Raw genomic sequence first — 121,896 nt, forward strand, 5'->3', positions numbered from 1 at the left:
TCTCACATCATGTAGAAACTTAAAAAAAAAGTCAATCTGAAAGTAGAAGAGGGATTACCAGGGAATAGGGAGTAGGGGGTGGGTGGTGAGGGGTGAGGAAATAGAATGGTGGATACATATGATCCATGCACAATTTATACCTGCATGGAAATATCACAGTGAATTCAATTAATGTGTGTAATAAATGTGTGTTAATAATAATAAATTAATAAAATAATTACATTGAAATTGTTATAATGATTAAATATGATGTTTCTGTAATGTCTTGTATAGCGCTTGGTATACATAGGTGCTGAATAAATCTTTAGTAGACTGTTTATTGAAAAAGGTATCAATTATCTATTAAAATGTAGCATCTTCATTGTACTCTAATAACTATTACTTGCAGGTAGTGATTGCTTTTTTATTAATCTTCATACCCTCAGTTGGCATTCCCAGGTAAATTGGTAAAATATATAATAGAGATTGAAAGTAAGGAAATACTCCTTATTGGCTGTGCTGTTGGGGGAAAATCACATAACTTTTCATTCTCTCTCAATTTCCATAAAATAGAGATAATTATATTTACTTTGCTGAGTGGTTGTGAACACTGAATTGGATAAAGCATGCATACTGAAGTGTTTTTTAAAATGAAAGTCATATACAATTCTAATAGAGTTAAGAGATATAGCTGCATAGAAAATTCAGCCAGCACAAAAGGTTATAAATAAAATCTTATTTCCTTCTTCTCTCAATCCCAAAAGAAGTTTCTCTTAATTCTTTAAATAAATATTAAGTTGATTAATATTGCCTGACACATATATGGAGATAAGAGAAAGATGTTTGAATGGATTTTGGATAAATATGTAGACAGAATAAAAAGTATTATTTTTTAAAAATAGAATCATTCTCAATTTTTTAGTATTTTATATTACTGAATTTAATTTAATAAGGAAAAAGTAAAAAAGAAGAAATTGTGGAATGTCACAAAATTTTTTTTTTAACACAAGAAAGATTTATCTTAAAAAAATCCTTCAATATTTAATGGGAAAAAAACTTGTCAAGAGTCATTAATTTTACACATTTTAATTTTAGATTATTCTGGCTGAGTCCCTTATATACCACTTTTACACTTCTTTTTATCACTCATTTCCTGGTTTCCCATTTTTTTCTAGTTATTTTGTTATGATTTTTATCTTATCAATGCTTATTATATTTATATTCAGTTAAAGGAATTTCCACTACAGTTGTTAGCTGTATGTCATATATTGAGATGGACATTTTTCTATCACTTGTTATTTTATCTCAGTTTTTCCATATCTGAGTTCCTTATCATGATTTACTTCTGGCTAGAAAACTTTTTTGGTACTGGGCATTGAACCCAAGGACATTTTACCAATGAGTCCTTTTATCTTTTATTTAGAGACAGTTTCTCTAAATTGCTGAGTCTAGCCTGGATCTTGGGATCCTCCTGCCTCAGCCTCCTGAGTTGCTGGGATTAAGGTGTTCCCCATTGTGCCTAGATGATTATCTAGTTTAATTCTTGCAGTGAATTAATTTAACTTTAATTCTTGCCAAGGACTTGCAACCAGACATTTTGTGTACTCAGTTGCCCTCTGTTTTTCCATGCCTTATCTACATATATTGCCTTCTTCAGTCAGTTCAAATTACCAAGGATTAAATTAGAAACTCTTAATCATGTCCCTTTTATTCACATATATCTCCCTTCCAAAATACATGTGAAAGGCCATTGACTAATCTGGTTTAAGCATTCTCCTGCCTTAGTACATTGAAAAGTGTTTTCTGAAAATTCACTGAATTTCTTTCTTGAATGAGAATGACCCTTCTTTGGTATTATGTCTCCTTTATCTTGCTTACTCCATTTAAGAGCACATACATATATCTTCCTAAGGTCAGGTATGCAAGGAGTGAATGTTTTGAGATTTTAATTTTGAGTGTAATGTATTCTACTCTGTCACTTGATATCATTTAGGTGGGTAAATAATTCTAGGTTGAAAGTATTTTTTCTTCTGCTGTTTTGTGGTTACATTATTATTTTTTTTATTTTTGGTACCACAGATTAAACCCAAGGGCACTTAACCACTGAGCAACATCCCCAGCCCTTTTCAAATTTTTTATTTAGAGACAAGGTCTTGCTAAGTTGGCTAGGACCTCACTAAGTTGCTGAAGCTGGCTTTGAACTTGGGATCCTCCCACCTTAGTCTCCCAAGTCACTGGTATTACTGGTGAGCACCGGCTCAGATTTTATATTTATTCTTTTGGACCTGAGTTATCTGGATATTTTTGTGAAAGGCACTGTCTTTTTTCTCCTGGTATCTCTTGTTGCTAGAGAGAATCTTGATGCTTGTCTTTCCCTATACCTTTTGTGGTTTGTTTCTCTCTAGTAGAAGTTTTCAGGACTTTTTATTTTTTTCTTGGTGCTGAAATTTCACAAAACCATAAATGTCTTCTTTTTTCTTTTAATGTGTTATCCTAACAATAAATAACCCTTTCATTTGGGAAACTGTTTGCCTTTCCTGCTGCCATATTCTTTTGTATGTTTTAATTATTCCTTTCCTTGTCTTTTATTAATTCCTATGGCCCCTGTTAATCAAAGTTGAACTTTATACATTGATGTTCATGTTTCTTGATTTTTCTCTATTTTCTCGTTTGTTAAGGAATGCTTCTCAAATTTATATTTCTTTTGAGATTTTTGGCATTCCTATTTCAATATTTTTCTAAGAGATTTTTTCCATTTCTCTTGGTTTCTTTCAATTCAATGTTTAGAAAACATAATGGCTGCAAGAGCCAGTCTAGAGATATTTAGAATTAGGCATTTTTAAAAATTAAGTTTAAATATCAGTTTCCACTGGAATTTTTTTTAAACCTGTATATATTGATTTTCTTCTTCATGATTTAAATTTTTCTTGAAATATCTGGGAAGCCTTGATGGAAGAATTTACATTAAGAATGAGACAATATAAAGCTATTCTAGAGCACTAGTTTCAAGAATAAGGCTTGTTAATTTTTGTGCATCACATTAGTGGACTAAAGGACATATTTGTTACATGGGGGACTCTCCAAACATCAGACTGCAGGGCTTTGCACTGGATTCCTTCCAACTTCATCAGTAAGGAATCTGGCCAACCCTGGTCCTCCCAAGAATGGGGGAGTGGGAAGACAGTTCTCCATTCTGGGAGTTCAGTGCATGGGCGGAGAGGAGACTGAAGACATAATATGCAGAGTTTAAGTCAGCACTCTTGATGTCACTCCCATGTCCCAAGTCCTGAGCGCCTCCAGAGCTCTGGAGGGAACACAGACTTGCTTTTTGTCTACGTGCACTGTGGGCCGTGACTTCATATACACTACTACTCTATTTTCTATTTGCCAAAACTTTTGTCAACAACTTTCAGCAATTACTTTTTTTTTCCTATTCTTCTATCCTTATAGGATTATACTGTTATATATGTATTTTTAAATTCTTCTGCTGTTATTTTAATAGGATTTCAAGGATTGAGGACATCAACATGTGGTCTACTCTACTGTATTGATCAAAGAAGTCTCAAATGGGTTTCATATAATAAGCCTATTGTAGTCAATTTGTGGTGGATGCCAAGGACATTGTGTGAAGAAGGATTTTAAGACAATGCTTGAGCTAAAATAGAGAAAGTAGTGATTATTTTGCAAGCTAGCTCCTGCTAGCTTTATTCATAATGATGCATACTGAACTGGAACCCAAACTGTAAATTTAAATACAGGATATATTATAAATTTCAATATAGAATATAAAGGAAAGTGGGAGCTGAAATAGATATAAAAATAACTAAAATGTTTAAGGTAGCTTTGGACTCTCTAGCTTAAAAAATTATACCTTTTCATTGTGAAAAGACAAGAGCTAATTGAAAGCAGTACAAAGATTCCTTAGAAAACTTGAAATGGAACCACCATTTGAACCAGTTATCTTATACCCAAAGGACTTAAAATCAGCACACTGCGGTGACACAGCCACATTAATGTTTAATAGCAGCTCAATTCACAATAGCTGAGCTATGGAACCAACCTAGGCACCTTTCAACATGAATGGATAAAGAAAATGTGATATATATATATATATATATATATATATATATATATATATATATATATACACACACACACACACACACACACACACACACACACACAATGGAATATTATTCAGTCATAGAAAATAATAAAATTATGGCATTTGCAGGGAAATGGATAGAACTGGAGAACATTATGCTAAATGAAATAATCTAATCCCCCCAAAACTAAAGGCTGAATGTTCTCTCTTATAGGGGGATGCTAACTCACAACAAGGAAGGGGAGGGAGCAGAAGAATAGAAGTTTGTTGTATTAGATAAAGGGGAATGAAGGGAAGGGAGAGGGGGTGGGAATAGGAAAGACAGTAGAATGAATCAGACATAACTTTCCTATCCTTATATATGAATACATGACCAGTGTAACTCCATGTCTGTACAACCACAAGAATGTGGTCCCAATTAGAATAAGTTATACTCCATGTATGTATAAGAAGTCAAATTTTATTGTACTGTCATGTATATGTAAAAAGAACAAATTAAAAAAAAAAGAAAACTAGTCATCAGAAATTCAGGCATCTTTGATTTTGATAAATGGAAACAAGATTATTTATTAGCATTCTCAGATTGTATGTAAAAATAGGCTTTTCAGTTTGTAAAGAAAATAAGTCAGTTCTCAGTGTAACAATTACTGCTTATCCATCTAACTATTACATTTCAGATGAAATATAAATTTGAGAAAACATGCAATATCGAATGCTTAATTATTCCCTGAAAAAAAAAAACGAAGAAAAAACCCAACTAATTCAATTGATTAACCCATAAGAAATTTATGAGTAACCTTGCAGTTTTAAATAGTTCACTTTAAGTTAAATAATATGAAGCTCTAAAACTGGTGTTTGTTCCTCAAATTTATACAATCTTAAACATATAAACAGATTTCAGAAGTGTTTAGATAAAGTTATGAATTGTGGATCTGTAGCACTGAATAAAAGAAACTGATGATATTTGCTGATTAATTTACTTGAGAGACAAAAGAACCTGTCATCACTGAAAATGTACATCATCACCACTGTCAATTTCATAGAATGGCCATATCAACATGGCATTAACTATAAAATAACTATTCAGAGGTATCATTCTTTTCAATGCATTTTATACTCAAGTAGAAAATCACACAAATTTTGCAATAATCTTGACAAATTGTGTACAACAATTGAATAAGCACTGAACTGAGGGTCAGAAGACCTGGAATTTGGTCTTGGCTGAGCAGGTAACTCCACAAAGACCCAGTGCTAGATAGTCAGGCAGGACTTCATCTTTCACCAATAATGGAACTGCTGTATTTCTAAGACCTGGGAGTTTTACAGGAGAAATCATATCCCTCTCCTTTCTTGCTTTTCAGGTGGTTTACCTCATGACAAAAAGGCAAAGATCATATGGTGTACATCCAAGTACCAGGATATTTGTAAGTGACCACATAATCCAATATACTTCTTATAGTCCCTTCTTGATTATCCATGTCAACACACAGAAGAATAAGCAGAGAACAGCCTTTGTTAAACAGATTAATTTTTAAAAAAATGTTCTTGGCTTGAGATAGCATCATTTTTAGTAATGTTTTTTGAGAATATTCTTTCTGGTTTGTGTTTTTATTTTGGCTAATACAAAGGTTGGGGGATATTTCCTGAGAATGTGACAATTTTACATTTGGAGAAGGCAGCCTCAGAGTCAACTTGGTATGGAATGTTTTACATTTACTGTTAATGCTCTCCAGAGAGAATGATTTGCAGCTGGATAAAATTAATAATAATAATTAACAATAATAATAATACCTATGCTTTACAGAAACTTGTGGTGGTTTTAAGGAACGCTTTGAAAGGATGTGTGTGATTCTTTGATACTCCTCCTATCAAGAGGTAGAGTCTAGGAGCCCTACTACTCAACCCAAGCAGGACCTGGGAGCCATCTCCACGAAAATACAGTGACTCAGTGATGCTGTGTGACTTTGGAGGCTTGAGGAAGGACTGCTCATCTTCTTCTGGTAGTTCTTGGGAGAGTAACCATTGGTACCTAAGCCACCATGCATGAAGTCTGGCTCCCTAAGGCTGCCTTGCAGAGTGCCTGCATGAGGTGATGGCACAAAGGGAGAGAAACAACCCCAGCTCCTCCCCTCCCTGGATTCATGAACCTTTCCAGTCCAGACACCAGACAGGTAGGTGAGGAAGCTTTAAAGGTGATCACAGCCATATTCACAATCCAAAGTAAACTTCAGAAGTCACCCTGAGCAAAAAGTTCTTAGCAGGGCCTTATCAAAACTCAGGTTCTTTATACAAATAGGTCATTGTTATTGGTTTAAGTCATAATTTTAGGTGGATAGTTATACAACAATAGATAATTAGAACATATTTTAAAAAATTTCTTTATTGCCCAAGAAGGCAAGTTTATATACCTGATTCACAGATAAGGAAGCTGAGATTCAGAATTAGGTAGACAGGCGCACTAGACTGAGTTGCTCTCTAACCAGGGTGGAAAATGAGGACCAGAAAGGCAAGATGACTCAAAAATCACATAGCCTGTCAGTGCAAGTAGAGACTTCCACTGGATGTGCCCTGCTCCATAACAGCCAAACTTGTTATCATTGAAAGAAATAGAAGCAGCTGGGATGCTTTTCACATTCAGGTTGTATTAAGCTTGTATCATTAGAAATAGTGGGAAGAGCATAAGCCTTTTTGAATCAATTTGCAAGTTACATGTTAAGTTATTTAATTTTTCTGAGATACATTTTCACCATCTTTACAGTGAGGATAAAATAGCTTACTTTGGAATATTGTAAAGAAAACAAAATGTATTGAATATAAACACCCTGGTGCACATAATATATGGATTGAGCACTTACATAGTACCATAAGAGTACCATCATTATTATTTTAATTTTTTCAGACAGTCCAAAATAACAAAAGTGATAATATTATAGTACCATAATAATAGCAACTATGGTTTGATTCATTTATTCCTCATAGCACATGAAATAGGTAAAATTTTTCACATATTTAGATGAGGAAACTGGCAGGGGTTAATTAAGTGATGTGTCATTGTTAGTTGGGATTTGAACCTTAGCCAACCAGGAGGGGAGAAAAATTATCTCTTATCACAGTGGTTTTAAAAAAAAAGATATTCTGTTATTATTTGACCTCCCTTGAAGGCCCTATGGGAGAATAAAACCAAGCGCAGTGTGCCTGATAACAGCCAAATCTTCCACCCAGCCAGATTGTTTCCCAATCCTTCTGGAAAGTGACTCAGATTCTATGCAATTACATATAAAACTGATGTTGCTTAAGAGATGTCTGGGATTTGTTGTCCAAGGTTTTCAGTCTAATTTTCATGCTCCAGATAAGAGCTCCTAACTTGAAATGTGCACACTCTAATGATACTATGAAATCTATTTTTGAAAAATGAAAACTAAGACACCACCATTAGGAACTATTTTAGGCTCAGAGTGAACCTGAAATGTCTGTTTGGATTATGCTCTAATTTTTAGATTTGTGATTCAGGATTTTTTACTAACTTGTCTTGATTGTAATATTACAGCTATCTAATAATACATGAGGGTATGTTACTTTTTTATTTTCTGTCTTATGGATTCTATATTATAGAAAACCCTGCAATTGGTCAGTCATTGCCTTGGTCTGTAGTGGATGATGCAATATTACCATTACCCTATTACAAATATCTAGTGTAAAAGTATCATGTAAAATTGCACAAAGTGATCCTGATAGTTTGATCATTTCTCTTAGCAGCTCATTAAGGATTGCTCTCTGGGGAAGTCTGGGAAAATATTTCAGACACTAGAGCTCCAAGCACATTGTTTAAATGCAAGTTCTTGATTTGCTCAGCACTAAGAATGTTACAAAATAGAGCTCATGCTCTATACTTTCTCTCCCGCTCTGCAGAAATCTCTCCAGGCCTTTCCTTATTCACCACTGCCCACATAGTCAAGTGAGAATGCATTGCTGAACTGTATAGGGACATGTATGCTTCTGATTGAAGAGAAGAAGGCTGACGAGTTAGCATGTTTGCAAATTAAGAACAGATTTTCACTTTGCTAAAAGCAGTTGGTGCTTACATATTATCTGAAGTTGCTGGGGAGCAAAGTGTCCACTCTGTTTTTTCTCAGTTTTGATAGCCATGTCTAAAACTTTACTGATGGAGATAAATTCCCACAAATATTGACAATACAAACCCATGAAAACACTCCATAAAAATCCCTAAATATACAACCAAGGAAACCAGAGTAGAAACCTACATGTGCAAGAATTAACAGTGAGCAATAGCCATAATGATAATCAGATGACTTCATAAAACTGAGGATCAGAAGAGAGCACCTAGATAAAGGACCTGATATCTACACATGAAAAATAAGTAAGCCATACAAAGAATTGCCTCCTGATAACTCAGAGAAATAACACAACAAAGGGGAATTTACAACCCAGTAACCTGAAAAGACAGAACTACTCCAAAAAGTCTTATACAACAATATATTTGAAGAGATTAAAGACATAAAATAAGAAAATAAGGATTTTTCTGAAATTTGTTTGGAAGAATAAGAGACCCAGAATAGCCAAAGCAATCCTGAGCAAAAGAAGCAATGCTAAAAGTATCACAATACCTGATTTCAAATTATATGACAGAGATAATAGTAACAAAAACAGCATGATATTGGCATTAAAACAGGCATGAAGACCAGAGACAAACCCACATATTTATAGCCATGTGATACTTGACAAAGATGTCAAAAATATTTATTGGAGAAAAGATAGCCCTTTTAACAAGTGGTGTTGCAAAAACTGGATATTCATATGTTGAAGAATGAGACTAGATTCCTATCTTACACCCTGCACAAAAGTAAAATTGAAGTGGATCAAAGACCAGAAACTTTGCAACTTTTAGAAGAAAACATAGGCTCAAGTCCTGAATAGGCACCAAATTTCTTAACAATATGTCAACTTGTTAAGACACAAACACCAAAGTTCTTAACAAGACTCTTAGCACAAGAAATAAAACCAAGAATCAATAAGTTGGAAAGTATCAAATTAAAGAGCTTCTGCATAGTAGTCAATTAAGAGGGTGAAGAGAGAGCCTACAGAATGGGAGAAGATCTTTGTCACCTGCTTCTCAAACAGGGCATTAATATCCAGAATACATAAAGAACCCAAGAAACTTAACACCAGAAAACAAACAACCCAATTAATAACTGGGCAAAAGAACTAAAGAGACACTTCTCAAAAGAAGAAATACAAATGGCCAACAAATATATTTAAAGATATTCAACATTTCTAGCAATTGGAGAAATGCAAATAAAAATCTATATTGGGATTTCATCTTACTATGGTCAGAATTGCAATTATCAAGTATACACATAGTAACAAACTCTGGAGAGAATGTGGTGGGAAAGGTACACTTATACATTATTGCTGGGACTACAACCACTCTGGAAAGTAGTATTGAGATTCCTCAAAAAACAAAGAATGGGCCTGGTGTAGTGGCACATGCCTGTCATCCCAGTGGCTCAGGAGGCAAAGGCAGGAGGATCTCAAGTTCAAAGCCAATTTGATATCCTCAGCAACTCATCAAGGTCTTCAGCAACTTAGTAAGTACCTGTCTCACAATAAAAAATAAAAAGAGCTGGGGATGTGTCTCAATGGTTAAGCAACCCGGGTTCAATCCCTGGTCCAGAAAATATCCTAGAAATGGAGCCACCATATGACCTCCTTATCCTGCTCCTTGGTATTTATCCAAAAGAGCTAAAATCAGTATGCTATAGTAATATAGGCACATCAATGTTTATAGCAGTATAATTCACAATAGCCAAGTTATAGAACCAGCCCAGATGCCTGTCAAGAGAAAAATGGATAAAGAAAGTGTGGTATATATACATAATGGAGTTTTACTCAGTTATAAAGAAAAATGAAATTATGGCATTTGTTGGTAAATGGACAGAAGTGGAGAACATCATGCTAAGATAAATAAACTAGACAGAAAATCCAGGGTCAAATGTTTTCTATCCTACATGGAAGCTAGACCAAAATAAGGGGGAAAAGGGGGCAATATTCCATGAAAAGAAAAGGGAAATTAGTACAGCAGAGGAAGGGTATTGAGGGGGAGGCAGGAGGGATGATAAAAGAGAATGGTGAAATAAAATTAACCAAATTATGCTACATACATATATGAACATACCACAGTGAATTTCACCTTTACATATATCTATAAAGAATCAAATTTAAAAACTATACAAAATAGAAGAAAGACAAGTAGAGTAGAGGAAGGAAAACAGGGAGAGAGGAATGGGAAAAAAGGGGAATATTAGGGATTGAGGTGGAGCAAATTATACTCCATACTTGTATGATTATGTCACAATGAATCCCAATATTACATATAACTATAATGTACTAATAAAAAAAAGAAAATAGGGACTTTTATGAATGACAAGACACTTTAAGAAAATAGCAATGATTATTTTTAAAGAGTAAATTTTATAAATGAGCAATAGTAATAGAAATTTAAAGTTCAATGACCACCGTATGAGGAAATTACTGTCATTTATCCTGTGTCTTTAACGTATAAAGAAACTGAGATTCATAAAAGTAAACAATTCATCAAAGTTCACATAGCCTACAAATGATGGAGTGGAACTTGAACCCAGGATTCTGACTCCAAAGTTTATGGTTTTAACTGTTAACTATATTGCTGAACAAAAGTATGATTCTCATAACTATAATAAGTATCTATATCTCTATATGATTACCAATATAAACATGTATGGATGCAAACACAGAGATATAGTAATGGTAATAGTGGCAAATTCTGAGGGTTTCTTTATTTTGCAAGTTTTTATCCATTTTGTTTATATCTACAATTTTATCCTATTAAAATATACTATACAGTATTCCATAGCAATATAACAAATTACCTCAAACAGTGTTCTAAAACAAAAATCTATCTGTTATCTTTCAGTTTCTGTCCAGGTACAGGACAAAACTTGGACTTCAAAAAGTTGCATGAGTTTCTGGATGTTCTGGGAAATTAAAAGCTTCCAAGATTATTCACTATATTGACAGAACCATTCCTTGTGGTTAAAGGGCTTAGGTTTCCATTCTATTGGTGACCCTTGGCCAAGATCCTAGAAGCTTCCTGCCATTCCTTGCCATTTAGCCCCCTCACATATTTTGAAGCTCTCTGACATCCTGTCTCTGACCCTTGACCCCAAATTCAAGGACTCATGTGATAATCTCCCTATCTTAAAATTAACGGATTTGGGGGATGTCAATACATGAGCCAAATCACTTCACAAAAGCACCTAGATTAATGTTAATAGAATAAGTCACAGAATGTGTGCTTACAACAGAATCTAAAATCATGGGGGCATTATAGGATTGTGTCTACCACATAACATTTTTTAAGATTTTTTAGAAACAATGAATATAAACTTAGTATTTTCTTGTCTTAAAATATTTACATAGCTATATTCTTGCATGGTTGTTTTACTGAATTTGAAAGGGCTATCTTGATAGTAATTTTGCCACAGTTTGAAAATCTTCTTGTTTTCTGGCTTCTATTGTTGTTGCCTATGAGATTGATGTAAGTTGGCTTTTCAATTTTGTAACAAAGCTGTCTTTTTTCTTTCTAACTAGTTTTTTAAAAATTTTTTTTTCAGTTGTCAATGGACCTTTATTTTATTTAGTTTTATGTGGTGCTAAGAATCAAACCAGTGCCTCACACATCCTAGGGAAGCGTTCTACCACTGAGCTACAACCCCAGGACTTAATCAGTTCCTTTTACTTTAATTTTTATCTTTGTTTTTGATGTCCTGACCTTTTTTTTCTTTTACTAAAAGGTAAAAAAATATTTTTTAAATTTATTTTATTTATTCTGCTTGCTATACTTCTTGAGTCTGAGGGTTCATGTCTTAAACAATTTTGCAAAATTCTCAGCCATTATCTCTTTGAAAATTACTTTTCTTCCCCTTTACTCTTCTGAAACATCTATTCCTATGTTGTATCTTCTCATTCAATCCTCTATGCCTTTTAATTTTGCTCTTAATTTTTCTTTTTTATCTCACTGCTATGTATCATGAATAATTTCATAGATCCACATTCCAGAATGTCAATATTCTTTTCAGCTGTGTTTAATTAGTGTTTAATTCACCCATTAATTTCTTTAATGACATTGTATTTCATATCTCTAAGTTTTCTTTTTTATTTTTCAAATTTGGTAAGTTTTTCTTTTTAAGTTATTACCTCTTTATTTTATGTCTTAATTTATTTAAAAACACAATGGAATGTTATTTAGCCTTAAAAAGGATAAAATCCTGTCATTTGCAACAACCATGGATGAAACTGCAGGTCATTATTATGTTAGTCAGCTTTTCATCACTGTGACCAAAACACCCAATAAAAACAATTTAGAGGGGCTTGGGATATAGCTGAGTTGGTAAGGTGCTTGCCTAGTATTCACAAGGCCCTGGGTTCAATCCCCAACACCACAAAATAATAGTGATGATGATGATAATTATGATGATGATGATTAAAGGAGGAAAGTTTATTTTGTATCATAGTTTCAGAAGTTTACTCTATGGTCAGCTTGACTCCATCATCTGTGCCTAAAGTAAGGCAGAACATCATGACAGAAGGACAGGACAGAGGACAGTTCTTCACCTCATGGTAGCCAGAAAACAGACAGCAAGGTTCAAGGAACAAAATAAAAACCCCATAGGGACCTACTTCTTCTAATTATGCCCCACTTGACTGCAATTACCACCCAGTTAGACCATTCAAACGATTAACCCATCAGATGTATTACTCCACTGGTTAGGTTCCAACTCACAATCCAATCCTTTCACCTCTGAACATTCCTATATTAATACAGGAGATTTGGGGGGAATGTTTCATATCCAAACCATAACAATTATGTTAAGTGAAATAAGCCAGATACAGAAAGACAAGTTATTGCATGATCTCACTCATGTGTAGAATCTAAAAATGTTGGTGTCATAGAAGGGTGGTTACCAGAGGCTGGGGAAGGGCGGGAGAGGGAGGAATGATGAAAGGTTGGTCAGTGGGTACTAAATCATAGTTAAAAAAGGGGAAGAAGTTCTGATGTGCTGTGGCATAGTAGGGTGACTATAGATAACAATAAAGAGCTAAAAGAAAAAAAAAAGATTCTGAATGTTTTTACCACAAAGGAAACATAAATCCTTGAGAAGTTTGATATGTTTATCCTGATTTAAATATTACACAATGTATGCTTGTATCTGAACATCATCACAGGGTACATTCTCATATTAAAGTTTTAAAAATAAATTTAAATCTAAAATTTTGCATATACTAATTTATCATAATTTGGGAACTCATTTTAGGCACAATTCATCATTGGATCCTTAAACCAGTTGGTAAAATTTTGACAAGAAGTAAGATATTCTCATAGTCTCAAAGTATCTCCTCACATTAAATGTATTTATTACCAAGTAGTAGTGGTAACTTTATGTTGAAGAAACCTGACACTCATTACTTAATCAAGTGCTCAAAGTTGACCTTCATTGTAAATAGGACAGACAGACATCCCTTACCATCTGATGCACTGAGAAGGATTCCATCTTAATTCTATGATGTTCCTCCAAAAACTGCTACCTAGACTCTGATCATAAGGAAATATGAGAAACCAAATTGAGAGGTATTATATATAAGACAACTTGCCTCTACTCTTTGAAAATATCAAGGTCATAAAATACAAAGACTTATGAAGATCAAAGGAGACAAAAGGAACAAATAAGAGCAAGATGTGACCCCAACTGGATCTTTAGAGAAACTTTTCTCTTGTACAACTGACAAAAATTTTTACAAGGTCTATAGTTAGATAACAGAATTTTACCAATGTTTATTTCCTGATATTATAAACTATGGTTCTATATAAGACAATATTATTATTTTATGAAATATGTACTGACATCATTAGCAGTTAATGGGCATTGAGTCTGTAACTTACTCTCAAATTATATATTATCCAGGTATAATGTTTATGTTTATGTTAAACATTGGATGAAGTGCACTTTGGAGTTCCTTTTATTACTTTTGCAGCTTTTCTCCAAGTATGAAATAATTTTTATATGAAACATTTTAAAATGCCAATTTTGTAGGTTATATATGATATTGTAGGGAATATACTAACATAATATTATTATATTATTTAAACAGCTGTTTATGGTATTCATACTGAATTGTGTGTCTTCTTGGACTTTAGGTTTGGGGTTGTGGATGGAGATTTACTGAAGCTTTAACCATGAGACTCTGACATACTTGGACTGTGAGCATTTTGTGTTGGTTTCTTTGAGGCCATCAAGGGATAACTTAGGTGGTAAAAATTTGAACCCAAAATGCACATAAATATTAGCTCTGTGGTTATGGAGTCCTAGAAGAGTCTTTCTCTCCCATTGGCAAGCTTCCTTGTTATCTTCTTGCCAACAGGCTGATTTATTTATTTATTTTTTAGTCCTGTCATTCACCAATGCTGTAGACCTTGGACTTGTTTCAATTTTGTGTAGCTATCACAGTTCCCATTGCCTCCCACACATGGGCCTAACGCTTCATCTGAAATTTGTATGTGGATGTCAAAAACACTTTCTGAAATTGTCAATATCCTGCTCCTCCCTCTTAGCCTCATCCCAGAGAAACTCACCACAGATTTGGCTTACATCTTTACCACTCTTGCTTTTAGTTTACAGCTCACATTTGACCCTTCATTAAATTTCTCATACTTTGAGAATTCTGCCATACATTTGTATATTATACTTTATCAACAGTTCTAGGTATTTCCAGAAAGGTTTTTTAGGTAGCAATGTGCCATATTTACAAAACTTGAGCTAGCACAGAGATAAAAGGGATTTAAAAATATGTTTAAGGATTTAAGACATTTGGAAGACAGAACAAGAAGGGCCCATGTATGCATGTGTACGTTCCAGAAGGATGTAATAAAATGAATGGTGAGAGATAGTGTTGTGGAATTGTGTGAAGCTGAAGAAAGATATAAATCTTAGGTCGAGTAAGCACATGCTAGTCTGATCTTGGTAGATTCATTTCTTTTCCTTTAATGTTTTGTTCCCCGTCAGTTGCCAATTTCCTTTTGGGGAACTATGAAGTTCTGTCCATCAATCATCATGTAATATGCATTATCTACAACTCAGAATACAGAACTTAAGAGTCCTGTGGTCCTTATTTTGAGATCTTGAGCTATCATTTACCTTGAGGACATAAAAAGTTGAAGCTGAAATGGCTAGGAGGGAAGATTACTTTGGGGAAAGTACTTCCACTTCTGTGAGCTGGACAGGATACTGCCTCCTCCCCTTGAGTTTAATTAAAAAGAGAAAGAACCTCAGCCCTGCACAGCACTGCACACCTGTAATCCCAGCGACTCAGCATGCTGAGGCAGGAAGATTGCAGGTTTAAGGCCAGTCTCAGCAATTTAGCAAGGCCCTAAGCAACTTAGCAAGGCCCTGTCTCAAAATTCAAAAAATAAATAAATAAATAAATAAATAGAACTGGTGATACATCACAAATAAAAAGAAAAATGGTACATCACCTCTGGGTTTGATCCCTACAGGGTTATGGGGGAGTCTTAAGGAAATTACTTGCAGAGTTTGACCTGTTATTCTGGAGTCTGGAAGCAAAGAATGGCAAGAAAAAAATAGAGATAGACTGGTTCATGACAATAGAGTAGGGAGAAAGAGTTGCCTTAGAAGTGAAAAGCTCTTCCATTCTCACCTGCATAGTGAGACAAAAACATGGTTATTTTTTTTCTTGAACCAGGTAATAACTCCACGGGAGAGAGAGGTGATATGGAGCTTTATTGAATTCCATACTCACCCCAAGAAACTGCCTGGGTAGGACATACAACCCTCAATGCAAAAGTCGATTGATTCTACATACCCAGAGCCTGAGCGAAGAACTGTAAGCAGTGAGTGAGCAAAGATAAGCATCAAGGATGCTGTGATTGGAGGGATCCAGCAGGGATATCAGTGAGAAAGCATCCCATGAAAAGAATCAGCCACACGCAGAGCGTCCATTCCAGTTGGCATGGGATCACATCCAGTCTGTTTAAGAGCACTCCTGTTGTTTATCTCTCCTCTCTCCTCTCCACCTTCAGGCCTAATAGACCCAGAGAAGTTCTAAGACCAGAAAGAGGATGATGAGAAATGCAAGCTTAAAGCAATAAGAAGCTAGTAAGAAAAAGGAGCACTGACTATGACACTTTAGGTCTGTGTGGAGGCTAGATTTTGCATATGAGGAACTGGAGCATTTCTGTTATCTGAGCATAATGGAAAGAGATTGAAGCCTTCTGCGATATGCAGTGAGGAAGAAATAGCTTACAAAATGTGAAGAGCACAGTAAAAAACCAAACCAAAACAAAACTGTCATTTGTTTTTGTTTCTGTTATTCCTGCTTGTGTCCTATTGAATTCAGTCCATTCAGTATCCAGTTTCCATCCACAGTTTGTCTGAGATCATGTGGTGGTTAACTGGCAGAACTGAAATGGAAATTCAGGTACTGTTTTCACTACACAATGATAACTTAAGAAAGGAGAATATGTGATACTTTTTCAAGGATAAGATACTTATTAGAAGATAGTTTCATTTATGGATTTTTTTCCCCAAAGGATAAACACATGCACAGTGCTGGATCCACAAAATGTTCCCTCCAGCAAGGACAACCCCAAATCTTGGCTGGCTCAGGCATGGAGTTCCCCTGGACATGAGGCCAGGACTTTGAGAGGCCAGGATTTCCCAGGGGAGCCCATATACAGAGACCAGCTGGTTTTCCAAAGTAAAACCTAGAGAAAGAGTTCCCAAAGGACACTGGATTTTTGGTTTTGGCAGAGGGAAGGCTGTTTCACTAGGAGAGTGGAAATAACCCACCCCTTCGCCCCCCAAGCCTGCTCTGTCTGTACACAGCTCCTGGACTACTCTCCACTGCAGCCCAGCAGTGTTCACCAAGAAGGATGATCAAATCTTCCGGTTGAACGCTGTGGGCTTTTCAAACAGATTATAAGGAGTCTGCGTTTTGTCGATAAATCTCCCCTAAGACCCAGAGGGAAACCAGAACAGGGGCTGGGGATTTCAGACTGTTGCCTGGCTAGTGACAGGAACCAGGCCTGGGCTGGGATGTGGAGGGCCCAGCAAGGAAGGGGGAGGGCAATCCAGGTGCAGTGCGGAAGGAAGGGGATTTCAGGAGGATCTGCTTTCAGCTCTCCCTCAATTGGAAACGTCATTCTCGCTGGTGTGCTGTTTATAATACGGTATTTGTTTCTCAGAGCCACTAGTTCCAACTATTTGCATGAAATTTGTGTTTTAATGTTCTATGGCCCCCAAGTATTGCGAGGGGTGGGATCCAGGCATAATTGGATGTGCGTTTCCTACAAGAAATTTGCAGGCCAGCACCTTTGCTCCCTCTCAAGTCTCTGAAAATTAGCAATTTTCAGTTCCTTTTAAGAAAACTTTCTGAAGCTGAGTGGGAAACTCAATATTGACAGGAGACCTTAGAAAAATATCTTTATTTTTAGATATTTTTAGAAAAATATCTTCAAGAAATTTTTATGTACTATAGATATTAGGAAGGGTAGAAAGTAAAATTGACCATAGTCTCAGTGGGGTTTTTTGTTTGTTTGTTTATTTAGAATTTTTAAATATCCTTTAAGAATGCATTATGATCAATAGTAGCCTTAATTATTTGGACACCATTTGTTAAAGATTTAATGTTTGACCAAAAAGACAGGAATAGAAGAATTAAATAGAAATTATATAAGGTTTATGACATATAAAGCTATGCAGTAGGGTCTGGGGATAGAGTACTTGCCTAGCATATGTGAGGCACTGGGTTCAATTCTCAGCACTGCAAATAAATAAATAAATAAAAGTCTCATTTACAACCAAAATATTTTTTTTATTGGTTGTTCACAACATTACAAAGCTCTTGACAAATCATATTTCATACATTAGAATCAAGTGGGTTATGAACTCCCATTTTTACCCCAAATACAGATTGCAGAATCACATCGGTTACACATCACATTTTTACATACTGCCATAATGTGACTGTTGTATTCTGCTACCTTTCCTATCCTCTACTATCCCCCCTCCCCTCCCCTCCCATCTTCTCTCTCTACCCCATCTACTGTAATTCATTTCCCTCCATGTTTGTTATCCCATTCCCCTCATAACCTCTTATATGCAATTTTGTATAACAATGAGGGTCTCCCTCCATTTCCATGTGATTTCCCTTTTTTTCTCCCTTTCCCTCCCACCTCATGTCTCTGTTTAATGTTAATCTTTTCTTCCTGCTCTTCCTCCCTGTTCTGTTCTTAGTTGCTCTCATTATATCAAAGAAGACATTTGGTATTTGTTTTTTAGGGATTGGCTAGCTTCACTAAGCATAATCTGCTCTAGTGCCATCCATTTCCCTGCAAATTCCATGATTTTGTCATTTTTTTAGTGCTGCGTAATACTCCATGGTGTATAAATGCCACATTTTTTTTATCCATTCATCTATTGAAGGGCATCTGGGTTGATTCCACAGTCTAGCAATTGTGAATTGTGCTGCTATGAACATCGATGTGGCAGTATCCCTGTAGTGTGCTCTTTTAAGGTCTTCAGGAAATAGTCCGAGAAGGGCAATAGCTGGGTCAAATGGTGGTTCCATTCCCAGCTTTCCCAGGAATCTCCATACTGCTTTCCAAATTGGCCGCACCCGTTTGCAGTCCCACCAGCAGTGTACAAGAGTACCCTTTTCCCCACATCCTCGCCAGCACTCATTGTTGTTTGACTTCATTATGGCTGCCAATCTTACTGGGGTGAGGTGGTATCTTAGGGTGGTTTTGATTTGCATTTCCTTGACTGCTAGAGATGGTGAGCATTTTTTCATGTACTTGTTGATTGATTGTATGTCCTCCTCTGTGAAGTGTTTGTTCATGTCCTTGGCCCATTTGTTGATTGGGTTATTTGTTTTCTTATTGTCTAATTTTTTGAGTTCTTTGTATACTCTGGATATTAGGGCTCTATCTGAAGTATGAGGAGTAAAAATTTGTTCCCAGGATGTAGGCTCCCTATTTAACTCTCTTATTTTTACTCTTGCTGAGAAAAAACTTATCAGTTTAAGAAAGTCCCATTTGTTGATTCTTGTTATTAACTCTTGTGCTATGGGTGTCCTATTAAGGAATTTTGAGCCCGTCCCCACAATCTGTAGATCGGAGCCAACTTTTTCTTCTATCAGATGCAGAGTCTCTGATTTGATATCTAGCTCCTTGATCCACTTTGAGTTGACTTTTGTGCATGGCGAGAGGAGGGGATTCAGTTTCATTTTGTTGCATATGGATTTCCAGTTTTCCCAACACCATTTGTTGAAGATGCTATCCTTCCTCCATTGCATGCTTTTAGCCCCTTTATCAAATATAAGATAGTTGTAACTTTGTGGATTAGTCTCTGTGTCCTCTATTCTATACCATTGGTCCACCCGCCTGTTTTGGTACCAGTACCATGCTGTTTTTGTCACTATTGCTCTGTAATATAGTTTGAAATCTGGTATCGCTATACCACCTGATTCACACTTCCTGCTTAGAATTGTTTTTACTATTCTGGGTCTTTTATTTTTCCATATGAATTTCACAATTGCTTTATCTATTTCTACAAGAAATGCCATTGGGATTTTGATTGGCATTGCATTAAACCTATAGAGAACTTTTGGTAATATCGCCATTTTGATGATGTTAGTTCTGCCTATCCATGAGCAAGGTATATTTTTCCATCTTCTAAGATCCTCTTCTATTTCTTTCTTTAGGGTTCTGTAGTTTTCATTGTATAGGTCTTTCACCTCTTTTGTTAGGTTGATTCCCAAGTATTTTATTTATTTTTTTTTTGAGGATATTGTGAATGGAGTGTTTTTCCTCATTTCTGTTTCAGAAGTTTTGTCGCTGATATACAGAAATGCCTTTGATTTATGTGTGTTGATTTTATATCCTGCCACTTTGCTGAATTCATTTATTAGTTCTAGTAGTTTTTTTGTAGATCCTTTTGGGTCTTCTAGGTATAGAATCATGTCATCCGCAAATAGTGATAATTTAAGTTCTTCTTTTCCTATTTTTATGCCTTTAATTTCTTTCGTCTAATTGCTCTGGCCAGTGTTTCAAGAACTATATTGAATAGAAGTGGTGATAGGGGGCATCCCTGTCTTGTTCCAGATTTTAGAGGGAATGCCTTCAATTTTTCTCCATTCAGAATGATGCTAGCCTGAGGCTTATCATAGATAGCTTTTACAATGTCGAGGTAAGTTCCTGTTATCCCTAGTTTTTCTAATGTTTTGAACATAAAGGGATGCTGTACTTTGTCAAATGCTTTTTCTGCGTCTATTGAGATGATCATATGGTTCTTATCTTTAAGTCTATTGATGTGGTGAATAACATTTATTGATTTCCATATATTGAACCATCCTTGCATCCCAGGGATGAATCCTACTTGATCATGGTGCACAATTTTTTTGATGTGCCTTTGTATCCGATTCACCAGAATTTTATTGAGGATTTTTGCATCTAGGTTCATTAGAGATATTGGTCTGTAGTTTTTTTCTTTCTTTGAGGTGTCTTTGTCTGGTTTCAGAATCAGGGTGATGTTGGCCTCATAGAATGAATTTGGAAGAGCTCCCTCTTTTTCTATTTCCTGAAATAACTTGAAAAGTATTGGTATTAATTCTTCTTTAAAGGTTTTGTAGAACTCCGCTGTGTACCCATCCGGTCCTGGGCTTTTCTTGGTTGGAAGTCTTTTGATTGCTTCTTCTATTTCATCTATTGAGATTGGTCTGTTTAAGTTGTGAGTTTCCTCCTGACTCAGTCTGGACAAATCATATGATTTAAGGAATTTATTGATGTCTTCACTATCTTCTATTTTATTGGAATATAGGTTTTCAAAATAATTTCTAATTGTTTTCTGTATTTCTGAAGCATCTGTTGTAATATTGCCTTTTTCATCCCATATGTTAGTAATTTGAGTTCTCTCTCTTCTTCTCTTCGTTAGTATGGCTAGGGGTCTGTCGATCTTATTTATTTTTTCAAAGAACCAACTTTTTGTTTTGTTAATTTTTTCAATAGTTTCTTTTGTTTCAATTTCATTGATTTCCGCTCTGATTTTAATTAATTCTTGCCTTCTGCTACATTTGCTATTGTTTTTCTCTTCCTTTTCTAGGGCTTTGAGATGAAGTGTGAGCTCATTTATTTGTTGGTTTTTCCTTTTTTTGAGGAATGACCTCCAGGCGATGAATTTCCCTCTTAAAACTGCTTTCATTGTGTCCCATAGATTCCGATATGTTGTGTCTGTATTTTCATTTATCTCTAAGAATTTTTTGATTTCCTCCTTTATGTCTTCTGTAACCCATTGATCATTCAGTAACGTATTGTTCATTGTCCATGTGATGTAGGATTTTTCCTTCCTTCTTTTATCATTGATTTCCAGTTTCATTCCATTATGATCTGATAAAGTGCATGGTATTATCTCAACCCCTTTATATTTACTGAGGGTTGCCCTATGGCATAATATATGATCTATTTTTGAGAAGGTTCCATGTGCTGCTGAGAAAAAAGTATATCCACTTGATGATGGTTGATATATTCTATATATGTCAGTTAAGTCTAGGTTATTAATTGTGATATTGAGGTCAATAGTTTCTTTATTCAACTTTTGTTTGGAGGATCTGTCCAATGGTGAGAGAGGTGTGTTGAAGTCACCCATGATTATTGTGTTGTGGTCTATTTGATTCTTGAACTTGAGGAGAGTTTGTTTTATGAACGTCGCAGCGCCATTATTTGGTGCATAAATATTGATAATTGTTATGTCTTATTGGTGAATGGTTCCTTTTAACAGTATATAATGTCCTTCCTTATCCCTTTTGATTAACTTAGTCTTGAAGTCGATTTTATTCGATATGAGAATGGCCACCCCTGCTTGCTTACGAGGACTGTGTGCATGGTATATTTTTTCCCAACCTTTTACCTTGAGCCTGTGTATGTCTTTTCCAATCAGATGTGTCTCCTGGAGGCAGCATATTGTTGGATTTGTTTTTTTAATCCATGTTACCAGCCTATGTCGCTTTATTGGAGAGTTTAAGCCATTAATGTTTAGAGTTACTATTGATATATGGTTTGTACTTCCTGCCATGTTTGATTATTTATCTCTTTTTTTTTTCTAATTTAGTTTGTTTCTCCATGATTAGCTTCCCCCCATCCTCTGTCTTTACCGAGGCACTTCCCGCTGATGGTTTTGGTTATTGTTTTTCATTTCTTCCTCATGTAGAGTTTTGTTCAAGACGCTTTGCAATGCTGGTTTTCTGGCTACAAATTCTTTTAGCTTTTGTTTATCATAAAAAATTTTTATTTCGTTGTTGTATCTGAAGCTTAATTTTGCTGGATACAGAATTCTTGGTTGGCATCCATTGTCTATCAGTGTTTGAAATACGTTGTTCCAGGATCTTCTCGCTTTCAGCATCTGTGATGAAAAATCCGTTGTTAGCCTTATTGGTTTACCCCTAAATGTAATCTGCCTCTTTTCTCTTGTAGCTTTTAATATTTTCTCTTTGTTCTGTATATTGGATATCTTCATAACAATGTGTCTTGGCATTGGTCTACTATGATTTTGTGTGCTCGGTGTCCTGTATGCATCTACAATTTGTATATCTGTTTCCTTTTTTATTTCTGGAAAGTTTTCTGTAATTATTTCATTCAGCAAGTTACTCATTCCCTTGGCATGAATCTCTGTGCCTTCCTCTATCCCGATGACTCGTAAGTTTGATTTTTTTAAGTTATCCAAAATCTCTTGGATGTTTTTCTCCTGATTTTTTACCAGCCTATCTGAGTTGGCTAGACTCTTTTCAAGATGATATATTTTGTCTTCATTATCTGACGTTCTGGCTTCTACTTGCTCCACTCTGTTAGTGATACTCTTGATTGAGTTTTTAATTTGGTTTATCGTTTCCTTCATTTCTAGAATTATTGTTTGATTTTTTTTTATAATCTCTATCTCCTGATAAAGATGCTTAACTTCTTCTTTTATCTGTTTATGTAATTCATTTTCAATGTGATCTTTAAGGTTCCTTTCCATCTGTCTAAGGTGTTCCTTAAGTTCTTTATATGGCCATTTTTCTGATGACTCCAGGTCCTCCTGAATATTTAGGCTGTCTTTCATTGTTTGTACTCCTTTTCTTCCTTGCTTTTTTATGCTCATGATACTTCTTGTTCTGTTTGACTGCTGAGTTACTGTTTACTCTTATAAATTTATTTGATGCTTGGCAGGAGAGGTATTAGAAGGGAAGGGAAGAAGTCACTAAAGAGAGTGAGTGTAGGCAGGTAGAATTCAAGAAAGGGGGAATAAGAAAATTGAAAAGAAATGAAAAGACAAAAGAAAAAAGTGAAAAGAAAGAAAGAAAAGATGAAAAAATAAAAATTTAAAACAAACAAAAAAAATTATAATGATAATAAAAAAATGGAAATTGAAGTTTAAAAAATAATAGTAATAATAATAGAATAAAAAGAATTAAAAAAATTGAAACCATTAATGAGAAAGTTAAAGAACAACAACAACATCAACTACAAAAAGTGAGAATAAAATTTAAAAAAATACTAATAATAATCATTAAAAAAATAATAATAATAAATGCAGTCATAGAGCTCGATTAACTTCTCTTCCAGTAGGTGGAGCTATGCCCACTGGGCCAGGGTTCTCCTCTTGATAGGTGGGAACCAATCACTGTGCCTCAGCTCTTCTTCCCAGAGTGTGCGGGTCTCCAGTCCTGAGTGCCTAGGTCCTTCTCTTGTTGTTCCTCAATCCAGGCCCCACTCACCTGTGACGCTTACCACAATACTGGCTACACGCCGGGTCTGCTGCTCCTGGGAGCCCTGTTTTCATGGATGCCTGGGCACACCCTTTCTGTTTGCCTCCCTCGGACCCTAAGTTTGTAGGGCTTGGGGCTGAGGACCCCCAGCGAATTTGTTTGCCCTCAGGTAGCAACTCCCCTGGTAGCTGGTGCAAGGGACCTCTGTTGTCAGCCCTGGTGGGAGCGATAGCCTGGGGTTCTGCGCCGCTAGTCCCACGTCACTCCTGATTCCCTGGGTCTGGCTATGGTGCTCAGTTGGCTTTTACCTCTGTGAGATCAGGTGGGCCGACTAGTTATTTCAGCGGGATCGTTAGTGTTGAGTCACGAGAAGCAGGCAAACCGGGGCTTGAATGCAGCAGATTTGTGTTCAGTGTGTGTTTTCTGAGGGGCCCAAAGTGTACGCCCTAGCTCCACGTCAGCTCAGCATTGCCTAGTGATCCTGAGCAAACAGGCTTTAGATAATTTACAGCTCCCTATGCCCGCGCAGTTGAAGAGGTCAGAGACTTGATCTCTCCGCGCCTGCCGCCATGTTAGACCTCCTCAATGATATTCATGTTACCCTTATAGTTTCCTGGCATAAGCAAGATCTTGGGGTTATACAAACTGCTGCTTCTGTTTCCAGTCCAGTTTTCTAGAACTGAAACCCTGCTGCCGTCGCCTCCACCTCTGGGCCGCGCTCTTGGGCGCCGCGCTTGTCCGCGACCTTAGCAGCGCCGCCGCGGCCTCTGTTGCTCCTCGGCCCGGTGCCTAGCTCCCGGGGCCCAAGCGGCTGCTGCCACGGCTCTCCAGCCCCCTCCTCCGGAGCATGGGTCCCCTCACAGGGGGATGCCAAACGACCCCAGAGCAGGCTCTGTCCCAAGGTGCAGCAGGGAACAGGCGACCGAGGCACTTGAGGCCGTGGTCCAGCCTTCGGAGGACAGGGCTCGGCACGCAGCCCAGTTCCAGTCTCTAGATGCGGCAGCTGGACTGTGTAGACAGGGCCATCAAGACAGCATGCAGAAAGCAAATGGCGGCTCCCGCGGAGTGGATTTTCAGCCCCGAAACCACAGCCCAGCCAACAATTCCAATCCACTAACTCTCCCTGTATAGACAATATTCAAAAAAAAAAAAAAAAAAGGCGGGGTGTACTGAGCTTTCTTTGCCTCAGGTACTTACAATCCACTGCTGATTACCCATTCAGCTTCTCTGCCAGGAGCGAAGTCCCAAAATATTTTTTTAAAAAAGCTATACGATAAACTGATTATAAATATTTATTGTTGAATATTGACTCAACATATATAACCTACTTAATTTCTTTATGCACTCCTTTTTTTTTTACGTAAAACATAAAAGAATCACGTATAATAAATATTGATCATAAATTTATCCTATTTGGCATCCCTGATTCTGATTGTTATTTACATTGACAGTCAAATAATTGCCATTCAGTTTATATAGGTTTGATGTATTTCAAATGGAAGGCATGATAAAGAGCTGGATTAAGGACAATTTTACTAAAGTATCCTTTCCTGAGACCTGAATTTAACCATTTATGTTTAGAGGATCACAAAATACTAATTGTGAAATCCATTGGTTTTCCTTTTTCCTTCTCTCAGTTAGTCTCTGAGGGTGTCTATCATTAATGAACCGACTTCCCCTCAGATCTAGAGAAATAGGATTAAGTTGCGTGCTAACCTCTGAAAATACCTAATGGGAATAAAAATTTATACTATATGCTATATTAGTACATTATATGATTAAAACATCATTTTTCATTTATACATTTGCATAGTACATATTTCATCAGATTGGTGTCTGACATCTATTAAAATATCTCAATATCAAATAATTTTAATACATTTTTTAGTTGTTAATGGACCTTTATTTTATCAATTTGTATGTGGTGCTGAGAATTGAACCCAGTGCCTCATACATGCTAGGTAATTGCTGTACCACTGAACCACAACCCCAGCCCTCAATATCAAATATTTAAGGAAGAAATAATCACTGCAACACAAACTCTCAGATAATCAAAGAGGAAAGAATTTTTCCGAATAATGAGGCCCATGCTATCCTGATTCTGAAAGCAAGTAAAGACATTAAAATAAAAATATAAAAGCAGTAACTCTTATGAACAGTGTCTTAATCTATTTTGTGTTATTATAACACAATACCTAAGGCTTGGTACTTTAAAAGGTAGAGAGGTTTATGTGGCTCTTAATTCTGGTGGCTGAAAGTTCCAAACAGCATGGCAAAAGCTCATCTGGCTATATCATAAGATGTTAGAGAAATGGAAAGAGTATGTTGTATAAAACATGGAGCATAGTTACATGAAGAGACAGGAAGCAAAAGATATTCAGATGAGCTGACAAGCTCAATTATCACAACTTCTTACAGGACTTTCCATGAGAGTAAGAATACACTTCTGCAAGAAAAGCACTAATCCTTCTTCCAGACCTAATAACCTCTCATTAGGTACTACATCTTAAAGGTTCTACCACCTCAACACCGCCACACTGGGAACCAGCCTTCCAAAATGTGAGCCTTTGGTGAGTAAACCATATTGAAACCACAGTATATAGAGATTCAGAAAAATCCATTAACAAAGTCTTAGCAAATTAATATTTAATATAGTAATACGTGAAAACACCATATCATGTTTGAATGAGATTTATCTCAATTATGCAAAAATGATTTAACATTTGAAAATCTATCCACATAATTCATTATATTAACTGAATTTTTAAAAGACATATTGTTTTTAATGTACAAAAAGCATGTGGAGAAAATCTCTCATCAAACCAGGAACCAAAGGAACTTGATTAACTTGACAAATTATATTTATAGAAAACATACAGGTAATGATGATGAACATTTTTTCATGTATTTATTGATTGAATGTACATCATCTTCTGAAAAGTGTCTCTTCAGGTCCTTGGCCCATTTATTGATTGGGTTATTTGTTTTTTTGGTGTTAGAATTTTGAGTTCTTCATATATTCTAGAGATTAGTGCTCTATCTGATGTGTGAAGGGTAAAGATTTGCTCCCAAGATGTAGGCTCTCTATTCACCTGACAGATTATTTCTTTTGCTGAGAAAAACTTTTTAGTTTGAGTCCATCCCATTTATTGGTTCTTGATTTTAATTCTTGTGCCACAGAAGTCTTACTAAGGAAGCAGGGGCCTAATCCCACATGATGGAGATTAGGGCCTACTACTGTTAGACACAGGGTCTCTGGTTTTATTCCTAAATCCTTGATCCATTTTGAGTTGAATTTTGTGTATGGTGAGAGATAAGGGTTTAATTTCATTTTGTTGCATATGGATTTCCAGTTTTCTCAGCACCATTTGTTGAAGAGGCTGTCTTTTCTCCAATGCATGTTCTTGGCAACTTTATCTAATATAAGATAATTGTAATTTTGTGTGTTAGTCTCTGTGTCCTCTATTCTGTACCATTGGTCTACCAGTCTGTTTTGGTTCCGACATCAGGCTGTTTTTGTTACTATTGCTCTGTAGTATAGTTTAAGGAAATGCAAATCAAAACCACTTCAAGATTTCATCACACTCCAGTCAGAATTGCAGCTATTATGAACACAAACAACAATAAATGTTGCCGAGGATGTGGGGGAAATGGTACACTCATATATTGCTAACAGGACTGCAAATTGGTGCAGCCAATATGGAAAGCAGTATGGAGATTTTTTGGAAAATTGGGAATGGAACCACCATTTGACCCAGCTCTCCTCGGTTTATACCCAAAGGACTTAAAAACAGCATACTACAGGGACACAGCCACATCAATGTTTATAGAAGCACAATTCCTAATAGCTGAACTGTGGAACCAACCTAAATGCACTTTAATAGATGAATGGATTAAAAAATGTGGCATATATACACAATGGAATATTATTTAGCAATAAAAGATTTTAAAATCATGGCATTTGCAGGTAAATGGATGGAGTTAGAGAAGATAATACTTAGTGAAGTTAGCCAATCCAAAAAAAAAAAAAAACAAATGTTGAATGTTTTCTCTGATAGAAGGAGGCTTTTTCATAATGGGATACGGAGAGGAAGAATGGGAGGAACAGATGAACTCTAGATAGGGCAGAGTTGTTGGAGGGGAAAGGATAGGACATGGGGTTATAAATGATGGTGGAATGTCATGATCATTATTATCCAAAGTACATGTATAAAGACATGAATTCGTGCGAATATACTTTGTATACAACCAGAGATATGAAAAATTGTGCTCTAAATGTGTAATGCATTCTGCTGTCATATATAAATAAAATTTTAAAAAAATAAAACATACAAGTAATATATTGGAGGGCAAAAGACAGCATCCCTCAAGATTTTATTAAACAGTATTTATGTTCCTAGTCAGCATAAAAAGGCAATTAAAAGAAAAGAGACACTTATGTATTGGGAAGAAACATATAAACTGTCTTTATTAGGAGGCACCATGACTGGAAATACCTAGAAAACCCCAAGAAACCTACAGAAAAGCTACTAGAATATATGAGTTTAGCAAGCACATAGGATACAGAGCCAATACACAGAAACCAGTTGTATTTTCATATACATACATCAAACAACTGAAAATTAAAATTTGAAAATGCAAAAAGTACGCTTTACAATAACATAACATAACGGTGCTATAAACTGAAAACCGGCAAACATAATAAGATTGAAAAAGACCTAGATGGATGGAAAGATTGCATTGTCAATTAGAGAACTCAATATTGTTGTCACAAACCCATCCAGGGGTCATTTCCCCAGGCCTCAAGTGTGTAGTTGAAATTTACAGACTTAGAAGTTGGCGGAACCCTCCACAGTTTCCTTGATCTGTGGGATAAAGGATAGTGGCAATGACCACATGAAAGCCTGGGGAAATGACCCTATTTCCTTTGCCAAGATAGAAAATCTAAACTAACATTCTGGAGTGAGTTTTTTAGTGGCTCAAAAAAGTATACTTTAGCTGGGCGCAGTGGTGCACACCTGTAATCCCAGTGGCTCAGGAAGCTGAGGCAGGAGGATTGGGAGTTCAAAGGCAGTCTTGGCAAAGCCAGGTGCTAAGCAACTTAGTGAGGCCTGGTCTCTGAATAAAACATGAAATAGGGCTGGGATGGGGCTTGGTGGTCGAGTGCCCCAGAGTTCAATCCCCAGTACAAAAAAAAAAAAGTATAATTTTGAAAGAATTGGCATTTTTACGATATTTGGTCTTCACCTTCTAGAAGGACAAGTATGACTGTCCATTTATTTATTTAAGGTTTCTTTTATGTCTCAATAAATGTGGTTTTATATTATATTATATATATATATATAATGTATATATATATATATAGTCTCAATAAATGTATATATATGTATACACACACACACACACACACACACACACACATATATATTTGTGAAGAAAGTCATTCCTATATATTTTAGTTTTAATTACCATTGTGACTGGGAAAGCTTGTTGCTTTTTTCTGATTGTTGCTGACTTAGGGAAGAGTGAGAGACAGGCTGGGGGGAAGGCAATGAATAGTACTAGAAGTTGGAGGAGGGAGAGTTTCTTCTGGATGGTGGGATTGCAGATCACAGCAGGGTACAGATCACACTGTGAACCTTAGATAGGAGATTCTGTTTTCCTGGATATAATCAGAAGGTTTGGAAGGATGGATTCAAAAACAGAGAAGGAGATGTTCTTAGTGGTTGTCAAAGGATGGAAACTGAAGAAACACACTAGTTGCCTGGTTCTCCATAAAGAAATATACAAGGTCATCTGCAGATAGCAAGCATTGGAAGAAAAGAAGCACTTTTGCAATTGCTGATTTTAGAGTATAAAAGAACAATTCAATATGGGTTAAGGCAGGGTTTCATTGTGATCCCACAGAATCTCTACATTAATACCCCTGCAGGTACCTGGTAAAAACGGAGAGTGCCCAGACCCACGGTAACATGGCATAATCAGGAAGGAGAGCAGCAGTGTCCTCTTCAGCAGATTTTTACGCTGGTACTTCTCTTTCTTTTTAATTGAGGGTATTCTAAGAGACACTAAATGTACACACAAGGTTAGGTAACTTGAATTTGTATATGCAGCAGCATTCAATTAATCTTTCATATTAAGCCAAAAGATCAAAAAATTGTCATTAATACTAATGATCAATAATAAAAAGATTTTGATATTGTGATAAAGGCGAGTTATTGACTTGTGGACAAAGGACAAAGGGGAGATGAACATAAAGAAGGATTTTTTTAATATAGGAGGATAAAAAAAGATAACCAAAGCAATGGGAGACAGAAGGAGCAAGAGAGAAGAGGGAAAGAATTAAAACCAGTAATGGACAACAGCTGTCCAGTTACACAGGAGGAGATGTTAGCAGAATAAACAAGTGTGAGAAAGGGCTAAGAGGACTGGGGATTAGTATTAGTATACCTAACTTGTTAATTTAGCCTTCAGAATAAATTATCGTATTGTTTCCATCATCTTTGAAATTTTTTTAATTTGTAGATGGACATAATTCCTTTATTGATTGATTGATTGATTGATTTTTATGTGGTGCAAGAATCAAACCCAGTGCCTCACATGTGCTAGGCAATCGCTCCATCACTAAGCTATAACTCCTGACCCTGAGTTTTTTTAGTAGCAAATTTGCTACTGATTTTTCACAGGAATATCAATGTGTTGGCTAGCTATAGCAAACCCTGGAGGGAAGATCTTTTTCTGCAGTGCTTTTAGCCACAGGATGACAAAATGACACACAGATCTGGTTTTCCTATAGATCCCTCAGTCTGACTAGCCCCTACAGCTCCATGAGTTGGGGAGACTGGAGAAGTGAGACAGGGGCTATAGACCTTTGTCAAGGTGGGTAACCAAACCTTTGGTCACATAAAAATCAGGTTAGCATTCTTCCTGTTGAAGATCACTAATTAGCTAACCTGTCTTACTGGCAGGCTAGAACCTAAGCACCTCGTCCGCTTCATTTACGTTCCTCTCTTCATTATTACAAACAGCACTCCTGTATGAGGTGGACAGTCTAACATGGGTTAATGGTCATCACAGAGAACTTCGTTCCTAGTTGACCACTGCTGTGCGGACTTTCTTGGGAACTCATAAGCAAAGATTTGAGGTGCATCAGTAAAAATGAAATGGAGAATTTATTCTTACAGGCATTAAAATTTAGTGTAAATACCGTTGGGTATGTACATGAGGACTGTTGATGGAGTGAGGTGATATTCAAAGAGGCTTCTGTGGGCAGAGCAAGAGGAATTTCTTTCAGTGAGAACTCACAGTTCCGGCCTGGTTGCACCCTACTTTTACTCTCTCCAGGACCAAGTCATCCCCCATCCTCTTCCTGCCCCAAAGCTTTGGGATGTTCTTTCAGGACTTTGCTTCCTGCAATTCTGGTTGTTATCTGATTTAGTGAGGATGATGCTTCAATGATGGGAGTGGAGCAGCCAGTGCAATTCTTTTTCCCCGGAAATGGCCTACTTCACAGCCCCCGAGTAAGGCACTCTGTCAGAAGTCTGTGTTTAGATGGAAGGAATGCTAGACTGTCACTCTAACTTCATAGAAGATAGCACTTTTGAACAAATCTAGGCTAATTTTTAAAATAAATCCTAACTGTACATTTCTACAAATTTGAAATTGTATCAATAGCCCTGATTTACACTGTATGCAAAAATAAAGTTTAAAAATAACACAGACCTTAAAAAGAAAACGTGATATATATACACAATGGAATGTTACTCAACCTTAAAGAAGAATGAAATTATGGCATTCGCAGGAGAATTATGGTATTCGCTGGAGAGTATCATACTAAGTGAAGTAAGTCAATCCCCAAAAAAACCACAGGCCAAATATTATCTCTGATAAGCAGATGCTGATCCATAATAAATAGGGGGCGGGGGTAGAAAAGAATGGAAGAACTTTGGATTGGGAAGAGAAGATTGAGAGGAGGAGAAGGGGGTGGAGGGGTAGGAAGGATGGTGGAAGGAGACAGACATTATTACCCTATATGCATGTATGATTCTACCACCAGAGTGACTGCATTGAATACAGCCAGAGGAATGAGGAGTTGTGCGCCATTTGTGTACAGTGTGTCAAAATGCATTCTACTTCCATGTGTAAATAATTAAAACAAATTTTAAAAGGAACATATGCTTGGTGCCCAGTAATTCTTTTTTCTATTTAAAGAAAACGATCCACTGATGACCACTATGTGTTTATCAATCCTATTTCTCTTTCTTTCTAGGCACGTGGCTCACCTCTCCCAGTCCCTTTTGCAATCAGGTAGAACCTGATGACTGAGTTCTAGTTCACACAGTGAGGGAAGGTGATGTGCACCACTTCAAGGTCTGGGCCAGGGAGAAGTTTCTGTGTAAACTTCCAGGCTCTCTCTGTGTGACTAAATGCGGAGAGACTGTCTGGAGGATGTCTGAGCCCCATAGAAGAAGGTTCTTGGGTCTGGAGCTGACTGCACTAAGCAGAGTTCCCCAGCCAACCTGTCTTGAATGATAGGATTGGAAATTCAATTTGTTTAAGCTACTGAAGTATTTCATTATTGCATCATTTATCTACCTTAAAAAATAATTATGCTATCAATACTTCAGAAGATGGATAAGGGAGTACATGAAAATTAGAAAGTAGAAGTAAAGTAATTAACATTTTTATTAGTCTGTGTATACAGTATCCAAAAGAAATAAGTAGCAGAAACAATCGCAAGGTTAAGCTTTCTTCTGGAAACAAAATCAATATTTGGAATTCATTTGTCTCTACTGAAGCAGCATCAAATTGTAAAATAAAGTTGTAAAAAGGCACCATTTCTAAACTGCATAAAACCTATACAAATAATCAGGAATAAATCTAATGAAAGATATAAAATATGTATAGCAAAAAATTAGCTGAAAATTAATACATACATTTATTATAAGAAATTTGTTCATATGATTATGGAGGTAGGGAAATCCCAAGATTTCCAGGGTAATTTGTCAGACTGGACTTCCAGGCCAAATCCAAAGGCCTAATAACCAGAGTGTAGGTCCCGTCCAAAGGCTGGCAGATTTGAGACCCAAGAAGAGCAGATGTTGCAGTTTTAGTCTGCAGGCAGGAAAAAAGCCAGTGTCCCAGTTCAAAAGCAGTAATGAGAAAAGAATTCTGTCTTACTTGGAGGAGGGTCAGCCTTTTTGTTCTACTCAAACCTTCAACTGATTGGGTAAGATCCACCCATATTAAGGATACAACCTACTTTACTCAGTCTTCCACTCTAAATGTTAATCTCCATTAAAACACACTCTCATCCAGAATAATATTTGACCAAGTACTGAGTATATTACCAAGTACCAAGTACAGGTATCAAAGTATCCTGTGGCTAAATCAAGTTGACTCATAGAATTAATCATTGCACCAGGCTTATAGATAGAAAGAGTTAATATTAGACAATAGTAATTTTTATCAAATTGACTGGAATTAAATACAATTTGAAGCAATTTTTTATTTTCTAGAGTTTTATAAATTTAATCTATAATTCAAATAAGAGTGAAGGACCAAAAATAATCAAGATACATGTAAAAAAGAAAAAAGAAAACTTTTGTATTAGTTTTCTGTGGATACTATAACACAAAATTAGTGATCTGAAACAACACAAATACATTATCTGAAGAACTTTTCCTCTTTTTTTAAAGGAGAGAGAGGGAGAGAGAGAGAGAGAGAGAGAGAGAGAGAGAGAGAGAGAGAGAGAGAGAAAATCTTTTTTGTAGATCGACACAACACAATGCCTTTTAATTTTATGTGGTGTTGAGAATCAAACCCGGGTACCACCCAAGCTAAGCGAGCACTCTACCACTGAGCCATAATCCCAGGCCTATCTGAAGAACTTTTTATGTTGGAAAACCAACACAGTTCTCCCTGGGCTCCAATCAAATCTACATCCTTCTTAGAGACTTGAGAAGACCTTCTTTCTTGCCTTTTCTAGTTTCTACAAAATGGTGGCGTCCCTGCCTTGAGGCTCCTTTCTCCATCTTCCAAGCCAGCCATGTGAGGCCTCTCACCACTCTTCTATGGCTACATCTCCCTCCAATTCTGACCTTAGCCAGGAAAACAACAAAAAAAAGTTCTTCCTCTCTCTCTCTCATTAGGCTGAGTCCATCTGGATGATCCAAGATCATCTCTCTCAGCTCAGGGTCCTTAATTTAATCACATAGTGATTTCCTTTTGCCACTCTAAGCAAAAGATTCACAGGTTCCAGGGATGGTGATGTGGGATCACTAGGGAGTGGCTTTTCTGTCTTCAACACCACTTATCCACCTTCAAATCATATTATAAAAAGCAGTGTGAAATTGACACAGGGTTATAAGGACAGAACTAGAAAGAAAATCTGCATGTAAGAGCTTAGTTTGACCGAAGATACTTCTTGCACATAAATGAGTGAAAGGTAAGTTATTCAATGCTAAGCATAGAGACAAGACTATATTATATTTATGCAGAAAAACAATTAAAATAATATAAAAAATAAGCTGTAATTTTTAAAAAATAAAACTTCAGAAAATACCTTCTTGACATTGAAGGAAGGATTTTTTGAACAAGATACAAAAAAGCAAAAGTTTTAAGGATCAGTAAACTTCAGCATTTTAAAAGGAAAGTAGTGTTATAAAAAAGATATGATCAAATCAAGAGACTTGAGAATTGGAGACATATTTTGTAACTGATAACTTAAAAACCAAGAAGAAGAAGAAAACGTATAAGCCAAATGAGAAATGAGCCAAAGATATGAACATGCAATTCACGGGAGCGTAAAAATATTTTTAAAAAATGTGCTCAATATCATTAGTAGTCAGATAAACTCAACTTAAAACTTCAATGACATATGGTCTCACAACCATTAAATTGACAAAAATTAATTGGTGGACTTACCTCTAGTGTTGGCAATGATGTTAAGAAATAGCAACACTTATTCGTTGCCAATAATAATTTGTTATAACATTTTTAGACAGCAATTTGGCAACACAGCATAAAGATCAAAATTATTCTGTAAGAGCTAGCAATTTGAGTACTAGACTTCTCTTCTAGAAAAGTGGCAATAAGTATGCTCAGCCTATATGTACAAAAATGTTCACTTCAGCTTTATTTGCAACAGTAACACACAGAAAAATCTGCTATCCTGCTAAATGGATGAGAACTTGGACTTGTCCCTTAGGAGGGGAATGAGTTACTTACCAAAGGGACAAAGGAATGCTGTACTGCTGTTGAGTCCACATACATCAACAGGAATAAATGTTAAAAACGCATTAAATAATATTGAGTCCACATACATCAACAGGAATAAATGTTAAAAACACAATTAGAAAATTGTGAAAGGATATATGTGTGTATGTATGTGTGTGTGTGTATATATATGTATGTATACATATATATGAAAACTGATAAGTGAATTGATCATTGATAGTGCATAGTGGCCAAGAATATATACTTATGAAGAAGAAATATAAACTCACACACAATAATGCTACAAACTTAGGCACAAGAATGCTATGAAAGTTTTCACCTCTGAGGTGGTCTGAGGGGACAGGGGTGACAGGGTGAGAGTACAGCTACATAACATTTCATGTCCATGAAAAACATTTTAACATCTGCTTTACTTTGTGAAAAACAGAGGTCTGTCATATTCCACTCTGTGCTTCTCTGCATGTTTTATATTTCAAATAAAATGTTTCATATTTTAAAAGAAAGAGAAAAAGCAGAGGTGGGCAAGAGATGAGAGAAAGGCCAAGCAGTAAGAGAACACATTTCCCTTATATTGAAAACCATACAACAATTTCTTCAACAGGCATGTATTGGAGATTTCTCTATGTGACTTATCTTTGTATCAAGAATTTGAGCAAAATCCTATTTTTAAGCCATGCCAATAGTAATTATATCAGTGTTATTTAATAGTGGGAACACTATGCATTATGACTTCCACTGGCTGAACTCAGACCCAGTAGGGATGCTTTATTTTGTATAATACAGAGCAGTGCAAGTCTTCAGTAACTGCTAGATGCTCCCTGTTTAACTGGATGGCTGCTGGATCTTTTAAGCACATAACTCTGCTCATTCACTCAGCTCCTTCCTCATCATTTGGTGAAAACTAAACCATCTGTTGTAATGAATATAAGCCTTCCTGCTCTCAATTCTGTCTTCTGACTCCTCAACTAAATGCTGGTTGTCACTTTCAATTTAGAAAAACATCATTATGCTCTCCAATTCCTCCTTTCGAATTTTCCTCTGAGGATCCCAAAGCACTTCACCCACTCAAGGGAGGTACCGAAGTTTCTCCTGAGACTCAGCTATCGTACTGGCTCCATTTTACAGACTAGACAAATGGAGACTTCAGAGAGCTCTGGTGCTTTCTATCACTTTGAAAGTCCATGTCAGTTAAGAGGCAAAGGATGTTGCTTTGTTATCAGGTCGTTACTTCCAGACCTGAAATGTCAGCACTGGGCAGTGCTGCGTGGAGAAATTTCAGGGAAAAAAAATGTTCACAGCACTAAAATCTAATCTGACTGTCAGCTGTAGCTGATGGGTTTTCAGCACTTTGCCACTTATAGGCTGTGGGTGGTCTCCAAGCTGCTGATCCTTGAGAAGGAAAGAGGTTCTTGGGGCAGAGAGGGCTGTGGATGGTGAGCTGGAGGTAGGAAAGTCTCTTCCAATGAAATGAGTCACAGTGGAAAGCCAGGACCTCGGAAGGGAAAGCATAAAGCAGACCATCAATGAATCAAGGAGGCTGGTCTGTGGAGTACAACAGAAAAGGCAGAAAAGTCCTCACTTGTGTATAGATGATGGGAAATTTCACCTTAGTAACCGAAAGACAAGGAGAGCATGAGTTAATCTCTTCTTTTGATGTACATCTTACCCTTCCTTTCCTGCTTTCTTCTCCTCTTCTTTTGGAAGCCTCTGTGGTGGCCATCAAAGATGCGCCATGGGACGTTGTGTGGAAATAGTTCAGCAGTTTGTACCTTAAATCTAGAGCCCTGGAATTCTCTTACTGATTGTCCTGAGACCCCAATGTAATGTAACTCACTCAGTCAATTAAAGAATTGAGCTTTTTACTTTCCAGTCTCTGTTACACAGAAAGTAAAATTTAGTGATCCTGAACATGCCTGGGTCTTGAGCACTGAATCCAATCTATTGTTTCAGAGAACATATAATCTTTATATCGTATTTAGTCATTAACCTAACAAAGTTAACTTGGGTCTGTTAAAAAATAAGACAATTAGTAGCATAACTGTGGAAATAGGAACTTGTGATTCATTAATGAAATGAACTTTTCATTCTGAGTGGCCAAATGCCACTTTTCTTGTTTGAAGAATATATTAATCTGGTTTATATTCTAATTATGGACATTCGAGAGAAAGCTTGTGAGGTTTTGGCTTGCACTTCTTACTGACAGATTGGGATCTCTATCAGGCCTCTATCTTAGGTCTCTTTGTTAAGGACCAGCAATAAATTACCTGAGGTCAAGTTCTGTTTATACAGTGGACTGTTCTGAGAGAATTACCTTCTTGACTTAATAGCTTCCTTTCGGGTGACATTTCTCCCTGAAAGAAGACAAATTGTCTAAGGTCAGCCTGCAGATCAGCTCCGAGTGTAGGAGGAAATTGTAGTGGATCAGCCAAATTGCACCAGCTCTACCAACCAGCATCAGGCAGCACGTGGCCAGTCAGGGGTCCACCCCGGGGCTCTGCAGCCAGAGCAGCCTGCCAGTCACTCCCTGGAAGAGCAGACTTTTCTAATCTTTCTCTTTAAGCTACTCTTGAATTTTGTTTCCACATATCCTCTCAGCCCCACCATCAACGATGCACTGAGAGCTATTAAACTCTCGGTGCATTGCTAAGTTGCTTTTAGAAGTTTCTTTATTCCACTAGGTCTACTTTGGGAGTCTGAATGGAAAGAGAGTGAGTTCAGACCCAACTTGAGCTTGGATCCTTTCAGTTTCATCTACTAGAAGGACAGGGTAAACTTCAAATTACCATTTTTATCAAGAAGGAAACTTTAGAAATTAGAAGTAGACTCAAAACAATTGATAGGTTTCAGAGCATTAAAACAGAGTAATCGTTCTTAAAGGTGAATATCTTGCACAAGAAGAAATTAAAACAGACAGCTTCTTCATTACACATTCACCTACAACAGAACTGGTGGATTTGCCATTTTGCTCCTCCGTTAAAGGCAAAGCACAGAGAATGGGAGAAAAATAGAAATACAAGTCTCTTTTTAATTAAGCATTTTGTCCTTTGAAGTTATTCTGATTTTTTTTCAGATTGATGATGTAATTTATGTAAATAATCATCTATCTATGAAAGGAGTGTGTCTGTCAAAAGCTGAAATAAAAAACATCCGTCATTTTGAAGTGATTAACATTCTCCAGATGTTTAAATCATCAGATTTCAGGAGTTTCTCTTTGTTGTGATAATGATATAGTATCCAGAACAAGAATGTTTACTTTTTTGTATGGGTCAAACGCAGATTTTTCACAATCCTATTAAGGCATGCAGTTCATTGTAATTGTATGTGCAGATGAAAGCATATTCAGTTATTATTATTCCCCTTAATTGTAAACTGCTGCTGGTAATTTTACTGTAAAGCTCAAACAAAAGGAGGGTACTTGAAAGGACCACCACTGCCCACTTATGTAATCAATTTATACATGTCAAGTTTGTACCGGGACGGTTATCCCCCTGTTACCAGACATGTGACATGCTACCACCCTGCAGCGCGGGGCCAGCATGCATGCCTCTGCTTCCCTTTGCAGGCTGCTTGGAAATACAGTACATGTCGATGATAATGTTCAATGACAGTTCCAAACTAGTTCCCTTAGGCCTGTTTGACCCTGGGGTTCAAGGTAAAACAGGAATGGTTCCGCTTACCTTGGAGGCCTGAGCACCCTCACCACTGGCAGGTTAAACTCAGAGGCTTGCTGGAGATCCCTGGAGGCCCAATTACCCTTGTTAGGGGACCCATTGAAACATTAATGACATGTAGGCACTTCATTCATAAAGTTGGGCTCAACTCATGTCTAGCATTACCCCCCACACACCCCTGCCAGCTTCAGATCTGAAATGCTTGTAGGGATTTATTAAAACCGTTTGACGAGGGCACAAACTGACTACACGCTTATTATGTGCTACCTAAATGCAGATGAGGCCGGGAGGGGGGGTCTCAAGTCCCCATGTGTGTCCAGCTCAGCCTTGTAGAACTGCATTAATTAAGAATAATGTCTCAAGAACTGTTCATTAGTAATAATGTTTCTGGCCTTTTTTTCTTCTATTAATTCCTTGACATATGTTCAGGAATTTAATGCTGTATTATTCCATCCACGGCCACATGATTCTTCTTTCTTGAACAGAGGGATGAAATGTCTTCCTTTAGCCTTCTTTCGATAAATCAAAGCACTACAAGGGTTAGATGATGTGGAATTAGACATAGAATACCTTTTTTCCTACTGGACCGAGCCTTGGTAATAGGCTAATAATTAATAGTTACCATCTGCTATTCCTGGTGCCCAACTTTCAAATCATTCTTCATTTGTATTTGAACACACACAGTCCTTTTAATCATTCCATGGCCATTTAAGTACTTTGATAAGCCTTGGGTTTCTAAAATGTTTCCAAATCATCCCCATCTGACATGGGCTCTTGAATTAGAACTTTATTAGAGAGGAAGCATGTATAATAAGTGACAAAGGGCTGGAGCACTGGGCTGTGGGTCTGGTAACTTGGCTGTAACTCTTACTTGTTTTATCCAAGCATCAAAGTGAGAGCCTGAGTAAGCCCATTAGCATTCTCATTCCTACCTTTCCTGAACAAGTTTAATGCCCTTCTCCCTATGTAACCCTCATCTTTCCTCCATTTAGAATATAGAGTTTGGGATTACTTTAGTGCCTGTGTATCATTTTTTCTCTAAATTAGAAAGAAGTTGTGCTTCCAGATTTCTATACATGTCAATCCTAGAAATATATGCCAATTTCTCTCTCTCTCTCTCTCTCTCTCTCTCTCTCTCTCTCTCTCTCTCTCTATATATATATATATATATATATATATATATAGACATAGCAATACCATTTTCTATATATCATGATCATCATCAGGATAACTATTCTTAGTATCAACAGCACATTTTGCCTCTTTGCATTAAATTAAAATGAAAATATTATGTAGAAATTTAAAAAAATGATTTAGTTAGGGTAAATGACTTACCAAAGGTCTTTTATTTGTTTATTCATCTATTGAGAACCTACTTTACTGTATATGCTTGATGCTTATAATACAGCAGGAATAAGATTAAGTGTCCAGTCTTTAAAAAGAAGTGGAGCCAAGACTAGAAATTTAGGATCAAGAAAAATTGCTTCTCTTTCTATTTCCTAATTTTTCTTCTCATTCCTGGACCCATTGCTTTTGAGCATACAATGAACTCTCTGTTGTAACTTGGTTTTATCTTGGCAGTTAAACCCCACAGATCAACTTGTGGTCACACTTCTCCAGGTGGGCTAGGACAGAGCCTTGGAGGAGGAGAAAGAACCTACAGGTTATTTTCTCAAATTAATACTTCTTCACATTATGATAATTGCTTTTGCCCAAGATCCATAATTAGTATCTTTGCTGACAAACCAAATCATGTCACTGCCCAAACAAGGTTATTTTAGGTAAATCCAAAATTCCTGGACCAATTTTAGGTTTATCTGGATTTTTGTGGTACCCTTTGAAAGAACTCTATAAAGGCTAATCGTAAATCATCCATCTTCAGAAGCTTCTCATTAACAGACCAGTTCTAATGACAATGATGCTAAAGAGTTTTGAAAGTTCATGAAGTTCACGTAGGAAGTTGGTGAAACAGTGGAGATAGTATCACCAAGATGTCCTCAAGACAGGTTAGTAATTTGCAAGAGATGGGACAAATTTCCCTATTTTTATACTAATACTGTATAAAATATATTTTTTTTAAAAAAGCCTATAGATTTCCCCTTCTTTGGCTTTTGAATTAATGGACTCAAAGTCTTCAGTAACTCTTTCCTGGTATTTTTCCTTGATACAAAAAGTATCATGTGAAGTTTAAATCTAAGTATTTTTTAAAAAATTTCCGTATAGCTATAGCCTGTTGGCAGAATTTAAAAGTTTTTAGTGATTTGTTATGCAAGTGAATCTAACAATATCCTTTTCTCCTTGTCTCTCACAATTTATTTTCCTTGTTATATTGGACTTCAAGACCTACTGCCTCTCCCTCCTCTGGTCCATATTGGATTGCCTTATTTCTGGTGTCATATAAACCTAGGACCTACCAACTCTTAGAGGTAGAGTTGGCAAACTATAATTTGAGGAACAAAAATGTCCTGATGCCTACATTGTAAATAAAATTTTGTTACAATGTAGCTATGACCATTTCCTTGTTCTGTGTAATGGCTGAGTTGAGCCCACAGGGTGAAAACAGAAGAGTATGTTTTCCGGCCCTTTACAGAAAAGTGTGCTGACCCTTGGCCTAATATATTTGAATCTGATCTTTTTAAAAGAGAAAACAAACAAAAACAAAACAAAACCCATTAAAAATTATAAAAGTAATAATACATTGTGAGAATTTTGCAAATTATTCATAAGTTCCAATACTCATCCTATTCTTCTTCTGTTCCTGAACAATCAGATCTTAGAGCATTTAGGTGGAGCTGAGCCTGAGATGAGGGGAGTTGTGGTGTTCCATGGGTCACTCTGTTCTTTTGGAACCCAGAGGAATTAGGAGGGCATCTCCACAGGGGGACTGTCAGAGCCTCAGCAAAGTGGGAGGGCATCCCTATAGATGGGGATTCTACAAAGCTCCACTGGAGTGAGGAGGCGTGAACATCTGAACTGGGGGAGGGAGACTCCTGCGTGAGGTCAGAGCCAGCGTAGGATAGGAGATTTGCTACATAAATTAGCAGTAGTAGAGTAATTAAATATGTTAAGAATATGGGATCTAGGTTTTTCACTGTCAGAGAAAGGGTCTGAAAATATGAAAAGGGAAAGTGCTAGAAAGAGCAGAAAGAGCTTGGGTTATTTAATTGAAATTATGATAGATACACAAATAAATATAGATGTAAATATGAATTAAATACACACATTCCCCAGGTCTTTTCAATGAGAGAGCATCAGACCAATGAAACAAGTAGCACATACGTAGCTTCAAAATCTTGCCTTCTAATCACTCTTCACTAAAGGAAATCAGGGCTTCCTAGAGAAATGTCTCATTCCAGTATAGGGACAGAGAAAGTATAGGATGAGTCCAGAATGTTGTGTGACAGAAAGCACAGAAGTACTCAATGAATGATGGGGCATGTCAAAAATGTACACAAGCAAACTTGAATAAGCTCTCACTGTTCAAATAGGGGCCAAACTAAGCATGAAATGTTATTAATGGGTTATGACCAATTAAAGTCAGAAACTTAGTGTCCAAGGAGATACAAATAAACAAGTTGAAGTTATTTAATGAGGAATGGGATATTTGGATAATGCCAAAGTATCACTATAGTGCAGGACTTTTGACTGTTAAAAATACTTCTTCATCACAAATAAGAAGAGTAATTTTATAGTAAGGAAAACTAGTTACTAAAATGAACCTTGTAGTGCTAACAAATGCAATTCACAAGCTATGTGATGGAGAGCAGAGAGGAACACATCAGCACTTCTTGTGATGTTCCTGCACAGACATAACCCAAATCTAATCATGAGGGAATCCCAAGCAAGCACTACTCAAGGGACTTTCTACAAAATTACTTGCTTGTGAACTTCAAAAATGTCAAGGTCATGGAAGTCAAAGAAAGCCTGACAACAAACTCTGGGAACTATTCTAAAACAAAGACGAAAAGGACATGAGAACTAAATCTAATACATCAGTGGGATTAATTTTGCTCTAATATGCATCTGGGGGACATTTCAGGGAAACGGAGGAGGATAGAGATAAAGTGATGATAATGTATCAGTGTTATTTTCATGATTTTGGTAGTTTTATTATTAAATACACAACAATGTTCTCATTTGTAGAAAATAAACACTAAGTAGGCAGAGGTATTTGTGCAGCATGTAGGTAACTGACTCTCAAACATTTAGGAAATGAAAATTCTTTGTATTATACTTACAATTTTTTTCTGTAAATTTGAGGGTGTTTCAAATTTTTAAAAAGTCATTTTTATTTTTAAATTAAAATAAGAGAATACAGTCTAAGAGTTTCCTATAAAGATAGGAAACCATTGGTTACTTTGGCTTATAGCTTTCTGGATTTTTTTTCTGAGTATATATTTTAAATTACTGTTTTACTTATTAAATTTTAATGAATTTGATTATGTCATTCTTAATGTACATTTTTGTTTTCAAAACTTTTTATGGTGCTGGGGATCTAACCTAAGGTTTCATGCACACTAGGCAAACACTCTTCCCCAAGCTACAGCATCAGCCTTCTTGATATTTTATAGTTTGTTTTTTCATTTATTATGGCATTATATTTTCTCCTTTTATTAAATATCGAATTATCAAATATTGTTGCCCATTTCCCTATAAGTTAACCAATGATGGCTATTACAAATAATTTTATCTTTAGCAAAAAGAGCCAAAACAAAATATTTTAAGCTTTTACTTTTGACTGCTAGTAAATCATACCTTTTTAGATATCTTAAGCCTTTTTTAATAATAATTTCCGGTTTGGGAAGAACTTTGATATTTAATTTTAAGTATGATTTAATGAAAATATATCACAGTTTGTCAAATTAGTTCAATGTCATTTTCTTTTTTTCTGAAGCAAGTATTTTTTAAATTATTTTTTTATTTATATATGACAGTGGAATGCATTACAATTCTTATTACACATATAGAGCACAATTTTTCATATCTCTGATTGTGTACAAAGTATATTCACACCAATTTGTGTCTTCATACATGTATTTTGGATAATGATGTCCATCACATTCCACCATCATTTCTAACCCTCTGCCCCCTCCCTTCCAAATGAGATTTAGATGAGTCAAAGATTAGCCTGAAATCAGAATAATTAAGATTACCCTTTCTGAGTCTAGATAATACCTATTTTCTTTCTCAAATTTAGTTTTAATTCTTATCATAATAAATTCATAGATTAAAGAATTAAGCACTGACATTAATGGTAAAAGGTGTAGTCCTCTTTAATTTTTTTTAACATATCTTGTTCATTCATCAGAGTTTATGGAAGTATTGTATATATTTGGTTCCCTTATATTTGGGTCGGGCCAATGAGTTATGAGTAGAAATTGAGTAGAGGATGGGCCATTTCCAGGCAGGAGCATTTGATTGGTAATATGAGACTCTCCAGAAATGTTTTTTTTTTTTTCCTCTTTCACTCTGGCAGAATGATTGACAACATTCAAGATGGTCACTGCTTCCTCTGCCTGACTCTGTGGGAATACAATGAACAGAGAGCATTGCTGTCAACAGTAGATATTTAAAGTGAGCAAGAAATAAATATTTGAGCTTAAATCACTGAGGTACTGGGATTTTTGTTGCTGCACCATAACCTAGTTTATTCTGACTGATATAATGGTAGTAATATAATAATTATCATTTTTATTATTTACCATGAATATTTTATTGTGTCTGTTTTCCACTATTTTATGTTAGTTATTATTGTTTGTTTATCATCATCATAATTAGGTATTATTATAATTGTTTATATATATTTACTCCCTTAATATTAATAATTATTCACCAAAATAAGTACCATTATTATTGAAATTTTTATACACAATAAATCTGAGGAAGAAGAAGTATAAAATGGCTTGTTCAAATAGTAATGAAACTGAATACTGAACTCAAGCGGATGTCCTCAAATTCCAACATCTTCACCACAGAGGCAGTTTTAGAAGGTTTTATTAGTTTTCTACTGTTGCATCACTAATTACCAAAACTTAGTGTCTGGACCACCTTAGCTGCCACAGAGTCTCAGCAGGTAGCAGTGAAGATCCAGGGACTTGAATGGGAAAGAATTCATGTTCAAGCTCTTTCAGGGTGTGAGCAGAATGTATTTTCTTGCATCTGTGCAATTGGAGATTCTGGGATATTGCTGGTGGTTGGCTAGTGGCCACCTCAGCGTATCACTCTTTCCACAGGCAGTTTACAACATGGAAGATGGAAGTCTGTTTCTTCAAGGTCAGTAGGAGAGTCTGTCTGGTGAATGCTAGCAAGGTAAAGATGTGTGTGTGTGTGTGTGTGTGTGTGTGTGTGTGTGAAAGAGAGAGAATGAGAGAGAAAATAGGGGGAGAGAAAGATTGATTTTAACTTATTAGAATGCCTATGTAATATATTTACTTGTATGTATTTGTATATCATAATGTACACACAGGAGTAGCATCTCATTACCTTTACCAATTACTTAGCCTATTTGTGATAGTGATATTCCATTACTTGTGTCATATTCTGCTGGTCAAAAGCAAGTCAACGTCTCACCCATACTCCAGGAGGGGGGATTGGACTAGGTGTAAACCTCTGGGGGTGACTACCCTAGAATCTGTCCACTGTAGATGCAACAGGAGAATAGATGTAGACAGACAAATAGAAAATACTCACCATATTACCTTCAAATAATAAAAAGATGTTTGTATATCCAGAATTTATATTATTTGTATTCTGCCATTTGGACTGGTGTGAGATGAAATCTCAGTGTAGTTTTATTTGCATTTCCCTATCTGCCAATGATGTTGAACATTTTTCATGTATTTATTGGCCATTTGTATTTCTTCTTTTGAATGTTTTCTCTGATATGTAGCTGCTAACTCACAATAAGGGGAGGGGTAGGGAAGAATAGAAGTACTTTGGATTAGACAAAGGAGAATGAAGGGAAGGAGGGAGATTGGGAGTAGGAAAGTGAGTAGAGTGAATTGGACATTACTTTCCTATTTTCATATATGTACATGTGTGAATGCACAACCAGTGTAATTCTACATCATATACAACCAGAAGAACTGAAATTTGTATTCCATATATGTATAAAATATGTCAAAATACATTCTACTGTCATGTATAAAAAATAATTAAAAGAATCTAGATTATATAAAGAGATCAAAAAACTTCACAACAAAAAATCTAAAAACCCAATTAATAAATGGGCAAATGAATTCTGAACTTTACAAGGTGTTTTTTTTTTTTTTTTTTTTTTTTTGGCTTGTCACTAGGGAATAAACCTGGGGGTAATCTGCCACTAATCTACATCCCCAGCCAGCCAGTTTTCCTGTTTTATTTTTTAGATAGGGTCTCCCTAAATTTCACAGGTTGGCTCAGTCCACCTGCCTCAGCCTCCCAAATCCCTGGGATTACAGGTATACACCACTGAATCTGGTTTACACATGAGCTTATTGGATCATTTCATGAATCTTCTATTGTTGGCATTTTTTGGTTGTTCTCTTGTCCTGGTCAGTCTTAAGGAAAGACTCCTATAGTCATGTGTGGAGGGATATATCTGGCCACCATAATTTGGGAAGCTGAGAGCAGTGGGAGAAGCCTAGAGATCTCAAGATTGAGTGAAGTACACTGGGTAGAGTGGAGGAGGCTGTCTGATGAATTAAACACCTTCAGCGGTGTCCTCAGAATTCAGTCTATTTTCATTTCCACTTCCAAAAAAACCTAGCACGACCAGTTGAGAATCTTTGGCTTCCTGGATGTCCATAATGCTGCTTTTCAGCTCTTCCTTCTGACTATTCAAAACGCTGTTTTCTCAAGTCTGTACAGTCTGATGTCACTCATCCACATGACTTTCAGCTTCCAAAGTTGCTGCTACTGCTTCTTCTTCCTTTCTCTCTGTCTTTGGGATTTATGTCTTACTAGAAAGAAATCAATAATGGGGCTTCAGGGAAGAATTGAATACAAATGTGCAGTTCAATCAACCATTTTTAACTTGAAATAATGGCTCAAAATTTACATCATCAATTTCATGCAATATCACATTTCACATTCTATCATATTTCTAACATTTCATTTTTTTCTTTCCTACAAAGGAGAAGATGTTACTCTGGACTTCACTGCCCTCCCTACTTCACCCTCCATCTGAACCCAGTTCTAAAATGATCAAAAGAGCATCTTTCTTGGTTTTGTAGGCTTTTATTCCCCCTCTAAGAGACACATTGTCCCTTACATGTCCAACAAGGGATTACAGGATCTGTACTTGGGTATCTGGTATTTTATTACACTAAAGACAGCTGGCTTTTAAAGGATGATTTAACATGACTGCAGTATAGGAAATGGCAAAAGCAAATAATCCTCTTGTGTAGGGTCGGCAGATCTGAATTTGCATCTGGGTATATACAGCTTATTTGCTGTGAGACTTCTCTGAGCCTGATTTTATTTTTTAAAAGGAGAATAACATTACATATTTTACAAGGTTGTTGTGAAAGTTCAAAAGATAATATATGCAAAGTGCCTCACACAGGCAGATTCCTAGTTTAAGACAGTGGATTAAAATTGTGCCAGGAAAAAAAGGTGTACCTTAAGCTACTGCAACAACCAAATATTAAAACAGCCAATAGATTTCAAAATCTAGTAACCACGAATAAGAAATGCACTGTCTGAAAAGTCATGGCTCCCACACAACTGCCCTCTACCTTCTGCTCTGCACAAAGACAATTCTACTAAATCAGCTGAAGTGAGCCAAAGCCTGAGAATGTTTCCCACACAGAGATGGCTACACCCGCCACCCCTGCCAACACCCAGACATAGGTGGTGGGAACCCTAACAGAAGGCATTGAACAAGATCTCAGAAAGAAGCTAATGTCCAAACCCAGCAGGAGAAAGGGCCCAGGAGAGCAGAGATGGAGGAGGTTGCTTTAGCTGAATGTTTGAATCACCCCCAATTCTCCAGGTTGAAACCTGATCACCAATATGATGGTATTAGGAAGTGGGTCCTTTGGGAAGTGACTAATTTACCAAAGGCAGCTCAAATGATAATTAAAGCATCACTATGAAATCGAGGGATAACTTAGGAAGGACCATGAACAGAACAGTCCTTGCTTAAAATTAAATTACCAACATAATGAAATTGTTTAAGATTACAAAAAATATGGATGATACAGGGATTTCAGGAATTAAGAGTTTTCATCAGCTTTGAGAGACAGAGAGAGCCAATCCAGCATGCAGATACTAGCATTTTTACAATAGAGGGCTCAAGAGAAATAACTTAGCAATATCAGAAGTTATTATCAAATGTTAGTTTACTCAAGCTGGTTGAATAAACTAACATTTGAGAAAGACAAATACTGAACTTTGTTTACTAGTTTGAGTAGTATGCATATTTATCACACCACCTGGAGAGTTTTCACTTATTTAAAAGAATATTTTTAAATCAATAAGGCCCAAGTTTGTTGTAGGTGATAGAGTAGTATTTGATTTTTGCTTGTTTGTGGTTATTGCTGTTTTCCTGGCTATTTCAGAATTCTTTATAATTCAGTTCAAAATCTATGTACTGATGTCCATGCCTTGAAGATTTGAGGCTAATAGAGCCTTTGAATTTCTTTTTTCACCAGGGAAGCACTATTTACCCAGATTCAGTTTTGCTGTTCTCCAAATTGATCATAACAGCCATACAGCTGTAATAATCATTCAACTCATTGAATATTATATAAGCCTATGAAATAGAAAAGCAAAAATGAGCTAATTTTTTTTCCTATAAACCAGGTTGGGGGTAATTTGCGGGGGGGAGGGTATAGAAAGTTGGAAGAAACTTTTGCTCTCGACCTAATTACCAAAACAAGCTGTATAACATTGAAACTCACTGTGGAGCTGAGAACACAAGAAACCTAAGTTAACTATGTTTCAGAAATTGGCATGCCCTTCATAGTTGAAAAGAGACCTATGAATGTTTCTTTCTATATTGGAACAACAGGAGGAAAAATTCACCAGAAATAGGGATACAGAGAAATCCACCAAAATGTTAAAGAGCGTTTAATGGTCTCAGATGAGCAGGTGTGACAGGTTAGAATTCCAAGAAGCCTCTGCCACAGATCTGCCTAGCAGTCTTTCTGTGGTGCTTACTGAGTACTTATGAGTAGTAGTGCCTAAAGGTAGAGCAGGAGGGCTCAGGAGGTACACTGCAGCTCCCGGGACAGGGGAGGAGTATGGAAGACACCCATTCCAGGCACTTAATTGACATAAGGCAGGAAAACTGAGAGAAAGCTCTTCAAGTCATTCTGAGCAGAAGCAACTCCTCTCCAGAGTTGGCAGGAGGGCAGCAGGGAGGAGAGAGATCTCAAGTGCCTATATCCTAAACCAGAGAGCAAGGAGAACTCTCAAGTAATTCCACACATCTGGCATCCTCCTAGTTGGAGGGAGAGAGAGAAGAGAGGAGAGATCTATCAAGCTCAGAAAGCTGGTATGGCAGTAAAGCATGCAGAGAGCGGAGGAATCTCAGTGTTCAGAGACTCATTCCTACTGTTGGAAAATTCCTGGCTCCACCCTTCAAACATTTAAAGCCAGAAGTGAAGGGAACTGAACCAAACTAATGCTTAAAAAAAGGCCAAATCCCCTTCCCCCCCCTAGTCAGATTCACTGTGTCTCATTCTCATTCAAAGCAGCAAACAGGAAAGGAAAAGGAGTTTATGCTTACTTCTCAGGGTCTATATTGTTAATTTCTTTTTCTTTTATTCAAAATGTCTGGAATACAATAAAACAAACAGAAGCACTACACACACACACACTCACACACACACATATATACATATTTACACACACACACATATATATATATATATATATATAAACGCACACCCCTATGTAATATCTGAAATACAATAAAACATTAAAAGAGGTACAAACAGAAGACACACACACACACACACACACACACACACACACGAGATGGACTCAGTAGAAACAGACTTAAATATGTTGAACTTACCATATCAGGACTTAAAATAGCAATGATACAAACGGGGTACATTGGAAAAGGTGGAATACATTCATGAAAAGATGAGAAATTTCATCAAGGTGCAGAAGCTATTGGATAGACCCCAACTAGGGTAGAGAAGCAAATCTGCCTACTTTGTGTTGCTTTGCCCTGAGATATATATCCAGACAATCCCCATGGAGAGAGGGGATTGTCTGAAGAATGAGAAGAAGGGAAACTGGCAGCAGACTGAGAAGGGGTGTGCGGAGGGGCAGAGGTCAAGGACTGTTTTGTTATAGCTCTGCAATGCTCTGGGGCAAGTGCAGATCTGAAGATGGATCAAATCGAATATCATGCAAGTGGTTGAAGATGTGTATCCCTTTACATTCTTTTTTGGCCCACTGAGGGATTTCAGGGCACTAAAAATAGCTATCACCCAGCAGGATGGTGGTTGGATGTGGAGGGCACAGCAGGTTCCTGAAAGGAGGCAGTGGTAGCTCCTGGCAGGAACTGTGATATTTGCTACCTGCTCTAGTTCCTGGCAGAAGCAGAAGTAAAAATCAATGAACAAGAACCCTGTGGGAATAGAAGTATAGTCAATACCTCCAGATAACACCCTCCATTTATCCACAATGTCCCCTGCATTCTCCTAGGAACATGTCCTGATATCTTGTGCAGTATGTTGGGGCAAAAATCTGGGATGCCCGAGATACTACTGTTACTATTATTCCATCCATAAAACAGAAGGATGAGACCTGCTTAAATTCAGGTGTCATAAATTAAATCTGCTTCCCTTGTGGAGCTTCTATGACAGGGAAAGTTACCTATTTCCTTCCTTTGTATAAAGTTGCTGAGTTGATACAACATAGTCACTTAAGAAATCAAAGAATATTCAACCAGTGTTAGAATGAGTGTTATTGATCTGAACCCCAGATGTTGTTCTGCTAATGGTTCCATTGGTTCCTTTCTTTTCAGAACTTGGCTTATTGTGTGGGGCTGTGCCTTTTCTGTTTTCTATTTTCATTTTATAAAAACCACTAGGAACTGCTTAAGTTATCTGACATTTATCCAGACAAATTCTTGTTCTCAACTCACCTGGTCTTGTTTCTGGTGAAATTTGCCTGGACTTCATAGAACCTTCTGTTCTAATTAACTACCTAGCACCATTTTTCCACTTCCCTAGGTTAATTGCAATCAACAGCTTTAACTTCGCCATCCTCAGCTTAGGTTTCCGTGTTGTTATGGTTTGGATGTGAGGTATCTCCCAAAAGCTCACGTGTGAGACCATGCAAGAAGAATCAAAGAAGAAATGATTGGGTTGTGAGAGCCTTAACCCAATCAATAAATTAATCACCCTGATGGGATTAATTGAGGGGTTACTGTAGGTTGGTAGGTTGTGGCTGGTGGAGGTGGGTCATTGGGGGTGTGGCTTTGAGACATATATTGTATCTGTCATGTGGAGTCTCTGTCTCTGCTATTGATCATTGTGTGAGCTGCTTCCTTCTGTCACACTCTTCTGTCATGATGACCTGCCTCACCTCAAACCTCAAGGAATGGAGCTGTCTATGAACCGAGACCTCTGAAACTGTGAGCCTCTAAATAAACTTTTCCTCCTCTACAGCTGTTCTGGTTAGGTCCTTTAGTCACCACATGTATTGATTTGAACAAACTTTTCAACTCTGACAAAAAGGGTTAACTGTATCCTTGTACCATTCTTTTCTGAGCCTCAATTGAAAGTCACTTTAAGAAAGATATCCAGGAGGTGAGAAGTCAAGTGTAAAAATAATAAAGATAACAACTTCCTCCTACTTGAGTTCAACAGACTTTGATGGAAATATTCAGGCCACACAATATTTGCCATTTTTTATACTGTATTTGCAACAACAGTTGCTTATATAAGATAAAATATAACAATGGTGATTACTGAATTTGTAGTTATATCCAGAGTTTGTAAAAACAAACAAACAAACATAAAAGGAAACCACTCTGAAGTTTACTAAGTCAAATAAGAGGATTCCTTAATGTTTGATGAAATTGTATGTGCTTTTTGGGTATCGGTGGCTAAATTCATAATGATTACAAAGAAGTAAGACATATATTGAACAATCAGACTGCACTATGGGTATATCTTCTATGATATACAACAACTGTCAGATGGAAATCTGAGCTTGCAAAGCAAACCCATTAGAGGTTGATGATTAATGTCAAAAAGTTTCACTGTTGGATGCTGCTCATTTGTAGGTTCTAGGAAGCACTGAGAGCCTGCCACTCATGTTACTAAAGGAAAGTCCATGCACTTCTGCTACAGTTGAGCTGAGCCAGGGGTATTGTAAACAAGTTCTGGGTCTTCTTTAAAGGTGCCCCCATACTCACAAGGTATGTTAAGGTCTGTTTTTATTACCAACAATAAACCTGGCATTTAACAATGGCTTTGCCTTGAAAGAGTGCATTCCATGCATTTCACTGCAGTGGGCCTGGGAGGGTAAATCTCAGGGTCTCCTGTCTGAGAATGAGCTTCTTTGGATCCTGATTTTCTTCAGCCATTTCCTGCTACTCACAGGTAGCCCTGAGAACAGAGTTTTGTGGCCTTAGGTTCTTTACAGATGCATTGTTCAAACCTACTTGTGACCTGAGCATGGCTGGATTTTGAGCTTCTGCTACCCTACTTAAGAAAATATTTGAATGATGAATGTGAAGTTAGAAATGAAGAGTTGCAACACAACAATATCAATAACAAACTAGTTCTCATGTCATAAACTTTGAGATTATGTGGAAGTGGAATCGAAAAATCAGCTCTCGCCTTTCTCAAACTAACCCAAGCACAATTGTTGATTTTTCTTTGAATCTTTCACTTTTCAATCTCTTTTTTACAAACAATTATATTCAAAACTGATGGAATATTGTGCTCCATTAAGAATTTAAAAGTGGTTTCCTCAAAACTCAAAGCTTTTATGCTTCAGAGATGCCATCAAGAAGGTGAAAAGTTGGGCTGGGCTAGGGTTCAGCAGTAGCGCACTTACCTGGTATGTGTGAAGCACTGGGTTCGATTTTCAGCACCACATATAAATAAATAAAATAAAGGTATATCAACAACTAAAAACACTTTTTTTTAAAAAAAGGAGGTAAAAAGTCAACCCACAGATTGGGAGAAAATATTTGCAAATCTTCTATCTGATAAGGAGGACTTATATTCAGAATATATAAACAACCCAGCTAAACATGGGCAAAGGTTTTAAGTAGATATTTCTTCAGAGAAATACACAAATGGTCAATAAGAACATGAAACAATTATCATCATCATTAGTCATTAGGTAAATATAAATCAAAACCACAAGATCAATTTTTCATCCACTAAAAATGGCTATAACAAAAAAAGACAATAAACAGTGTTGACAAGCATGTGGTGAAATTGGGACTCCTATATGTTGCTGGTGGGATGGCATAGAGAGGCAGCCATTTTTCAGAATAGTTTGTCAGTTTCTTTATAAAGTAAAAAAGATTTATCATGTGACTCAGCAACTCTACTCCTCGATCCTGCCCACAAAAAATAAAAACATGTGTTCACACATAAGCTTGGACAGGAATGTTTGTAACAGCATATATAACAATATCCCCCGAATGGAAACAATGTCACATTCAAATGTTTGTCATCAGATGAATGGATAATGGGTCCATACAACAGATACAGTTCATCAAGAAGAAGGAACAAAAGCTGTACATGCTACAGCCAGGATGCAGCACCAAACTCAAAAATATCTCTGAGAAAGAGTCTGAGGTACAAGAACATATATTGTCTTATTACATTTATATGAAATGTCCAAAAAAAGCAAACACACATATATAGAGAAAGTAGATCAGTGGTGGCATAGACCTGGGGGTGGAGAGAGAGAGAGAGAGAGAGAGAGAGAGAGAGAGAGAGAGAGAGAGAGAGAGAGAGTAAATGGACAGATGTACAACTAGGTGAGTATACTAAAGTTCATTGAATTGTACATTAAATGAGTGAATTGTAGGTTGTTAAGTTGTATCTTAATAAATCTGGTAAAAAAAAAAAAGTTTATTGGGAGTTCAGACTCAGATCTTGAGGGAACAATTACCTATCAGATAGTATTATTGACTTTGTTTCAACTTGATTTATCTTACACATTGATTGACCCTGACTTGGAGGATATATTAAGAAAAATCTGTCATGGAACTCATTTGAGTATTTCAATTTTGGGGGGAAAGTAGCAGGAAAGGGGTGCAGACGAGGGGCTCTCACACGAGCATCATTATTTGATGATGGCTGAAAAGATTCAGGAAGGTGCCTAGGATGCCATTTTCAGGATTATAAGCTCATTCCAACCTTAAAACTCCAGTTTCTTCAGGGATCTCTAATGGGTTCCAAGGAGCAAGACAAGATGAACTTAACTGCTAACAAAAATATTTCTTACTGTTGACAAAAAAAAAATAGTTCTTCTGAAATTAGAAGAGAAAGTAATCTTTAATTCTGACAAAACAAGACTCTATAATTTAAAGAGATTTCAATTTCTTCTTCCTATACACCTTGAATTTCTTGAAAAACTTATGAAACACCCTCCAAACAAAGCAAGCACATAAGCAAACAAACAACTCAAGCCTTGTTTGTGTTTTATTTCCCAAGAGAACAAAGACTATGCTAGGGTTGCAATGAACTGTGCTTTCAGATGTCACAGTCACAGTTTTGTACCCCACACCTGTTTTGTTTTGTTTTGTTTCCCCCAAAGAAATAGAAAATATATTCTAACAAGCTTCAGGTCTCTTTCCCAACTTATTTATTGAATGAAGTCCAAGTTCCAACATGATTTTTATTCTGAGTGAAAAACTTCTCCGAAAAATATAAAACAGGCCGATTAAGAAGCCAAATGTACGTTGGTTACCTGATCCCATCCCCCACCCGTTATTTAAAAAAAAAATATTCTGCATGATGGAGGCTAAAAGGTGGCAGCTGTGCCAAAGTAGTGGACCCTAAATCGCTGAGGAAAAATGAGAGGGGGGAGACTTTGATTGCTCACAGTACAGGAGTGAATATGCGCTCTCAACCGCAAATCAAGCGAGCTGGGGGAAAAAAAAAAGGCCCAATCAAGGCAGTAATGGCCTCCACTTCACAATCAGACAAGTGCTTCTTACTTGAAAAATCCTACCATTTATAGCTGATTGCTAACCCTGGCCTCATTTCTAATCTAAAGGGCGAGTAATAATTTGGAAAAGGAATTATAACAACTTCCCAACAATTTAGCAAATTGTTATTATCAGGGGGAGGGAGGGTAGAAAGGAGTAGCTTTTGTAACACGTTTCTCTTGTGGGCTACCATTTTTATGACATCAAATCCCATCACTGCCATGCTAGAACAGCAACGAATAGGTATTGGAAATAGGTGAAAGAAAGAAGAGAGAGAGAGAGAGAGAGAGAGAGGAAGAGAGAGAGAGAGAAAGGTGATATTTTATGGCACACCGTGTTTCAACATGGTCAAAGTAATGGGTCTCCAAAGAACAAAGGAGGAAATGAAACTGTGAATTCTTTTATACATGTCGAACTATAATATTCTTAAATAAGTTCAACCAACTGTCTTTGGGTATCGCTGTTCTGCAAAGGATTTTGACCTTTCAGAGAATTTGACTTCATAAAAAAAAACAGTATCTTTAAATGCTCCTCTGGGTTTTTCATTCAGTGTTGATGGATTTGCCTCAGGTAAGGTTTCTATTACTAAAAACTTGTGAACATATAGTCAATTTCTACATTTCTATTTTTGAACTTACACATTAGAATGTGTGTATGTGTGTTTAGAAAGTTAGATAATCATTTCAGGAACATGTTAATCCATAAAAAGGAGGAGATTCGTATGATTTTTTTTTCCATTGAGCAAGATACAGACACGTGTGTACATAATATTCTCTTCAGAAAGTAGTTAAGCATAAAAAATGCAATGTATAAAAGAGGTTAAGATCAGGCTGTTTCCTTGGGAGGGGGGGTAAAAACTGGCTGTTAAGAGTAGAGGGACAGAGAGATAATACTGAGTCTCAGACTCAGAAAGATCATGGAGGCTACCTCTTCAGACCACCCTCTTCATTCTTACACAGATGAGAAAACAGAGGCCAGGAAAGGGTAGTAATTTCCAAAAGGTCATGCACTGGCAAATGACAGAGATGAAATTAAAACTTTGGTGACCTTATCCCCACTACCATACTTTGTATTATATTTTACTCTTTCAACATATTTCCTCCAAGTGGCTCTAAATTAGGCATTTTAAGAAGTATGACACATTAGCTTCAAATAGTATAGACTTCAGGGATTTGGGGGAATAGGATATGTCAATGTCAACATGCAACTTTGAGCCTATAGTGTGAGTAACAATACTGTTTCAGCGTGCTTCCCCACTTTACATTATCTTTATAATAAACCTTTCTTGTAGTTGAGAATTCTTGTCCACAGGTCTGAGGCCATTAAAATGTCAACTATTGAAAAAAAAACCTCAATCTTTTTTATTTCCCAAATTAAGAATATTAGTAGCAGAACAAAAACACAGTATTGTTGTTTAATTTCTATTTTTTAGAATATTGGCAACCCAATGTAACAGAATTCTGTAGGCAGAACATAGTAGGCCTTTGTAACCGTAGCTCTACACAGAGTAACTGATGTGTCTGGAAAATCAGACACATTTATTTATAATTATTTAAAATCATAATTTTAAGTTGGAAAAAGGAAGTCCATATCATTTTCATCAGTGTAAGCTTAATGAATATTTTTATCATTTGTTAGGTTTTAGTAGACAAAATAACTTTCATTTGGCATTAGTATACCAAACTTTCTTTTGGTATTGGTATGTTTAGCAAATACTAGGCATAGGAAATATATCTAGTTTTTTAACCAAAGGAAATATTTTTATTTCAGATTGGAAACATTAAACATAATATGTTACACTTTCTGAAGCACAACAGACTTTGAGCTGATATAAAAATTGGATCAGAAAAACAAATATAGCTATCTTTATTTATGTGTGTAACTGGAGTAAGAAGGCTAAATTTTTCAGATACCCAGAAATGATTTATAGCTTGCAATTACACACTCCGTTCAATATAAACAGTATCATAATTCATATTACATAATCTAGAATACATTTGAAAATACATAATGCTATTCTGAAAATAAATATTTTCCTTGCGTCATTTCTCATGTTCAGAACCATGGCCTTAAAGTGAATTTTAAAAAGAAATAAGTAATATATATTATTAAGGCCCAGGGAAGAAAGCAAGAGTAATGATAGGGAGGAGCCTGGAATTTTTAAAAACTTGTAGGAGTAAAAAATCTGAGATATTGTAATGAAAAGTTATTTGTTTTGATATGGGAAGGACAAAGCTCTGTTCTTTCGAGTGCATTTACTTTACTTCACAGAAGTTTGAAAATTAGAGGAAAACAGGTCAGACTTCCATTGTGGCTCTGGAGGATCCCATTGTGAAGACATGCAGAAAGGGTAGAGCAAGTCCAAAGGCTGAGGAACATAAATGGCCAGCATTCACAAAGCTTAAAATGAAGCCTCAGGTCCTCAGAAGCAGAGTCTGGACATTTTAGTGGAATAAACAAAAATGAACTTTAGACAGGAAACTTAGAGTACCTTTTTGGTTTCACAATTTTAACATTAGAAAAAGTACCAGAATCTATTCATAGTTTGATGAGCGGGAGAAAATAGGATCCGAGCCCAGGAAAATATTTTTCTAGGATAGTACTTTTCTAGAAAATGTCATACTCCTGACCTTCTCTTTTATTAAAACTAAATATCATGCACTAATTCCACAAGCTGAAATGACCCCTAGTGTTAGGAAATGGATTTTTTTTTACAGTGGATCACAGGCACCAAATATCATTTATCACAATAGTAATGTTAGTACACACATTTTGTCAGTATGTAATTCAATTAGCTGCTTTAGTCAACACAAAAAGACACAGTTGAAGAGTATGATAAAGGAAATCTCTTCTCTCTTGCCCATTACATAAAAGAATATAAAATTCTCAGATCCTCTCAAGCACGTTTAGATTTTTGTATTCCAAGAACGGACTTTTCTCTCATTACTGAAGTTATGTTTATAGCCATGAATTACACAGACGTAGCTACAGGGAGAAAAAAAAAGGCAGGAATTTTTCATAAAAGTTCTGGTAGCAGCATCAACAACAATGTGTAGAAGAATTTTAAGACAAGTTTAGTGAATAGTAAAGTTACCTATGTGTGGGAAATCCTAGCTTTTATGGACTAAATGGAAAAGCACTCTAACATTTTTTTTTTGCCGTGCAGATTATTAGATACATTATAAGCGCATGCTAAAATTTATAAGTATTTCAAAACACTTCCATCATTAAACTTACACAAATGAATTCTGTGGCAGATAATTAATATCTTTATCTTAAAGAACAAGTTTTGAGGGAGAAATAGAACATTAAGGACAAAGTTCTCATGGGGTATCTCAGAAGTAGCAAAATAAACTGTAAATGATCTCTACCAAGAAATGCCACTGAAAGAGGGTAATATTCAGCAATTGATAACCAAACGCTATTACTTTTTTTGTACTTTTGTAAATATCAGTCGGTGTAGTTTAGAAAAGAAGGGATTCAAACAAAAATTCACAAAAAAACTCCACTGACTATAATTAATCCAAAATGAAACGTTAAAATATAAAATATAGGCGTATGTTTAACCTTTATAGAAACTATCAATCATTAATTAGAGCTACTTAGTTTTATAAATAAGTTTTTATTTGTGCTTCATTATTTATAAATGAAAAATAGAACTAATAAAATAAAGACTTATAATACAGGTTAAAAATTAAAATTACTTACCTAATATCCAAACACAATGTAATTAATTTCAGGGAAAAAAATAATAGTATATAAATACACATGTTAAAAATATACACAACCATTTTCAAATAAATGTTTTGAATCCTACTCTGAGCTTTAATTTGAAAGCTTTTCTGGAAGAAAAACATATCAAGCTTCCCCTGTGCTCAATGCCACCGAGTAATTATCTAAGAAGAATACGGCATGATGACAAACTTCATTACTCAATAACATCAGTAAACACTAAAATATTTAAAGAATACTGTACTGCATTATGGTTTGTTCTATTTAAATCTTAAAATTACAGCAGATTTTCTACTTGTATTTCTCTATGGGGTGAATTGCTAGGATTTGATAATCTGCTGCTAATGCAAACTGATATTACAGTCATATGACCTAATTAAACATCAGGATTCATATTTTAAATATATAATTACCAGAGTGTCATTTTTATAGATGTAATTACTAGTTTCTACTTTAATAGCAAAAAGAGGTGTTCATGTCAACAGACTCTGGAAAGTTTTCTGGGGCATGTTTTTCTTATCCGATTGTAAAGAAACAATGAAAAATCTCAGCGTTGAAGTCCATTATTAATATGATTTTTATAGAGTAGGTTCCCTTGTCCTTTATTATTGTGGTAATTTCTGCTTCTAGAATTAGATATGAATTATATGTTTGTCATTTCTTCTTGTCACTTGGAATCCATTCATCCTTTTTTTTTTTTTAAATAGAAGCCTATTTTCATTTTTGGCATTTGAGAAATCTGTACATAACATTAGTGTGTGATAATATAAGTGAAGCAACAAACTTCCATTATTTTAAAACAAAGTTGATTCAAAGATTTGAGGCTTTGGGGGAAAATCCTTCATTTCTGACTTGCACAAAATCATTCATAATTACCTCTTAGTGATTTCAATATCACAAATCCCTTCTGATTAGCCCTCTTAAAAAAAGAGACGAACTCGTTTCAGAATTGTTTGGCCCTGTTGGAAGCCCCGTCTTAGAGAACGACAGCTTATGTAATTAAATTGAATCGTGTATTTTCCATAGAAAGGAGGCATGATACTGGAACTGATGCAAGTTATATGCTCATTTCTATATTTAGACAGCTCAGCCTCACCAGGGCAGCAGCCCACTGACCAACCAACTGAGTAAAGGGATCATATGCAGCTTTTTAATTTTAAAAATATGGAAAGACAGAAAAAAAAGAAGTAACTAAAGAAATGGCTGCTGAAATATTACCCTTTTAAAGAGCTATGCTGTGTCGCTTGAGTGAAAGAATGTCCCCACAAATAGTATTTTCCCATTTAGAGGATTGATTTACTTAAAGTGCAGTATAGAAAATCTGGAGAAACAGTTAAGTTTAGGCTTCAAAAAGGCGATCCAGGCAAGAAAGCAAAAAAACTTTAAGTTCACCGAGGAAGGCGTGCCAAATACCTTCATAAGTTTATAAGTGAAAATACAAATGTGACATTTAAGAAAAATGCTCCTTTGTTTTCTAAATGAGAAGTGTAAAATGGAGATTATGGGGATAAAACAAATATTGTGACTACGTGGAACATATAATTATAATAGCAAGGAAACAACTCGCTGAAGATTTCTCAACATTTGATTATCATTATTGTGTGTTAAAGACGATGTTTCTTACCAGCCTTTTCTTCCAATTTCTCTTAATTTATTTCTACTTTTCTACCACAAAATTACAATGGTCATCCTAGTTCTCAGCTGTGCTGCATTTTGAAATCCTCAGCATTTCGCTCTGAGTTGAAAATGTACTATTTACATTTTATTTGTTCAATCACAGAGTAAATCAGTATCACAAAGTCCCTCAAAACTAAGGGGCCAAAAATTATCTATCAATGGTTGTATAAAATCTAGAGTAAGTTATCTTTGAGAATATGGCACCGTGAGATTAGAATGATTGTCCAAAACTATCAGCAATGGGTTTTTTACACACTTGGGAGTTGAATGTAACTATTTAAATTTTAAGAATTTGTTAAAGAGTAAACAGGACAGGAATAGGGACATTAAGAGTACAAAAGAATTAGACTTGAAAATCTACAATCTTGAAAAATTTAACTATAATTACACACTCTTTTCTGTATGTGTAGATTTAATACAGATATATTGGGAGAGTAATTTTCTTAGAGGCCTATACATCAATTCATGCAAATAATGTTTATTCTGAATCCCTTACACATGATGTGTGCAATATATTTAAAAATTAGAGAATGATCTTACAATTCTAACTATATGCAGATTTTAGGCTCAAACCTAAAAAAAATGGAGTAATTCTTGTTCTGTCTCCTTCATTCTATTCTTTCTATATGACTTCAGTGGCATATTGAAATATTAAGTGAAAAGTTCTAGATAAATAGCTTTTGTTTTTGAAATACTGATTGGCTACATATCATTTGATGTTAGCTGATTGCCTTTTTTAGAATAGGAAATGCAAGTTGTTTTTCTAATGTTATTTTTTTTAAAAAAATCTTTTAAAATATCCTAGGATTGATTTTATGGGAAAATAAAACGAAAACCCACACTGAGCCACCTCAGTCTCAAAAGCAGCTGACTGCTATGTGTCTACCATGTGTGGTGCTCTGCCATCTGGTGGCCAGTTGTGGAAAATCTGACAATGTGGCCTTTGTTTTTCTCCTTGATACTTTCTTTTACAAAACGGATGAATTAAACTTCAATTTGACAATATGCTTGTTGCCGTAGGAATCATTGACTAGTTTGTGTGACTTACTCATTTCATTTGCCTCATTTCAAAGCATCAGTACAAATTAGCCACAAGATTAAAAAGGTTTCAAAAAGTTATTAATTATTAAGTAGAATGAAATTAGCCAAAATTTGTTGATCTTTTCTGAGGAGTTAAAACCAGTTTTTAAAAAAAAAAAAAAAAAAAGAGAGAGAGAGAATTTTTTAATATTTACTTCTCAGTTTCTCGGTGGACACCACATCTTTATTTTTTGTTTTATGTGGTGCTGAGGATCGAACCCAGCGCCCTGCACCTGCTAGGTGAGCATGTTACAGCTTGAGCCACATCCCCAGCCCTAAGACCAGTTTACCAGTTTTTTAAAGCCTTACTACGTCTTGGAAGATAGGTGGGAGAAGGTATCAAGTCATGAAAAGCTGAGGAACAAAAGAATTCATTAAATGAATATGAGACAGCATTTCATCGTGTTAACATAAACATTCCTGTAGCTACATCACAGAGAAATGAACTTAGTAGATGTCATTTCTGTCAACACATCTCATGGATGATATAAACTACAAGATCCAACATTTGAATAATGATCATTTACTAACTAATTATTATACTCTGATGAATCGTTCTGTAATTATATTGTCATGAACATACTTAGTGTTCACAACTTAGTTTTTAAATGCCACATTCCACCAAAAGGAAATGGTGTTTTGGCTGATTCTAGTGGCAGGGGGCAGTCAATATACAAGATGAGCCTAAAATATCTTCTAATGCAATATAACTTTTAAAAAATGTCCTCAAATTGATGGAGATATGTGAAAAATACAGAGGAGCCAACCTGTAGGGACAATATGAGACAATATGAGCATTAAAATAATGATTGCAATGGATTATAGTTGATTGAATAAAAAAAGAATCCATATAATATGCAAGAGAATATGTGTGTGTTTATGGGTTGAATGGAAAGGTTTCATTTAAAATAGAATACCAGCAAATAAATGTAGAAGGAATAAGGGAGAGAAAAAAATTACTATTTTCTAATCACAGTAATAATTTAAATAATAATTACAAATAAATGTTAAAATTAGTGGATAAAAGTTTGATGAAGAGCAGTTTATTTAAATATTCTCAAGATATAACATCCCTAATAAAAAAAATAATACATTAGGATGAAGAAATCAGGCCACTACCATATTAATCATGCAATCAAAGTTAACATTATCAAGTAATAGAGCAGACTTAAATCATGTGCCTCCTAAGGTAATAATACAGTGACAAAAATAAAGGGCGTGTGTGGTATTCTTGCCCACAATACATAACAGAATTTAATTATGAATGGATATGAGAAAATATGCATTGATCCCTATTTTTAAAAAGTCTTTCTGTATTCTTCAAAATTTTCATTGTTATCAAAGACAAAGGCTTTTAATTGATTATTAATGGTAAAATATGAAACCAACATGAAACTAAATGAAATTCAGTTTATACAGCCAAGACTATTGTTGGGACAATTGACATTTGCATAAGGTTTGTAAAATAAATAGTTATGTTGTATAACTATTGAATTTTCTCATTCTTATAATTACATAAGAATTTCAATTCTTAGACTGTCCTTGTTCTAAAAAAAATAAAATAAAATTGGCCATCCATATCAGTGGATTCCATTTCACATACTCAACCAAATGTGAAAGAAAAACATTTGGAAAAAAATGGATTTGTACAGAACATGGAAAAAATTTATTCATGTCATTATTCTCTAAGAAATATAGGATAACAACTATTTACATGGCATTTACATTGTTTAGTTATTACAAGTAATCTAGAGATGTTTTAAAGTCTGCAGGAGGATATGCATAAGTTATATGTAAATATCATACCACTTTGTGTAAGAGACTTGAGCATCTACAGATTTGATATCTGTAGGGTTCCTGGATCAAATCCCGCACTGAACCTTAGGGTTGAATGACTATGTTCATTGAGATATTTAAGAGTGAAGGGGCATGGTATCTTCAACCTACTCTTAAATGTGTATATATTTACCTGTAATTATATAAATATTTGTGTGTTTTTATATGCATGAGAGAGATACAATCAATCTGGGTAAAATATATGCAAGAGTTCTTTGTATAATTATAACTTTTCTGTACATTGGAAAATATTTCAAAATAGAAAGTACTTAAAAGGCTTGTGAGGACCTTTTACTCTTAGTTACAAAGTATAACTTGGAATGCTGGGGTCGAGGACTTAGTATATTTTTTTCAGGAATATTACATGATATTATGCAACTCTAAGCTTTTACAACAGCCCTTTAACTTTATTAAAACTATTATCAAGATTTTCTCAACAAATAAATAGTAATAGAATTTGGTTAGGAATTTTGTCTTTAGACCATTAAATGATAAATTAAACAGTTTTTTTCGAATCTCACAGTGCATTTATAAGTCAAAATAGTTTAGAAAGTACTTGTTGAAAACCAGCAATGTGCAAGACACTGGAGTTACAAAAATGAGGAAAATACAGCTTTTTTCCTCCATTAATCAAATATTTATGGTGTTGTTGTGGTGCATATCTATGTATGTGATTCATAAATATGGAGCTACTCCTTGGTTTATGTGGCCATGGAGGTATCAACAAAATGCTATGTATATATAGTGATGGGAAAGAGCTATGGAAAAATATAAATGGAAGAAGTTAATTCAATGGTTATTAGGAAAGTTTCTCAGGAGATGTATTTGAGTTAGACCTTGGGTGATGAGAGAATTTAAAGGGGAACCAAAGATCCTAGGCAAGTGTCCACAATGCAAAGTCTTTAATACTAGAATTCTATAGGGCAGGACTTTATCCTCTTCTGTGTAGCAGAAGCATAGTAGGTGCTCAATAAGTATTCTTGAAGTAAATTGTTTACTTGCCATTTATCCATGTGAAAAACAATTGCACAAGTTTTACTATTTCTTCATAGTAAATAGTAAATAGTTGTGCAATTGTAAATTGAAGAAATAGTAAAACTTGTGCAATTGTTTTTTACATGGATAAATGGCAAGTAAACAATTTTAATAAGGAAAGATTTTCCTTTTCACTTGTGTGACATATGTGGTAGTGATAGGGACTTTCTTTTCAATTATTCTTGGAATAGAGAAATTAGGTCACTTCTGTGAAAAACAAATGTGTGAAAAGTTCAGGTTAATAAAATCTACAGAAATATCTGGAAAAGTATATATACACAGAGATAACGTCTCGGAACATTTAAGTAATCAGTCCTTAATTTGAAAAATGAACCCAGCAGAGCTTCTAGAAATAATAAAATATAGTCTTTAAAATGTAAAACTCAGTAGGCCTGTAAGACCAACTAGACTCAGCTAAAGAAGTAGCAAATTAGCTGAAAGAAAACCTGATAAATGACACAAAATGAAGCACATGGAGGTAAAGAGAAGATGGAAAAGGAGAGATGAAATTGTTGAAAGATACAGAGTAGATCTATAGTGGGTCCAATATCACATGAATAGATCACTTGTGGTTTCATCAGAAATGAGCAAAGATGAAGAGAAGCACGAAGTATGGAGTGCAGTTTATATTGTTATGTCAATATGGACTCATCAATTGCAATAATAGTACGACACTAATATAAGAAGCAAGGTATATGAAGTAACGTAATAGGAAAAGCTGTGTGGGTATAGGAAGGAATACATGGAACTCTCTATTTTTTTTTCCTCTCAATTTCAGTAAACCTAAAACTACTTTTAAACAATAGTGTGTTAAAACAAATGAATGAATAAAATATACAATAAGTTGCAATTACAGTTTAACTTGAACTGTATTAAATGCAAAAATAAAAAGAGCTGAGAAACGTATACTTAGCAAGGATCAAATGCATACCAATCCAAGATGTTAAATGGCCATTGGGTTTTAAAACATTAGCACTTATGGTTGTTAAAAATCAAATTGCATTAAAAGAAGCCTGTGTGCTAAAGGCATCATGGTAGAGCAGGAGGAGAGACTTATAAGTCAAAGTCCATTTTTAAAGGCCACCCCTCCCCCAAAAAACCCTAATAAAAATATCCATTATTACACATCTTATATGAGAGTGTAGATGTATTTCCCTGTCTCCCATCAGATTAAAGCCAGTTTGAGGTCCCACGATAAGAAGGATCACAGTTGTCATTTTTTAAGTTTCTTTAACACTTAGCTCAGGAAGCTGCTTTCTGCCTCCTTCCTAATGGGGGTGAGTTAAACACCTTTGCAAGGGAAAAGCACCCATTCTCCTCTGCAGCTCTTGTAGCACCAAGTCCTCCAAGCCAGGACCAGCTTCATGGATGTGGGACATGAGTGATTGCATAGGTTGGTACTTAGAATTGTCCCACTCTAGATTTCATGCTCTGTTGTTGCTGTCTTGTAATTCTTGAGCATTGTTTAACAAATGGCCTCACTTTACTTTGCATGGTGTCCTGCAGATTATGTAAATTACATAACAAGTCCTGCTCTAGTCTCTTATTATGCAATACTCTACATACTAGTATAGTTTAATTCTCCCCAAGATCTAACCAAGGGTTCCTACATGGAGGCTCACAGGGACCCAGATATGAAGAGTCATGACTGGAGTAGGCCAGGGAGCTAAGAGTGAGTGTAGGTCTGTGGTAAACAGGAAAACACGACTTTTCCAAAGGGGCAATTGGGAGTTGGCTGGCTAACTGTCATGTGGGAATGTGGGCCCAGTGTCGCCAGAACTTCTCCCAAAAGAGCAAACTAGAGACTCGCTTTTTATTTTCAAATGTGAAGTCATCATATTTTAAAATCTTGACTCAATTAGAAAAAAATATCCTCTGTGTGGGCCAAACAAAACATATCTGCTCCACCCTACCATAGCCAGTGGTTTGTGATTTCTACCCTAGAGCTTCAAAAACAAAAGCATGCTTCTTAGTTTCCCCGCTTGCTTCTCATTCAACCTGACCGTTTTTATCCAGCACCTGCTCTGTCCTCTGTACTGAAGTGGGAGGTGCAGAACAGTCCTACTATGAAACAATGGAAGTGTGTGGTGGGGGGGAACAGGGCACAGACTTGCAAGATTTTCCTTCTCTCCTTTGGGTTGGAGGAGCTCCAGTAAGCTAAAGGAAGAGCAGCAAAGAACATAGCAGAGAGGTAGAACACACGGCACTAAAATAAGGCACCTATGACCTGCTGGATGAGGTTCCAAAAGTGTTCTCAACAATATCCCATCACTGTGATATTATATATAATTTTAAAAATACCTTAGTCTTCTGATTCTGGGAAGATGGCTTAGTTAATTTTGCCTCTTCCTTTCACTAACTACAATTAAGAACTCTGGATATTATACAGGAAACTAATGTAAGAAATCTCAAAAAGGTGGAAGGGAAAGTAGACCAGCTACAATTGCAATATCTGAAGAGTAGGATAGTAGTGAGTTCCCTGTTCAGTTGGTTGCTTAATTATTATCATTTTTTTTTTTTTTTACTTCACATATTGTAGACTGGGCACTGGGAAAGTTGGCAACTCCAAACCATTAATGGGCTCAGATAAAAAACAGTGCCCCAAAAGATGTGCTTTCTCTCCCCAGAAAATAAGGAGAGATGTCTAATGAAAGAAAACCTTAAATAAAAGCTCTACTGGAGAGGTTCTGCAAGGAGCCAAAGATTAAGAGACAGGAAGGGCAAGAGGGCTGGGTATCACTGCCTGACGGGTTAAATCTCCTGGAACGGATGAGATGGCTGGGGAGAAGAGAAGAATGCTAAATGAAGGCCAAAGACAGAAATTTGGGGAGGCCTAGGCATTATCCTTGGTTTAATAGAATAAGTTGTGAACAATGAAAAAGTACAATGCATTGTAACCTTCCCTAGAGATTCTTGGGTACTTTTTGTATTTTTTTCAAAATTCTAAAGACAATTCAATTCTAAAGTGTATTAAGTGTCGAAAACTTTAAAGGATGAGAGGAAAAGAACTGACAAGGATTCACCATAAGTAGGAAAATGTTTTGGAAGAGTGCATTCAGGAAACCTATAAAAGAGCAATTCATGGATGGGAGAGTGAACAACAGAACCAATGACTGGATAGCAAGAGGTTCTTTCTTGAGCAATGAAATAATTTGGGACTAGGGCTGGATTATAAGATTTCCTAAATGTTGTGTAAAACTAACAGAAATCAGATCAATAAATAAAGTTATCTTATTTTGTAGACTGAAAAAGAGCAGTTCAAAGGAATAAGAGAGTAAAGAAAAACCTTACACTAATTTTAGAACTGCCTCAACATCACCCCGGGATTTTATTGAGAGGACAATAAATGTCTATAAAATTAACCTGTTTTAAAAATGTAAAACGCTGTCAGAAGACAAACATCAGGGGTGCAATTCAAATATAATTGACATAAGTTAAGACAGATACATTATAAAATTTTAGGAAATGCCAGAATCATAACTCGATGTTTACTGTGGTATATAATTTTTCTTATAATTTTATTTTATGCCTTATTTGTTCTATGACTACCTACTAATTTCTTTTTAAATATATAATTTTTTTTGAGTTGGCATCTTCTGAAAATACAATATAAAATCATCTTTATTTTATAATGAAAATAGTAATATGTGCATTTAATGGTCTATTAGTAAATACTTTCACGTTTTTAACTTGATCCTGTCAATAGTCCTCTAGTATACACAGAATTACTACTATGCAGAAGAGGAAATGGAAGTCCTTAGAAATTAGGTGGTTTGCTCAAGGACCTCCAACTTCTATGTTAGCAGTCAGAATTCATACTTGAGATGTCTGATCCTTGCAATTTTCCATAGTACATTTGTTCTGTCAGTCTATCTTAGCATTTCTGATCAATCTTCATGAAAAACTATACTTATGTGATTCAGGGGCAAGCTCTGGTTTGTGAGAAATAATGGGGAAAGAGGGTTCAGGTATTTTGTCCCGAACAAAGGGGCATCAGTTGTTCTATTGACACAGTTAAGAGAGAGGAAAAAAACTTACCAATGGATTCCATGGCAATAGAAACGAACTCTAACCTTCCTCCCAAAGCTAGAGGTTTTAAAGTTAAAATTTTTAAAAAGGTTACCATGATTTTTACTCAAATGTCCATGACAGTGAGGTTGTCTCAAAAGGAGACTATACTTAGTTTTCCTACTTTGTAGAAGTAGTCATTGAAACAAAGAAAGCAGCATTAAAAATCATAATTTTATTTTTGCAATGATTATGACTGAAAAATGCAGTAATTCATGAGCAAACATACAAGAAAAAGTCACAGAAGCTTGTAAAATGGTTTTCTCTAAAACATAGAGAAATTAAATCTTGCTTTTCTGAATGGCTGATATTAACCAGCTAAAATACTCTTATAAAGAGCAACTTTATAGAACCTATTAGGAATATCATTTTACCAACACACTTCAGAAACAAATCAGTGATCTTTGGGGAAGATAGCAACACTGATTCCTGGGTCACTGTCATCATCATTTTCAGGTTCTTTATCATTTTCTTCAGGGATACATTTGCCACGTGGTTTTTCTGGGTTGCTCTTTTTCTTATGAGTACAGAATGGGTTGTTTTTCTCTTTGATCTTAGTATGTGAGTAAGTAATTGTTTCTCTCTCCAAAGCAAGTTGTAGACAGTTGTAAAACCTGTAAAGAATTAAGTACTATTATTATATCTGTATATTCTGAAAGTGAATGATGAAAACATACATAGATTTTATAAATTACACAAATTTGATAATGTCCTGGATTAGCTTTATAAATATAAAATAAATCAAAGAAAAAATGTGCTTCCTGCTTTTATCACTGTTTAATTAGGGGAAAAATGCTTTTAGTTCTTTAAAAACAATTCTAAAAATTGGGATGGGATGGAATCATCCATCTCTCAACACCCTCTATCCAACCTCAATTTCCATTTTATTCTGAATGTAGGAATCAAACAAAGGGAGGTGGGAACCCTGAATATTATTATTTTATTTAAAAAAAAATCATACATGTAAGAAGTTCACTTTAGAGTTTGAACACCTTTACATTGATATACCACTATTAATATTTTTTCTTTCCAATTTATTAATGTAGTCTGTATTCATGTATTTAAAGACATAAAACTGTTGTATTTTTACACAATTATATTATATATAAAGTTTTACATTGCTTTTTCAAATTTAACATTTATTGAGAACATTTTCCATTTCATCAAATGAACTACAAAATAATTTTTAATAATAGTATAACATCATATTATCTAGATAGGCCTTTATTTTCAATTTTTTCCTAACACAAACAACAATATAAAAACCTTTTGGAAAATGATTTGATCCCAGTTTCTATCCATTACTTAGAATAGATACCTAAGTAATCACATGGTTAAAGGGTATGAACATTTTAAAGCACTTGATAAAATACTGTCTGTTTTCCAGATGGATGGTCAAAAACATATGCTTCTAATAGAAGTACTTCAGACAGACCATTTCACTCACAGATTAAATATTACCATCAAAGAACATGCCTTACTTTAATGATAGATTAATATGGTATCTCATTATTTTAATTTTCATCTGTTTATTAGTGACATTATTACATTTGTTTATTAGTTATTTGAACATTTTTATAAAAAATGTTCTTTTATTTTTCCACTGGAGTTTTAGTGTTACATTTTTGAGATAATAATCTGTGAGCTCCCTGAAAATTTGGCTCCTTTTGTTCTCTACACCCATGTTAACATGCAACATTTATGATCTGCCTGACATAGTAGCATACTGTGAATGTATGTGACCAACCTTCCACGCAAGGCAGCAGGTGGCATGAAATGCTGCATGTGTTTGACACCAGCATTCCACTGGGAAGGCCGAAGTAGGTTAATTCTAATTAACTTCACTGAGTCTTGATTTCCTCATTTATAAAACCGGATAATATCATGTGCCTAGAAGCATTGTCAGAAGATCACAGATGACACAGATAAGTATCTAGCACAGTGCCTGGCACAGAGTTTTTAATAATGACTATTTTTAAATAATATAGATGTCATGAAATGTCTATCTTGTTTTCTGTTATATTCTTAGCATGCAGTACAAGGTTGGCACACTCAAATAACAAAGTGCTGGAAAACAATGAATAAATAACTACTGAATAAAAAAGGTAGATGTGTATTATCCTAGGTTCCCAATTAGAATGATCTGGAAGTTGGAAATTTCCATGCCATCGTGTATTCTATTATAATGGGATTACAACAGGAAAATTTTGACTATAGAAGATATTATTGTATTGATCAAGTTTCTTTTCTTTAATTGAAGGAACAGGCAAGATTCTACTTGGACAGACTCTAAAACTCTCAGCCCAAATCTATCCAAAAATTCCCAAATGCTCCACACAACTTAATAAATGACAAGATTACTATATATCCTGTCCCTGTTTTAGGAACACATGCACTCACCACTGTATACTCTGATATCCAGTACTATGTATGGTATATGGTATATGATAGGCACTCAATAAATATTTCTTCAATGACCAAATCAATCTCAAAGAAGGAGGTGTAGTTAAAGGAGAAAGACCTCAGGCTTTGGAAACCAAAGCTTTTTTTCTAGATTATACTTCATTCCTAGAAAATACAAAATAAAGTTAAATGGCTTATCTATTTTTTGGTACGAGGGATTGAACTCAGGGGACACCTGCCCACTGAGCCCACATCCCAGCCCTATTTTGTATTTTATTTAGAGACAAGGTCTCATTGAGTTGTTTAGCACCTTGCCATTGCTGAGGCTGGCTTTGAACTTGAGATCCTCCTGTCTTAGCCTCTCAAGCCACTGGGATTACAGGCATGCACTACCATGCCCGGTTTAAATGGCTCTTTTATGATCAGGAATTGGAAGCTTGTATAAAATGTCTCTTTAGTCATATAACACAAGGTAATAAAAGAGGTACAGATGCCTTAATCTTTCATTACAAAATTCTAACAATTCAAAGCTACTTTTCTTAGATTACCAAAAAAACAACTGATAAAAATGGGACAAAGTCTTCTCTTGCTAAAAGTTTAAAATAAAAACTTCAAATGTTAGTTTTCCTTTTTAGACACAACTTTAAAAGCTCCTTTGAAAAACTATCTTACATAATAAATTAGAAACCTGTTTTCCAATTCTATGTTCTTTTCACATACTATGACCCTTTCATGGCCTAATTCTCAAAGTGTAATCTCAGCTCTCACAGGCAACAAAAACAGTATGCTCAGGCAACTGTTTTATTTCCTCCCTAAAAGAAAATCAAATTACTTATTCCTCTCTAGTCAAGATTCTCATTCCATAGATAACTTTGTACTTTGTACTTAAGTCTTTACATGAGAAGAACTCTTTAGTTCAGCCCTAAAAAAAAAAAAAAAAAAAAAATCAATTCTTGTTTTTTTAAGGTCATTAGAGAACCAACTGCAATAAACAGCTAGAAATTTGGCTTCTGAATTAGAAACACATTCTTGAGGAAATCATTCAAAAACATAAAAACAAAAAACAGTTCTGATGTAGTATGTATTTGTATTTTAACCATTATTTAAGCAAAAGCATTTTACTTAAAAACAACATAGGTCTGTGGTAGCCTGTGGCAGGTACTGAAAACACAGGTGAGAGATACATGGGGTCTGTGGTTACATCTCAAGGAGCCCTTGGATCATCAGGAGCTGCAGAGTTGTAAGGCCACATTCAATATGCCATGAGAAAGATGAGATGAAGTGGGAGCACACTGGAAGCACACTGCTCCAACTGTATATGGGATATTACACATTAGAAGCCACAGTCCAGGGGCAGAATCCTGGAGAACAATGTTTAACTAAATGGTATTTAAAAAAAAAAAAGAGAGAGAGAGAGAGAGAAATCCACAGGGAAGTTAAGAAGCACCAAAAGCAGAAAGGAAAGCAGCAAAGTGATGTAACAGAAATTCTTCCTTCTCTTATCCTTTAGGTAAATCGAGTCATTCATGGATACCCATTCATGGCTTAGGTATTGCCACCCCTTTTTCTTTACCTGTACTCTGGTTTTCTACCTATCATGCAATTCCCCCTTCTCTACGCCTCCTCATATAAAAATCCTAAACTTTAAGGCCTACCTCACTGATTTCTCCCATAAGGTTTTGATTACGCTTTTCTGCACAAATGAATTTAACTGTTTCTCTTTTGAAATCCTAGAGTATTCTATGCCTTTATTGGGGTACTTGCCACTTTCCAGGTTGAATTATAGTTTTTTGCGTGCATTCATGAACTCATAATTATGCTACTTATATAGGCTGTCCAAGCAGGATCCATTTTGGATTCTTCTCTGAATTTCAGTGCCTAGCAGTTCTTCAAATTTTACAATTCTGTGTGTAATACTTGTTGGAAAAAAATAATACTTATTCATCCTCACCCAATCTATCACCTTTATGATGGGATAAAGTCTACTCTGAAAATACTTTGTATACTTGCTGTCAAGAACCAAATACAATCTACCTGGAAGAGACTGAGAACAGAGCTAGGCTGGGATACCCAAAAAGTTCACATGGAAGAACTGGAGAGCAATTGTGGTTTAAAAAAAAAGGATGGCCCAATTTCATCAGCCCATTACTCAGTCATTTACTTATCAATATTAAAAATCAACCATTGGTTAACCCAAAATAACCCAAATGCAAGAATTAAAAATATAAAACTCTGGGAAAAATAGGGGGAAAGCTTTATGACACTGAATCTGGAAATGATTTCTTGAGTATGAGACTAAAATCACAGGCAACAAAAGAAAAAATACATACACTGGATTTCATAAAAATGTATAACTTTTATACACTAAAGAATACTATCAAGAAAGTGAAAAACCGAAACAGTAGTTGGAAAAAAAAAGTGAAAAGGCAACTCAAAAAAGTGAGTAAAATATGTACAAATCATATATCTGATAACAGACTAATAATATCCAGAACAGATAAAGAACTCCAATGACACAACAACAAAAAACCAAACAACTAGATTAAAAAAGGCAAAGGACTTGAATAGATATTTCTCCAAAGATAGACAGATGGTCAATAAACACATGAAATGATGCTAAGCATCAATAATTACTAGGGAAATGCAAAGCAAGACTATGTGAGATACCACTTCACATACACCCTACTATGATTACTATTATTTAAATATCAGAAAATAAAAAATATCAGCCAAGATATGGTTTCAATTTCTCATTAATGGTGATAATGTAAAATGGCACAGCTGCTATCATAAACAGTATTGGGGATCTTAAAAACATGTCAAATTACCATGACTGGGAATTGCATTCTGGGTATATACCCAAAAGAATTGAAAGCAGGGACTTATACAGATATCTGGACACTGATGTTCAGAGTACCATAGCATTATTCACAATAGCTAAAGGTGGAAACAGTCCAAATGTTCAAGACTGATAAATGGATTAATAATATGCAGTCTATTAATACAATGAAGTATTATCACCTTAAACAGAAGTAAAATTCTGATATGTGCTACAGCATTAAGACATGAAGACATTACACCATGAAGACATTAGCTAAGTGAAACAAGCCAGACATTAAAAAAAAAAAAAAGGACAAATATTCTATGATCTCAATTATATGAAGTACCTATGATAGTCAAATTCAGGGCCAGAAAACAGATTAGTATTTACCAGGGGCTGGGAGTTTGCAGAATTGGGAGTTATTGTTTAAGTGGTACAAAGTTTCTATTTAGGATGATGAAAAAGTTCTAGAAATGGATAGTGACAACGGTTGCATACAATGTGAATGTACTTAATGCCACTGGATAAAATGGTAAATTTCATGTTATACATATCTTACCACAGTTAAAAGAGTTAAAAAAAAAAAAAAAAACCACTGGAAGTAGATTCAATTACTCTTTTAGATTTCTTTATTCTTAACAATATTATATGCCAATATATTTAGCTCTTTTGTTCTATGTTTTAGTTAACATTTTCTTATTATATAGTTGATGAAAAGGAGAGCATGGTTAATTTCATTCTACTTATAGCCAAATGGTGGTTTCATCTGATCCATGCCCTGACCTCTTATTAACAGAAACAAAGAAAGCCTTCCTCTTGTAGTTAGTAAAAAGATCTTCAGGCTTCCTATGTCTCACCTGGAAATCATTATGTATGAAATTATCATACTGTGTCTGGTGTTAGTCCCTGTCTCTCCCAGTCTCCAAATCAGCAGTCTGCTGCAACTTGCAGGCCTGTCTTGCCCAGCTCCAGAAACCACAGGAAGTCAGCTGTTCCTGCTGGATAAATCTCTTCCCACTGACAAGGGGCTTGGGACTTTGGCTTGAGACTTTTTTTTTTAAAAAACAAATAAGATCTTTTTCTATTAAATATTATAGTAGAAAAAAATATTTTCTATTAACTTTGATCTCTATGTTTCCAGAATATCTCTTGCTGCTGAAGTGTTACACATTTTATACATTAGTATATTTTTGAGTTTTTACAATTCTCTTAGAGATATCTGAGTTGCAAAACTGGTCCTATGACAAAACATTTTTAGTATTCCCCATTGATTGCCTAACTCATCACCTCCAGAGTTTATTATTTCTTCTATTTTCAACATCAGAAGAGTAACTCTTCCTCTGCATTTGGTTGAACGTACAGCTGTTCCCAAGGGAGCTCCCTAATTTGTTCACACTTTTTGAATTCACATGTAATCTTCTAATCAGTATCTTAAGACACTTTAACCCTTCTTTAATTTTTCCCTGATTTTATATGATGAGCATGGCTCTCTTGATAGCAGCATGCATACTATAATCTCAAAACATTTTTGAGTCAATGGATTTAAAGCATAATTTGATTTTATAGTTGGTGAACGTGGCTCAATTAACTTCACCAGGTGTATAGTTAGTTGATCTTGAGCTATATTTATCATCTTGTTGAAATTCAAGTAAGGAAATAGAGAAAACTGATTTGCTACCTCCTACATTTTAACAAACAGTCTCACCAGATTACTATCTAACAAATGTAGTAAACTTTTGGAATGGTACCAATAAGTACCTACATATATCTCAAACCTGTATTCTAGTGGAGTGGGGAACTATTCTTCTGTAGATTAGCTGAAATCATCACTTGAGTTAGAATACTTGCTCTTTGTGGCCAGGTTTTTATGGTCAGATTTTCTCTGCCAGGGTTCAGTTAGAAAATTAAGTCCTAATGCTCTAAGACATCACTGTATGTAATGAATCAACTTCTCTCAGTGTGTCTAAAATAGTACTTGATACATATCATACCTGGGAGAATTGAGAAAACAATCTCTTGATTAATTTATGAATTCCATGGTTCAAATGAGGATCCCCAATTGAGAAAGTCTGGATGGTGGTACTGATGTGGTTACTCTCCATGAGCTAATGAAGAATAAGGGCTATCCTATTCTGAGAGAGTCCATCACATGACAGGGAGGCCAGCCATATGCACATGTGATCAAATGAATTCTAACAATTGTTCTTTAAGGTACGTACTTCTCTCAAATTACAGATTAAAAAAAAAAACAACCCTCTTTCACTGGGTTACAATGCTACCATTGTCACTTCTAGCCTCAGCTATTTCAGAAAAGTTCTAGATATTAAAGAATTTTAATCAGACAAATTAAGCAATAGGATTCCTCTGGACTTCACAGAAATGATTCTAATTATGATGTGGAGAATCACTGGCAAAGAGACATACTAGAAAATGTTGAGAAAGAAAGTTAACATAAGAATTTCACTTGTCAGAAAGTGAAGTTAAAGAACAAAAGTATATAAGATGTGAATAGACAGCTGTACTCCTTCCTGGCTGTATAATTATGGCAATTCTAGATTGAATCTATGACAAGAGTAGGGAATTAAACTGGCTAGAGGTGTAAAAAAACTTGCCAAACAAAAAACCCAGGCTATACTCCTCAGAGGGAGATTCCAGGTAATCTCTGGTGGGTCACAAGCAGGGCAAGTGAGCACATCTTTCCCGGCTGCCTTAACTATCAGTTATGGTTCCTGTTGCTAGTGGGCTCTTTCCTAAATGATTACAGTTCTCTCCTTAATGCCTGTTTCTGGTGGTCACATGTCCAGCTGCCTTTATGTTCCATTTGGTTCCTAATCTATTCTGACCATTCTCATCTATTACTTTGATCGTCTTTTAATTATTTATGATAAGGCTAGACATAGACAAGCAGTTGAGATTATAAAAACTTGAGATATAATGATGGTGTGAATTAATATTTTCAAGGATGACCTAGGCATATTAATAATACCATAAAAATATCTAATTAGTATACCTTTCAATTCTTTTCTTGTTTTCCTCCATTTTCTGGTTTGCTATATTTAACAGGAATTCAATATATTCTTCTGTCACCATCAATTTTCCCTTTTGGCTTAATGGAACTTCTAAACCATGTGTACTCCGGACAGCCTAGGGGGAAAAACAATTGAGATATGAAGACTTAATAATCTCTATACAATGAAGATAACTAAAGAAAAGTCCCAGTCAGGCCTTAACTAAAGAAAAGTCCCAGTCAGGCCTGAGTTTGAACATAGCTTAGTTCCATTTCAGCATGTAAGTCTTTGCTAAAATTAGCTGAACACAGTTGAACCAAAGAAGATTAAATAGATTTTCTAATCATATACAGTCATTTCTAAAGAAAGCTTTCTACATATTATCTTTCAGAGAAGCAGATACTATCAAAGAATCCAATAACTTTGAACAGTTTCAGTCTAACTATGGCTTAGAAAGCTTTAGTACACAATTTAAAGAAAATAAATAAATGAAACCTCAACAGAAGCCTCAAGGGAAAATCTAAAGGGACTGGATGCAAAGAATCTCTTAAGAGATTCTTGAGCCAAGAATGATTAAGAGTAACCCATGGCTCCCCTACCACACAAAGTTGCTTTCCTAATGCCTTAGCGTTGCCAATCTTAGTAACCCTGCTGATGAAACAGTTCACATATTCTAAGTAGATCCTAACACTGGAGAGATGTTAAGAAAAACAGCAACAAAAACTATTACGAGGAGTAAAAATTCATTTAATGAATCTTTACTGAACATCTGTACTATTCCAGGCCTCCCATAAGGTGAGAAGAGGCCAGAGGATTTGAGTCTTTTAAAGACTCACACCTTAGAATAGAAAATAGTAAGTGAACAAAGAATTGCCAGGCAACTTAAGCGGTAAGATAAAGAAACATGCATGCACACATACAAGCTCACACACACAATACTAACAAAAAGGTAGAAGAGGAACCACTAATTAAGGCTGAGGACTCAGCTTTATGGAAAAGGGTAAGTGCAATTACACCAGACATAGAAAAGGGGAAGGGGGTGTTCCAGTCAGAGGAAGAACTTTTCTGTAGGCACTGAGCCATGGGAGAGCCTAAAGCCTTTGGGTAACATCTAATAGCTCCATATGGCTGGAGTATAAGTGTGCTGGAGGAAGATGAGCAAAAATACACAGACATAAGATGACCTGAATATCAGAGAAAATATTTGGAGACCCTGATTTTTTTAGAAGGGGGATTTTGACAGTGTTGGTTGCAGGGACTCTAGGACAAAACCTGGAATAGGAAAGCCAGTCAAAAGACAAGTGTAAAAAGACTGAGGTGAGGAATAATGAGGGCTGAAGCCAGGGCAGAGGGCCTGGGGTGGAGAAATGAGAGGGAGAAGTGACAGGACTCCTAACTAATTAGATACAGAGGACAAAGGAGAGAAAGTGGGAAAATGGCTGTGTGGAGTCAGGTGAGGACACAAACCAGTACCGAGGGCTTTGATTTTCTATCTATTCAGGCTTTGCAGGTGTTTTCTTTCATGGGCCTACCCTATTTGGGAAATAGGCTATTTGTTAAAAATAGATTTTAAAAACTCTAGGGAGCTAGAATAGAGGATAATCTGAAACAATTCAAAAACAAACAAGATATCCCATGCCAAACAGTGAATACCACAGTAGATCAAAATTGGGCAAAATAACTAGGGGTTGGCTTGGCCATGAAAAGATAGAAAATGTGGGACTAAGGGCTTTAAATCATTTAGCCAGGGGCCAGCAAATATGGTCTGTGAAATGGCAGGGAGTAAATATTTTTGACTTTGTGGGCCATTCAGTATCTGTCACAATTACTCAATTCTGTTGCTGTGGCACAAAAGCAACTTTGGCCAATAATTAATCCATAAACATAGTGGAATCTGGCTCCCTGTGGACTGGATTTGGCCCTAGTTCAGTAGTTCAATGAAGCTCTGATAAAACTGAGAAAATTCAAATGCTGAGGGATTAAGTGAGTTTGCATGAGTTCATGTGGCATAACTGGGGCCCAGTGGTATCAATAGAGAGGACTTTAGACTCCTCTGTGGTTCTTGTCATTATACCATGGTACTTATTAAAGCAGATCTTGACTGCTCAGGATGAGAACAGAAATCAAGTTTAAAGTAGGCAAAGAGAATTATAACATAAGACCTCAAATGTAAATCTAAACTCTGAAATTTGCCATTTAGAACAGAATATGTTGCTGAATAAAATGGCAATAAAATTTGTACTAAAAAACTGCTTTGTGCCAAAATGCATCTTACCAACATAATTTTTCCTCTCTTTCCCACGGTAATGCCAGAGTTTCTGAAACCAGAATCAATTGCCACTGAATGCTGTAAGAAAATAAAACTTGTTAAATTCTGACACTCTAACTAATTGGATCATCTATTCAGTTGCATAAGTGACAGAAACATAAATGACCCCAAAACTTGTTAAGGTTATTTGGCTACATGGACTACGCTTACAAGTCCTAAGAGCATTCCTATTAGATATACCAGAATATCAATTTTGGAAGTGTCATTGAAAGAATAAAACTAGAATTCAGTAAAATAGAGACATTTGGCTAGTAATTGTTTACATAAAGCAGAAAATTACATACATACATACACACACACACACACACACACACACACCAATCCTTCCTATAACCATGTCGTTTAAAAGTAAATAAAAAATTCTTTTAAATGAGTTAAATGTTTTCTCTAAGTAAAAACAGATTATCTCAGTTTCATTTCTAAAAAAACTTTGTTGAAATAATATGAGTAAAGCATATAAAGCACAAAAATTTTGATCTTGTGGGTTGACTAAGTTACTTTATCAGTCTCTAAATGTTTCTGTATGGGGCCCTTGGGACTAAATGTGGGCCTCTTCTTTACTCCAGCTCAGGAGCTTAATCAGGAATGATTTTGTCCCCTAGGGTAAGTTTGACAGTGTCTGAAGACACTGTTGCTCCTTTGAGTTCCAGAATTCTACCCAAAAGCCAATTTGAAATTTTCATGTAAGTGTTGTTATAGACTGAATTGTGTTCATAGAGTTTAAAATTCATATGCTGAAGCCCAAGTTCCCATTGTGATGAAATTTGGAGATAGGGCCTTTAAGTTGTTAATTCAGGTACAAATTTAATAGGACTGGTGTTCTAATTTAATAGGACTGGTGTCCATACCAGGAGAGACATGCCAGTGGTATACACTCACAAAGGAAAGGCTATGAGAGGTAATAGGGGGAAGGTGGCCATCTAGTAGCCAAGGAGAAGGGCCTCAAGGGAAACCAATCCTGCAGGCACCTTGATTTTTTTACTTTCAGCATTCTGAAATAAATTTTCTTTGTTCTAAGTCACCCAGTCTAATATTTTATTGTAGCAGCCTAACAGAGAAGTATCTGCATCTAAAACCAGTATCTCAAAGACATTTCAAGTTGAATATGTGACTTAAATTTTTTATTCCCACCCTAACCCACCCTCCGAGGCAACCTCAATAGTTGATTCACTAAAGTATATTTGGAATGTATCTTTTTCCCTTTTTTCAGTTCTGTCATTTTAGGCCAAGCTACCACCATTTCCCACTTTGATCAATGTGACCAACTGCTAATTTGTTGGAGCAGATCTGAGGTTTCAGAACAAATTTCATCAAGCCAGAAAACAATCCAAACCCTTTCTACAAGGCCCTAAGTGACTGGTCCTAGTCTACCTCTCACCTTCTCTTGGTATGCTCTCCCCTTTAGACTTCCTGTTCTTCCTGTTCTGTGAATACATCATGCTCTTTTTTGCTCCTGAAATTTGTACTATATACTTTAATCTGCTTGGAATATTCATTTACCAGTTAGAGGCCTAGTTCTTTCTGTTCCTTCTAAATTTTAGCTTAAAGAAATCTCTTCAGAAAAGCCTGTACTAAAGGCCATTCTTTTTATAAACTATTCTCTATCACCAGCTTGTTTTTTCTTTCTTAGGATATTTTGCACCTTGCTGTTACTTTCTTTATTTGCCTGTTCAGGATTTTTTGTTTGTTTGTTTTGTTTTTTGCTATCCCCTCCTCCTTGAAGAGCCAATGGTCTCTAATCATGTGCCCTACACACTGGGACTCAATGCATTATTGCTAAATGAATGCTTACAACACCATTTAATTTTATATGTAAACATATAAAAGGTATAAAAATGAATAGGGAGATGAAACACTTCTGTGTAGCACAACTGAAAAGATGTTTACCTAATACTCAGTTAAATGATGAGAAAAATGAAATATTCTTTAGGATAATTTTTAATGTAGTTCCATGGTGTTTTGTCTAAGAACTCAGGAAGCAAAACCAAAAGATACAATGTCGAAGTAAAAATTATAAATAGAAAGGTTAAGGAAGAAAACAGGAAGAACAATTTAGATATTATATTTTGCAAGTGATTATTATGTACTCTTTTTAATAAGAAATAAATAGACTGAGCAGATAAATAAATTAATAAACAGTTAAATAAACTACCATCATTATATTTTTATAGGAAGCTGAATGTTTAAAATTCAATCTACCCAGACTTCTAAATTAATTTAAAAGTTTTACCAGCATCTGTGCATCCTGCAACTGCTGACACTGCACATGAAGAACAAATGGTTCAAATTTGAAAACAGCATCACCGTTTGCTTTCTTCAGAGCTACCATCTACATCAATAAAAAGTGATAACATCAGACTCAACTATAGGATCAATAGGTAACACTTTATCTCACATGTAACTTTAATTTTCAGACAAACTCGGCATACTTTGTTTGCAATAACTTTTCATCTGCTTTCTAAATTCTTTCAGCAAAAATTGGTTAAATTGCTTATTTTCTGTAAAGTCTCAATTTCCAATTCTCCCATAAATGTTAAAGTAGTAGCTTACTTTATTGAATTCCACAACAGACTTTTTTTTTTCTTTTTTAAAAAAATGTGATATATGAAAGCTGTGCTAGGATAACTATTTAAATTTGTTTAGATTGAGACAGGACCGTATGTGTTGTAAGAGAAGAGTCCAAGCAAATTTGATATCTCCCAATAACTCTGCTTCATATGGAATGTGCTAGTGAACTCACAATTGTATTGCACACATACACAAAATTCAGAGCAAATCCAATATATTCCAGTTCTCTCTGCATTGGGCACAAGTAAACTTTTCTTGGAATTGCTTAGTTACATAGTGCATCAGTGGCCCTCAGGCATGTTAAAAATTTTCTGGATTTCAGACCCCATGGGGCAAGGGTAAGGGTCCTTTTACTTTAGCACAAAGTGGGATATATGGCCAAAATGCCCTGGACAGCTGTGTTATAGATCTGTTAGCCATGGGGCATAATACATGGCAAGGAGTTGGATCTTATACTGTCTTTCTTCTCTTGCTGTAAGTAAATATTATACTACTTAAGTCTATTGTGTGTGTTGTCTGTTCTTAGCAACCTTAAATTATGCACTAGTCTCTTTCCTGTGTGGTACCTACCTGCCTTTTGACCTTGGCTGCCCTTGTGTTATAGTCTATCCTGCAGCACAGCCTGACCACCTAGTGAAACATGTAATACTATGTCTGAGCTAGAATTTATACAAGACAGTTATTATGTCTGTCTGTCAAGCATTCCTGGGCAGCACCCTCCCTCGTTTTCACCATTTGATTCTGGTATGACTGTCAATCATGACCCTATCATTCATTACTCTCCCTACCATATCAAAGATGTCAAATGTTTATGTTTGATCAAGGACATATCATTCCACTAGCAAAAATAATTAGGCTAAAAGGGAGAACACAGGACAACTCAAGAGTACTTTTCTAGGATTAACACACAAATTTTAGGAAAACAAAGTTTTTTTCTGCTGGGGTTGCTGGCAGCTCTCATTTCTGCCATAAAGACTATCTGCAGCAGAAAAGATATGGGCAAACATGCAGAGAACCAGTACCAAAAAATGAAGACAGAGGGAGTGTCCTGAAGGTAATATTTGAGTACCTGGTCCAACAGTACCTGATTCCATCTTCACCTCTGTCCTTTCTGGATAAATAGATTGTGATTTCTGCATAAGATGGAATTGGATTTCTAAATTCACTGGATTTGAAAAGTTCCTGAATAATACTAACTTATATGAACTCATCTAAACACTTCAATTTAGGGAACTAACTGAGCACAGATATAAAGATTTTCCAAAAGCAATCCTAGTAAGAAATGTATAATTTATTTATATCAGTGAAGCTGGTAATGCAAGGTCAGGGATAATCCCTTCTCCTTCTATAATTTGTTCCAAGTTACACAGTTATTAAACAGCAGAATTAAAATTCAAAATTTGGATCTAACCTGTCCAGCATCCATAAACTTTCTACTATGTCCAAAAGATTATGTTTTATTGAGCCATAGATAGTAATGCTAACATACATATTTATACTTCCACAATTTTATCTCTTAGGACTCAAAAAAGCCATTGTAATGAAAGCTTTCTAATCTTCAGCCATTATAATTATGCACATAAATCACCTTGAAAGTTATGTTCTTTTCATATGTATTTAAAGTAACTGTGAATTAAAGTTTATTTCTAAATTTATATATAAGAACTTACCATATCATCTTTTACACAAGGTATGTGTGTAACTAGTAGCCAGCAACAGTTTTGTTTCTGAACCCCCAAACCATTTATACCCTAAAATAACAAAAAACAGAAATTTAATCATAAAATATTTATAAAAATAAAAAGTATACTGTGTAGCATATTAAGGGCTTTCTTAAATTAATAATTTTTAATAATTACTGAAGACAATTCAATATGTTTTTGGGTAAAGTTAGCTATAAACAAAAATGAACTTAAATAATTTGACATGATTTGAAAGGTAAAGGTACTTAATGTTCTCTGAAACATTTTTGTGAGAAAAAGATTATAATCAGTTTCCATTAACAGCATCTGAGTTGTGTGGTTTTATTTGGCTAGCACTCTATTACCATTTTTTAAAAAATACCTTTTGCAGGATAGTAGTGCCTCAATAATACAAAAGACCTACCACTCTTTACTGATGTCTATGCTGTTCACATCTTTAAAATATTTTTCTGGTCTCTATGAGCATATATTTATTAATTCTGTAATAGACTTCATGTGCAGCCTAAAAGAGAGGTAGGACTGAAAAGTCATAAAGTTTCAAGAAGGAACACATTTTAAAAATGACATAAGCGGAGAAACATTTATTACAAAATCCTATAAGGTATATACATATTCTATCCTTAAAAGACTGCAAAGAGATAGGAAACCACATAAACAGAAATCATGGTACTTCTACAAAGTAACTATTTATACAATACACAATGGGTCCACAGGAGATTGCTCTCTGGACAAGAGGCAGTATATTCTGAATAACTGTTTTGTTTTCCTTGTAAAACTTTAGTAACTATGTGTACAACCTTGTACTGGCTGCTATAAATCTCCAAGACAATGTGTGATCCATCTTCACCAAGTTTACAGGAATTAATTGCATGATTGAGCACTAATGCAATCTCTGATTTATGTTATCTGTATTTCCTTTATTCAGATTTCCCCACTTTTTGTTTTTTCTTTTCCCTTTAGGTAAGTTGCTCCAAACTCTTTCTAAAATAAGGCAGAGTAAAAATAAATATAATACATAAAATGAAAAGAGATTCACACAAAGCCTGAGCCAGTCCAGAGCAGTCATTACCTTAAGTGAGTAGTGTGTATGTGTATGTGTGTGTGTTTTGGGGTAAAAAAACGAAAGTTTTGGGAATCATCTCTCAGATATGTAGATATGGGGAAAACATTTCAGAAAGAAAAGTAAAGGCAAAATTGGTAAATACAAGATAACAGTTCAGTTTCTTAATATGAAGAGGCGTTGTGAAAAACAGGGTTGAAAGGTAGAGATTTGTATTTTCTGATGTAAAAAAGTTGTGCAATAAAGTTTCAGCATAAATGAATGACAAAAATCATTCTGCTTTAAAAAAGTTTATCTAGCCAGGTATGGTGGCCCGAGACCTGTAATCCCAGCAGCTCGGGAGAGTGAGGCAGGAGGATCGCAAGTTCAAAGCCAGCCTCAGCAAATTAGCAAAGGCCCTAAGCAACTTAGGGGGACCCTGTCTTAAAAAAAAAAAAAAAAAAAAAAAAAAAAAGAAAAACAACAACCACTACCACTACACACACACACACACAAATACATCATACATACATGGTTTGGGGGAGAAAGAAAAACATTGGTTCAGTGACTTGTTTGGAAACTACTACAAAATCTAGGTGAGATAGAAAGAGGGGATGAGAGAGGGTGTATGGGCAAGAGTGTCAGTGCTCCGCATGCAATGGAAGCAATATAAAAACCAACAGGCCTTGAAAACTTGGGAAAACAGCAAATGATCAGTCTATGCTGGACCTAAATAATGAGCCAATGAATATGCTATCTTCGATGCTCTGAAATCAATATTACTTAAAAAAATGAATACACAGCCAAATTTTAAAGCACACAATATGGGTGCTTGATGCTAAATATTTCAAAAGAGTCCCAGTTCCTTCACACAATTCCTTTAGAGCAGACACTCTATTTTCCTCAGTTCACGGAACAGAAAGGAGCTGAGTTTAAATAGCTATCCTAAGGTCACACAGCCAATAATTCCAGAAACTGATTTGGATTCTAAGTAGCATCACTCCAAAGCCTGAGAGCTTGACCCTCCTACAATATACTCCCCCCACCCAATCCCTATTACAAAATTACCAGGGCTGTAATAACGCAGTGGGCCGCTAGGAGGCAGTGAGCTTCTTAAATCTGATGACGTTAAACTGAGTAGTAGCAAGGATTTGGTAGACCGGTTGAAGTGTGGGCTCAGGCTTCAAACTCTCCAGGCCTGGAGAAAATCAAATTCTCTAACCCTTTCCATTCAACATAGTTTTCAGGCCATCATTTGTGGACTTGTTAAAAATGCACAAAATCAAGCCCTACCCTAGACATACAGAACCAGAATCTGCTTTATTAAAAGACACCCCTCCACCCCGCGCTCCAGGAGATTCATACGCAAAACTGTCTTAGAAGCTCTGGTCTGATACACACATAAAGAAACCGAGACCACCCACCAGAGGAACACCGACTGGGTGTTCCATTGAGTGGGCACAGGGCTTCTAAAGTTGGGTACCAGAGGACAGGCGCTGGAAGGGCACAAAGAAGCCTCACCCCGTCTAGGAGGAGGATGCGGCCAGCGCAGGAACTGGTGGTGAAAAACTGTTCTCGCGCGTTCAGGAGCTGGACAAGCTCGACCACATCTTCGTCCACACTGCCCTTCCGGCTGAGATCTGCTTTACTCAAACACTGTGCCTTCCACTTCTTGAATTCTGCGCTGCGATCCATGCGTGAGGAATTTAGAGTCCTCGCTCTCCACTTCGGCATTCATCTCTCCTCTCCCTGGGGGCAGCCATATTGAAGCGAACGGTGGCCGGAGAGGGCCAAACTTCCTCGTCGTGCCGCTCTGGGTAGATTCTCCGGCCCTCCCCTGCAAGTCAAGAGAAGCGCGCCGGCGAGGCGGAGCCTGTAAAAGTTGGAAACTGTCGGCCCGCCCCCGTTCTTCTGTGGATTCTGAGGGCGCCTGGGCAAGTTTTAATCCCCACTCTAAAGGCGGTAAGTGGTTTTTAAAAGTCCTCTTAATTGTTCCGCCTGAGAATCCCCGCGACTCTCGTCCAAACTGAACGGTGCTGATTTTGTCTGCACTTTTCTCCTGCCTTGTTCCCAATCAGTGCACCGGGAGCTCGACAGCGAAGCCGTTCCTCTCTAGAAGCCGCAAGTTTTCAGCTGAAAAAATCAACTGGGGAGTTTTACCTTTTTGTCCTGGCCGTCTGGCCTGGTTTCCAGTAGGATCTTCGTTTGGGATTGCTGCACCGCGGGTCGCTGCTGCCCATCCCCAGCCTCCAGCTGGCCTATCCCTCGGCGGGTGCTACCCTAGGGGACATCTGCAGCTGCGCGCGCCAGTCGGCACAGGCCCTCTGCCACTGCGCGGCTACAGGAGATTGCTCCCCCTAAATTCCCGCAGCTGTAGGTTTCTTAGCGCTCTTAGGGAAGTAAACCTGCGGTCAGGATTGCAGGCTGCCGTTTGGGAAGAAATATATAGTTTTATGTATAAATACATAGTTTTATGTAACCCCCACCTAGAATAATCTTCAAAAGGAAAAAAAAATCCTATTAACACTTGGCTGTATATTTACAGTTTCAAGAGGAGATTCATCTTAGAGACCCGGGAAGGTGCATTAATGATTGAACCATTCAAAAGCTGAAGTCTGGAGTCCTTGTCCACAGCTAATGAAAGTGGCAGTGTGAGTGCCATTGAAGCCACTGTGACTGATTATTGCATTAAAGACTTCAGTAGCAGATCTCATCTCACACAGCTCTATCCCAACACTGGAGAGCAGCCTGCCCTATTCCATCCAAGACCTTGGAGGGGTTCTGAATTATTAACCGCCTCCCCACTTTACCTTTCCTTATCTAAACGGACCCAGAGATCTAGTGACAAGATCACACATATAAGAAAAGAATTGCTGACAAACCCCCGCCACCCCCCCCCCCCCATTTCTGGAATAAGAAAAGTAAGCAGTATATTTACATGAGACATTCTTGATCAACAGCAACATAGTTTTGTAATAATTGGATCTTTTTCCAAGTTTTCACTTTTAATTTTTTTTGCCAGAATTCTTACTTAATCTTTACCTCTGCTTTTGTCTCTTAATGTGCCTTTATTCTGGCTTTATGAATTGCTGTACTTTAACTTTCATTTGAACCATATGGAATCCAGCATAGCCTGAACACGACCAATGCTAGAAAGAGAATTTTAAGTTTTTAAAAGTTTTTAAAAGTGGTTTTTAATCCTAGATTTTTGATGTATGATTGGCAACTAGTCAGAGGCAAAAATCAGAACCAAAAATTACACTGAAGTAGTCCAAATAATTTTTAAAAGTAGGCATTTGATAAATAAAAAGGCCTGTTTGAGACACACTTTAATTAAAAAACAGAAGCAGTGGAAAGCCATGCCTGTCCACCGTGAGTCCACAAATGATTTGCTCTGAATATTATAAAACTTAGCGTATGCAAGGCTTGTGTAATGGTTAATTTGAATTTTCAACTTGATTGGATTAAGAGATGCTGAGGATAAGAGGATTATGGGTATGCCAGTGAGGGTGTGTTTAGGAATGCTTGGCATGTGGGATAGGCAACTAAAATGGAGACCATCTCTAAGGGTGGGCAGCACTGACCAATAGGATGATGGCTTGAATGAAATGAAAGTTGGAAGAGCAAGGAAACAGCAGCAGATGCAAGCTCCATTCTTCTGGATCAGGTTCTTGATTGCTGCTGCAATTAACTGAGGCTATCAATCTCTAGCTTCTTCACTCTTCCAAAGCTGATTCTCCAGAAGCCTTTGGTCTCTAACTAGGGTAGCACCATTGATCCCTCTTGTTCTGGGGCTTTAGCCTCTTGGACTGCGCAGCTACTGGTTCTGCCAGCTCTCTAGCCTGCAGATGGCCATCAGGGACTATACAGCTTCTGGTCCTGTAAGCCAGCCTAATAAGTCCGCCTTTTATAATTATACTTCCTGTTGATTCTGTCCCTCTAGAGAACCCTTGACTAACCCAGCATGCCAGAAGAACTCTGCCTGGTTAGTTGCAGTTAATCTTCACAGGAACCCCATGCTCCAGAATATTATCTCTATTTTCCAGATAAGGGAATTATTAATTTTCCTAATAGAATCATGTCTATTGTATTTCTACTGAATTTCCTGACTTACAGGCATTTGAGAAATTTCAAACTAAGTAGATACTTAATCATAAAATATGTAATCCTACCTAAAGTTTAATTAAATTTTATATTTCTAACTCAGACTCTCACACTGTCAACATTATGAGATTTATTTCTAGAAATTGAGGGTAATCTATGCCAAAATTTCTAAGGTTGAAGGTTAAAGGATTATATAATAAGGAAAAAAATCTGTAAAGTGTAGGACTTGGGTTCTAGCTTTGTTTCTGTGTGATCCTGGCCAAGTCTCTTAAGCTCCAGCAATGTTTTCTCATTCATAAAAATTATTTTTATCATTATTGATTTTATTTTTACTTCCACATAAAATGACACTTTTAACCACTGTTGTTTCTCTGTTGTGAAAATATTTTTATAGAGTTGAAAGACTCATGCTCTTTTTAAAAAAGTCAGATATTGTGGGAGTTTCAGAATTATCATAATTGCTATCAATATGTCATATTATTTTATTTTTATTATAATTTCTATTGACATAGTACCTGTATTATGAAGCAGATGAGGAGCCCATAGTTGATTTAAAAGGCAGAGACCAGATTGGAGCCTGACCAATCAGAATGGCCAAGGCTTTGGGGAAATAAGATCAAGAGAAGCAGATCAGAAGAGAGTGCTGTCAAGGTCATGCCCCATCTCTGTATAAGCTCCTATGGAGGATGTGGTGGTACTGGGCAAAGCAGGTGGGTCTTCTAAATCCAATATTAAGGATGAGTCTTCTGTCCTTTGTTCCTCCCTATTTATCGGTTTCCAGAACATAGGGGAAACAATGTATGTTAGATATAAGGTACATATCCTATTTTAGAGCAATTTTAATTTTTATTATTACTACAGTTTTTTTTTAGGCTAATGATCTCTGCTGATGAAAAGATGTGAGCACTTGAAAGAAACAAATAGTAAATAGGTCCATACTGAAAATGGAAAGTTATGCATCTTACATGGGGTATATGAGAGAGAGTGAGTACAGAGTGCACAGGATCTGCAGGAGTAGGGCATTTTCTGTGTGTCCTTTGTATTTTCTGGGTTTAGTATAATATTTAGTATAATATTATATTATTATATTATTATAATATAATATTTAGTATAATATTTAGTATAATAATATTTAGTATAATATTCAAAAACTACTTGTCAAATAAATAAGAACCACTTATTGGTATTAAAATTTTGTTTAAATGATTATCTAGACTGGATTCTTTGGGGATAAGACTTTGTTTTCCTAACCAGGTTCTGTAAATGTTGTTATATTGAAGATGATTATAGAAAATAGAATGAAGTATATTTTTATGAATCAGAAGTCAGAAAGAACTAATGCTATGTGCCATATCTACTGAGTAGTAAATCTGAGTGGAAACCCAGTTTTCAAATGAGGACACAAGCTCACAATGTTAACTGCCTTGCCCAAGCTATGGGGCTAGTAAATGATAGAGCTGGGATTCCAACCTAGGGCTATTGGACTCCAAACACACACACCTTCCATGGTACCATGTTGAAAACAACATTAGCAAACAAACAAACAAAAAAAGGATGGGCAAAAGCTGTGTTCTTTTTTCTACCATTCTACCATGGGAAACTCTGATCTGGGTGATCTTTTTCTGTTTTATTTTGTACTCTTTTGTGTCTGTGAGGTACTGGGGATTGAACCCAGGAACATTCTATTGCTAAGCAACATTCTCAGCCCTCTTTATTTATTTTGACTTTTTTATTCAGAGTCTTGCTAAGTTGCTTAGGGCTACACTAAATTGCTAAGGCCACTCTCAAGCCTGCAATCCTCCTGCCTCAGCCTCCTTCCTGAGTTGCTGGAATTACAGGTGTGTGCTACTATGCCAAGCTCTGCTTTCACTGTCTTGTCTATGAAAAGTCCCAGTTTGAGTGAAAACCTGGAAAGAAGTGTAGTGAGATTGCTGGGTACGACTCTTTGCCTTTTCTGGGTCCTTTGGAGTGATCCATCTACCTGCAAAACTGTGTAGCTGCTGTGCTGTCTGTGCAGCTCTGTTTATACCCTCGGTCTGCATCTCCCCCTTTGGAAAATTTCATATTTTCCTTTGGAAATTTCACGTTTGCCTTTGTGCTAGGTGCTGTTTTATAACAGATCATTTGAACTAAGGATTTTAAGATGGCAAATTTCTTATTAATTATATCAGTAACTTTCCATTAATAATACTACCAAAATGCTTTTGGCCCTCCTTCCCCCACTCCAAGCACACATGGAATGACACTTTGTAACCAGTATAGGCCCTGGGCTGAGTAGTCCTGTGCTGAGCTCTGATAAAAGTCTGAATTCTTTGATCACAGGTCCTACTTTTTGCAGCTCTTTCAGATTGTACTGTTTGTGTTTAAGGAATATGATTATTGCAGAAGTTAGCAAAGATGTTCTAAGCAGTAGCATAATCTAACAATATTTGATTTGCTTTACTTCAAGAAATTATAATAACTCACAACTAAATTTATGGAACTATAGTCAACACCTTTTCATTACATCTCTACAGGTACAGAGAATTTTCCAAAGTCACCTGATTTTATATCCTCATGCTCTTTGCCTAAGAGTTTTTTTTTAACTCTCAATTTTCATTTTATTCTAATATTAACAGTGGTAAGACATAAAGGTTAGCTAAGCCCTTGTAATTTACAAAAGATTGTAAAAATTGCCTAGTGTTTTTTTAGTTTTTAATGTTTTTTCCCCTTTTGTTAAAATGATCTACATAAAGCCAAGTGCTTCACTTTGATACATCTCAAAACTTAATGCTGAATGAAAAAGCAAATTGCATAATTAAGTACAAAACAACCTAAAGTTTGCAAAACAACCTAAAGCTTACAAAACAGTAGCACAGATTGCTTACTACTGCACATGGGTGTGTTAGTGGTAGAATGTACTTGGGAATGATTAGTACTGGATTCACTAATGAAAGGTTCAGAAATGGTTTTAGGGATGGGCATGACAAGCTTTATGTTTTTTAAAGATTTAGATTTTTAAAATGTTGAGGTTTGTTAAAATTAGGTATGAAAGTGTTTTAATTGTATTCTCCATATTTCTCTATGCTTGACATATTTCATAATCTTATCAAAATGAAGTCTATCTAATAAATCTTATATTATCTCTTAAAATTTTCAAGATGTTGCAACCCAAGCTTACACAAAAGAAAGCATAAGATATGGTATCATGTTGTCTATCCAGATGTTTCTGTTTGCATGTTTGATTACCTTGTTGAAAGCACTGAATCCCCACAGGAAGGCTTTGTAGCTGAAGGATTTGTAAGATGAAAGATTCTTAAACATGAAACGAGATCAGTGGTAAGCTTGTGACTTAAATTGTTGTTTGAAAAATTGTTTGATCTGCCCCCTCCAGGGTGGAGGTGGGGGAAGCCTAGTGATAGCCTAAATACAATATGACAATATTTTAATTTTTTTTTTTTTTAGTATCTAGGTCACCATGGCAACTGGACAGAAGTTGATGAGAGCTATTAGAGTTTTTGAATTTGGTGGACCAGAAGTACTGAAGCTGCAGTCCGATGTTGTAGTACCGGTTCCAAAAGAGCATCAGGTGGAAATAATACCCTCATTCAGGCAATGATTACACAGAATGTGAAACCCTAGCACATCAAGTTAGTGTTCAAAAGCAGCAGACTAACAATGATTTATAAAAACATTGAATTTGGACAAAGTTTACACTGGTTATATGCATGAACTCTGACAAAATTAACAGAGCTAAAAATTAGTGAAGTAAACATGAAAAGAAATAGCCTCTGGTTTTAAGAAAATTTTTGAAGTTGAGAATCAACTCACATAGTGTAATAATTAGATTTTTCTGAATGGAGTCAAAAGTAGTCCTGATACTGTTTTTTTAATCAAAAACTTCCTTGGTTTTTATTTTGCACATGATGGGGAAAAAAATTCCTTCTGCATTCATACTTTTTCACTTACGAATTAAGAGAGTTTAATTGTAAAGCTTAATCATCTCAAGTGACTTTAACAATATCCTTTTGATTCAAAATCATGTGTTTTTATTATTGTACCTTCCATAGCTCCCTAGTCTAATTTCCTTAGCAAGCCTTAGAGGGTTTTCACAATTTGGCTTTAGCCTACCTTTATAAATTTATTTCTTATCACTCCCTCAATAGACAGTGCTATAACAACATCAAACTTTATTCATTTCCCCAAGAAACCCTTTCATTCCTTCTGTCTTTGCATGTACTATTCCTTTTGCCTAAAATGATCATTTTCCTCCCATTCCTATAGAATCTCTACTCATCTTTTAAGACCCAATTCAAACACTGCTTCCTTCTTTAGGTTTTCCTTATTCCTATTGCAGAGTTCATCACTTTGTATGAAAGAAAACTTGGTTTCTGTACTAGAAGTAACCTCAAAATCTTAATGTTTCAAAAATAGACAATTATTTCCCACATTTTAAAATGTTGGTGGGTAGTCCTCCAGCAGTGACTTAGGAGGACACAGGCGTCTGTGCTCATCGGGCTCCACCACCTTCAGCACCTGAGTTCTGAGGTTCCCAGGAAAGGATATAGAAGCACAGTGTGGATTGCCTAGTAAAGTTTTGATGGGCCAGGCCTGTAAGGGGTTTTCATCACTTCTGCTCACTGGCTGGCACTCAGGCCCTTTACTCCTCTTAACTGATAAGGAGGCCAGGAAATAATGTTTCCCATGTGCTCAGGAAGAGGAGGAAGTAGATTTGGTAAACTATAGGATCTCTGCCACACATATCCTTAAATATTTCTTCTAGTGTTTTCCCCAAATCTTTTTAATATAGCCCATAAACCACTCTGTTTTATTTTGTATTTACATATTGGTTCACAGAATTAGAATGTGAGCTGCTTGAGGGAAGGGATAAGTTTGTTTTGTTTTCTCCATTTTTATGGCTCCCATAATCCATTTGGTTATAGCGTAACCCTAGATTAATGCCTAAATGCTCTGTGTAACTAAAATGCATTATCATTTCAGGTTCTAATCAAAGTCCACGCTTGTGGTGTAAACCCAGTGGAGACATATATCCGCTCTGGTACTCATTTAATTAAGCCAACCTTACCCTACACACCTGGCACTGATGTGGCTGGGGTAATAGAGGCCACAGGAGATGAAGTATCTGCTTTCAAGGTATCACATTTTAAATTATTTCCATTTTGACTTACTTTAAAAAAAAACATTTTAGCATATCTTTAAAACATATCTGCATTTAAGACTTTCAAAGGCCCCATTACCCAATTTCTGCCACTTGGGGGACTCCTCTAGTCAAAAAAGAAATGATGTCTTATCCAGAGGGTTTGTTTGTTTGCATCAGTTGGAGCAAATGCTGGATGATTTCTATATCTAACAACTCCACAGAAGGAACTGTGATCTTTTTAGTCTAATAAAAATATGTAAGTAAAGAACACAAATAAGGAAATTATACTGTTTCCAAACTCTTGGTATTACATAAGCCAGTTTTATAAATTTAGTTTTACAAAATAAAGGGAAATTGAATTCTTTTGAAGGATTAGAAAACTTGAAAACATGCAAGGTCATTGTACAGTTTCAGAGCTGAGTCAGAGCAAGGTCAATGGAAATGTTTTGGTCAGGGCTTTTGTTATTTATATGCTAAAAGACATATAAAGCAGATAGTATATTCATAGCATACTCATGTTCTAGCATCTTTTCTGATAATTTTTTGACCTACTCAACTTTGGCAGCACATTTACCAAAATTAGGCTGGGATGGAGAAGATTAACGTGCCCCTATTCAGGAAGAAGGGTAAATTCATGCAGCTTTCCACTTCTCAGCCTGTGGCAATCTGGCTTCTGCCCCCAACGCTCCACTGAAACGATTCTTGCTAATGTCACTAATGGCCTCTGTACTGCAGAAGTTAATGGGCCCTTTTATGTCATTATCTTTCTTGACTTCTCAGTGACATTTGACACTCCTAGCCACTTAACTTTTTCTTAAAAAAAAAAAAAAACAAAAAAACAACTTTTTTCTAAAGCTTCTGTGACATCATTTTATCCTGTCCTCTCTTCGCCTTCCCCTCTGAGCATTCTTTTTCAGGACTCTTTTTCTCTGGTCCTCCTTAAATCTTCATGCTGCCCAGGGCTCTTTGTCCCTGTTTAGATCTCTGCTTTTTATATTTGGTGTCTTTCCTGATGATCTCATGCACTCCCTTTATTTCCTTTATCATATGTGTTATCTTGACCTAGAATATTCTACCGAGCTGTTCAAAACAGTAGCCACTGACCGTATTGACAATTAAAAATTCCAAATCAAATAATTTAAATTCAGATTGAAAGTGCAGTTCCTAAGTCATACTAGCAGCAATTCAAATGTTTAGTATTCACATTCATCTAGCTGCTACTCTACCAGTCTTATGGTAGAGTATAACCTAGACACAGTAGGACAATATATTAATTTTTTTCTTAGTATCTACCAGACAGTGCAGATATCTGAATAGATTTCTGTCAGTACAGAAGTTCTGTTGAATAGCCCTGGACCTCCATAGCCAGGCTCTGGGAACCTCTTACTCAGTGAATCTACAAGACAGCTCATCTTTTCTCACTGCAGATCTGCTCCTCTCTTATGTAACTGCTTTGGCAGCTTCTAGGGTTTGAGGCTCATCTTAGAACTGCATTCTCTCTCCTCTTTCCATACCCAGCACCTATAGTTTAGTTCAAGCTATCTTACCTACTTAACTACACCTCTGACCTGGGATTACTACCCTCTCTCCTTTCCTTGAGAATCTACTCCTACTCTAGAATCTTTTCCTACCATGTAATTCTGAGCATTTTATACCTCTATTTTTAATTCTTGCATTAATTCCTTATAGATTTCAGGGTATGGATGAAACTCATTGTTATGGAATAAGAGAGTTTCATGCTCTCTCCCCCTATCTTATCATTTTTATCTCCTACTCCTTCTCACTCTACAACTTACTCTTTACTAATGAACTATTGTCCTTCCCTGCACATCCCATGCTCTCTTACGTCTGTGTTTTTGTTCATATTGGTTCTTCTGCCTGGCAGAAGAACTAAACTGAAAGTTATATACATAGAGTCAAGTAACTTCATGTTAGTTTTGTACTCCAACTTTAATTTCTTTCCATTTTATTCCTGAAATCATTACATACCACACATGAAGTATGTAATGCCAGTATGCCAGTACTTACCTTTTTTTTGGGGGGGGGGGTACAGGGGATTGAACTTAGGGGTGCTTAGCCACTGAGCCACATCCCCAGCCCTTTTTTATATTTTATTTAGAGATAGGGTTTCGTTGGGTTGCTAAGTACCTCACTAATCTGCTGAGGCTAGTTTTGAACTCGACATCCTCCTGCCTCAGCCTTCCGAGTTGCTGGGATTACAGGCAGGCACAACCATGCCCAGGTTTAATACTTACCTTCCTATTGAGAATTGATGCTTATAATGTCTCAGCATTTATTCCTGCCTCTATTTCTTTGCTATCTTTGTTTTCATGACTCTTGTTGATCATTCCCAATTCTTGTTTTCAAAATCTTGTCCTATCCTTCAAGTTCTACCTCAAATATTAGCCGCTCGATGGAGCAGTTCCTCAATTTTCTCAACTTAGAAGCAATTCCTTTCTTTTTCTTTTACCTCTCTTTGATGGCTCCTTGTGTTTGTTTTGCTTTACAATTATTTCTGTTCTTCTCTCTCCTCCTAGTGTTTAGGGTGCTTAAGATTAGAGATTGTGTCTTGCTATTAATTTTCTTTGCAGAACTCAAAATAATGCTTTCCAAATTGTGAATTCTTAGTAAATGATTGAAACTGAAATCAGTTCAACAAGAGTTTAAGCTGTAAAAGCAGGATTAATCTTAATCTAGGCATGCTTGACCCTTGCAGGTGACATTATTAAGTGGTAATGCTTGTCTTTGACTCTCAGGTACCTTTTGGATCTTTTCTCATCTCCATCTCACAGCATAATGTTGTTACTTTTTCAGGTTTCTTTATTATAGGACCAATTATAGTATACTAAGTAGTCATTACCTCCATGTTTTGCCTATTCCAAGGAATATTTACCTTTATTTCCCAAAAAAGAGGATTTAAGGGGGCTGCTTAAAGTGAGCAGAATGATTTTCTAACATGCAAAGCATACTGGACCTCTAATGCCATGCATGTGCTTTTCAATAGCGAGGGCCCAGCAGGAGTTTATTGAGAATTTACGTGTTTGGTGCTAAAGTGAAGAAACCTATCCTGGCTTGTCTTGCTGTTGGGATCCTGGCATGGTTTCCTGTTTCTGGATTTATGCATAAAAAATGATAAGAGTGCATCCATGGAGAGGATCTTGAACAGTTGTTTGTGTATTAAAGAAACTTTACATTTTTGTTTATTCTCTCTGGTATTTTCTGTGTGCATGTGCATGGACACACACACATACACACACACACAATAGCAGTTTGTATTAATTACCTTTGACAAATTGATTGATCCGAGGACATTACAGAACTTCTTTGTACCTCAATTTCCTCATCTGTGTAGTGGGATAAATCTAAAGTGAAGATAATAAAAGTGCACATCTTCCATAGGTAATTGTGAAAGTCAAATAGGACCAATAAGTCACTGACACAGTGCCTAACATAGTAAATTCTCAGTAAAGATGAGTTGTCATCTTTGTCATCATCAGGCTATTCCCAGAGTCCTTCTTTTATTTTTTTTTTTATTTTCTTTCATTGGTTTCCATTAAGAAAACATTTAAAAATGTTCAGTATTTTAAAATTATTTTTTATGCATTCCTAAGATGTAGAAAACAATATATAAATACACATTTCTTCTTATAAAGGTTACAACTCATCTTGGCATAATTTTGAAGCCCTGGTGCACATGTCTATCTCTTCCCCTAGAAAGGTGACAGAGTCTTCAGTACCAGAACAATCTCGGGGGCCTATGCAGAGTATGCTCTCGCAGCAGATCATACCGTTTACCCACTGCCTGGGAATCTGGACTTCAAACAAGGCGCTGCCATCGGGATCCCGTACTTTACTGCCTTTCGAGCTCTGCTCCACAGGTAATGACACACTCAGTAAATTTTATAGCTAGTGCCAGAGGAGGGCACTGTGAACCACCATTCTTCCTGCCATCTGTCATGCATCTGTCTGTCACTTTGGGTTACTAGTTTTATACCATCAAACATTTATGGAATGGAAACTGTGCTGATTTGGGTGATTGTGCAGATCACTGGGAACACAAAGCAGAGCAAATACCATCTTCATGATGATCGCAGTAGTGAGGGAAATAGACATAAGAGTAATAGTATTTCTATGTAATGGGGAAAGGACAATGGTGACATGTATGTGGGGATTTGTGGGATCACAAGGGATGTATGTAGTGATGAGGTTTGGCCCCTGGAAGATGTGTGAGTCTTGGATTACATTAAAGACATGGTTCGGAAATTCTGTTAGCTATTGGATTTACATGTGCAGCACCTTAAAAGTGCAGCAGAGGCCCCCACCTCAGCTCTCCCCCATCTGAGAATCTATATTTTGGTCAAATCCCCTTGGCATTTGAAGAACATCAGGGAATTTACCTGGGGAAGGGTAGCTGGTAGGAGCAAGGACATTCTCAACAATGGGAATAGAATGATGTGTGGGGAAAACAGCATGGTGTCTAGGGAGAGCTGTAGCAATTTGGTTTTGTTGGGTAAAAGATTTCAAGGCAAAGAGTGACAGAGAATAAGGTTGGAACATAACCTCTCAATAAATGATAGCTATTATCTTCAAATAGGCAGATTTCAAACTGTAGAAAACTAGGCTGCAGAGCTCACACATTCTTAAGGAAGTTTTGGAGGTCATAAAGTGTTTTATTCAGGAGAGTGCTGTTGTTATATTTGTGATTCATTGAGATCACTTATCTGCTGTGTGAAGGATACATTTGAGGACAGGAGGAGCAACAGATAGGAGAATACTGTAGGAGTTTCCTCTGGACAAAATTCTTGTGATACAAAATAAAGGTCATGGTAGAAGAGATCATGGTAGAGGATGGAGAGGAAAGGACAACTATATAAAGTTGTCTATCTAAAGGACAACTATATAAAATCAGGAGGATGTGGTAGTTTTTTGCAGGTATATAATGAAGGAGAGGGAGAGCTTAAGGATACTTATAGCTTTTTAGCTTAGATAGTATATAACTACGACAGAAAAGGAGTAGAAAGTCTTGGTAAACTGTTTGGTTTTGGACTTGAAATTGTGAGTCAGTCATCCCATATCCCAATAGAGAACCTCAGCAGCCTGTAGGATAAAAGAATCTGAACCTTAAAAGCTAGAGATATAAATTTGGGCAAGTCATCATGTAGGTGAGTAGATGAAAAGTGGTGGCAGTCCCTTGGGGAGTGAGAATAGGACCCTTGTGAACATTTAAGAGCATAGGCAGATGAAAGTTACAGAGTCCTCAGGGAGCTGAAGGGAATGGATCCCTAAACCGAGAGTGTGGAGATCACAATATTCATGAAACACCCAGTAAGCACACGGGCTTTGAAGATAAGAGACCTGGCTGGGCCAGAGTCCCGTCTTTGCCTAAATGACCATGGTCAAGTTACTTCCCCCTCTCAACTATAGTTTACTTATTTGAAAAACGTGGATAATTACAGAGTCTACCCTCTAGGGGTGTGTTGAACTATGTGTGTGAAGCTTTTAGGGTGGCATCTGACACAGAGAAAGTGCTCAGTTTGTGTTGGTTGTGGTAGGAGTTGTGGCTTCCTAGCTAGGAAGGAGGGACACCAGCTGTCAGCAGTGATCAGGGAGGAGAGGAGAAGGTTACTGTTGAAGAGAGTGGGGGAAGGGGGAAGAGGTTCTTTTTTTGGATTTTTTTGGGAGCGGGGGTGTACAAAACTTGAACATGTTTATAGCTAAGAAAGGAAGGGAGGAAGGAAGACTGATGGAACAAGATCTTATATAAGGCCACATGGAAAGGACTTAGGACATTGTAGAGAGATTGGCTTCAAATATCAAAAGGACATATTTACCCTAGAAGGGTAAGGATCATAATTATGGAAAATTCTGTGGGGGTATAGAAGGAGCTTATGTGTGATTGCTTCACTTTTCATAATGAAGTTGGAGGCAAAGTGATCTCTTGAGAGTTAGAACTGAAGGGCACCAAAATGCAGTGTTACAGGATTTTCTTCCATAGTACTAACCATTTGGATAAACATTTGAGGAAGTTAGGTTTTAATGTTAATCCAAGACTGGAATATTAATAGCAAATGGAATAGTTCAAAGGAACTGAGAGCACTGAAGAGAGAGAACTAGGGCACCCTTCCCTGGGGTCCAGGCTGGGAAGGAAAGGAAATGATGTCAGGAGCAGCAAGTGAGCAGATATAGAGCTGGTGAGTGATAGCCATGTCTGTGAGTTGAGGAAGAGGTTTTGACAGAATATGGGCTCTCAAAATCAGGGCATCAGGACTGGGGTTGTAGCTCAGTGGTAGAGCACTTGCCTAGCATGGGTGAGGCACTAGATTCCATCCCCGGCACCACATAAAAATAAACAAATAAAATAAAGGTATTGTGTCCGTCTACAACTAAAAATATTTTTTAAAAAAATCAGGGCATGAAATTCCTGCTGCAGCATTGGCTGTTGGTATCTGACATTTCTTAGGTACAGTGATTGTTGGCGTTCATCAGATTTAGCCTGAAAGAGAATGGGTAAAGCAGAAAACCATTTAGGAATTGTGGCACTAGATTTTCTTCTTGGTGGTTGTTGAAATCTAGAATAGGGCTGGATTCAGGTGGAAGAGAAAGCCTGTATGTCAGGTGCAAAGAGTTTTCAGTGACCAGAGATAGTAGAGGACAGCAGTGTGAAGGCCAGTCCTCTACTGGAACCCAGGCCTTGACCCCAAGGGAAGAGGACTGTGCTAGTCAGGGCTGTCCCAAGAGTCTGAACCAACAGACCCTGTGTGTGTGTGTATTGTGTGTGTGTGTGTGTGTGTGTGTGTATTCCTTAAAAGCAAATGTTTGTATGTATTGATTGATTGATATTAAGGAATTGGCTCATGAAACTGTAGAGGTGAGCAAGTCTAAAATTTGATGGGATAGGTCAGCAGGTGGAGGCTCAGGAAGAGTTGCAGTTTAAGTCACGAGGCAGTTCACTGGCAGGATTCCCTCTGCTCAGAATGTCAGTTTTGTTCTATATAGGCCTTCAGCTGATTGTATGAAGCCCACCCACATTATAAAGGGTAATCTGCTTTACTCAAACTCTACCATTTAAAGTGTTAGTCTCATCTAAAAAAACACCTTCACTATCCAGAATAGTGTTTGAACAAATATGAGGCCCAGGTGAGCTGATAAATAAAATTAATCACCACAATGATTTCCTGCAGGGGCAGTGATCACAGTAGCAGGGATTTAGAAGAAGATTTGCCTGCACACACCCCAGCCCTGGAGATTGAGAAGATCAGTTTTTTTTTTTTTTAGTGTTTTTATAAAAATTATAAAATTTATAAGATTTTTATAAAAATTCATTGGGAAGTATTTTATATTCTAGAGTATAACACATTAGTAATCCTATGTCCTTATTTTTTTTTACTTTACATTTTATAATGTCAAATATTTTTTGTACTGATTATCTCAGTTTATCATTCAAACCTTCAGTTTAACTCACTGCCCTCAATCCCCTTATCTCCAAGTGAGAGTGCTGGACAGGCATCCTTTGTTGCCATTTATCAGCTGTTGTCACACAGATACAGCAGGGCTCCAGGTTCCTGTGTTCTCACTCCCACAGTAAGCATGGTGTCCCTGGAGAGTGACCACCTCACATTGTTCTAGGAAGTGAGAGCTCCTCCAGGAGTGTCAGATTTGGATCGCATGACAGCTGCTGGCTGTGACATTAGCACTTGCCCCTATGGAAGAGTGGCACATCCCCATTGGTGTGTATTCTTTGTTTTCGGTGTGTTCCAGAAGTGTAATAATGTGAACCAGCAGTAAAAAGAATATGTCTTTTCACTAGACATATTGGGGGGTGGCATGGGACCTCTGTGACAGGATTTATTGTAAGTCTTTTGCTGACTCAGCAGTGTTTTCTGAAATCAGAGCCTAGAGGCTGGTGCCTCTTGATGTTCAGAGGCAAAGAGAAGCAAAAATATTTTCTTATCCCTGGCCAAAAATAGGTTGGCTTCTGTGTTTACTTGAGTATTACTCTGGACCACAGAATGAAGACTTAGCTGTAACAAACCTGCCTGGAGACACTTTCTGTGGGAAGCTGGGAAGAGAGACTCCAGTTCCTCGAGGCTCAGCAGTTCCACTTAATGTATCTACGAGGACAGCAGCCTCTCAGAAATAGCGCAGTGCCTGGCATATAATGACCCCCAGTAACCATTTGCTAAACAGATATATGAACTGAAGATTTCCCTTTATCTGTTCCTATTATTTGATCCTGTGGAGTGTGAAGAATATTTTGGGCTGTATTTCAGGATGTATCTGTGCTTTGGGTAAATGTTGGATGAACTAAGGGTAGAAATGCCTTAAAGATAATGACAAAACACCAGCATTTAATTATCTTCAAAGAATAAAGAGATGGAACCTCTCCTTCCTTTTACAGTGCCCGTGTGAAAGCTGGACAGAGCGTTCTGGTTCATGGGGCTAGTGGAGGAGTAAGTATTTTATTTTTTAAGTTTATGTTTAAGTGAGCTTGGGTATATGGGTTTCACAGAGTTCAAATTGTTTTTTAAGAATCAAATTTATAAATACAGTCAGGGCCACTTTTGTTCCCATTATATGGTGAAACTTTTTAAAATCCAGTCTCCTAAAGGTGATTGTCATTACCTTATGAGCTTTTTTTAGCTAATAAATTCCACAGGGCACCTCATTATAATGTCTGTATTAGATTTTTTTTTTTACCTATGTTGGGGGTGGGCCAAGATAAACTGGCTTTGTTTTTGCCTTCAAGTAGCATGTTACAAGAATATTTATTGAGAATTTCAGACAGTTCTAAAGGTCAATATTAATTCCGTATTCCCTTAGATAAGGAAATAAAACTCATTAGAGCTTCCTCTGTGTGGCCCCAGACTGCAGCGAGAAGCTACACTACTCAGTCCTTTTAGCCTCCCCTCCTTTCTTGCCTGCTGTGCTTTGATGACATTCATGGAGTGCAGGGTATACAGCTGTGTCCTTAACACCACAACCCAGGGCTTAAGATGCTAATGTTGGGGAGGGGGGCGAGGGCTCAGAACTTGTAAAATAAGCCCTTCACAGAAATCACCCAGCACCAAGCTGTCAGAAACCTCTTCAAGAACCTGGCTGCCAATGGGCCTCTGAGGAGCTTCGAAGAAAAGTTGGAGCTCTGAGGTTGGAATTTAACAAGAAATCCACATGACCTCTATCCTGCACAGAAAGGCTTTGGCAATTTTGGAGACAAGATTTTGTATTTTCAAAATAAAAGGCCCAGGCTGAAGTGGCTCACCTTGAGGAAGCTGGTTAACCCTTTGTGAGCACTGTGTGTTCTGGAGAGTACACTGTAAAAAGTAATCTATTATGTGGTGTATTATGCCCTGAATAATGAGAATGGTATCCTGACCTCCAAAAATGGACATGTGATTCAGAGAAGGCAGTGCATTTTTGTCTTTTTCTTTAGATGACTCTAGCTTCCTGTATACCTCGGATAGATCAGTTCTGAAGGACTTCACTGCTCGGACTATTTACTAAAAACACCAAGATTGTCTTTATGGGGCATAAGAAAATATGACAGATAAGCTCTGTCGAAAATGCCCATTGTTTAGCTCCAGAGAAGAGGCTATTTTTGGGTTAGGTTAAATTTAACCCTAAATAACTGAAGGTCTGTCAAACACATGCATTTATTTAAATTGCTCTGGCTTTCTGAGAGTGACCTTATGCTCTGTGTAGAAGAGAAAGATTTCAGTAGGAAGGAGAAGAGTTTAAAGAAAATCTCTCTTTATTCCCTTACTCTCTTGTAAAAAGCCCAGTTGCTTCACCATGGTTTTCTTTTTTTTTTTTTTTTTTTTAAGGTAAAATCCACACTGTTTTTGGAGCTGGCTGTTTGTTAAATCCTTGCCTGGCAGGGATAGGCTGGCAACCTGGTGTGTGAAGCGCTTCTGATCCTCCCTGCCCTATCAGAGGGAAACAGAGTTCTGGGTTTTGCCTTGCTTCTGTTTGTACTTTCTGTCCTCATTTAATTCAAATTCCTTTGGGATTATGTTGTGTGTTTAAAATGGTGTAGGATTTATAAACACAGCTATTGTCCTGATATGTTGGTGGGGAGTGTTATTTTAGTGTTAGCAAAATAAGTACGAGAAAAATAGTTGCCACATAATGGTGCATAATCTTTTGAAAGAGTATTGCTGGTAAAATTGTTGATGAGAAGAGAATAAACAGTGTTTTTACAAAGCTATCAAGTACCCTTCAAAGCAGAGCACAAGGAAATATACTTACATTAAATCTTTATTTTAAAATGTGGTTTTATTTGAGGTCTGTGATTTTTAATTGAAAATCAAAGTAGCAAAAGTCCGTTGTGATGACCCAATAGCATACTGTGTTTGTGAGTTCTGTGCATTTGTTGGTGTGTTGGTTAGATCCCATAAGTGCCTGCCATAACCTGACTGAGTTAGATCATCATTCCCATGTGCTTTATAATCTTTAAGGTCTATTTCAGTCCTGGGAGTCTGTGATTGCTACAATTTTAATCAGTTTCCCTCTCATCATTGTTCATTTAAATTATTTTCTGTCTTGCCCAACCAAATCCTTCCTCTAGATCAGTAGTTATCATTGGCTTGTGGGGGAGTGAGTCCACATCATCTACTCTTCCTCTTCCTGTCAATGTCTAGAGACATTTTTGGTTGTTACACTGGGGAAGAGGATTCTGGCATCTAGTGGGCAGAAGCCAGGGATGCTGTCAAACATCCTTCAATGCTCAGAATAGTTCCCCACCACAAAAAAATGATATGGCCCAAATGTCATTAGCACTAAGTCAAGATTTCATAAAAGTATGTGATATTTATCTATACCATTGATTTGGCATATAGTAAAAAATTTATTTCCTGGTATTGATATTTAAATAATTGCTCCTTTTTCTATAATCCTAAATTACTTTTCTCTTTTGTACTAAGCACCTTTATCTGGCATTCTAATGACTTCATCCACCTGTAAGATGATGATGTACATTTGTTGGTGTGTTGGTTCAAGTCCATACCCACTCTGCCCTCCTCTGGGAGTGCTGTGCAGCTCCAGTGTGTTCCAAGTGGACTTTGCTTTCACAAAACATGATGCTCTTGGTTAATAAAGCCAGTTGATCTGGCCAAAGACCCAAGAGATGTCCTTGACCTTCCTCCTTGCCTTCCACATTTGATCTGTGAGGAAGTCAAATCAGTTTGCCTCTAGCTATCTGAATTGTTTTTGTTCTTTTTCTTGCCACTACCTTAGTCCAAGCCAGCTTCGCCTCTTCTCTAAACTGTTAACACCAGCTATGAACTGATCTTTCTTCCCCTTTTCCTCTCTTCTTTCTTTGTGCTCTGCATATAATTGGAGTGACCATTTTTAAAGTCTAGGTTGATCATATACTACTGCTAGACCCTCCAGTGAGTCTGCATAGTTTTTAATAAAATCCAAAGCCTTTATCTTACCTCTAAGATCCTGTCACTTTGGCCTCTCTTTGTCTCTCTGGACTCATCTTCCACTCTCTCTCCCTTGCTTGAGTCACATTGACTCTCTTCCTGTTCTTTGAACACCTCAGGCACATTCCCACTCCACCCAGTTCACTACCAACCTCATCCCCCCCAGTGGCTGCCCGGATGTTCATGTGGCTTCTTGCTCACTTCCTTCAAGCCTCATTTCTCAAGAGTGGTCTTTCCTGATGACCTAAATTGCCCCTTTCCTTATTTCTTTCTAACCCAGTAGCCAGTTTTATTTTTTTTCCTTAGCATTTACCATTTTCTGAATTTATTTTATTCGTTTATTTATTGATGTGTTTATTATTTTCCCCTCTCCCTATAATGTTAAGTTTCTTACATTAATCATCTTTAACATAAGAGTAAACACTCAATAATTGAGTAGCACAGTTAATTTGCCCATGTCCCTGTCTCTTTTATTTAAATGGTATAGGCCTTATTTGTTATTTAGTATTTTTTTAACTAGTTGAAGTATAAAGTCAGTGAGCATTTTCAGATCATCTTTAAAGCCCATACCTTCTGCACAAAGCAGATGCTAAGCAAACATTTCAATTTCGATACAATGGTTAAAAATTCATGTTCTATAGTCTGATATGATTTGGTCCAGCTCCTGTTCTCTTTCTGTATGTGACTTGGGCAAGTTACTTCTTCTTTTTTTTTTTTTTTGTACAGGGGATTGAACCCAGGGGTACTTTACAGAGCTACATTCCTAACCCTTTTTGTGTTTTTATTTTGTGACAGGGTCTTGCTAAGTTGCTGAGGCTGGCCTTGAACTTTAGATCCTCCTGCCTCAGCCTCCTGAGTTGCTGAAATAACAGGTGTATGCCACAGTACCTGGCAAGAAACTTAAGCTTCCTTGTATGAGGAATACAGACAGATATAATATCTACTTTAGGATCATTGTGAGGATGGAATAAAGCAGTATATAGAAAGTATTTAACATGGTACCTAGAACATTATAAGCACTCAATACAAGTGAGCTATTTTTCTTATTTCTTTACATGCTAAGTTCCTTAAAGATAGGTTAAATCCCAGAAGGACCTGAAGCTCATTTAATGTTTATTGAGTGTTTTCAGGAATGCAGAAAATATATAACTATTGTGTTATATTTTGTTTTTCAGGTTGGATTAGCAACATGCCAAATTGCTAGAGCTTATGGCTTAAAGGTTTTGGGCACAGCTGGTACTGAGGAGGGACAAAAGATTGTTTTGCAAAATGGAGCCCATGAAGTATTTAATCACAGAGAAGTTAATTATATTGACAAAATTAAGGTAAAATTTTCTTCAGTATACAAAAGTCTAACATTGCTGATTGGAGACTTAAATTTTTTTAATTCATTCTTTTACCAACTACTCTCTTAAGGTTGTTTGCTTCCTTTTTTATGACTGTATTTTTATGCTTATTTGTGTTTTAAAGTTTTAATTAATTTAAAAATCAGATGTCTCATTTTTCTAATTTTACTATCATTTCTGTATTGTGTATATGTACTAAATAAAATATAATATTCCTAAAGCCTTATGGCTATAAAAATTGATGCTCTTTAATGCAAATCACATTTTAAGTACAGCTATAGCTTTGTATTTATAGCTATGAGGTATCCTTAATATAATTTCTACTGATATAAAATTTCCATGCAAGGTGAGATACCTGGTATCTGTCTAGTTTTCTTATCTATAAAGTATTGGTTAACTGGGTGCTGGAGGAGTCATCCATAGTGGTGAGGTAGTATTTAGTTGGCTGTTGAATATTAACAGAGTTCTGGTCAATTCTCAAGTTCTCCATTTGCACTCTAGTAGCAATTTGCTAAACACTGATTACTTTGCTAATCCTCAAACCACAACTTCCTTATGTTAGAAAGAATTAGGATTTCTCAGGTACTGAATACTTCTTAAAATAGATCAACTAGGGAGAAACACAAGTGAGAGTTCATTATCACTAAATCATCTCACCAAAAACTGATCAAAGAGATTTATTGGTCATATGTCCAGGGACCTAGTATCCCTTACTCAATCCTAATACCATTCTCCAAAAATATTTACAAAGATGGAAATGGCCTGTTATTTTGCAGATGTGTTTCTTTGTTTGGCGATAATCTGATTTCAAGTCCATAAGGTCTTGTAGCTTCCATCCCTTCCACTGATTGCTTCTACTTAAGTCTTTCCCACTCTCAAAACACATCACTCTCCTAACCTATCATCTCATTTCTTTTCTTTGCTCTCCTTTTCCATCAAACTTCTTAAAGAAGTTAGTAAGTACTACTGCTTTTCCTTCCTCACCTCCGATTGCAGTTTTGCTTCCATTCCCACTTCTTAAACTGCTCCTCTGAGGTCACAGTCTGCTCGTCTTATCTCAGTTCTCATCCTGTTTGATTTTTTGGAGCATATGACCCTGACCACATCTCCTTAAAGCTGATTCTCTTCTTGCTTCTCTGACTGTTCACCTTCCTCTTCATATGAATGAAATATTGGTGTTCCCTGGTGATTTTTTTTTTTTTTATCCTGGTCTCTCTTTCATGTGCTAGACTTTCCCCTAATCAACCTCATTTGTCCCAGGGCTTCAGGTTTTACCCATGTGCTGCTGATTTCTAGAACTGACTCTGGCCTGATGTCCATTCCTTCATGCTGCTAGACTGCTAGACCTCATCACTCATCTGCTCACCCAAGATAGGAACTCTCATTTTATTTTAATCACCATTCTCCCTTCCACCCAAGTTGGTCACCTCATTCTACCAGTTTCACCTCTGACATGCCTTTATGCAGACCTTTTTTATCTATTCCACCCACCTGTGACTTAGTTTAGGCCTCAATTTCTTCAGTCTTGACTATTAATTATAGATTAGCTAATAGCCCCTTTTGTCTTTTCCACTTTTTAATCAGACTTACTTGTGTTCTTCCTTTAAAAAAATACCCAGAAGTAGCTAAAATGGCAACTGCTTTAGAAAAGGAATTTTTGACCCTCAGTCCCTACTGCTGTTGCAGAGCCTAAAATAGTGCCTGGTGCATGAATCGATGCACAAATTCCAAATCCTTTAATATGGCATTCAATGTGTTGTTACAATCTGTATCAATTCTACAGTCCCCTCTCCCACAGTGCTGTGGTTTGGAGGAGCAATCCCCAGAGACTCATGCATGAAAGGCTTGGTCCCCAGCTTGTGTCACTGTTGGGAGGTAGTAGAAGCTCTCAGAGATAGGGTCTAGTGGGAATCTTTCAGTGGTATGGAGACCTGACCTTGAAGGGGATATTAGGACTTTAACTCTTCTGTTTCTCACCATGAGGTGAGCAGCATGCTCCATCATGCACCCCCCACCATGATATACTGCATTGCTATAGGCCCCAAAGCAATGAGGTAACTAACTGACCATAGACCAAAGCCTCCCAAATTGTGAGCCCAAATAACCTTTTTTTTAATTTAAGTTGATGTTTTGTTAACATAACAGAAAGATGAATAACATGCACCTCCTCTCCCTGCTACTCCTCCTCATCCAGATACATACTTCAGTTTTCCTAAAGTTCCAATCCTTGACTTATCAGTTTCTTACATTTTTGGTATCTTAAATTGAGACTTACTCTTTTCCTGTCTGGCTTCTCTCACCTGCCTTCCTTTCTTTTTGCTAAGAAAATTCTTTTCTATACCCTAGGCTCAAGTCATTGCCTCTGTGGTTGCAGGCAATCAAATTTTTAACTTTTTTCTTCTATCATTTATGGCTTATTCTGCTAATATAGTGCTTAGGCCATTACATTCCAGCTCTGCCTAGTATTTTCTCTTTCTTCTTAACTTTGTTTTTAGCTCACTATGTCCATTCTTTGCATTCTAGTATAGTATCTGCCATGGATATTCTTTTTTTATTAATAAAATGAATATCACGTAGATATGTACTAGCTTTTTAAAAGAGCCAGATGGAAACCAAATTCTCAGAGCCCAAAAGAAAAGAATTAGTGTGACAATCAGAGACAATCAGATGGTAAACCATTTGGAACAAAACTTCATGTACAAACACACACACACACACACACACACACACACTCACACACACTCACACACACACAAATCCTGCAACACCAGAGTATTTGTTACTTAATAAAAATGGAAGCCCTCTGGGGTTTATGGATTTTGATTTGTTCATTTCTTTATAAAAGACATTTTAAAGATGTGAAATCTTTGGCTAAGTAAAAAGTGGTTTATAGCACCTGAAAATTCCAGGGAGACTTTATTTCATTACATCAATTTATCCAGGACAAACCTTTATCATTTTATTTTTTTTTTTTCTTTTGACTTTTAATATAATGTTATATTCACATGTATTATTTAGAAAATCTCTTTTTTGTTGTTGTTGTTTATTTATTAATTTAGTGATACTAGGGATTGAATGCAGGGGTGTTCTACTACTAAGCTGTAATCTCCAGCCCTTTTTATTTTTTATTTTGAGACAGAGTCTCATTAAATTGCTGAGGATGGCCTTGAGCTTGCAATCCTCATGCCTCAGCCTCCCAATTGACTGGGATTACAGACACATATTTTGGCTTATTTGGATAGTCCTTTAAAGTACTATTGCATTCCACTGCCTATTACTAAAATATTTTTTTTTCTAAATCAATAACTGATAATGATCCAGCTTTTTTTAAAAAATGTTGTTTCTCAGACTTATGTTCTAAGATGTATGAACTTTGTAAAAGAGGTAACTATATTTTTCTTAAACAGATTATATAGTATGGAAATTATCTATTCTGTGAATACTTGGATGCATTTGCTTAAATACTACACAAGCAAAGGTAATTGTTTGATAGACAGGTTGTTATATTTACATTTTTTCTTTGAAATTTATATTCCATCCCCACATTGCTTTTGTTGAACTTTATTTATAGCATGCAATATTTTAGTATTTTCAACTATCATTGTTATAATCTCATTCTAATTTCTAATATGTTGGGATTCTTTTAAAAATAATTAGCCAGGACTTTGTTTATTCTTTTATTTTTAAAAACATTCTTATATCTTCATTTAGATAATTGTGTTTCTGTATCATCATTATTTTTTCCTTTTCCAATTTTTCCTGGGGTTAAATATTCATTTTTACTTTTTAAAATAAAATTTCTCAGCTTATATCCTTTTATTCACATTTCTTTGCTCTCAATCAACAATAAAAATATGTAATAATTTGAAATTTCCTATCAAATTAGGAAATTTCTGGCTACTTCCCATTTAAGTTAGGATCTGGCTACTTATCATTCATAGTTTTAATATATGGCTATTATTTTTTATTTTGAAATAAGCTATAATTCTAATTTATTTACTATGATTTATAATTTGCAGATTTGCTTTCCACTTCTATGTTGTATTATGGTCAGAAAAAGTAACCTGGTTTAGTTCTGATTCTTGGGGGTCTATGGACTGACCCAGTATGTCTACTTATAAGGACAATTTCTAAAATACACTAGATATTTTAAATGAAGGCATTTTTCTCTAGCAACAAAATTATAAATACTCTGTAGATGAATTTGCCTTATTGGCTATATTATTATTTTATGCAGTTTCTGTTTGATTTGATCTTGTTTAGCTAAGAACTATGGTATTAAAATATGTAAATGAAAAACTAAAATCTCTGTTTCCAATGCTGAATGACATTGTTGACCTTTGTGTATGTGTGCATTTTTTAAAATCAGAATTTCATGATAAATTTGGAGGAAACATGTAGTTCGTTGTTCTCCTGCTTCTATGTCAATTCAGTGTCCTTTGTACGTTAGAAGAGATAAAAATTATGAGATGGTGATAGATAATTTGGGTTTAAAAAATTAAGTTGTTTCCACTTATGGTTTCTTTTTTTTTTTTTTTTTAATTTTTTATTGATTATTTAAAGCATTACATAGCTCATGATATATCATCTTTCATACATTAGACTCAAATTGTGTTTTGAACTCCCATTTTCACCCCAAATATAGATTGCAGAATCACATCTGTTACATATTCACATTTTTACATAATGCCATATTAGTGACTGTTGTATTCTGCTACCTTTCCTAACCCCTACTATCACCCCTCCCCTCCCCTCCCCTCCCATCTTCCCTCTCTATCTCCCCTGCTGTTGTTCAATTCTCTCCCTTTTTTTTCCCTCCCCCTTGCCCCTCATAGCCTCTTGTAATTTTATGTATCCTTGAAGGTCTCCTACCATTTCCATATGCTTTCCCTTCTCTCTCCGTATCTCTCCCCCCATTCGTCTTTGTTATCTGTAGTCTTTTCCACATGCTCTTCCTTCCTGTTCTGTTCTTAGTTGTTCTCTTTATATCAAAGCAGACATTTGGCATTTGTTTTTTAGGGCTTGGCTAGCTTCACTTAGCATAATCTGCTCTAATGCCATCCATTTCCCTGCAAATTCTATGATTTTGTCATTTCTTAGTGCTGCATAATATTCCATTGTGTATAGATGCCACATTTTCTTTATCCATTCATCTATTGAGGGGCATCTAGGTTGGTTCCACAGTCTAGCTATTGTGAATTGTGCCGCTATAATCATTGATGCAGCCGTATCCCTATAGTGCGCTCTTTTAAGGTCCTCAGGGAATAGTCCGAGAAGTGCAATAGCTGGGTCAAATGGTGGTTCCATTCCCAGCTTTCCCAGGAATCTCCATACTGCTTTCCAAATTGGCCTCACCATTTTGCAGCCCCACCAGCAGTGTACAAGTGTACCTTTTTCCCCACATCCCCGCCAACACTTGTTGTTGTTTGACTTCATAATGGCTGCCAATCTTACTGGAGTGAGATGGTATCTTAGGGTGGTTTTGATTTGCATTTCTCTGATTGCTAGAGATGGTGAGCATTTTTTCATGAACTTGTTGATTGATTGTATGTCCTCCTCTGAGAAGTGTCTGTTGAGGTCCTTGGCCCATTTGTTAATTGGGTTATTTGTTATCTTATTATTTAATTTTTTGAGTTCTTTGTACATTCTGGATATTAGGGCTCTATCAGAGGTGTGGGGGGTAAAGATTTGTTCCCAGGATGTAGGCTCTCTATTTACCTCTTTTATTGTTTCTCTTGCTGAGAAAAAACTTTTTAGTTTAAGTAAGTCCCATTTGTTTAAACTGGTTGTTAACTCTTGGGCTATGGGTGTCCTATTAAGGAATTTGGAGCCCGACCCCACAATTTGTAGATCGTAGCCAACTTTTTCTTCTATCAGACGCAGTGTCTCTGATTTGATATCTAGCTCCCTGATCCATTTTGAGTTAATTTTTGTGGATGGCGAGAGAAAGGGATTCAATTTCATTTTGTTGCATATGGATTTCCAATTTTCCCAGCACCATTTGTTGAAGATGCTATCCTTCCTCCATTGCATGCTTTTAGCCCCTTTATCAAATATAAGATAGTTGTAACTTTGTGGATTAGTCTCTGTGTCTTCTATTCTGTACCATTGGTCCACCCGCCTGTTTTGGTACCAGTACCATGCTGTTTTTGTTACTATTGCTTTGTAGTACAGTTTGACCTCTGGTATCGCTATACCTCCAGATTCACACTTCCTGCTTAGAATTGCTTTTGCTATTCTGGGTCTTTTGTTTTTCCATATGAATTTCATGATTGCTTTGTCTATTTCTACAAGAAATGCCGTTGGTATTTTGATTGGCATCGCATTAAACCTATAGAGAACTTTGGGTAATATCGCCATTTTGATGATGTTAGTTCTGCCTATCCATGAACAGGGTACATTTTTCCATCTTCTGAGATCTTCTTCTATCTCTCTCTTTAGGGTTCTGTAGTTTTCATTGTATAAATCTTTCACCTCTTTTGTTAGGTTGATACCCAAGTATCTTATTTTCTTTGAGGATATTGTGAATGGAGTGGTTTTCCTTATTTCCATTTCAGAAGTTTTGTTGCTGATATATAGGAATGCCTTTGATTTATGCGTGTTGATTTTATAACCTGCCACTTTGCTGAATTCATTTATTAACTCTAGCAGCTTCTTTGTAGACTCTTTTGGGTCTGTTAAGTATATTATCATGTCATCCGCAAATAGCGATAGTTTAATTTCTTCTTTTCCTATTTTTATGCCTTTAATTTCTTTTGTCTGTCTAATTGCTCTGGCTAGTACTTCGAGAACTAAATTGAATAGAAGTGGTGATAGAGGGCATCCCTGTCTTGTTCCAAATTTTAGAGGGAATGCCTTCAATTTTTCTCCATTCAGAATGATGCTAGCCTGAGGCTTAGCATAGATAGCTTTTACAATGTTGAGGTAAGTTCCTGTTATCCCTAGTTTTTCTAGTGTTTTGAACATAAAGGGATGCTGTACTTTGTCAAATGCTTTTTCTGCATCCATCGAGATGATCATGTGGTTCTTGTCTTTAAGTCTATTGATGTGGTGGATAGCATTTATTGATTTCCGTATATTGAACCATCCTTGCATCCCAGGAATGAATCCTACTTGATCATGGTGCACAAGTTTTCTGATATGTTTTTGTATTTGATTCGCCAGAATTTTATTGAGAATTTTTGCATCCAAGTTCATTAGAGATATTGGTCTGTAGTTTTCTTTCTTTGAAGTATCTTTGTCTGGTTTTGGGATCAAAGTGATGTTGGCCTCATAGAATGAATTTGGAAGAGCTCCTTCTTTTTCTATTTCTTGAAATAGCTTGAAAAGTATTGGTATTAATTCTTCTTTGAAGGTTTTGTAGAACTCCGCTGTATACCCATCTGGTCCCGGGCTTTTCTTAGTTGGTAGTCTTTTGATGGCTTCTTCTATTTCTTCTTTTGTTATTGGTCTGTTTAAATTGTGTGTGTCTTCCTGTCTCAATCTGGGCAATTCATATGCCTTAAGAAATTTATCGATATCTTCGTTATCTTCTATTTTATTAGAATATAGGGTTTCAAAATACTTTCTAATTATCTTCTGTATTTCTGTAGTGTCTGTTGTGATATTGCCTTTTTCATCCCGTATGTTAGTAATTTGAGTTCTCTCTCTTCTTCTTTTCGTTAGCGTGGCTAAGGGCTTGTCTATCTTATTTATTTTTTCAAAGAACCAACTTTTAGTTTTATCTATTTTTTCAATGGTTTCTTTTGTTTCAATTTCATTGATTTCTGCTCTAATTTTAATTATTTCTTGTCTTCTACTACATTTGCTGTTGTTTTGCTCTTCCTTTTCTAGATTTTTGAGGTGTTGTGTGAGTTCATTTATTTGTTGGTTTTTTCTTTTTTTGAGGTAAGAACTCCAAGAAATGAATTTCCCTCTTAAAACTGCTTTCATTGTGTCCCATAAATTCCGGTATGTTGTGTCTGTGTTATCATTTGACTCTAAGAATTTTTTCATCTCCTCCTTTATGTCTTCTATAACCCATTGATCATTCAATAACATATTGTTCATTTTCCATGTGATGTAGGATTTTTCCTTCCTTCTCTTATCATTGATTTCCAATTTCATTCCATTATGGTCAGATATGGTGCATGGTATTATCTCCACGCCTTTATATTTACTAAGAGTTGTCTTATGGCATAATATATGGTCTATCTTTGAGTAGGATCCATGTGCTGCTGAGAAGAACGTGTATCCACTTGATGATGGTTGATATATTCTATATATGTCGGTTAAGTCTAGATTATTGATTGTGCTGTTGAGTTTTATAGTTTCTTTATTCAGTTTTTGTCTAGAGGATCTGTCTAATGGCGAGAGCGGTGTGTTGAAGTCACCCATAATTATTGTGTTGTGGTCTATTTGACTCTTGAACTTGAGGAGAGTTTGTTTTATGAACGTTGCAGCTCCATTGTTGGGTGCATACAAATTGATGATTGTTATGTCTTGTTGGTGGATGGTTCCTTTTAACAGTATATAGTGACCTTCTTTGTCCTTCTTGATTAACTTAGGTTTGAAGTTGATTTTATTCGATATGAGTATGGCCACTCCTGCTTGCTTCCGAGGGCCATGTGAGTGGTATGATTTTTCCCAACCTTTTACCTTCAGCCTGTGTATGTCTTTTCCTATCATATGAGTCTCTTGAAGGCAGCATATTGTTGGATTTGTTTTTTTGATCCAGTTTACTAGCCTATGTCTCTTGATTGGTGAGTTTAGGCCATTAACATTTAAGGTTACAATTGAGATATGATTTGTATTTCCAGTCATGCTTCTTTATTTATTTATTTTAGTTTGGTTAGTTTTGCTTTTTGGTTATTTTCCTCCCCCTTTACTGAGATACTTCCTGCTGTTAGTTTTGGGCACTATTTTTCACATCCTCTTCTTGTAGTGTTTTGTTCAAAATGCTTTGCAGAGCTGGTTTTCTTGCTGCAAATTCTTTTAGCTTTTGTTTATCGTGAAAGATTTTAATTTCATTGTCAAATTTGAAGCTCAATTTTGCTGGATATAGTATTCTTGGTTGGAATCCATTATTTTTCAGCGTTTGAAATACGTTATTCCAGGATCTTCTCGCTTTCAAAGTTTGTGATGAGAAATCTGTCGTTAACCTAATTGGTTTACCCCTGAAAGTAATCTGCCTCTTTTCTCTCGTAGCTTTTAATATTCTCTCTTTGTTCTGTACGTTGGCTATCTTCATAATTATATGTCTTGGGGTTGGTCTATTATGGTTTTGAATGTTTGGGGTCCTGTAGGCTTCCAGGATTTGGCAATCCATTCCATCTTTCATCTCTGGGAAGTTTTCTAGAATTATTTCATTTAATATGCTGTCCATTCCTTTGGTTTGAATCTCTGTGCCTTCTTCTATCCCTATGACTCTCAGATTTGGTTTTTTTATGACATCCCATATCTCTTGAATAGATTGCTCGTGGGAATTAAGCATCTTTTCTGTGTTGACTATATTCTTTTCAAGTTGATAAACTTTGTCTTCATTATCTGATGTTCTGACTTCTACTTGATCAAGTCTATTTGTAATATTCTCGTTTGAGTTTTTAATTTGGTTTATAGTTTCCTGGAATTCTAGGATTATTGTTTGATTTTTTTTTAATATCTCTATCTCCTGGTAGAGCTCGTTCTTTGCCATTTGAATTTGTTTGTTTAATTCATTTTCAAAATATACTTTTATTTCTTGGACTTGCTGTCTCATGTCTTCTCTAATATTCCTTTCCATTCGAGTTAGGTATGCCTTGAGTTCTTTCCCTATACCTGTTTCTGAAGTTTCTATGTCCTCCTGTAGAATTGAGTAGTCTTGCATTGTTTGTAATCCTTTTTTCCCTTGTTTTCTCATGTTGTCCACGTTACTTTCCAGCTCTTTTTGATTGTCGTGTTTCTGCTCTCCTCTATAGATTTGTTTTGTTTCTGTATTACTCTGATGTCTCTCCTTTGTGTTGTTGAAGTATGACTGCTAACGTGGATTCCGCTGGGAAGGAATTCCGACGTTCGAGCTCCAGTGACGACACTACTCTGCTATGACGGGCCCCAGTCTCCTTGCTGGGGTGCCCTAATGGGGGGGTGTGACTGGACTGTCTCTGTGTGGTTTCAGCTCCCGGTCGTGGCAGGCGGGTAGACTCCAGCCGCCCAGTATCACAGGCCGCGGGCAGGTGATCCGTCACCAACGGGAGGGCGTTCTCCTACCGCCAAGTTACGCGGGCAGTGGGTGAACTGTCGCCGGTGGGCCTGCAGTTTACAGCTGCCCAGTCGCGAGGGCCTTGCCTCTAGGCTCCTGGTTTCTCCTGCTAGCCTTGGTTTCTCCTGCTAGACCAGATTTCCCCTCAGTGATGATTCTCGGCAGTTCAAACTGTACTCTGTGCCTGTTTTGTTGTTGCAATCTGTCGGACAGTGGCGGTGGATACTTCAGCTGTCCAAGATGGTGGCCGCTGGTTACCTTAGTGGAGTGTCCCTTGTGGGGGGTGGGGCTGTACCGCTTTCGTCCCCGCCAACAATCCCGAACTCAGCCCGGGGGTCAGTGCGGGCTTGGGCTTAGCTGGTGGGATACCACCGTGTCGCAGCCACTTAATTCCCTGCTGACTCGTTAACCCCTTCTCTGGGGCGCCACGCCTTCTGTAGCCTCGGGGCAGGCCGCGCGAATCAGACAGCCTGGATCTCCGGGGTCACACCGTTGGCTTTTGGGATCCCCAGCACTCTATGGTTTTGATTTTTTCTGCTTGCCCCTCCCCAGCGCTGGCTAGACAGGTTTTCTTTTGGCCGCTGATGGGAGGGGGGGGGGTTGAGGGTCAGGTGCCTCTAGCTCTCCTTTAGTCTTTATGCAGGCTCACTCTGATAGTCCCTCCCCCTGAAAGTCTAGGAGAGATTTTAAGCGAAATCCCCCTATGTATGGGGGCTGAGCTGGGTGACACACACCTGTTTGTTGTTGCAATCTGTCGGCGAGTGGCGGTGGTTACTTCCGCTGTCCAAGATGGTGGCCGCTGGTTACCTTAGTGGAGTGTCCCTTGTGGGGGGTGGGGCTGTACCGCTTCCGTCCCCGCCAACAATCCCGAACTCAGCCCGGGGGTCAGTGCGGGCTTGGGCTTGGCTGGTGGGATACCACCGTGTCGCAGTCACTTAATTCCCTGCTGACTATTTAACCCCTTCTCTGGGGCGCCACGCCTTCTGTAGCCTCGGGGCAGGCTGCGCGAATCAGACAGCCTGGATCTCCGGGGTCACACCGTTGGCTTTTGGGATCCCCAGCACTCTATGGTTTTGATTTTTTCTGCTTGCCCCTCCCCAGCGCTGGCTAGACAGGTTTTGTTTTGGCCGCTGATGGGAGGGGGGCGGGTTGAGGGTCAGGTGCCTCTAGCTCTCCTTTAGTCTTTATGCAGGCTCACTCTGATAGTCCCTCCCCCTGAAAGTCTAGGAGAGATTTTAAGCGAAATCCCCCTATGTATGGGGGCTGAGCTGGGTGACACACACCTGTTTGTTGTTGCAATCTGTCGGCGAGTGGCGGTGTTTACTTCCGCTGTCCAAGATGGTGGCCGCTGGTTACCTTAGTGGAGTGTCCCTTGTGGGGGGTGGGGCTGTACCGCTTCCGTCCCCGCCAACAATCCCGAACTCAGCCCGGGGGTCAGTGCGGGCTTGGGTTTAGCTGGTGGGATACCACCGTGTCGCAGCCACTTAATTCCCTGCTGACTATTTAACCCCTTCTCTGGGGCGCCACGCCTTCTGTAGCCTCGGGGCAGGCCGCGCGAATCAGACAGCCTGGATCTCCGGGGTCACACCGTTGGCTTTTGGGATCCCCAGCACTCTATGGTTTTGATTTTTTCTGCTTGCCCCTCCCCAGCGCTGGCTAGACAGGTTTTGTTTTGGCCGCTGATGGGAGGGGGGCGGGTTGAGGGTCAGGTGCCTCTAGCTCTCCTTTAGTCTTTATGCAGGCTCACTCTGATAGTCCCTCCCCCTGAAAGTCTAGGAGAGATTTTAAGCGAAATCCCCCTATGTATGGGGGCTGAGCTGGGTGACACACACCTGTTTGTTGTTGCAATCTGTCGGCGAGTGGAGGTGTTTACTTCCGCTGTCCAAGATGGTGGCCGCTGGTTACCTTAGTGGAGTGTCCCTTGTGGGGGGTGGGGCTGTACCGCTTCCGTCCCCGCCAACAATCCCGAACTCAGCCCGGGGGTCAGTGCGGGCTTGGGTTTAGCTGGTGGGATACCACCGTGTCGCAGCCACTTAATTCCCTGCTGACTATTTAACCCCTTCTCTGGGGCGCCACGCCTTCTGTAGCCTCGGGGCAGGCCGCGCGAATCAGACAGCCTGGATCTCCGGGGTCACACCATTGGCTTTTGGGATCCCTTTATCATTTTAGATGTTGTGGCTGGTTCCTTGGAGTTACATCATCATTATATAATTAGATCATTTTAAAATTTACATTGTTATTCTTAAAAACATATCTTATATGTCATTGTCACTGGAAGTGCATTTCTGTAAAATAATAGCTATTTTACAGTTTTTTCACTTATTATCTTACTCGCCATTCTTTTTTATTATGTAGAAATCTGTTGGTGAAAAGGGGATTGATGTGATTATCGAAATGTTAGCTAATGTGAATCTTAGTAATGATTTGAATCTTCTGTCATTTGGAGGAAAAGTAATAGTAAGTATTTTTCATTTCCACTTTAAAGTTTTACTGCAGTTTAATGCTCTCCTGCAGCAATCTTTGACTGTAGACCTGTTATTTCATAATAGGTTGTTGGCAGCAGAGGCCCTATTGAAATAAATCCACGGGCCACCATGACGAAAGAGTCTAGTATAACTGGAATCACTTTATTTGCATCAACCAAGGTAGGAGAAGAAGAGCTTCTAATTTTGATAACTTGGACATTGGTACAGTTTGCCTAGTCTAACAGCCTGAAGTTAGGGTAGATGCTAAGCTTGGTCGTCTAACCAGAGGAGTGGGTAAGGTTAAGTGACCTGATGGGTAATGAAGGCAACAGTACAATTTATTACCCAAGTCAAGACTCATGAAAGAGAAAGGTGATACTACCAGTAATTATTCAAGACAATAGGTATTTTATAAACTAACACTATCCCAGGCAAATGGAACTTATTATTACTCTTTAGAGAACTAGTTTTTCTGTAGTTCTGGACAAATTGACAAAAGCCACCCATTTGTAGGAGACTGTTTGTGATATAAATCTTAGAATCTAAAGTTTTTGAAAGCTTCTAAAAATTAAGTCATATAGTCTACTACAAAAAAAAAAAAATATATATATATATATATATATATATATATATATATTTTTTTTTTTTTGCTCTCTTTTAGGAGGAGTTTCAGCAATTTGCAGCAGCCCTTCAAGCAGGAATGGAAATTGGTTGGTTGAAACCTGTGGTAGGATCTCAGTATCCCTTGGAGAAGGTGGCCCAGGCTCATGAGGATATCATTTGTGGTAGTCGGCCTCCTGGAAAAATGGTTCTTCTCTTGTGATAATTCCTTCTTCTATGGTCTTCTTGTGCAACTAGGAGGCATTCTGTCCTCTAGACTTAGCCTACAGTTTCTTTAATTAACATTCAATTGATTTAGTGAGTTTCTCATATTAAAAAACAAGATTTTTTTTTCTTTAGGGAACAGAGAAAGTGGAGGAAAACTTATTTTGTAGCTAGCCATATTTTATATGCCTTCTATCTCAATTTAAGGAGTCGTCATAGTAGGGAAACAGCATATTGGTGGTCATATGGCATTAGTGTAATTTCAGAAATTCTTGAGTGATTCTACCACTTGATTAAAATGTGCGAATTTAGCATAAGACTCTTTTGATTTCCAAGCCTACTTATTTGTATCAACAGTTCACTAATCTTCTCTGATTACCCCGTAGCTGTAATGGACCTGAAACTCTCTAGACATTTTCATACTAATCTCATTTGAACTTGTAATCTTTTGGAAAGGCAAAAATATGTAATACCTAGAGAAAATTTTTTTAGTTTTCCCAGTAATTCCCAAACTACTAGAATATGCACTGCATTCCTAATTGATTACCATTTCAAGCTTTTAGTCCATGATGCTAGGTGCAGAGTCACCAAACAGGCATTTCTTGATTCATTGGGTTTTCAGAGTAGATTTAGAGTTACTAGGTTTTGTGATGTGGGTCACATATTGTTATTTAAATTAATAAGTTCACTAATTTTGTACAGTAAGAATGATCTGCTCTTTTTTTTTAATTCTGTAATAAATCCTATAGAATATTAGCCGTGTATTTGTCTAGTGTGTCTTTGTGCATTACTGGTCTTACATCATTTCTGCATGACTCCTAATGGTTACTTTACAATATTCTGTTCTGAAACTTCTTTATCTGAACTAAATAAAAAGATGGCCTTAGTAATCACTAGCATTATGTTCAAGGAAATAAAGTTTGGTTTTTTATTATTTTTTTTCCTTCCCATGAACACATCCTTCTGTTTCTTATTATATTATATGCTTGGTTATCTTATCTGATTTGTTTTGTTGAATGACAACTTCTAGTCTAAACATGTAATCCTGCTTTAGTAGTGAACAGAAAGCACTGCTAATTCCAGAAATTGGCTTCTGGCTCTCTCTGCTGTGGCTGAAGTATTTTTGCTATTATCATTGTCTGAGATCATAGGCTATTTCTTTTACAGGTTAACGGTCCTACAAAATAACATTTTGGGGAAAAGAATTGAAGCAGTATTATTAATCAGAAGGCTAGCATTTTATGTGTTTCCAAAAATAGGGGATTCTTTTCTAGGCAAAAAGACAAAGGAATAATTATTCTGTAAAAGTCAGTTTAATGTGTTTGTACACTTACCTGATCCATAGAATGAGCTAACCTGTCAGTCATCTTAACACTTCCCAAGTCATTAATACAGTTCAGATAATATTGAAGGCAAAACTAGCCAGGCTCTATGGATTAATGGCAGTGATTATGATTATATAGCTTTGGAATCATTTTCTGTACAAATATCCTTGTAATTCTATATCTGGTCCTCTCCTAACTTCCAGCTGACAACATTCACTAGTTTGGGCTTTGCACTACTACATAGTCCCCTGTGCCTGTCACTGCTGTCAAGTAGAGAATAATATGTGGAATAAGCAAGCATTATTTCACGTGGCAACCTTCTGGATTTCTGTTTCTGTTTGCTTTGACTTCTGTGGACTTGACTCCTAACTATGTTTGTACAACCAAATTAAACAACTGCCCGGAGCCCCCAAATGTGAAGCAACATGCTGAAGGTCACTAGGGGATTCAAACTCAGCTGACAATTATTTTTAGTAACCTGTTGATATAAAACCACAGATTCCTAAATTTAATTCCAAGGTCTCAGGCTATGCTAGCTCACTGCACCTCTGACTTCTGTAGCAGGTGCACTCCCTGCTTTCTAGTTTCATCCTCCCTAGATTTCTAGAACCTGGGCCTGTTTGTCATCTTTGTGTCACTTGTTATGTGTCCCCTGATTTGGCAGACTTCTGTAAAAAGGTGAATATCCATTAGTTCACCAAGGACTTACAGCCACTGATGGAATTTGAGAATACAAAGACACAGGACATGGTCCACAACATT

At 36.7% G+C, this 121,896-nt stretch overlaps 2 protein-coding genes across 7 annotated transcripts; one reads left to right on the forward strand and one right to left on the reverse strand.

The window, feature by feature from the left end:
• Nucleotides 1-68,575: 68,575 nt before the first annotated feature.
• On the reverse strand, nucleotides 68,576-86,528 carry TYW3 (tRNA-yW synthesizing protein 3 homolog). 4 transcript variants are annotated; one of them, XM_081306736.1, is made up of 7 exons: nucleotides 86,451-86,528; nucleotides 85,812-86,127; nucleotides 83,219-83,299; nucleotides 81,211-81,309; nucleotides 78,927-78,998; nucleotides 76,654-76,787; nucleotides 68,576-69,033 (listed from the first exon to the last, which is right to left on the reverse strand). In XM_081306736.1, the coding sequence occupies exons 2-7, from the start codon at nucleotides 86,022-86,024 to the stop codon at nucleotides 68,814-68,816; spliced, it is 819 nt and encodes a 272-aa protein (XP_081162862.1). In that variant the 5' UTR covers nucleotides 86,025-86,127; nucleotides 86,451-86,528; the 3' UTR covers nucleotides 68,576-68,813. The 4 variants fall into 4 exon arrangements, with proteins under 4 accessions (XP_081162862.1, XP_081162864.1, XP_081162863.1 ...); XM_081306738.1 differs by lacking the exons at nucleotides 83,219-83,299; nucleotides 86,451-86,528 and having other exon boundaries at nucleotides 85,812-86,029; XM_081306737.1 differs by lacking the exons at nucleotides 78,927-78,998; nucleotides 86,451-86,528 and having other exon boundaries at nucleotides 85,812-86,029.
• CRYZ (crystallin zeta) lies at nucleotides 86,113-120,565 on the forward strand. 3 transcript variants are annotated; one of them, XM_081306735.1, is made up of 10 exons: nucleotides 86,187-86,252; nucleotides 91,650-91,712; nucleotides 91,839-91,962; nucleotides 93,375-93,527; nucleotides 97,249-97,412; nucleotides 101,933-101,984; nucleotides 106,133-106,282; nucleotides 118,875-118,976; nucleotides 119,069-119,164; nucleotides 119,646-120,565. In XM_081306735.1, the coding sequence occupies exons 3-10, from the start codon at nucleotides 91,852-91,854 to the stop codon at nucleotides 119,805-119,807; spliced, it is 990 nt and encodes a 329-aa protein (XP_081162861.1). In that variant the 5' UTR covers nucleotides 86,187-86,252; nucleotides 91,650-91,712; nucleotides 91,839-91,851; the 3' UTR covers nucleotides 119,808-120,565. The 3 variants fall into 3 exon arrangements, with proteins under 3 accessions (XP_081162859.1, XP_081162861.1, XP_081162860.1); XM_081306733.1 differs by lacking the exon at nucleotides 91,650-91,712 and having other exon boundaries at nucleotides 86,113-86,252; XM_081306734.1 differs by lacking the exons at nucleotides 86,187-86,252; nucleotides 91,650-91,712 and adding an exon at nucleotides 86,532-86,663.
• Nucleotides 120,566-121,896: the final 1,331 nt, after the last annotated feature.

The sequence above is a fragment of the Spermophilus citellus genome, assembly GCF_964194105.1.
Source record: "Spermophilus citellus genome assembly, chromosome: 9".
NCBI classification, from domain to species: Eukaryota; Metazoa; Chordata; class Mammalia; order Rodentia; family Sciuridae; genus Spermophilus; species Spermophilus citellus.

Bases quoted from the DNA above. Each gene is read 5' to 3' on its own strand.
- TYW3 (XM_081306736.1), bottom strand. From the start codon at position 86,024: ATGCCGAAGTGGAGAGCGAGGACTCTAAATTCCTCACGCATGGATCGC. The intron at 83,300-85,811 runs GTGAGGCTTCTT...TTGTTATTTTAG, and splicing joins GCATCCTCCTCCTAGACGGG to GGTATAAATGGTTTGGGGGT. The intron at 81,310-83,218 runs GTAAGTTCTTAT...TTATTGATGTAG, and splicing joins CTTGTGTAAAAGATGATATG to ATGGTAGCTCTGAAGAAAGC.
- CRYZ (XM_081306733.1), top strand. From the start codon at position 91,852: ATGGCAACTGGACAGAAGTTGATGAGAGCTATTAGAGTTTTTGAATTT. The intron at 93,528-97,248 runs GTATCACATTTT...CTCTTCCCCTAG, and splicing joins ATGAAGTATCTGCTTTCAAG to AAAGGTGACAGAGTCTTCAG. The intron at 97,413-101,932 runs GTAATGACACAC...TTCCTTTTACAG, and splicing joins TTTCGAGCTCTGCTCCACAG to TGCCCGTGTGAAAGCTGGAC.